Raw genomic sequence first — 144179 nt, forward strand, 5'->3', positions numbered from 1 at the left:
CAAACATCCTATATTTGTGATGATCAATGATTGTAAAATCCAGCTGCAAGTTGTATTTGAATCGCTTGAATACGAATCAATGAGTTGTTAAAACAAAATATTGTTGTGTAGCTGATGGAGGTGGATTTCTATATCTAAAATGTTTAAGATGGTTCAACTGCTGACACTTCTCCAAACTTGTCTTATTCTTTCATAGGTATTCTATTCTTGTATCCCATGTTCTTCTTCAGTTGTTCACACTCCATACTATTCTCTTGCTGAGAGAGTTAATAGATAATCTTCATCCAGACCTTTAAGAATTGAATAGGTTTTGCAAGACTGTTACAAGTTGATTTGGTCATGAATCTCCCACATCTCCCAGTGAGAAATAGAAATAGTTTCACAGAATCCTAGAATATTACAGCATCAGAACAGGACATTTGGCCTGTCAAGTTCTACCAGTTTTATCAACATGAACCAGTAATCCCACTTTGCATCTTGTCTCCATACCTTTTTAATAATTCTTCACTTCAAATTAATAACCTTTTAAAATAAAATTTGAATTCTGCTTCAAAATTGTTTTGTGGCCATTCAACATTCTGATCACTTTCCATATATAAGGAAATAATTGGGCGGCACGGTGGCACAGTGGTTAGCACTGCTGCCTCACAACGCCAAGGTCCCAGGTTCAATTCCGGCCTCAGGTCATTGTCTGTATGGAGTTTGCACGTTCTCCCTGTATCTGATTGGGTTTCCTCCGGGTGCTCCTCCCACAGTCCAAAGATGCGTGGGTTAGGTTGATTGGCCATGCTAAATTAACCCTAATGTCAGGGGGATTAGCAGGGTAAATGCATGGGGTTACGGGAGTGTCGGGCCAGGGAGGGATTGTGGCCGGTAGAGACTTGATGGGCCGAATGGCCTCCTTCTGTACAGTAGGGATTCTATGATTCTATGATTTCTCTCCACTCCACTCCAGTGAAACTCTTTATCTTCGAGATGCAATTTCAGCTACCAGTCGAAAAAATCTAGCACTATTTATGTTGTCTATCGAATCGCCGTTCAAACTCCTCAGCTCAGGTGAAAAATTATTCAAATCTCTGTTCAGAAGCTTCCATATCTAACAAATTTCACAATGTGGAGCACAACTATCCTTCTGTGGTAACTTTTCTGAACTTTGTCTAATTTCTGCTTTGCAAAATATATAAAACAAAGATCTCATAGTAAACAAGTTAAAAATCTACAATGATGTATTGAACTCTGAATACAACATCGAACATGTGTCTTGAGGAACTTTAATCTTGGCTCTAACTTGTGTACAATTGCAGTAAAATCACACTCTTAATGACAGTTTAAAGTTAAATCTGAATAGCTAAAGAATTTGACAAATATTAAAGAGTGTAATTAGTATTCTCCCTCTGATTGTAGGTACTTGTTCTAAATGTATCAAATTGATGTAGTTTGTACTTTAAATGATACAACATCTGACCAATGCACTCTTATAGTGTAACATTGCAATAGTTCAATACTTCCCTTAAACACCAATTGTCTTTATTGCTCATTCTGATGACCCACAAACTCAATGTAAATCTGCACTTTATTAAGTGACTCTTTCCGTTTAGTTTCAAATCCTTTATTATGACCTGAGAAAATCCTACAACTTTACTCTACCCTATTGAGAGTTATGGGTGTGAAACTATTGAATGCCACTCCGCAGTACACATGTAAGGCGTATTTTGATACAATAGGATTGAGGCTAGTTCCATATAGCTTTTTGAATAAATGAGGAAAAATTCTGTATGTGATCAGCAAGAAGGCAATGGAAATAATATGTGACTTCCTCAAATGGGCAAAACAGATCACCTCCCTGAAATCAATGGAATAAAAATCAGGTACTTTCTACAACAAACTGGAGATCTGCTTTTGTCAGGTTACTACCGAGGCAATGAAGTTGAAAGTTACCTTCAATGTTTCTGCTTTGTTTGGTTATAATTACTAAAGCTCAATATAAACACTGTTTCCATCTCCACAAATTCTGCCTGACTTGCTGAGTATTTTCACCATTTTCTGTTTTCGTTTCAATTTTCAGCATGCACAGTATTTTACTTGGGTTTGTGTTTAATTTGCTGTCATTTCTTTTCCAGGGATACCAACCTTGAAGAAGTTCTGCGCTTCTATCTGACAGGATTTCCATTTGTCATTTTTACCTTGTTCATCTTTATTGCTTTGTGGTTCCTTGCTAATATTTAATCAAGTACCTTCCAAAATTCATTCCCACAGCCACATCTCTTTCCTTAGTAATTGTCTCTAAAAATGCTGAGCAGTATATTAATAATTAAGGACACTGTAAAAAAAAATCCATCTCTCCGAGCCTAGCAAAAGAGCTCAGGGTTTTTAAATTAGGTATTGCTCTGGCGTCTCCCACCATATGAGAATATCTCCCACCATATGAGAAAAACTGAACAATATTCTCAGGTTCATCACAGGACTAAACTAAAGTCTTGGACAGGGACACTATAGATAAAGGCAAAATACTGCGGATGCTGGAATCTGAAACAAAAACAGAAAATGCTGGAAAATCTCAGCAGGTTTGACATCATCCCTGGAGAGAGAATAGAGCCAACGTTTCGAGTCTCTGATGAAGGGTCACCCTAACTATCCACGTTATATAGTGCCTTTTCACCCTAGCTATACATCCTGATATTTGCCTTCACTATACCCATTTGATGTTTACAATGGACCTTTAGAGATTTAATATCTTTTAAAACTCAGGTCCCTTGCCCTCTCAACAGATGTTAATTTAAATGCCGAGCACAATAAACTCAACCGGATCAGATGTCATATTTTTACATCAGCACAAATCTTAATGCCATCCTCTAACCTGCAGGTAATATCAATGCCTTGGGCGAGAACAGTCCTGCAGGATTGCACAAATAATTAGTCTCTATGCGGAGCTATTGCCATCAGTAACATTCTTCTGTCTATGAGGAAGCAACCAATTCCTTATCCAACCCAGAATCTGTCCACCAAACCCACAGAACCCTACTGTGCATTACTAACCTACTGCGAGGCACCTTATCAAGCTTTCTTAACAATCCAGATCTATCATATCTACTGTGCAATCTTCATCCAACAAACCGCTAACTTCCTCAAAGAATTCCACCAAGTTATTGAGCCATGGCCTTTTCAGAAGCCATGTTCCATGTTCCCCAATGTAATCTCTGTCACATTAGATATGTGGAGCGTCCCTGATGAACATTTCTAGCAGCTTTCCTTCAGCTGATGTCTAGCCAATGCACCAATAATTTCCTGGTTCTCGCCTTCCAATTAAATGCTGCTAAAACATCAGCCATTCTCCAGTCAGCCCCAAAACTTGCAGGTAAGGGCTCACTTAATGTAGCAATCATTTTGTTAAGCAATCCTAGATAAATACCATCTGGATCAACAATGCAATTTGTTTTCTGTTTAAGATCCTCTATTTTTAATATCAAATGTGCATCTTCTATGAAAACTCATAACTTCATGCCCAACTACCTATTGCATTATTGGTTAATGAGCACATTGTATACAACAACAACTTATATTTATAGACTGCACCTCTAACACACTAAAGCATCCCAAGGTACTTCAAGAGAGTTATGAAAGAAAATATGAATGACACTAAGCCACGTAAGGAGGTATGAGTCAAATGATCAAAGAACTAGGTGTTAAGCAGTGCCTTAAAGGAGGAAAGTGAGGCGGAGAGTTGTCGGAGGGTATTTCAGACCTTGGGGTCTAGGCAACTGGAGATGAAGCCACCAGTGGTGGAGGAATTAAAATCAGGATTGCTCAAGAGGCCAGGGTGCAGATAACTTGGAAGGTTGTGGTGTTGGTGGAGATAAACAGAACTAGGAAGGGCAAAGCGATGGAGGGATTTGAAAACAAGGTTGCAAAATTTAAAATCAAGATGTGTTGGTCAGTGAGCCCAAAGTAATAGATGATTGGATTTTCTATGAGTTGAGACAAGAGCATCCATATTTTGGATGGGTTTGAGTTTACGGAGGATAAACCATGAGAGTAACCTGGAGTGTAGTGGAATAGTCGAGTCTAACAGTAACAAAGCATGGGTGAGGGTTTCAGCAGCAGATGAACTGAGACAGGGATGATATTTGACGATATTACTAAGATGGAAATAGGCAGTCTGAATGATGGTGCAAATGTGAGGTTGGAAGCTCATCTTGGGGTTAAATGTGATACCAGGTTTGCAAACAGACTGGCTTAATTTCAGATGGTTGCTAGGGATGGAGTCAGTATTTAGGGAATGCAATTCAAAGTGGATACTGAAAACAATGGCTTTAGTCTTTCCAATATTTAACTGGAGGAAATTTCTGCACATCCAGTACTGGATGTCAGTCTGGTGATTTAGCAACAGTCATAGATTCATAGAGATTTACAGAATGGAAACAAGCCCTTCGGCCCAACTTATCCATGCCGCCTTTTTAAAAAATCCCTAAGCTAGTCCCAATTGCCCGCGTTTGGCCCATATCCCTCTATACCCATCTTACCCAAGTAATTGTCTAAATGTTTTTCAAAAGACAAAATTGTATCCACCTCTTCTACAACCTCTGGCAGCTTGTTCCAGACACTCACCACCCTTTATGTGAAAAAATTGCCCCTCTAGACCCTTTTATATCTCTCCCCTCTCACTTTAAACCATGCCCTCTCGTTTGAGACTCCCCTGTCTTTGGGAAAAGATATTGATTATCTAGCTGATCTATGCCCTTTATTATTTTATAGACCTCTATACGATCACCCCTCAGCCTTCTGTACTCCAGAGAAAAAAGTCCCAGCCTATCCTTATAACTCAAACCATCAAGTCCAGCAGCATCCTAGTAAATCTTTTCTGCACTCTTTAAAGTTTAATAGTATCCTTTCTATAATAGGGTGACCAGAACTGTACACAGTATTCCAAGTGTGGCCTTACCAATGTCTTGTACAACTTCAACAAGACATCCCAACTCCTGTATTCAATGTTCTGACCGATGAATCCAAGCATGCTGAATGCCTTCTTCGCCACTTTGTCCACCTGTGACTCCACTTTCAAGGAGCTATTAACATGTACCCCTAGATCTCTTTGTTCTTAACTCTCCCCAATACCCCACCATTAACTGAGTAAACCCTGCCCTGGTTCAATCTACCAAAATGCATCACCTCGCATTTATCTAAATTAATCTCCATCTGCCATTCGTCAGCCCACTGGCCCAATTGATTAAGATCCTGTAGCAATCCAAGATAACTTTCTTCACTGTCCACTATGCCACCAATCTTGGTGTCATCTGCAAACTCACTAACCATGCCTCCTAAATTCTCATCCAACTCATTAATATAAATGACAAGTAATAGTGGATGAGCTGAGAGAGGAAGTGGTTAGGTAGAGATGGGTGCTCTGTGTATATGTGAAACATTATATTTTCAGATAATGTCATTGAGGGGGATCATATAAATGAGAAAATGGAGGGCAGTAAGGAAACTTTCTTGGAGGACATTGCAGAACTAAGAACAAAGAAAATTACAGCACAGGAACAGGCCCTGCTGCCCAAATGAACTAAAACCCCCTACCCTTCCAGGGACCATATCCCTCCATTCCCATCCTATATATGTATTTGTTCAGACGCCCCTTAAAACTTATTATTGTATCTGCTTCCACTACCTCCCCTGGCAGCGAGTTCCAGGTACCCACCACCCTCTATTTAAAAAAAACTTGCTTCGTACCTCTCCTTTAAACCTTGCCCCTCGCACCTTAAACCTATGCCCCCTAGTAATTGACTCCTCCACCCTGGGAAAAAGCTTCTGACTATCCACTCTGCCCATGTCCTTCATAATCTTGTAGACTTCTATCAGGTGGCCCCTCAACCTCCGTCGTTCCAGTGAGAACAAACCAAGTTTCTCCAACCTCTCCTCATAGCTAATGCCCTCCATACCAGGCAAGATCCTGGTAAATCTTTTCTGCACCCTCTCCAAAGCCTCCACATCCTTCTGGTAGTGTGGCGACCAGAATTGAACACTATATTCCAAGTGCAGCCTAACTACAGTTACAGTATGGAAGCAAGAAGAGGAAACTCATTGCAAATGATTCTCTGGCACTGAAAAAATATATAAGAATAGAACCATGTGAGAGCTGTTCCATCCAGCTACATGAAAGTGAAGAGATTTTGGAGGAGGCGAATGTGGTCAACTGCGTCAACGGTTGTGGTCAGATGGAGAAGGAGGAGGAAGGAAAGTTTATCTTTGCTATAGTTACATAAGGTGTCATTTGTGTCTTTGACATGAACTGTTTCTGTAGTATGGCAGAGGAGAAAACCTGATTGGAGGGATTCATGGGTGGAGTTCTGGGAAGACGTGAATGAATTTGGGAGGCAACAGGTTCTAAGACTTTGGAGAGGAAAGAAAGGTTGGAGATAGGTAGCAGATTGCAAGGATGGTGGGATCAGGTGTTTTTTGAGGAGTTACAGTCATAGAGTCATAGTGGTCTACAGCACAGAGAAATGCCCTTTTGGTCCATCGTGTCGGCATTGGTCAAAGACAATCCGCCCAACTATACTAATCCCATTTTCCAGCACTTGACCCAGCTTTGTATGTCTTGGCATTGCAAATGCATATCTAAATACTTCTTAAATGTTATGAGGATCTGTGTCTCCACCATCCTTTCAGGCAATGAGTTCCAGATTCCCACCAACATTTGGGTGAAAAGGTTTTCTTCACATCCTCTCCAAACATCCTGCCCCTTAACTTAAACCTACGTCCCCAGACATTGATCCCTTCACCAAGGGGCAAAGATTTTTCCTGTCTACTCTATCTATGCCCCTCATAATTTTATACATCTCAATCTCTCATGATCCCACTCCCTCTTGCTAAATTAATTTAAACCCTCCCCAAAAGCAGGGAGGCAAAGATTCCTGCAAGGACGCTGGACCCATCTTGGTTCAGGTGCAACCCATCCGCCTTGTACAGGTCCCACCATCCCCACAAACAGTCCCAATGTCATAGAGTCATAGAGGTTTACAGCATGGAAAGAGGCCCTTCGGCCCAACTTGACCATGTCACCCTTTTTTTTTAAAACCCCTAAGCTAATCCCAATTGCCCGCATTTGGCCCATATCCCTCTATACCCATCATACCCATGCAACCATCTAAATGCTTTTTAAAAGATAAAATTGTACCCGTCTCTACTACTACCTCTGGCAGTTTGTTCCAGACACTCACCACCCACTGTGAAAAAATTGCTCCTCTGGATACTTTTGTATCTCTCCCCTCTCGCCTTAAACCTATGCCCTCTGGTTTTAGACTCCCCTACCTTTGGGAAAAGATATTGACTATCTACCTAGTCCATGCCCCTCATTATTTTATAGACCTCTATAAGGTCACCCCTCAGCCTCCTACGCTCCAGTGAAAAAAGTCCCAGTTTATTCAGCCTCTCCTTATAACTCAATCCATCAAGTCCCGGTAGCATCCTAGTAAATCTTTTCTGCACTCTTTCTAGTTTAGTAATATCCTTTCTATAATAGGGTGACCAGAATTGCTCACAGTATTCCAAGTGCGGCCTTGCCAATATCTTGTACAACTTCAACAAGACGTCCCAACTCCTGTATTCAATGTTCTGACCGATGAAACCAAGCATGCCGAATGCCTTCTTCACCACTCTGTCCACCTGTGACTCCACTTTCAAGGAGCTATGAACATGTACCCCTAAATCTCTTTGTTCTGTAACTCTCCCCAACGCCCTACCATTAACTGAGTAAGTCCTGCCCTGGTTCAATCTACCAAAATGCATCACCTCGCATTTGTCTAAATTAATCTCCATCTGCCATTCGTCAGCCCACTGGCCCAATTGATCAAGATCCCGTTGCAATTGGAGATAACTTTCTTCACTGTCCACTATGCCACCAATCTTTGTGTCATCTGCAAACTTACTAACCATGTCCCCTATATTCTCATCCAAATCATTAATGCAAATGACAAATAACAGTGGGCCCAGCACTGATCCCTGAGGCACACTGCTGGTCACAGGCCTCCAGTTTGAAAAACAACTGCTTCCCAGACTGCTTCACTGCGACTCTGACTGAAAGGATACAGTTCCCAGACTGCTTCACTCCAATGCTGACTACTACTGTTCCCAGACTGCTTCACTATGATGCTGACTGCGGGGACACAGTTCTTAGACTGCTTCACTACGATGATACCATTCCCAGACTACTTCACTGCAATGCAGACTGTGAGGACAACATTCCCAGGAGAGGGATGATGGTAGCCGATTTAAAGGAGAGAGGGTATAGGAGTAATGACTGATTCAAAGTATTTATTTCAATTCTCTACTATGTCCTGGGAGTCCATCGGAATCTTCACTGAGAAATCTTTCGCAACCAATCCTTTAATAGCTGATACCGTGCAGAGTTTTATTTCTTTGTGCATGCTTATGGGGGGCAAGGTGGGGGAAGTGGCATTGTGTGTGTTGTTTTTGCATTAGTGGGTGGCTGGATATATGTGTACATTTTGAATCTTTTGATAATTTCTGCATCTTTGTGTGAATTTTAGCAATTAAACAAACTCTTTAATTATTAACTCAAGAGATCTGGTTGGTTTCTTTCTTGCACTGAACCACTCAGTTAAATGCATATTGAATTAGCAATAAGGTGTCTTTAAAATTCAAACACTGTTAGAACCAACTCAGGAGTGGGACAAAGAAAGGAAGCAGTTCACCCCGATTAACCCGGTCGTAACAATCTTTTCCACTGACATTTTGGTTGTTTTGATGGCAATTTTTGTTCCCATAAGTTTGGGAAATTACATCCCCCATTTTGCAAATGTTAAACAACTCTAATATTTCAGAGATGCCACCTTTCAAAGTAAGCTTTAAACCAAGTTTCCACCTGTTTGATGAAGTGTGTGATAAAGTTTCCATTGTTGTTGAAGACATTAGGGGAATTCTCCAAATGTCTTAGCCAACATTTCCTCTGAACAAGCAGCACCATTTTCACTTAAACAACACCATCAAAAAGATTGACTGGGCATTTATCTCAAGGGCAGGACCCTTTTTTGCGCCACATTGCTGCCACACTTGCCTACAAAACAACGGAGACTGCACAGCAAAATGTCAAAAGTGATTCATTGGCTGTGAAGTGCTTTGGGGCAGTCTGTTTACAGAACTCAGAAATGGTAGAGACTGTTCCTAATAATGTAACACTTGCCAAAAACATGCAAGGTATAAAATTAGGTGATTAATGTAAGGAAGAGCTGTGTCTGTAAACAGATCTGAACAAAAATGGCTAGCAGCTGATGAATTTTCAAGTAAAATACATGCAAATAAGAGATGCGTTGTACAGGAAGCAGTAAATAGGTTATTTTCAGCAAAGGTGGAAAAATATAAGAATTTGGGTCTTATTAAACGTTGTAAAGAATGATGTGGCCAAAGTCTGTTTAAAACCTAGCAACTTTCTGTTAACAATGTCAATTTACTTGGGTAATGGCACAAGCTTGATTTTTGTATTTTCTAAACTTGTGCACTCGGAGCGGAATTTTCCCATGGCGCCTGTGGCAGGTTTCATGGCGAGCAGGAGTGGAGAATCTAGCAGGAACCATAATGTCTGAAACCCCCTAGCATAGAAACAGTTTGCAATTTTTCTGATGGCAGATAAATGCCAAGTCAGTTAACCTGCTGACTGGTGGTGTCAATGCCACATGCATTTATTTCCATCTCATGAATGCTCATTAAGTAAGTGATGCGCTATCAATAAGGCGAAAGACTACCGATATGCCAATATGAGTGTAGGCTTTTATTCACAACAGAATCAGGAGCAGATCCCAACAAATAACCAACCTGGACTGAACAAGGGGGAGGAGACAGCCACCTTTATACTAGGTGCCGAGGGGAGGAACCAAATTGGAAGGGGATGTGTCCAGGTATGACAAGCACACACAACGGTGGTCCATATAGGACAAAGGCAAAACTGAGGTCCACCACAGTAAGTTTCTTACCAGAATCAAGTGCTGCCTTCTAATCCTGCATCAAGTCAGTGGGAAATCTCATCAGTCTGAATTTCATTTGAAAAAGAGTAGTGTGCGCACTTTGTTCAAGGTGGGTGCAACGCAAGGAGTCTACCTTCCACAGCTCTGCGCCAGTCTCGTTGCGAAGCCAGTGAAATACCGCACTGCTGGAGCATCCCCGTTGCCTGCCTCCATGCTCACTATGACACCGCTGTGCAGTGGTACTCAGGCAGGGCTTAACCTTTAGGCATGGACCAGTGACACCATGGAGGAAGCAAGATGTGCGAGACTTTCCCAAGATACTTTGGTTAGGAGATGGAATATGACCACGGTTCTCCAAGCCCTCAATGGGCCCGATTTTACCATTTTGATTCTAAGTGCTGAATCTGGGCGCAATTCAGATCCAACTTGGAAAACTGTTCTCAGGCGCCCCCATATGCACCTAACCTGAAAAACAAATCGTGAGTCTGAATCGCGCTGTGGGCGGGGCTTATCGTGCCCGAAATGCTGCAGCTCCGATCGGAGCTTTGAACTGTGCATGCGCAGTGAAAAAAAAAATCGAAAAACGTGCCCCTGTCACACCGCTCCTGGGCCACAAAAATCCCGGGAGCGATGGCCCCCACAGACATCGCCACACCCACACAACATAACTGTCCCCCTTATCCACCCATCCCCCCCCGCTACCCAGACCGATCGTGACCCTTTGACCCCCTGCCCCCCCACCCCCACCCCCCCTCACCAGAGATCCACCCTGCTTCCCCTTCCCACTCCACCAGAGAACGATCTGGCCTCCCTCCCCATCAAAGAATGATTGGGTCTCTTCCCCCCCCAGAGATACATCTGACCCACCTCCCTTCTCCCTCCCCCCCGCCCGAGAGCGATCTGGCCTCCCTACCCGCCCCCCCCCCCCCCACCACCACCACCCAGAGCTGGCCTCTCTCCCCCCCCTCCCACCAGAGAATGATCTGGCCTCCGCCCCCCTCCGTCCACCAGAGAACAATTTGGCCTCTCTCCTCCCTCCCCACCAAAGAATGATCGGGCCTCCCTCCTCCCTCCCCCCCGCCAGAGAATGATGTGGCCTCCCTCCCCCTCCCCCCCGACTGCTTACCAGAGAATGATTTGGCCCGCCTCCCTCCATCCCCCCCACCACCGATCTGAGTTAGAGAGCCGCTGGAAGCTCTGAACTTACCTCTTCTGTTACTGCCATGGAGAAGACACAAATGCCACTAGAAACTCAATGCTGATGAGCTGCCCTCATGCAGTGGTCTTCTGTCATGAAGAAGGGGTAGAAGCACATTAATGACACACTTCTAATAAAGATTTAAACATATCTCCCTGCCATCACACAAGGGTGTGGAACTATCTTTCATGAGGTTGACATTTTATGAATGTAAATCTTATCGTGAGACACTATCACTGAGTGGGAGGAAATAAGAGGATTCAAATGTATACAATCACAAATCCTTTAGTTGACAAAGCCATTCATGTAGACATCAAATATATTTACAAAATGCAATATGTTTACAGCAGGAGCACACCCTTGATCCAAAAGTGACATCCAAATGTAACTTTCTCCCTACAACTATATTTTGATGCAGGCCCACCATCCACAATAGAGGCGGAGGCAACCTGCTGACTGCTATGTCCTCTGGTGGTCTGAGGCTGGAGGGCTGCCACCTGGTTCAGGTCAGATGCACACTCATCGCTCTGAGCACCTGGGGTGGATGAGGTCACAGACAAATGGGACTCTGAGCAGCTGGACACCCTTGGAGTGTCCTGAGAGGAGGTTCCTGGAGTGTTTGGCTGACATGTATCCTTCCTGTGGGTGCCTGATGGCTCTGCCCTGATTCCTTGAGAAGACGGTGACCCTGGAAGGGAGGTCAAGGTGCCTCGTCCTCCTGTTGCTTAAACCTGATGGTGCCCACCAGGGAGTTGGGACCAAGGAGTTCAGGGCAGTGCGCAAATCCAGCAACACCTGCTGGACCAAGTTATCGCCAACCTTCCCCGGGTGACCTCGAGGTGCTAGCATGTCAGAGCCATGACATCAGACAGAACATGGACAGACTCCGCCATCATTCGCTCTAATCTGCTGAGTGTTAAACAGTTGAACCTCTGCCTAATGTTCCACCGCTTGTTGTTGCATCTTTCGCATTGAGTTGGCGGCCACTTTCAGAGGCTCATCATCTGACTAGGATCGTGGGTCCTCCGAGTGCTGGAGACCTGGGCTGTGCTTGCCTCTGACTGTTCCAAGGATGTGTCAATGAGGGGTTCTCTAGAAAGTGACCCCGAGGCTAATCCAGAGCTGTGCCCCATTGAGGTATGAGTCTCTGCACTAGTGGAGGGTATATGTGAGTGACTTAAATGATTCTTCCAAACCTCCCTCTTTGGATGTGATCGGGGGCCTGGGACTTACGGTGAGCTGCCTTGTGGGCCTTGGTCTGCTGCTGCCTATAAAATAGAGGATACAGTTTCAGTTGATGAACATGAGCAATATAAGGTTGTATGTCACTCACTGTGATCGTCAGGATGTGATGAACTGTGATCCATACTTGGTTAGTGGGACACTCCGATCTCCCCTTCCCAACAGGAACAATCCCTGACCTCCCCAGTGATCTCAGCTGCATCCTCCTCAAATTGTGTGCAACTAATGATGTCGGCTATCCTTCCCCTGGTCTGCACTCTTTCCCACCTGCTGTGTGCCAGCTTGTCCTGGATGAAGATGAAAGAATGAGAAGGGATGAAGCAGAAATTGGGAAAGATTCATGGCCTCCATGTTTGGTGAATCCTCCTCAGAAGGGTCAGGGGATGGATTGTGGGCAGCACAAAAGATGGAATAGAGATGGTGAAAGTTTCCATGAGACAATCAGTGTTGATATGTATCCTCCTCTAATGTTTGTGAGAGATGCTGTGGCCCTTTAAGTAGATGCTGTCATGATGAGAGTTTGATATTGGAAGGAACTGAAGAATGACTACCATGATGGAGCAGATAAGATCGTTCATCCCCTTCCTGCACTGGATGGCATTTTAGGCACACTTGCCAGCCTCCCAGGCCAGAGAGATGAGGCTGGTGTAGCTCCTGGACCCATCCCTGGGATACAGGACATATCTATGGACCCTCACTACTTAATCAAGGCTTGCCTCGAGGGCCTGGTGGGTGAGGCAGAGTGCTGCTGCCTCCTTGAGGCGCCTGCTGAGTGGAAAACATCTTTGTGTGTGACCTGGAGACAGATGGGCTGGAGAGACAGTGAGATGTACATATTCAGCTGGCATTAAAATGTATGGTGCTTGGACCTTTGAACTCGCCAGCTAACAACGGGACAGATCAGCTCCCATTCCACCCAATGATTCGGCCCGATACTCGCCTTCCGAGCACAGAATGGAGCACAATTTTCCACCATTCTGAACAGCGGGGTAGGTGTGAACCCTGCCCACCAATGCACTTAGTCTCATCAATGGAAAATTCTGCTTAGAGTTTTATAGAATTAAATATAATTAAATAAAAGAATAAATCAGTAAAGGAAAAAATATTTGGGTGTGGGTATTGAACATTAACTAAAGGTAAAACAAAAATTTGCAAATGTTAGAAAACTAAAAACAAAAAAGGAAACATATTAGCAATGCTACAGCACAACTGATAGCATCTGAAAAGGGAAAGTGATGAGTAACATTTTGGATATCAGTCCTCTGACAAACATTTTGCAACGGTCACTTCCCAAAACTTTCTTGGCTATTACTTGATTCCACATTCACCCTTGTTGGTGATGAGGTTAAATAGTGTGCGCATTAATTCAATTAGTTTGATGTTTTTCTTATATTTGGTTAAGTAGGTTTATGTGTCAGCAGCAAATGTAGATCATTTCTGGGTTTAGAGCAAACTCCAGATTCTGAGCGAACTTCTGATTCTGCCAAATATGGCTACGTGGATTTTAATGGATAAATGTACACAACTTTCACAAAACCAAATGAAACTTCATGTGAACTGTGGTTGTGACGTAGGTACTTCCCAGACAATATCTCCTGTCAACATTTTATTGCAATCTATGGAAGATTTGCTTCACCCAAGAACAACCTGCTGTATTGACTTACTTAATGTGTGGTTTAAAGATAGCATTCTGACTTGAACTGATAACAATCTCAAATCCACACTGATCTCTAATTTCAAGATTATGTTACAAAATTTGTTTTGCTTTATTGACCCTTTAAAACATTGAGATGGATTCTGTGTCAGAGGTATCATCAAAAATACATTCACACATTTTGAAGATAATTTAATAACCTCTTGACTGCCATTGGTTATAATTTGGGGAAAAAAAACAACCTGTGAATGCAATAAATCTAATTTTCTCTTGTTTAAAGTCTTTCTTGACCAGCTGTATATTTTGGTTGATGTATATTTTACACTGTTGAGCAGGTATTTTTCAGCTAAAATGAACATTTTCCTTATTAGAATTATGAATTGCAGTAGTATGTCTCAATGGTGCTGAAGACTTGAGAATGGTGACTGAGATGCTCTTGTTTATTGTTTTGCCCAGTTTGTGCCATTGGTTGGTGATTTTGTTTTGCTTTGATAGTTATTCTTCAGCCTTAATATTAGGAACATAGAACATAGAATCATAGAAAAACTACAGCACAAACAGGCCCTTCGGCCCACAAGTTGTGCCGAACACATCCCTACCTTCTAGACCTACCTATAACCCTCCATCCTATTAAGCTCCATGTACTCATCCAGGAGTCTCTTAAAAGACCTTATTGAGTTCGCTTCCACCACCACTGATGGCAGCCGATTCCACTCGCCCACCACCCTCTGTGTGAAAAACTTACCCCTAACATCTCCCCTGTACCTACCCCCCAGCACCTTAAACCTGTGTCCTCTCATAGCAGACATTTCCACCCTGGGAAAAAGCCTCTGAGAGTCCACCCGATCTATGCCTCTCAACATCTTATACACCTCTATTAGGTCTCCTCTCATCCTTCGTCTCTCCAAGGAGAAAAGACCGAGCTCCCTCAGCCTGTCCTCATAAGGCATGCCTCTCAATCCAGGCAACATCCTTGTAAATCTCCTCTGCACCCTTTCAATCTTTTCCACATCCTTCCTGTAATGAGGCGACCAGAACTGAGCACAGTACCCCAAGTGGGGTCTGACGAGGGTCTTATATAGCTGCATCATTATTCCCGGACTCCTAAACTCAATCCCTTGATTGATAAAGGCCAGCACACCATACGCCTTCTTAACCACCTCCTCCACCTGCGGGGTCGATTTTAGAGTTCTATGGACCCGGACCCCAAGGTCCTTCTGATCCTCTACTCTTATCCTAAGACTCTTTCCCTTTATATTGTACTCCTTCATCCCATTTGACCTACCAAAATGGACCACGACGCATTTATCTGGGTTGAAGTCCATCTGCCACTTGTCCGCCCAGTCTTGCATCCTATCTATGTCCCTCTGTAACTTCTGACATCCCTCCAGACTATCCACATATTGCATTATTGTTTTGGATGGGGCTAAGTTCAATAGTTCCCCGCCCATATTGATTGTGTTGGAAGTTCTCAGTGGAGTGCATCAACAAGTTGCAACAAGGACGAAACTGAAGAACTGACTTAAATTAAATTATAGAAGGACCAGAAAGTAGAGCAAACTGCCTAGTTAATAATTTCATGTACTGTAGCACCTTCTGCCATGGAATTGCAGCTTCTTATAATTATTTAATAAGCAATGGCAATGCACTAGCCAGCAACCTTAACAATGTTTTATTTTTGCACTGTCTCTTATTTGCTGTCTGTTGTGCTATCCTGAGAGAATAGTCTTATATCACTCACTTCTCTTCCTTGAGTTTGGAGGAGCCATAGTTCCATATTCCCATTGCCTAGATGCTGAGGATCAGTGCAGCGGAAATTGTGTATTCTTCTCTCACACTTTCTCGAAGAACTTCTGCACTGACTCTTGTGTTCTATCCAGGAATGTGTGCAGGTTAATTTTAACTTGTCCTTTAAATTTATTTTGGATTATGGAGCCCTGCCCTTTTTGGTATGTTTTGCCATGTGAAGTACTTGATATTGTAATTGCTTCCGTGTGCCTGTTTATTCCTACTAACATGTCAAGGTTGTTGATTAGCCAAAATTTCGGGAGAAAGGAAAATTTGGTCACATTGTCATCATGCAATATTGTATTCTCACATGTCTCCACAATTGTTTGGCTAAATTTTGACATGAATTTCTGTTTTGTTCACATGATTTTTTTCCCTTCCAAACAGCTCCATGTGAATTACCAAAAGCTCTATCTGAGCTAGCACTTCCTTTGTCAGGAAACGTGGCAGGTAATCAGCAGGGAGGCTTCCTATGTAAATCTTGTCAATCAGTTGAAAGATGGCCAATGTGAATCTGAGATCAAATGCTATGAAATTGTTCAGTACAATTAACATATTCATTACCAAATTTCTTCAGCATTTAATTTACCCAAATGCATTCATGCATCAAGAATCACCAAATAATAGCTAATGGGATTTCATATATAGCACTATTGTTCTTCTGATCTATTATAAAGGCCCATATCTGCAGTAAGAATATGGTGAGGCTAATGGCCTAAATTGGATGGTAACCTCCAAAGTCCGTGCGTGGGTAACTATGCAGAAATCTGGAAGTTGCTATCTAATTTGGCCTGTTCCATTGTAAATCCTGTGAGAGTTTTATGACAACTGTGCCTTGCTGAAGGACTTAACATTAAAATCCATGTTAGGAGTTATAGTTGTTATATTTACTCATGTCAGTTGCACAATATTTAACTTGGATCTAGGGCAGGTTAGGGAGGGAGGAAAACTGGCTGCATATCCTTTCCAGAGCTTCACAGATTCAGTTGATAGCATTTCTATTTGTGGCTGGTATAAATGAGTTACAGATTTATTAAATCAGTGACTTGTTATGGTTCAGGTCAGAAACTCCAAGGTGTTCTGTGGAGCCCGCCTGGATCATAGGTTTTGCATCTTGAATTTGGCGAGGATAAGCATGATATATTTCACTTCAGGTATGATTTAAGTGACCCACTAGGAAGCTTTTATCAAACAAAGTTTATTTAAGAATATAGTTAACATGTATAGTAATAAAATTAGCAAGACCTTTTATCAAATACAAACAAGAAATAAACAATCATGATAATGCATAACCCTTAACAAAGATCTCTACAATGTCCCAACCAAACCAATACCAAAGACAGAAGACCCTTTTCACAAGTTTAACTGCACAGACTAATGCTCACATGATACTGGGATCGAGGCCGCTAGTTGAATTTTGTAGTCAAATGCTCTTGACACTCAGAACAGTTTGAAGACAAGACAGCTTCTCAAAACATCAGAGGGACTCTGGTCCAGCCCCCAACAATAGCAGGTTTTCACCCTTCAGAAAAATAAGATCTTGTTTTCAGCTGACCAACAGAATTTTCAAGACAACGGAGAGAGGGCAAACACTTCTTTTTAGCTTGTTGTCCCTTCTAAAACCAAAAACTCAAACTGCAGCTCCAAACTGAAAATGAATCCCTGTCACCTGACATGCCCAGTTTTTTCTCCTCCCAATAATGCCATCGCCTAAAGCTGTGATCATGAATTAAAAACAAAACTCTTCAAGGTACATTAACATCATACCCCTCTCCTTAAAAAAAAACCCATCAACATTCAAAGGTGGTTTCATTTTTCAAACCCCTTCAGTTTCACAGTATAACTACTCTACAATAGGTATACATACATTTTACAAAATCAAAGCATGCAAACATAACAGTAATATAGTCCATTTCAGTCCTTATCTTCCACTATCGAACACTGTTTCTTCTTTTATCACATTTGTGACTAACTGCTTCCTCTCCAAAACTCTCCTTCAATTCTTAATCCTGCTTTGATTTCAAATCCAAACTCAGTTTGTTGGTTGTGATCATACCTTAGCTCTGGTAATGTCCTCACAGAACTAGGCACGAACAGCAGGATAACACATTACAGGTGTGTAGTCTGGGCCATTCAGAAAGGTCATTTTATCTCTGTCCCCTTTCTTGTTCATTGGCCTTAGCTGCTTCTCTGTCAAGCAATTTGACTTCTTTGTTTGGTCTGGATCTGCAGCATCACTTCCTGCGCACTCTTTGGCAAAGACACATGGCAGATTATCTTTCTTGGTGTCAGAACCCATTTCGACCATGATTCCAATGATCACTGTGGCAGTTAACCTGCTGTGAAAAACACCATAATTCATTTGAACACCAGCTGTGTACAGTGCTGTTTCACTAGGCATCCACATCCCTGCACACGTTATGGAATCATTATGCCAGCAGTTCATTTTAGATGATGGTACAATTTTAGCAAACAGTCTGATTCCACTTTGTTGTCCTTTCCTTTGATTCACAGTAGTACGATACTTCCACTCCTCAATCTCGTTTTTGAGATCACACAAGACTGTTGATGTATCCACACTTTTCTTTTTATAAATCATGAGTTGTTTTTGACGGTCTTGCACTTTATGTTCAGACAATTTGAACAACTCAGGAACATGTTCCAAAGCAGTCAACTTGACTTGTATCTGTCTCCAACCTGCTCACTTTCTTTGTTCACATTATTGTCCGTTAACTGGTTCTCCTCCTCCACCTTCACCAGTTTTGCGTGATTACTTGAGACTTTTGGCTGCTGCATCTCAGATCGAATAAACATCAACTTTTCTATCTGAACCTGTGCCAACTTGAAAAGGATACGTTAGCTAGGATGTTATTTAATTAGAACAGCATTTTCTACAACTATCTCACTTCCAATTAACTTAGTACTTCCCAACTTATTCCCACATACTTGTCCATGTGATATTAATAACACTTTCAGGTCAATTTGATTTTCCTCTGCAAGGTAACTCAGTAAGTTATCCCAATTTTTAATAACGTCCTCGTTATCCAATTTAATTTGAGGAATGTCAAATTCAAAGTCATCTGGATTCAGTTCTTCACTCTGAGGTATAACAACAAAAATATCCTCCTTTTGCTCTCTTTCCCTAGCAAAATACTTTTTAAGCATATTCACATGACACATTCTGTGAGTTTTCTTTCTATCTGGCGTTCTTTTCAAATAATTCACATTACTCAATTTCCTTTCAATTTGATATGGCCCAGTAAACCTTGCTTTCAGAGGTTCACCTATCACTGATAGCAATACTAAGACTTTGTTCCCACTAGCAAAACTGCAAATTTTTGATTTCTTATCTGCTTCCTGTTTCATCACATGCTGTATCACTTTTAAATGTTGTCTCGCCAATTCACCTGCTCTTTTCAGCCTTTCCCTAAAATTTGACACATAGTCCAATAATGCAGTCTCGGAACACTGACTCATCAATTTCTCCTTAATCAATTTAAGTTGTCCCCTTACCTCATGACCAAAAATCAATTCAAATGGACTAATTTTGGTTGACTCATTAGGTGCATCTCTCATTGCAAAGAGTACAAATGGAGTTCCTTTATCCCAATCCTCTGGATAATCTTGACAATAAGCCCTCAACATTGTCTTTAAAGTTTGATGTCACCGCTCTAATGTTCCCTGTGATTCTGGATAGTACGCAGTTGATTTAAATTGTTTTATTCCTAAGCTATCCATAACCTCCTTGAATATCTTTGAGGTAAAATTTGATCCTTGATCTGATTGTATTTCTGTGGGTCACCCATATCTCGTAAAAAATTGAAGTAACTCCTCTGCAATCCTTTCAGCTGTAATATTGCAGAATGGAATGGCCTCTGGAAACCTAGTAGACACATCCATTTAGGGAGGGGTCCTAAACAATCAATTAAGACCCTTGTAGATGGTTCCTCAAATGCTGAAATGGGTATTAAGGGTGCTGGTTTTATCAGCGCTTGAGGTTTCCCTATGACCTGATATGTGTGACATGATTGACAAAATTTAACTACATCTTTATGCAGTCCACGCCAATGAAAATGTTTTTGTATTTTAGCTTGAGTTTTCCTTACTCCCAAATGACCTCCTACTGGTACCTCATGCTACTCACAACACTTCCTTTCTGTGCCCTATCGGCAATACCACTTGATGAACTTCTGCCCACTTTTCATCCGGCTGAATATGTAAAAGTCTCCATTTCCTCATTAAGACCTCATTTTTAAGGTAATAGCATTTTGGTGTACACTCAGATTCCTCTTCCATGTATGCTTTCTGATACAACTGTTTTATTTCTATATCTTTCTGTTGTAACTCTGTCAACTTTCCTGAACTAAAAATATCCACCTCATCCTCCACCCTGTTCTTGTTCTTTTCCAATCATCTGAATCAAAAATCATTTCAGATGATTGAACTTCAATTTTCTCATCTTCACTCTTTGATTTCTCCTCTTGTCTTAAACTATGACTTTGTGATGTTGTTACTACACAATCAGGAAAAATCCCAGGATATGTGTCCTTCAACAACTCAGTTGTTTGATTCTCCACTGGCTTTTCAGCCACAGTAGGCATCCCTCCCACCTGTGATCCAGCTATATTGTTACCCAAGATAAACTGTATTCCTGGACAAGACAATTTCTTTATTACTCCTACTATCACTTACCACTTTTCACTGGCTCTCCAACCTCACCTTTTATAATGGAACACTACTCTCCTCATCCTGATTTGCACATATTGCCACCTTTTCTGGCAAACTCCTTCCAAACTACAGAACTCCTCATTTTTTATCAAAGATTGACTTGTTCCCGTATCTCTTAAAATTTTAACTTCTTTACCTGCTCCTCCTGGTACACATGAGTAAATTTTACTCACACAATTAATTCTTCAAAGAGATTTGGCATCTTCCTATCAATCAACTCCTGACCAGGCTGTGCATTATTTTGCATCTCTTTCACTTCAACTAGGCTTTCCTTTACCACTTTAATAAACCCCACTGGCTTATCCTGTTTTACCACACCAATCTTCCCAGTGCTTTTACGTGGCCTAATTTATTACAGTGAAAACATCTGAGGCTTTTCATTTCTCTTCCACCCTCCTGTATTTCCTTTATAACCTGAGGTACACTGTCTTTATTATCGCCCACAAGTTCTCCTTTACCTTTATCACCTGAGTATTTCTCTTTACCCCAGTTTCTATCCCTCACAGGCTGAAACTGATGTCAGAAACCAAATTTTGAGTTATGAACTAATTCATAATCATCTGCCATTTCTGCTGCTAATCTTGCAGTTTTATGTATTTGCACTTCTAACGTTTCAAGTTCAAATTGTCTCTCCAGTTTCTGAAGCTCTAATTCTCTCTCTTTTTCTTTTTCCCTTGCCTGCAGTTCAAGCAGTCTAATTTCTTTTTCTTTTTGTTCCTCCCTTTCTCTTGCTTCCTTTGCTGCAATTGCTTCCCTTTTTTGGCTTTTTGTTCTGCTACTCTCTCTCTTTCCTTTATTTTAAATTCAAGCTGTTTTAATTCTTTTTCATGTTCAAACTGTTTCATTTGTAATTGAATTTGAGCCATTTCCAATGATTCTGACTGTGTTTTGGCAATTTAAAATGCTGTGTTATTGCCACAATTATCTCCTCTTTCCATATACTGTCAGACAAGGTCAGCTGCAATGTTTTTGCTAATTCCAAAAGCTTTATTTTAATCACCTTTTGTAAATTACATTGCATGACTTCCCCCTTCCCCCACCCTCAGGAACTTCCTAGCTTTTGAAAGAGCCATTATTACACAAGGCACTCCCTATTTAATTTGAATACAACACCTGAACAGAAAACACCAATATGCTCACCATTCACTGTCTTTGAATTCAATAATCCCAAATCAATCAAGAAATATAGAGTTTTAATCCTGCAAGAGCCCCAATTGTTATGATTCAGGTCAGAAACTCCAAAGTGTTCTATGGAGCCCATCTGGATCATAGGTTTTGCATCTTGAATTTGGCTAGGATAAGCATGAGATGTTTCACTTCAGGTATGATTCAAGTGACCTACAAAAGAGCTTTTATCAAACAAAGTTTATTTAAGAATATAGTTAACATGTATCATCAGAAAATTAGCAAGAACTTTTATCAATTTCAAACAAGAAACAAGCAATCATGACTCATAACTCTATCTCCTTTATGCTTGCATTGGAAAAAGAGAGGATCAGGCAAGCTAGGAAAGCGTTTATATGGAGTAAGGGGAAATATGAAGACATAAGGCAGCAAATTAGAGGAGTAAATTGGAAGGAGGTATTCTCGGGGAAATGTACTGAAGAGAGGTGGCAGTTTTTCAAGGAATGTCTGTCTAGAGTTCTACAGGACAACGTTCCGAGCAAACAGGGAGGAGTTGGTAGATTAAAGGAACCGTGGTGCACGAAAGCTGTGTGGGACCTAGTCGCGAAGAAAAGGAAAGCATACAAAAGGTTCAGAGAGCTTGGCGAAGATAGGGATCTAGATGAGTATACGGCTTGTAGGAAGGGACTAAAGAAGGAAATTAGGAGAGCCAGAAGGGGTCACGAGAAGGCCTTGGCAGATAGGATTAAGGAAAACCCTAAGGCGTTCTATAAATATGTGAAGAGTAAAAGAACAAGACGTGAAGGAATAGGGCCTATAAAAGGTGAAGGCGGGAAAATCTGTACGGAACCAGTAGAAATGGCAGAGGTGCTTAATGAATATTTTGCCTCGGTTTTCACAGAGGAGAAGGACCTGGGTGGATGTACTGTGGGCTTGCGGTGGACTGAAAAGATTGAGAATGTGGACTTTAAGAAAGAGGTTGTGCTGGAATCTTTGAATGGCATCAAGATAGATAAGTCGCCGGGTCCGGATGGGATGTACCCCAGGTTACTGTGGGACGCAAGGGAAGAGATTGCAGAGCCTCTGGCGATGATCTTTGCGTCGTCGATGGAGAGGTGCCGGAGGATTGGAGGATTGCAGATGTGGTTCCTGTTTTCAAGAAGGGGAATAGGGATAGCCCAGGAAATTACCGACCGGTGAGTCTAACCTCAGTGATTGGTAAGCTGATGGAGAAGATCCTGAGGGACAGGATTTATGAGCATTTCGAGAGGTTTAGTATGCTCAAGAATACTCAGCACGGCTTTGTCAAAGGCAGATCGTGCCTTACGAACCTGGTGGAGTTCTTTGAAAATGTGACTAAACACATTGACGAAGGGAAAGCGGTAGATGTGGTTTATATGGATTTTGGCAAGGCGTTCGATAAGGTCCCCCATGCAAGGCTTCTAGAAAAAGTGAGAGGGCATGGGATCCAAGGTGCTGCTGCCCTGTGGATCCAGAACTGGCTTGCCCAAAGGAGGCAGAGAGTGTGTATAGATGGGTCTTTTTCTAAATGGAGGTCGGTCACCAGTGGTGTGCCCCAGGGATCTGTTCTGGGACCCTTGCTGTTTGTCATTTTCATAAATGACCTGGATGAGGAAGTGGGGGGATGGGTTGGTAAGTTTGCCAATGACACGAAGGTTGGTGGGGTTGTGGATAGTCTGGAGGGATGTCAGAAGTTACAGAGGGACATAAATAGGATGCAAGACTGGGCAGAAAAGTGGCAGATGGACTTCAACCCAGATAAATGCGTAGTGGTCCATTTTGGCAGGTCAAATCGGATGAAGGAGTACAATATTAAGGGAAAGAGTCTTAGGATAAGAGTAGAGGATCAGAAGGACCTTGGGGTCCGGGTCCATAGAACTCTAAAATCGGCCCCGCAGGTGGATGAGGTGGTTAAGAAGGCGTATGGTGTGCTGGCCTTTATCAATCGAGGGATTGAGTTTAGGAGTCCGGGGATAATGATGTAGCTATGTACGACCCTCATCAGACCCCACTTGGAGTACTGTGCTCACTTCTGGTCGCTTCATTACAGGAAGGATGTGGAAATGATTGAAAGGGTGCAGAGGAGATTTACAAGGATGTTGCCTGGATTGAGTGGCATACATTATGAGGATAGGCTGAGGGAGCTCGGTCTTTTCTCCTTGGAGAGACGTAGGATGAGAGGAGACCTAATAGAGGTATATAAGATGTTGAGAGGCATAGATCGGGTGGACTCTCAGAGGCTTTTCCCCAGGGTGGAAATGTCTGCTACGAGAGGACACAGGTTTAAGGTGCTGGGGGATAGGTACAGGGGAAATGTTGGGGGGAAGTTTTTCACACAGAGGGTGGTGGGCGAGTGGAATCGGCTGCCGTCAGTGGTAGTGGAGGCAAACTCAATAGGGACTTTTAAGAGACTCCTGGATGAGTACTTGGGACTTAATAGGATGGAGGGTTATAGGTAGGCCTAGAAGGTAGGGATATGTTCGGCACAACTTGTGGGGCCGAAGGGCCTGTTTGTGCTGTAGTTGTTCTATGTTTCTTCTATGTTTCTATGATAACGTATAACCCTTAACAAAGACCCCTACAATCGGTGCCTTAAAATATTTCCTTTATCCATTTATTTGTGATGTGAGTGTGTGTGATGTCAAGGTCTAATGATTAGCATTTAGACTCATTGGGCCTGATTTTACCATTTTGAGTCTAAGTGCCGAATCTGGGCGTCAAATAGATCCGCGCCCGGAATCCTCTTTGTAGCGTGCCCAAACGCTTTTTGCCAGCTCCAGTCCGATTCGCGCTGTGGGCGGGGCTTAGCACTGCCGGGACAATCGGAGCTCTGAACTGCGCATGCGCAGTTCGAAAAAAAATCTGAAGCAGCGCGCCCGGGCGTGAAAAAAAAAAGCAGAGAGAGCGCCTCTCTGACACAGACCATCTGGGGGGGCGGGTAGGGGGAGGAGAGGGGGTGTGACAGATCATCCCCTGGGGGTGGGGGGCGGGGGGGGGAAGAGGGGGTGTGACCGATCATCCCCGGGGGGGGGGGGGGGGGGGGGGGGGGCAGGGAGGAGAGGGGGTGTGACCGATCATCCCCTCGGGGGGGGGGGGGTGGGGGGGAGGAGAGGGGGAGGAGAGGGGGTGTGCCCACTGAAGTGGTGGAGGCTACCTCGTTGAATATGTTTAAATCACGGATAGATGGATTCCTGATCGGTAGGGGAATTAGGGGTTATAGGGATCAGGCAGGTAAGTGGAACTGATCCACTTCAGATCAGCCATGATCTTATTGAATGGCGGGGCAGGCTCGAGGGGCTAGATGGCCTACTCCTGTTCCTATTTCTTATGTTCTTATGATCATCCTCTGGGGGGGGGGGGTGGGGTGGGAGGAGAGGGGGTGTGACCGATCATCCCCGGGGGGGGGGCCACTGCCACTCTGCGGCCGATCCCTCCTCCCTACCGGAGGAACAAATCCCTCCTCTCAGGAGTGGCCGCATACTTCAAACACCACGACTGTCATTATTCACCTCAGCGGAACACTCCGGTGGGGAGGAGGGATCGGCCGCAGAGTGGCAGCGGCCCCTCACCCCCAGAGGATGATACGTCACACCCCCCCCCTCCCACAACAGAGGGTGATGTGTCACACCCCCTCTCCTCCTCCCACCCCCCTCCCCCCACCCAGAGGAGGAGCTGGGTCAGAGAGCCGTTGCAGTCTCTGACCCCGCTCTTTGGAGGCTGCAGCGGCGACTTCGGATTTTTATTAGGCAGGTCGATTAGAGCGCGGATCCGCATCGGACCAGAAGACGGTAAAGTGGGATTAGGCGGTAGAGTTGGGCGCGCGGTTCATTAAGTCGATTTAAATGCATTTAAATCGTCGGGCCGCCCGATTCGGGCATGGGCCGGACCCGCGCCCGAATCAGGTGTCGGTAAAGCCGCGATCTGTTCGGAATCGGGCGCAGATCACGGTATAGGCCCGACGCCCAACTTTACCACGATTTCGCGCCCGGAAACGGGCGCAAAGTTTTGGTAAAATCGGGCCTATTGTTCCAAATGTCGAATTGATGTATAGTTATCCTGTAGAATTCTCATTAGGCCAGGCACCTATCAATGTTTTGGTTGCGGGAAATACTTTGCTATTATGTGTTTCTGGAGTATCTGCAAGTGCTTGGCGCATGTTAATTGTAAATAGAGTATTTAAGTTACAAAGTTACTACATATGTAAGATCTGCATAAAGTACACACAAAACCACTGCATGAAAGATGATTGATGTGTTAAAGTTGAGATAGCAAGATACACTTATAAAATACAGAATGACACATTTCATTAACAATTGTTTCTGAGTAACAAAAGTCAAGAGAAATACATAGTTACTAAAACTGATTACAGAACTTAACGCTAAGCTTACAGAACCAAAAATGGTTGCATATTGTGAAGGAAAGTGACTGCTTCTGGTATTTAGGATACAAGGCTGAATGTTTAACCCCTCAAAGTTATTCTTTACTCTATACACCTTTCGAGCTCTTGTGTCCTAAGTATGAGTGCCACTGATATATTTTAATTGCCAAGGAGTATGATAGTCCCAGACTTGGACTGCTAAACCTTGATGGCTTCATAGCATTTGCTCTGTGACAGAACTGTAAAGAGATCTTCCCTTACTCCTATTTCCTAATTGATAGTTGCTTCTGGGATGTTCCTTGAATCCTCTACAGTGAAGACCAATGTAAAATGTCTGTTCAATTAATCTGCCATCTCCTTTTCCATTATCAATTCTCCAGACTCACTTCCTATAGGACTAATGCTCACTTTGTCAACGCTTTTAAAAACAATATTTATATAAGCTCTTATTATCTGTTTTTATATTTCTAGCCAGCCTCTCATACTCTAATTTTCCCTCTATTAATATTTTAGTCATTCTTTGCTTTTTTAAATTTATATTCTGTTCCATCTTCTGACCTGCCACCTGTCTTTGCATAATTGTGTGTCATTTCTTTAAGTCTGATGCTATATTTAACCTTTCTAGTTAACCACAGAATGTGCGTCTGTCCCGGGGACTTTTTCTTACTCATTGGAATGTATCGATTTGGTGCATTCTTAAATATCCCCTTAGATATTGCCACTGCATCTCTATTGATCTACCCTAATTTGTCAATTCATGCTCGGCTTTTTGGCTAAGATCAAATGTAAGCGCTCAGCGTAGCCAGTGAGGTTAAACTGACGCTTCACCTGGTGCAATTTTTAAAAAAGCCATCTAGGCCTTTCGGCTAAGATGAAGCTCAGATCGAGCTTGGGAGTGGATGTAATGCCTCATCCCGTTAGCTTGGATCTTGCTTGATCAAGCCCAAGATGGGATGTATATCCTTGTCTTGTCAGCTTGGATCTGGTTTGTCCCTCATGTGGGGACTCTGCTTGGATTTGTGATTAGGAATAAAGTACAAAAAGTACAAAACAAATGTGACAACGTCAATGGCACAGTGGGTAGCACTGCTGCTTCACAGCGCCAAGGACCCAGTGTCGATTTCCGGTTGGGTCACTGTGTGGAGTTTGCATGTTCTCCCTGTGTTTGCGTGGGTTTCCTCTGGGTGCTCTGGTTTCCTCCCACATTCTAAAAGATGTGCTGGTTAGGTGCATTGACCCGAACAGGCACTGGACTGTGGCGACTAAGGGAATTTCACAGTAACTTCATTGCAGTGTTAGTGTAAGCCTTACTTGTGACTAACAAATAAACTTTACTTTTACTTTACTTTAATGTCACGAGGCTGCTTCTAGAGGCAGACATCTTAAGGCAGTCCAGTAAAGCCTCTTACTGACACTGAAAAAGGCTGCTGTCCTTATGCATAAAACAGTTTTCATTCCTTACACTGTAGTATTGAAATCATTTACAGTATTAAAATTATTCAAGTATCAGCAAAAACATTATTATTCCAAATCTAATAAATGGGCAGGAGAACCAATGGCTTGGAAAAATATGTATCAATAAGCAATGATAAAACATGATAGGCTTTTTGCATTCAAAATTGTCTTGATACTGTGCTGAAAGGGGATATATCCGAGGGTTTGGCCACTGAGTCTATATGGGTAGAACTGAGAAATAAGAAGGGGGAAATCACTTTGATAGGGTTGTACTATAGGCCCCCAAATAGTCGGCGGGAAATTGAGGAGCAAATATGTAAGGAGATTACAGATAGCTCCAAGAAAAATAGGGTGGTAATAGTCGGAGATTTTAACTTTCCCAACATTGACTGGGACAGCCATAGTATTAGAGGGCTTTTGTTGAGTGTATTCAAGAAGGAATTTCTCATTCAGTATGTGGATGGCCCGACTAGAGAGAGGGCAAAACTTGACCTCCTCTTGGGAAATAAGGAAGGGCAGGTGACAGAAGTGTTAGTGAGGGATCACTTTGGGACCAGTGACCATAATTCTATTGGTTTTAAGATAGCTATGGAGAATGATAGGTCTGGCCCAAAAGTTAAAATTATAAATTGGGGCAAGGCCAATTTTGATGGTATCAGGCAGGAACTTTCAACAGTTAATTGGGGGAGTCTGTGGGAAGGCAAAGGGATGTCTGGCAAGTGGCAAGCATTCAAAAGTATGTTAACCGGGGTTCAGGGTAAACACATTCCTCTTAGAGTGAAGGGCAAGGCTGGCAGAAGTCGGGAACCCTGGATGACTCGGGATATTGAGGCCCTGGTCAAGAAGAAGAAAGAGGCACATGACATGCATCAGCAGCTGGGATCAAGTGAATCCCTTGAAGAGTATAGGGGGTGTAGGAGTAGAGTTAAGAGAGAAATCAGGAGGGCAAAAAGGGGACACGAGATTGTTTTGGCAGATAAGGCAAAGGAGAATCTAAAGAGCTTCTACAAATACATAAAGGGCAAAAGATTAATAAGGGAGAGAGTAGGGCATCTTAAGGATCAACAAGGTCATCTATGTGCGGATCTACAAGAGATGGGTGAGATCCTAAATGAATATTTCTCATCAGTATTTACTGTTGAGAAAAGCATGGATTTTAGGGAACTTGGGGAAATAAATAGGAGGAGTGTACATATAACAGAGAAGGAGGTGCTGGAAGTCTTAAAGCGCATCAAGGTAGATAAATCCCTGGGACCCAATGAAGTGTATCCCAGGACATTGTGGGAGGCTAGAGAGGAAATTGCGGGTCCCCTAGCCGAGATATTTGAATCTTCGATAGTCACGGGTGAGGTGCCTGAAGATTGGAGAGTGGCAAATGTTGTGCCTTTGTTTAAAAAGGGCTGCAGGGAAAAGCCTGGGAACTACAGGCCAGTGAGCCTCACATCTGTGGTGGGTAAATTGTTGGAAGGTATTTTGAGAGACAGGATCTACAGGCATTTACAGATGCAAGGACTGATTAGGGACAGTCGGCATGGCTTTGTGAGTGGAAAATCATGTCTCACAAATTTGATTGAGTTTTTTGAAGGGGTAACCAAGAAGGTAGATGAGGGCAGTGCAGCTGATGTTGTCTACATGGACTTTAGCAAGACCTTTGACAAGGTACCGCACAGTAGGTTGTTGCATAAGGTGAAATCGCACGGGATCCAGGGTGAGGTATCTAAATGGATACAAAATTGGCTTCTTGACAGAAGCCAGAAGGTGTTTGTAGAGAGTTGTTTTTCAAACTGGAGGCCTGTGACCAGCGGTGTGCCTCAGGGATCAGTGCTGGGCCCACTGTTATTTGTCATTTGTATTAATGATTTGGATGAGAATATAGGAGGCATGGTTAGTAAGTTTGCAGATGACACAAAGATTGGTGGCATAGTGGACAGTGAAGAAAGTTATCTTCAATTGCAATGGGATCTTGATCAATTGGACCATTGGGCTGACGAATGGCAGATGGAGTTTAATGTAGACAAATGCGAGGTGATGCCTTTTGGTAGACTGAACCAGGGCAGGACTTACTCAGTTAATGGTAGGGCATTGGGGAGAGTTACAGAACAAAGAGATCAAGGGGTACATGTTCATAGCTCCTTGAAAGTGGAGTCACAGGTGGACAGAGTGGTGAAGAAGGCATTCGGCATGCTTGGTTTCATGGGTCAGAACATTGAATACAGGAGTTGGGACGTCTTGATAAAGTTGTACAAGACATTGGTAAGGCCACACTTGGAATACTGTGTGCAATTCTGGTCACCCTATTATAGAAAGGATATTATTAAACTAGAAAGAGTGCAGAAAAGATGTACTAGGATGCTACCGGGAGCGTAGGAGGCTGGAGGGCTGACCTTTAGAGGTCTATAAAATAATGAGGGGCATAGACAAGGTAGATAGTCAATATCTTTTCCCAAAGGTAGGGGAGTCTAAAACTAGAGGGCATAGGTTTACGGTGAGAGGGGAGAGATACAAAAGTGTCCAGAGGGGCAATTCTTTCACACAGAGGGTGGTGAGTGTCTGGAACAAGCTGCCAGAGGTAGTAGTAGAGGCGGGTACAATTTTGTGTTTTAAAAAGCATTTAGATAGTTACATGGGTACGATGGGTATAGAGCGATATAGGCCAAATGCGGGCAATTGGGATTAGTTTAGGGGTTTAAAAAAAAAGGCGGCATGGACAAGTTGGGCAGAAGGGCCTGTTTCCATGCTGTAAACCTCTATGACTCTATACAGATTCCTGAGTGGAAAAATTGGTCAATGATCTGGCAAGGTTATTTTGTGAAAGTGGTACATACTGTCCTTCTGATGTAATGCTTTACGTATTTGAGTTTATTTTATGCACTAATTCATAGAATATACCCATTAATAGAGAGTGGTTTTGCTGCTTGGAGTATATTCATGTGACTTTCATTTTTATTTCAGATACTTTTTATATTTAATGAAACTAAAATATTTGCAGCTGGTAAATGTCAGGAATACATATTGGAAAATTAAGTGCCAACAGCTCATGAATATTTGTCCTTTAACATAGCATAAAATATAGTGGATTGCAGGTTGTGACATAACCTTCTGTTGGAACATGGGTCTTATATATATTCCTCAGGTATTGAATATCTCTACATTATTTGCAGATGAATCTGCCTTCTCTGGTCAGTTCAACCTTTATTTGTTAACACTTCAGTTAATTGCTGTTGAAGGCAGTTTAACAAAAACAAAAGTTTACATCTGATCTAAGTAATTCCATTTGTCTTTTTTGCAGCAGAACACTTCCAATAAGGTGCTATTGTTTTAGGTTGATGTGGGTAGTTAGACAAGAAACCATTACATCTGCCCATTTTTGTACCAAAGTTTCTGGTGTCACATGCTCCAACTGTTGGAAGTGCTCAGTAAATATACATGGGTGTATTTTAACTCAGGCAGAAATTTCCTGTTACTGCCACATTCATACTGAACATTAATCACATGATTATAAAATGGCAGTTCAATGTTGTTAAATGGCATCTTAGATTGCATGGTTAAAGGGTTACAACAGGTACAGTGTCTCAAATCCAGCTGTCCAAAAACCGAATATTTTTAAAATGTGGCATACATCAATCTTAATTAAGTAAAATAAGTTTTTTTTTACTTGGGCAGCACTGCTGCCTCTCAGCTCCAGGGACCCAGGTTCAATTCTAGACTCGGGTGACTGTGTGGAGTTTGCATATTGACAAACTCCTCGGTGCTCTGGTTTCCTCCCACAGTTCAAAGATGTACAGGTTAGGTTCATTGGCCATGCTAAATTGAGCCTTCATGTCAAGGGGATTAGCAGGCTAAATATGTGGGATTACAGGGATAGGGCCTGGATGGGATTGTTGTCAGTGTAGGCTCGATGAACTGAATGGTCTCCTTCTGCACGGTAGGGATTCTATGACAATTTAGCTAGATTGGTGCGGTATGGCGCCAGACTAATTATCTGCTTTGTCTATTCCTGTGCTCTGAATGACCCTTGGCCCAACCCTGCTTAGCCCAAACTCGACTTGAGCATGGCAACTACCAACTTCATGGGGACAGGTGTGGGTCCAGGTTGAGATTTGTGCATGCATGTTTCCTGGAGACAGTTGCCCATATTAAAACAGTAGCTTCAACTCATGTCTGGTTTCCATTAGCCAGAAGGGAGGAACATGGCGTGTGCGGATTATACCTGGTAAGAGCAGGTCTACACTTTGCAGACTTCTTTAGAGAGATAAGATATCCTTTTGAGAGGTAGGGTTGCCCCTTTGAATATGGTCCCAGGATAGCTTTGGGAGAGGTAAGTTGCTCTTTGGGGGGCATTATTAAAAATGAAGTGGAATCTGTGTAACGTGTGTAAATGCATTGGAGCTATCAAGAACTATAAAAAGTGTCACCAGGAACTGAGGAACTATTAAAACTGTCAAAGCAACTTGAAAGCAACTGTCAAGCTATCAATGCATTTAAAACTTCTGCCCTTAAAATCTTTGAAAAAACTGTGTGAATTATTCAGAAAAATCATTGCTTCCTATTTCAGCCTGTCTGTTGAGATAAACCTAAAGGTTACCCTTCCTGAGATTTCTCAACCTTCAAATGGAGGCCTTCCATTTCATAATTTGATATTTCCACCTGCATGTAGACTCTTTGAAGTAGAAGTATGAATTCCAGTGCTTGTTTTTCAGTCCTGGAATAAAGGTTCTTATATAGGATTATGTAGTTAAAGGAATGTAAATGTAGTGAATGGTTTTTTATGAATGAGATTTTTAAAAAAAGTCTGCAATAGACAATTAGAACTCTATATTATTTTATCTTAGCATGGCTCCTGATGTCTGCCCTTGGCGGATAGTGAGTGAGTTGGCATGGTGGATGCAAGGGCAAATGATAATGGGTGGGGGGGGGAGACAAGGTCTGGAATTAGATTGGTAAATGGACTATAAAAGGCTGTTGGTAGTGGGTCGTAAATTGGCATAGAGATTATGTGGGTGAGTAGAGTGGCATAGGTGGATGCTATAATGGCAATGGGGGGCATGTGGTGCCCTGGGCTGGTATGGATGCAGTATGTGTGGGGTGTGATGGAGTGTGAGGGCTGGAGGGATTTTCTTTTAATGTCTTTAAATAAATCTTTGGCAAAATGCGAGTGTATTTAAGCAGTCCTTCCACCCAGACCTACTTCCACATTCGGCAGCCTCTGCACTCATTCTGGGGTCTCCCAGCTCACCTCCCAAGAACGCCCCCCCCCCCCAACCCTGGAATGTAAATCTCGACTTCTGGGACATTTCCTTCCCGGTGGATATGCAGAGTCAGGAAGTGTCTTAATTCCGCTCTTCATTTGGGAGCGGAAATTTAGACCACGGTACTGACTGTTTACCAGAGGTAGCAAAGTTTAAGAGAATAACATATGTTTTGTCTTTAGCATTTAAAATGTGTTAGTCTCATCAATGAACCATAGAAATTTACAATGCAGAAGGGGTACGTTTAGTCTGTTGTGCCTATGTTGGCCTAATGCTGAAGCAATTGAATCTCATCACACTCTCCTGCTCTCTCTCTGTAGCCTTATATCTTTCTCTGTCTCAACTATTTTGTGACATTTCCCCTTAAAAAAAATGCTGTGGTCATTGAATGTTTTTCTACAGGGAGTGGTTAAGGCAATTTTCCAAGTAACTCTATGTCTATACAAATATTTCCTTTTTCTCTCACAGTACTCTTAGTCATCGTATTACATTCATGACCAGATGTCACTGACACCAGAAACAACAACATTGTCCTATCAATGTTATTGAAAATTTGGAAAATTTCCAGAGAAAATAGTTCCGATATCTCAATATGCAGTTACAACTGTGGCTTCTTTTTACTGATATCATCCTGGTGAATCTACACTGTGTCTCTCTGTAACTTCGTATAATGGGATGTCCAAAACTGCACGCAGCACTCAAACTGTGGCATAGATAAGATTTTGTGTAAATTCTTCATTGCTTCTTTCCACTATATCCGTATTTATAAAATCTCAAATTTTATTCGGTCTGGCTATAGCTATATCTACCTGCACACTCAGTTTTATACATGAATACTTTGGTCCCTCTGTCCATTATGAATCGTTCTGTGTCTTCCTATTAAGTGTACACACCCACTCATGCTTTTTCCCAGATTTATTACTTCACATTTATTCATACTCTTCCACTGATCTACTCTCTGTTAATCTGTCTGTGGCATTCTGAAGTATTTTATAATCCTCATCACTATTTATAAAGCCTCCTACATTTGTGCCATCATGTGTTGCCTCTGTTCAAGTCTAAATAGTCAATACATACTGTGAAAATAAATGGAACCAGCATTGACGCCTGGAATATAAAACTTCCAACCCTCCTGCATTCCAGCAACACCCGAGGGTGGGGGAGGGGTGCGATTGGCCAGGTTAGGGGTGGGTGGGGAGCGAAATCCAGAGGGGTAGTAATCCAGTAAGTTTGCGGATGACACAAAATTGGCAGGACTTGCAGATAGTGAGGAGCATTGTCAGCAGCTACAGAAGGATATAGATAGGCTGGAAATTTGGGCAAAGAAATGGCAGATGGAGTTCAATCCTGATAAATGTGAAGTGATGCATTTTGGTAGAAATAATGTAGGGAGGAGCTATACGATGAATGGCAGAACCATAAAGGGTGTAGATACGCAGAGGGACCTGGTGTTCAAGTCCACACATCCTTGAAGGTGACGTCACAGGTGGAGAAGGTGGTGAAGAAGGCATATGGCATGCTTGCCTTTATAGAACGGGGCATAGAGTATAAAAGTTGGGGTCTGATGTTGCAGATGTATAGAACGTTGGTTCGGCCGCATTTGGAATACTGCGTCCAGTTCTGGTCGCCACACTACCAGAAGGACGTGGAGGCTTTGGAGAGAGTACAGAGGAGGTTTACCAGGATGTTGCCTGGTATGGAGGGGCTGAGTTATGAGGAGAGATTGGGTAAACTGGGGTTGTTCTCCCTGGAAAGACGGAGGATGAGGGGAGACTTAATAGAGGTGTATAAAATTATGAAAGGCATAGATAGGGTGAACGGTGGGAAGCTTTTCCCTAGGTCGGTGGTGACGTTCACGAGGGGTCATAGGTTCAAGGTGAAGGGGGGGGAGGTTTAACACAGATATCAGAAGGACATATTTTACACAGAGGGTGGTGGGGGCCTGGAATGCGCTGCCAGGCAAGGTGGTGGAGGCGGACACACTGGGAACGTTTAAGACTTATCTAGACAGCCATATGAATGGAGTGGGAATGGAGGGATACAAAAGAATGGTCTAGTTTAGACCAGGGAGCGGCACGGGCTTGGAGGGCCGAAGGGCCTGTTCCTGTGCTGTATTGATCTTTCTTCTTTGTTTGTTCTTTGGGTGGGGGGCCAATCGGCCAGCGATCAGGTCGGGGGGGGGGGCGGCGGAGGAGAGAGGTGACAGAATAGAGAAATCTGCGCATGCGCAATTGCGACCTGCCGTATGAGCAGCTGGCTTTCTGGTAAGTTTAGGCCCTTCTCCCTCCCCCAACTGGCAGAATAAGATTTTATTTGCGGCCTCACCCAGAAAATGGATCTGAAACCCTCCCATTTTCACGCTTATTCGGCAGCAGAATTATTTTGGTAAGATTGTCCCCTGGTGTCTAAACTACTCCCATCAGCATTTTCTGACCCTTGCTATTCCTAAGCTCTACCCATACTGGTTGTACTTCCTTCTGAGCCAAGATCCTTTCTCATTAATGTCTGTATGCTATGCTTTACTATAAAGGCTCCTTCTCCACCTTTTCCATTCTGCCTATATATTCAAAATGTTTTGTACCCTGGAATATTTATTTCTCAATCCTGGTCATGAGCAAAATTCATCTTGATCCTGCCTCCCTGGCTAAAGATTTGGGGAACGACAGCTAATGATCTTGATGACTGCCCTGCAGCAAGTTACCACTGGAGGCAGTGCGCTGTGCTTTAAGAGAGCTTAGAGAGCTGCTGGCCAATCAGAATACTGACAGCTTTGTTGCCCCAGTTCGATGGTCATGGTGGCCACTGCTGGGACTACAGGCACAGAAACCAGGTGAGTCTGGGGTTGGGGTCTCAGCTACAGGGTGAGGCCCTGGTTCAAGATGGGGGATGGGGTGGGGGGTGGTGGCAGGGGGTGCTGGGTGCCTCGTAATGGGCCTAAGCTGCGGTTCCTGTTGTTTGTCCAACAGCAGTCTGCATAGCTGAGGTGCTGGGCTTTCCACAAGGTACGAGCCTACCACTGCATAGCTGAAACACCGGTTACAGTGGGTTGCATCCTTAAGTAGCCATTAACTGACTACTTAAGAGCCTCAATAGGCCTATGGGTGGGCAGTCCACTCGCGCCTCCTCAGCCCCCCTAAAATTTCAGACTGGTCATGGGTGAGAGGGTAGGTGGTGGGCAGGCCACCTGTTGGATTGTACAAACCCCCCTGCCTTCAGAACTGTTGCCAGAACATAAAATCCAGTCCTCCCCTCAGTAAATGGTGATTAGATCTAAACCATTTATCTCTTTTTGTGCTATGAGTTCATCAACCTTAATGTGGAATACTGCACGCTTCAGAGAAAGAGCCTTTAATTTTATTTTTTAACTACTATTCCCTTCATGGATCTTATTCACTGATTTACTTTTGCTGTTAAACACCAACCTGCCTTGTCCCACTCTGCTTTACTCACATCACTTCACTGTTCTATTGTCTTGACTAATCTCTGAGTTTCTAAATCTCTGTTCATGGGAATCCTCTATCCCACAGCCCCATTAGTTTAAAATCCTATCCTTGTGTGATCTCAGTCTCTAGTGAGTTGTCATTGTGCAATTCTTGCTTCTACCCTGGTTGTGCTCGATGTCTCACCATGTGCACTGCCCATCTCTGAACAATTCTCTAAGGTATGAGGTGAAGGTGTCTGAGCTGGTGTCTGCGAGTGTGACAACAAATTACAAATGACGTGCTGTGCCTTCACATTAATGTTTTCCCGCTTCACTGCTTGGCCAAGTTGCACTTCCTCGGTACCCAAAAGGAGGAAGGTACATGGGTAAGGTTGTGGTGTTGTGACAGCTTGTGGGGGAGGATTGGTGGCACTAAGAATTGTGCGCTCACACCATCTACAGACTGCAATTCAGAACAGAGTGTGGAATGAGATGTGGTGGGGTCGGCAATGTGAGAATGTGGATTAGGTATGAGGATAATGTCATCTTGTAATCTTTAATTGTTTCATCCCATCACTGGCCACAGTCTTAGCAATGGGCATCCCAATAATGGCTCGCACTGTTTCCTGTTAAATAGCTGGCAGCGTGTGCAAGCTGTGCAATGTTGGTATGGGGCTTGTAGAACTGCTCAGTAAGTGAACGTGAAGTGTAACATATGAAGGTCAGGTATGAATTTTGATTAATAGAAATTGTTGGTGGGGGATTGATTGGGCTGTGGTGAATTGAGCAGTGTGCAAAGCTAGTGGTTCAGTGGGTAGCATCTAAACATGACCATTCATGTGAGATCATTGAATTTCTTGGGGCATTGCATCTAGATCTTTGAAGCTTGAATTCTGGCATTGACTCCAATGGCTATCTATTCCTCCTGCCCTCTGATCTTGTATCTGGAGTGTCTCATACAGGATACAGGACATCCCTCTTCCTTCCATCTCTCAACCAATCCTTCAGGGCAGTGCTGGAAGATCTTGGAGACTCTTTTCTCCCATGTTGTGCCATTATTTAGTTTATTTTCCTCAAAGGTCAAATTCAGCTCACATTGGATGGCCAGCACTTGGTCCAGCCACAGTGCTTCTTTACTTTAAGAGGTATAAGCTAGCTTGAAATCCTGCTCGGGTATCTGCCAATCAAGTGAGATTAACATTGGCTGGACGCTGAAATGATGTAAACACAAGCAGCATGCATTCACGTGCTGCCTGTGCTGTAGTCAAAGACTCAGGCAGGTTCATTGTGCATCACAATCCCGGCACCCAATTTTGCGGACTAAAGAATTTAACGCACCAAGGGTTTGTCCATAACTAATATTGGTCCTACTGGTCTAGTGACCCAGTTTATCTTTCTCTGCCTTTCTACTGGTGATTATGCACAACCATAATAAGACATTCTCATTTGGTGGAACACGTTTATGTACTTGATAACCAAGTGGATGCTTATTTTGTGGGGACAATCATGCAAATTTTCACATTCACCACACAAAAGTCCCTTGTGAAGCAACAAGAATGCTGACATTATTTTTGACAGAATACGTATAATTGCTCAAAGATGTCCTCTTATCAATTAAGATTCATATGGGGAAACCAATATATTCTGCACTTCCTCATAATCATTTGTGGCAATTTGGCTGTTTCCTCTCTTGTCAGATACTTTGCTGAGAAGGAGCTTAAGTTTATTTAGATCAGCTCGATGGGCTTAATTCACGTGACTATGTTAAATGTAAAATTTTGTTGCGCAAGGATAAGATGAAGGAAATTAATCGACTTAAGAATTGGTGACACCCGAGGTCATTTGTTCTCTCATGTAAAATGTTTGCTTTCAGATGGCAGTCTGCTACAATTGATGTTACAACAGGCTGCTTGGCCCAATCAGTCTATTTTTGTGTTTATCCATTCCGCAAGCAACAGCCCTAATGCCATGCATATAATCTGTAGTTATTTTCCTTTATCTCCCATTCCTTTAACCAACTATAGTTATTTTTTTGATGGTTTCATGGGCATTAATTAGATTTCCCAATGTTATTATAGGACCATAAGATATGTTCATAGTGGATACTGGGTGAAGAGGCATGGAGATTCCATCAGGGGTTTGGAGGTGTCATGGGAGATGTAAGGAGGCATGCAGTGCATGGGCAATGCATCAGATGTATGGAGGGGTTGCAGAGATATGAAGAGGACATGGAGGGGAGGTGGTGAGGGCTAGGGGTCCAAACAGTCATGAATAGAACTGAGCTCATGTACTTTGAATGGCGGCGGGCCTTCTAACCTCGGTCTTGGTATCTGCCCACATTCATAAGCCTGTTTCTGGAGGCAATGGCCCATACTCCAGCCCAACCAATTCCCCATGGGGAAAATAACACATCTGTATGGTTTATATAGGAGATGGGATCATGATATCAGAATAGTACACAACTCGTGATTCCCAACTCTAACATGAAAATATGGCATCTAGAGTACAAAGGCAAGGAAGTTATGCAAAATCTTCTTAAAGAAATTTTTAAACCTCAGTTTGAATATTGGTTTCAATTCTGGGCATTGCCCTTTAGGAAGAATGTCAAGGTCTTTAAAAGTGCAGAATACATTTACTGGAATAGTAACATGGAAAAGGGATTTCGATAATATGAAGAAACTGGAGAAGCTGGGCCTGTTTTTCTTAAAAGTAGGAAAAGTTAAAAAGATATCTGATAAAATTGTTTAAAAAAATTAATGATTTTGATTAGATAAGTAAGGAAAAACTGTTTCCAGTGAGAAAAAGCATTTAATTGTGACATAATGGGAAGCAGTTCAGAATATTGGACAGAATATAGATACAAAAGCAAAGCATGACTAAAATATTAATAAGAAGGAAAAATTAGAGTATGAGAGAAAGCTGGCTAGAAATATAAATGATGTGGAGATGCCGGCGTTGGACTGGGGTAAGCACAGTAAGAAGTCTCACAACATCAGGTTAAAGTCCAACAGATTTATTTGGTAGCACAAGCTTTTGGAGTCTAGCTCCTTCATCAGGTGAATGAGGAGTTGTGACAACTCTTACTAGACTTCTTACTAGAAATATAAAAACAGATGATAAGAGTTTCAGCAGATAGTTAAAAAAGAAAAGTGCTAATAAAGTGAGCATTGGTCCTATAAAAAGTGAGTCTGGGGAATTAATATTGGAAAATAAGGAGATGGCAGGTCACCGAACAGGAATTTTGCATCAGTCTTTATTATAGAGGATACAAGTAACATCCCAGAAATAGCTGTAAATCAGGAATTAGGAAGGTACTCAAGAAAACCAAGGAAATGGTACTGAAATTTTTGGAGCTGTGGGCTAACAAGTCCCTGGGACTTGCTAGATTTCATCGTAGGGTCTTAAAAGAAGTGGTTAGTGAAATAGTTGATGCATTGGTTTTAATTTTTGAAAATTCTCCAGATTTGAGGAAGGTTCCATTGGATTGGAAAATAGTGAATGTACCTCTTTGATTCAAAAAGAGAGGGAGATAGAAAGCAGGAAACTACTGGCCACTTAGCTGAACATCTGTCACAGGGAAAATGTCAGAAGCCATTATGAAAGACATTATAGCAGCAGGGCACTGAGATAAATTCAAGGTAATCAGGCAGAGTTGATATGCTTTTGTCAGAGGGAAATCACGTTTAACCAATTTATTGGATTTCTTTCAAGAAGCAATATGTGCTCTGGATAAAGGGGAACTGGTGGATGTACTGTACTTAGATTTTCAGAAGGCATTTGGTAAGGTGCCACATCAAAGATTCTTGCTGAAAATAAAAGCACATGGTGTATGGGTTACACTTCGGCGTGGATAAAAGATTGGCTGGCTAACAGGAAACAGAGCAGGCACATCTTTTTTTCGTTAGCAAGATGTAATGAGTGGTGTGCCACAGGGATCCATGCTGAGGCCTCAACATTTTACCATTTATATATTTATGATTTGGATGAAGGGACGTAAGGAATGGTTGTGAAATTTACTGATGAGACAAAGGCAGGTCAGAAAGTAAGTTGCGAAGCGCACCTGAGGCTACAAAGGAAAGCTAATAGAATGCTACTGTTTATTGTGAAGGGAATTGAGCACAAAAGTGGAAAAGTTATACATGGCATTGGTGACACCATATTTGTACAGTATTGGTCATCTTATTTAAGAAAGGATATTATTCATTGGAAGCAATTCAGAGAAGTTTTACAAGACTAATGGCAGGAAGAGGAAGGTTGTCTTATGAGAAAGGTTGCACCGGAAAGGCTTCTATCCAAAGGAGTTTAGGAGAGTAAACGGTGATCCTGAAGGGTCTTGAAAGAGTCGATGTGGAAAGGATATTTCCTCGTTTAGAAGCATCTAGAAGTAGGGGGTCACTCTTTAAGAATAACAGGGTCATCTTTCTAAGACAGAGATGAGGAGAATGTTTTTCACTTAAGGATTGTGAGTCTTTGAAATGCTTTCTCAAAAGGCCGTGGAAGCAGAATCTTCTAATATTTTTAAGGTAAAACTAGATGGCTTATTGATAAGCAAAGGGGTGAAAGGTTATCAGGGTAGGGGGCAATGTGGAGTTGAGGTTACAGTCAGATCAACAATAATCTAACAATAGCAGAGCAGGCTCAAGGGGCTGAGTGGCCTACTCCTAATTTGTATGTTCATATAAGGGGTCTGTAACTGGACAATACGGATATAAGGGCATTGACACAATAAGAGCAGAGATGACATTTGGAAACATTTTTTACATAGCATATTATTTTGAAATGGAGTGCACAGCCTGAAAGGATGGTAGAAGCAAATTCAATGATAACATTCAAAAGAAAATTGAATACAGTTGAAAGCTATGGGAAAAGGGTAGGGATTTAGATTAATTGGATAAAGCCTAACAAAGAGTTGCTGGGGTACAATGGGCCAAACTGTCACCTTCTGTGATGCATCATTCTATAATTTTAATTTGCTTTCACTCTCACCATGCTCCTGTGACGTTAGTGTACCTTTAAGAGATTTAAAAAAAATCATGTTCTCTGCAATTGTAAGCAGACCTTTTCAGTTCTTTTTTCATTATTGCTGAGTTGTCTGGAGGAGCTCTTTTATTGCTACTTCAATGGTTTAAATGAGGTTTTGTTTATTTTTACTATTGGCCTCAGGTATTTTCTGGGATTGTTTTATGACCCTGCATGGTTAGGAGGAAGGCTGGCAGGTCATGTGTTTTGGACAGTTTTTTTTCCCTTCCTAGTGAATTTAAGGTTTCATCTTCTGTTTGGCTGCTGGCTTCAGTTTTGTTTAGAAGGGAATGGACATCAGGCTGAAAGCAATGTTTCTCTCTTCTTGGTGTGAAGCTGATCTGACTTCAAGCTGTTCTGGGAATATCCAGAGGGCTGCGAGAAGTTACAAGGCTGAGAAGTCAGGATTTCAATTCTCCAACCAAAGGACTCAGTTCCAGTATCACGTGAGCATTAACCTTTGCTGTGTTAAACTGGTGGTAAAGGTTTTGTTTGAGGTATTTGTTTTGTAGGAACGGTGTTTAGCTGTTAAGGTTTATAGAATATCTTGGTTGTTTTGTTTTTGTTGTAATTGGTAAAAGTTACTTTTCTTTCTATACATGTGAACTATATTCTTAAATAAACTTTGTTTGAAAAAGGCTCCCCAATGGGTCATTTGAATCATACCTGAAGTAAAACATATCAAAGTGCAAACCTTATGATCTAGACGGGCTTCATAAAACACCTTGGAGTTTCTGACCTGAATTATAACACTCCCACTCACCCAAAGCCTCAAATTTAAAATGCTTATCTTTTTGTTCAAAAATCTTCAAAACCTTGCATTCTCTATTTCTTTAATCCCCTCCAGCCCCACAACCCCTTCCTTTCAAATACTGTGATCAACTGACTCTGCCCTTTGGTACATCCCTTCACTTCACAATGTATTTTCTAAAACCCTGCAATATGCTTTACATCTGTGAAGGTAGGAAAGAGCTTCACATGAGTGGATACCCCAAATAGTTACTCAGAATCAATGAAATTGTTTTCAAACACAGTTGTTGCTATGCAGAAAACGCAAAGCAAGGTCCCATCAGCAGTAAATTAAATTAATGACACTTCCAGATTCTGGGAGTAACGGTTAAAGCAAGAATGTGGGTCAAGGCATTGGGAGAACTATCTGCTTTATGAATAGATGTGTCCCCATCTGGCTTGGCAACTGGAACGTTATATTTAATATCTCATCCAAAAAGCAGCCTGCTTTGCTTTGGTAGTGCAAACAAACATGCATGGTGAAGCCCTGCAGCGGAACATAGATCAACAGTCAGAGGTTGTAACACTGCTATCTGAGCCAAACTGCCAATTAACTCGATGAGTAATGCTCTCCTTCACTCCTGCTGCACAACAAGCCCTTGCTTTACCCTCTTGAGTTACTATTTGCTTGTGTTTATAAAGGCCATAAATATTTCCTGATAGTCACTGACTAAACTGAAAAATGTGTGTATTGAACAATGATTGATTCAGTAATTAACCTCTGAGTCAGCAGTTTATGGGTTCAAGTAAGAGTTGGCAGCTTTGATATCAGGCATTAAACTGGGCTCCCTTTGTCTAGTCGACTTCATTCACTATTCAGGGCAACATTTCTCCTTAACTAATTGCACCAAAAAGAGACTGGGTGCAATCTTTTCAGCTTGCCATGCCCATTGATCAACATGGCGAGCTGGAAAGATAGTGTGTTGGGAATTGGATTGCTACATTCCTGGCCCTGTTTTTTACTGATGCGAATGGCTTCACAGCCAGAAAGAGCACGAAGCTCATTAGCATGAGAGTATCTGGATTGAAGTATCATTAAGGAGTTCGACATGTCTACTTCCCCCCTCCTGAATGCTGGCGAGGCATCACATTGGCAAGCATCATTACTGGTCTCTACCATGCCTGGGGGATCTGAGGCCATTGAAGCCTCCAGGTAGTCGGGGCATGGCTGGGCAGTGCCTACCTGGCTGTACCCACCTGGCACCCTGGAAGTACCCATCTGGCATCAAGGCAGTGCCGGTTAGGCACTGTGTGCCAGGGGCAGTGTCAAGGAGGTGGGGCCTGAGTGGGGGTGAAGCTGTGCTGGGGGTGAGGGGGAGGGGCTATGACATGGGGACTATGCAAAATGGTGGGGGGAGGGCTATGCATTCTGATGGGGGCTATGTACATGGGAGGCTATGCACTCTGATGTGGTCTATGCACAGGGGGGGAATGCACTCTGACACGGTGGGGAGATTGTGAAGTGGGGGGGGGGGTCTGGGGGGTGCAGGAGAGCCCCAGAGGCCATTGAAGCCCCCAGTGGTCGGAGACATGGCTGGGCATTGCCCATCAGGGAGCACCTGCTTGGCAGTGCTAACTGGCACCCCGTCAATGCCAGCTGGGCACTGCAGGGGCAATCCCATGGGGGTTGGGGCATGATGGGGTGGAGCCTGAGGAGGCTGGGACATGAGAGTGGGTACATAAATGTGAGCATGAGGGGTAGGTCATGAAATGTGGAGTTGTGAAGAGGGAGGTCATGGAGGGGTCTCATGAGGGTGGGTCATGAAGGGGACTCAGGGGACCCTGATGCTGGTGATCTTTATTGGGGAGGGGCATGAGTAAACATGCATTTAATGAGGGGAGGAGTGGGGTCCCCAATGTCCATGGGAGGAAGGAGGGGAGCCCAATTTCAACTTGAGATTGGGTTGCCCTTTAAAAATGGCACCCAATTTCTGTGAAGCCAGGCTTATTGGCATGTTTAGCCCCTCTCAGAAACAGTGCAAAATTCACCACTGTCCAAAAAATGACTAAGTGCCACAGGATTGGTAGCACTTGACCTTCTCTTGTGACACTGTATTTGTATGGCTAATCCAGTTCAGTTTCTGGTTAATGGTAACCCCCAGAATGTTGAGAGTGGGAGATTCAGCAATGGTAATGCCATTGAATATCAAGCAGCGATGGTTAGATTCTCTTGGTTGTGTATGATCTGTGCTTTTCCTAATCCAAACCACAAAGAAAATGCTGTCTGATTTGATTAGCCAATTGCTGGCTTATGTACCTGGTATCACGCTGACACTGACATTCATACATGATATTGTTCAGTTGCGTGCTGGGCAGAATATCATTTTGGGCTGACAACCACATCCTGTTGGTGGAAAGTACTACTTGCCTAGCCACTGCACAGTAGCAGCATGAAACCACTTTCTTAACCTGTTCAAATTTCTGAGATACTTTACCTTTCCAGGTTTCCCGTTGATTTCTCCATGGCAATGCCTCGGCCAATCGGAGCCAACTTGCTAAACAATCAGCCCCTTTATCTGTAGTAAAAATTGTGGTGATTATTTGAAGTTTAGCATTCTTGCATATGTCCTGATAAGTGCAAGATGAAAAGCTCTATAACGTGTATCTATTTTCAGCATTTTTAACAAAATGAACATTGTGTCATTAAAGTTGTTTTAAATTGGCCTTGGCAATGGTGGTTGTGTTTATTTACTAGATATTTAATAGAAAGCTGTTTTCATTGTTGTAACTTGTTTGTACTTAAAGAAAAATATATTTAATCTGGCATGTTGTTTTTCTATCATCCATTCAAATTTATTTATATGAACTTGGATACCAAAACATTTAGCAGCCTTAATACGCAAATATTATTGCACCTTGGAGTAATTATATTAAAAAGCAAACTGGATCATTTGTATTTTGCTTCATAATACAAAGATTTGTGGTTAGCCACCTTCAGATTTTTCACACCCCTGGGGAACTGTAACAGGCTGACTGAATAAGACATTATGTGGAGATGCCGGCATTGGACTGGGGTAAGCACAGTAAGAAGTCTCACAACACCAGGTTAAAGTCCAACAGGTTTATTCCATTAAGAGGAAAGAGTTGAATTGGACTCCTCCGGAAGGCCGCTGCCCTCGACTTGACATGTATGCCCAAGCCATCAGGAGGTGCGTCAACACCAAATTCATCAGCCGCACTCACAAGACAGCACCGAACATCACCCAAGCACAACGCAACGCCATCCACGCTCTCAAGACCAACCGCAACATTGTCATCAAACCAGCAGACAAAGGAGGGGCCATCGTCATACTGAACAGAACGGATTACTGCAAAGAAGTGTACCGACAACTGAACAACGAGGAACACTACAGACAGTACCCATAGATCCGACCAAAGAACACACCCGTCAACTCAACACTCTGATCAAAACCTTTGATCCGGACCTTCAGAGCACCCTCCATGCTCTCATCCCACGTACTCCACGTGTTGGAGATCTCTACTGCCTCCCAAAAATACACAAGGCAAACACACCCGGCCGTCCCATCGTTTCAGGAAACGGAACCCTGTGCGAGAACCTCTCCAGCTATGTCGAGGGCATCTTGAAACCCATTGTACAAAGAACCCCCAGCTTTTGTCGCGACACTACGGACTTCCTACAGAAGCTCAACACACATGGAGCAGTTGAACCAGGAGCACTCCTCGTCACAATGGATGTCTCGGCACTCTACACCAGCATCCCCCACGATGATGGCATTGCTGCAACGGCCTCAGTACTCAATGCCGTCAACTGCCATTTTCCAGATGCAATTTTACAACTCATCCGCTTCATCCTGGACCACAATATTTTCACCTTCAACAACCAGTTCTTCATCCAGACACACGGAACAGCCATGGGGCCAAACTACGCACCTCAATATGCCAACATCTTCATGCACAGGTTCGAACAAGACTTCTTCACCGCACAGGACCTTCAACCGATGCTATACACTAGATACATCGATGACATTTTCTTCCTTTGGAGTCATGGTGAGCAATCACTGAAACAACTATATGATGACATCAACAAGTTCCATCCCACCATCAGACTCACCATGGACTATTCTCCGGAATCGGTTGCATTCTTGGACACACGCATCTCCATTAAGGATGGTCACCTCAGCACCTCACTGTACCGCAAGCCCACGGATAACCTCATGATGCTCCACTTCTCCAGCTTCCACCCTAAACACGTAAAAGAAGCCATCCCCTACGGACAAGCCCTCCGAATACACAGGATCTGCTCGGATGAGGAGGATCGCATCAGACACCTCCAGATGCTGAAAGATGCCCTCATAAGAACAGGATATGGCGCTCGACTCATCGATCAACAGTTCCAACGCGCCACAGCGAAAAAACGCACCGACCTCCTCAGAAGACAAACACGGGACACGGTGGACAGAGTACCCTTCGTCGTCCAGTACTTCCCCAGAGCGGAGAAGCTATGGCATCTCCTCCGGAGCCTTCAACATGTCATTGATGAAGACGAACATCTCGCCAAGGCCATCCCCACACCCCCATTTCTTGCCTTCATCAACCACGCAACCTCAAACAGACCATTGTCCACAGCAAACTACCCAGCCTTCAGGAGAACAGTGACCACGACACCACACAACCCTGCCACAGCAACCTCTGCAAGACGTGCCGGATCATCGACATGGATGCCATCATCTCACGTGAGAACACCATCTACCAGGTACACGGTACCTACTCTTGCAACTCGGCCAACGTTGTCTACCTGATACGCGGCAAGAAAGGATGTCCCGAGGCATGGTACATTGGGGAAACCATGCAGACGCTATGACAACGGATGAATGAACACCGCTCGACAATCACCAGGCAAGACTGTTCTCTTCCTGTGGGGGGGCACTTCAGCAGTCATGGGCATTCAGCCTTGGATCTTCAGGTAAGCGTTCTCCAAGGCGGCCTTCACGACACACGACAGCGCAGAGTCACTGAGCAGAAACTGATAGCCAAGTTCCGCACACATGAGGACGGCCTAAACCGGGATGTTGGATTTATGTCACATTATCAGTAACCCCCACAGCTTGCCTCCTGGACTTGCAGAATTTCACTAGCTGTTCTGTCTGGAGACAATACACATCTCTTTAACCTGTGTTGAATGCTCCCTCCACCCACATTGTCTGTACATTTAAGACCTGGCTGGCTGTAGAGATTTGCATTCGAATCAGTATTCTGTAATTTGATTTCTGTGTCTGTTTGCACTGTTTGAGAACAGATATCCACTCCATCTGACGAAGGAGCTGTGCTCCGAAAGCTTATGGTATTTGCTACCAAATAAACCTGTTGGACTTTAACCTGGTGTTGTGAGACTTCTTACTGTGAATAAGACATTGACAGAGTGAGTTGACAGAAAGTAAAGGAATGATTTTGGTGCGGAGACAGAGTGAGCAGAATTTGCAAGACTAAGTAGGGAGAAATAATTTTAAGTAGCTATGTCTAGAGTTGCATAGTGTGATGATAGTAGTTGCTATAGATATATATTTTTATGTTTAAGGGGAATGTTTTATCAGCTGAATTACTCCTGGAGTGAAGCATTCTATCTTCACATTTATGTCAAAATAAAAGTTGGAGTCTGGTCTGGCTTCCTAATGTAATTTGGGAATCTGGTCCAGGGTCCTAACAATAGGACTATAACGATATCAGGATCAGGGGCTCAGCTAGTGATGCATGTGACAGGCATGATGGGTGTCCTGAATCTGCACACTTCACAGGGGCAGAGACAAATAACAGATGTAGAAAAAAACAAGTGTGATGGAGCTCAACACATTTCAGATTAGGGACTGGTAAATGACAATTCAATTACACACACTATTTGTCTTTTTTTTCAAATTGAGGGGAACATTCATTTGACTTTGCAGAACATGTAGCAAATGTTATACTTAACCCTATTTTGATAGGAACTTGTCTCTATTAGGAATTAGATATGATCAATCTCCAAATGGTCTCTTAGGACTGTTCTGTATCACTGCTGTTCTTAAATGGAAACTTAATTGTGATCAAGCAACTCTCCACGGGGTATGAAAATATTGAGAATATGGGATTGTCAGTTTTGACCATGTGTAGAAAACACCAATCAATTTTCAAATGGTGAATAATAACTTGTTATGAATGTCTTTTTCAAGAAGTAACACATTGACGTTCCACCTTATTACATCATGGAGCTTCTTACAAAGATTTTGATTGAACTATTAAGAATGTGGAAGGTGCCTTAATATTCCTTGTTGTACTGTTTCAGCATATTTTGTCTCTTCAATCTTGGCAGCTTGAAAAAAAATTCCAAATACAAGTGGTTATGATCATGGTATAAACATAAGATTTCTTCTAGAATTCACTGAACTGGTGGGAAGTTTAGCTCGGTGGCTCAAAAGCCAAAATATTTTCAGTTTTGCAGTTGGCTACAGCTGTTCTAAAGAATATTGAGGGGCTAGATGGCCTACTCCTGCTCCTATTTCTTGTGTTCTTATGTTCTTAATATCCCACTTGAAAAGCAACACGCCAAATAGTGCCAGATCAGGGTGAGATTATGGCACTTCAGCCTGAAATGTGTGACTTCATCACAGTGGGAAACATCGTTTGAAAAAAAGTTATGCAATTCAAGAGAAAAACCAGTTAACAATGACGGAAGCAGCTTTCAATAATCGGCTTCCTGTTCAGAAAAGAACATTTCGAATCCCTCGTTGCTGGAGAGAGAGGGAAAGACATTGCCCTGGACTCAGTGCTTTGTGACTGGCTGTTGCTGTTTTATTTGCTGTTAACTCTGGGGAATTGGTGTCTCCGAATCACATGGTTGTACAGCCGGCTGACGTGGTGGGAATAAAAGTCGCGGAAGTTTTTTTATGCACACTTCCAGCTGAAACGAGTTGGATTGAGTTGGACTCTTGCCGCTGGTAAGTTGTTGTTTGGGGGGGAGTAACAGTTTACAGAATGGGGTGAAAATCAATGTGTTTGTGCTTTTAAAGAAATGGGGAAGCTGTTTAGTTTCGCGATTATTCAACAGCATGTTGGAAATCTGGTCTAAATGCCAATGTGTCAGCCAGGTCATTGGCCAGCGGAGTCATTCCCAGAACTTGAGCAAACTGCTGGGAAGGCTCTTGGTTCTGGCCAGGGAGCTGGGCAATGTTGCTGCTGCTGTTGTAACAGGAGCACTGTATTGCAAATGGATTATTAATGTTCAATCTCAGGAATGCTGGTGTGTTTTTAATCTCCTTACTCTGAGAATTTTTTTGAAGAATGGAAATCAGAATTTAACGGCCGCCTGTATTTGCGATTGTCTGTTCTCTCGGGCAATTTTGTTAAGAGCGTTATGGATCCGTATCTTCTAAATAATGCACACTGCTGTCACTGAGTGTCGGTGGTGGAGAGAGGGGATATATAAATTGGTACTCGGATGCTGATTAAGTGGGCTGCTTTATGCTGAATGATATCAAACCTTTTGAGTGTTGTTGGATCTCCACTCATCCAGACAAATGAAATATATTCCATTACACTCCCGATTGTGCTTTGTAGATGGACAGACTTTGGGGAGACGAGAAGTGAGTTACTCATCTCAGAATTCTCAGCCTCTGACCTGCTTTTTGCAACTTGTGATTGAAGCACATGGAATGCACAAAATATATAAACAAGGTCTGTTTATTCCATTGGCACCAAAGCGGTATCAACTGTCAAGGGAAGGTGTAACTCCAAAAACAAACTATTGAGAGAAAATGTTCACTGGTCAATGCTCCAGATCTCTGTCCTACTCAGGATCTTGACTTTGCAATGCAATCATTCACTCTCTCACTCACATGAGGCTTCTCCAACTCAAAGGTACTACTAGTTGGTTTGAATAGGTTTCCAATTCCCTTCCTGGTTCCTTCACCATCCTTGGGCTTCAAGCAGCTCCTGCGTCATTGCCATTCACAAGCCCTGCTTTTTGAATGCATTCTCCTTTGCGTCATGGTATCTGACAGCACCCCTTCAGTTTATCAAAGACATTGCTCCATGCAGGGAGGGGCCCATGGGCTGACAGGTTCCCTGACTTGGTGTTCTATCGCAACATCACTCCTTGCTTGTAGAAACCCCGCCATGCTACTACCCTTGGTGAGTAGTGGCCACAACATTTACAAGTTTCTGGTGAACAGTAAACCGCAAGATGTTGGTTTTTTTGGCAAGTTATGCCATTGTTCCCTAAGGAGAGATGGTTAGATTTTTCTTGCGGAGATGGTTGGCACATGTGTAGCACAAATGTTACATCTCACTTATTAGTCCAAGTCTGAATATTGTTGAGGTCTTGCTGCATGCACAATAGACTAAACCAGTACCTGAGGAATGGTACTGAATATACTGTAATCATCAGTATTGTTGTGTTCCAGTTAGGGGCCATTAGCATTTAAAGAGAAATCAGAATGCCTTGTTTTAACCAAAAGAACTACAGCATAGATTTCATTTTTTAAAAATGAAATCAATCTTTATTTTATACCAAAGACTTCAACATAACAAGCGCCATTAAGTGAACACTATGGTTTATAACTACATACACAGTCAGATTTGCTTCTTAGTTTCCCCAAGAATTTTCTTATGTCTTATGATAGCTCGAGTAATTAATTTCTGTCAGGGCCAGACAGAAGTCTGCCATAGTCCTCTGAAAAATACTTTAATTCTCCTGAGTTCCAGCTATTCTGAGGTAAGACTTTCATTTATTACCTGACTGTCGTTCCATGTTCACAATACTTCCAGGCTGAACTGTTGGTAGCTTTCTTTTGTTAAAAGACTGCAAATGCCACTGGAGATTTTTCCACCAGATTCAAATTAGGCAATCTTCCAGATTATATTCCCTCATGAAATCCAAATAGTGATTAAGGCCTGCCACATTCCACATGGCAAATGATGAATTTAGCTTTTTGCCTGCTCACAGTGCAGGCAATTTGGCTAACTTTTCTCAGTAAGTTGCAAATTGCATGCACCAGGTCCAAACTGCAACTAACTCTCTCAGCAAATAAAGTTTATTTATTAGTCACAACTAGGCTTACATTCACACTGCAATGAAGTTACTGTGAAAATCCTCTAGTCGCTACACTCCGGCGCCTGTTCGGGTACACTGAAGGAGAATTTAGCATGGCCAATGCACCTAACCTGCACATCTTTGGACTGTGGGAGAAAACCAGTGATGACCTGGGTTGAGATGATTGGACTCCAGCAACCACAACCATTTTCCGTGGTGCTTGATATGACTCCAACCACTGGAGATTTTTTTCCCTGATTACCATTGACTTCAGTTTTGCTACAGTTCCTCGATGCCACATTTGTTTAAATACAGCTTTGATGTTAAGGGTAGTCACTCTCGCCTTACCTTTTGAATTCAGCACGTTTGTCCATATTTGGACCAAGAGTGTAATGAGATCTGGAGTACAGCTGAGCAAGTTGTGGTTTGTAAATGTTGCTTGAAAGCACTATCAACGACATCGTTCATATCTTTTCTGATGAATGAGAATAGATTGATGGGGTGGTAATTGGCAGATTGGATTTTTTTCTCTTTTTTGTGGGCAGGACATTTTTCACATGTTGCCAATGTTGCAGCTGAACTGGAGAAGCTTGGTTAGGGGTGTGATATGTTCTGAAGTATCTGTCTTTAGTATTGCAGTAGGGCGCTGTTAGGGCCCATAGCCTTTGATGTATCCAGTGCTTTCAGCCATTTCTTAACGTTGCATGGAGAAGTGAATGAAATTGGCCGAGAACTTGGATCTATGAACGTGAGGACCTCAGGAGAAGGCAATATTCAACAATTCTGGCGGAAGAATATATTTTGCGTTGATGTGCTGGACTCCCCCATCATTTAGGATGGGAATATTTGCAGAGTGTCCTCTTGGTTAGTTGTTTTAATTGTCTGCCATCACTCATGATTGAATGTAGCATGACTCCAGAGCTTTGCCCTGATCTGTTGATTTTAGTATCACTTTGTTCTGTCTGTTGCATGCTACTTCTGTTTCGCACACATGTTAGTCCTGTGTTGTAGCTTCAACAGATTGGCACCTCCTTTTTATGTGCGTCTGGCACCTCGACTGCCATACTCACCTGCACACCTTTGAACCAGGTTTGATTTCCCCGAGCTTGATGAGAGAATGAGGAATAAGCCTGATTCTGAGCTAATGGATTATCGTGGAACAAAATTTTGTTGCCACTGATGGCCCAGGGTCCTTAATGGGTGCCCAGTTTTGAACTGCTAAATCTGTTCAGAATCTACCCAATTTAGCATAGTGGTAGTGCCACACAACATGATGGAGGGTATTCTCAGTGTAAAGTTGGAACTTCATCTGCAGAAGAACTGCGTGTCAGTTGTTCCTACAAATACTGTAAAAGAGTGATGCCTTTGCAAAGGATAGATTGGTGAGCATCAGGTTAAGTATAATTCTTCTCTTGGTTTTCTTTTCATTTGCCTCAGGCCTAGCCTGCCTAATTCTTCCTTCAAGACTTTGCTAGCTTGGTGAGTAGTGGTGCAACTGGGCCACTCTTGGTGATGTGCATTGAAGTCCCCCACCTCAGAAGATATTTTGTATTCTTTCTACTCTTAGTGCTGATTCCGAGTGGAATGCTTATATTTCTCTCCAGAGGAGCAGGATGTGCACAAGTCAGCTTATCCCTTAAGCGGCAACAATGTGAAGTTGTTGCTGCAGAATACAAGGCTATTTCCTTCCTGTTATCCTACAACCTTTTGTTTGCTGACTCCTAACAACAGTTAACATTCAAACACAGCAAAGTTCTGTTATAAAAGTAAATGGAATAATTAAAATAAAAGGATAATTTCCCTGATGGTGACACACATGATTATTCTTCAAGGTTGTAAAAAAAAAGTTGAATATGCTTTAATGAACTAAAAGCAATCTCATTGTTTTATGGAATTACTCTGAAGTGGAGTAGGGAAGCTCTTTTGTTGCGCAAGAGCTATTGAATGAATGGTATCTAATAACTGTTATTCTGTACACGTACCTTACTGTGGAATTAAGTAGGTTAATGATTCTATCCAACCCACATTCATAATTCCTTTTGGAAAGATCAATAAAATGAAAAAGGCTTCAGATCATAATGGCTTTCATACTTATTCCATTATTCCATTATCGTTCATGCAGATTTTAGACAATTAAGAATCAACTCCTATAAATGTGAGATACTTTTCAAGTGACTGATGTAATTGAATCCAACAAGATGTCTATGATGGGCCTAATTTCTGAAGGCAAAAGTAGCCATATTGATTCCATTCTGCACAATGAACTGATCAGAGTCCATTATATGATGAGGATGTTGGAATTAATTGCAGTGCCTGTAGATGAGGGAAGGCAAAATCTTCCCCATTTCTTGTTGCTATTTGTTAGCACATGAATCCCGATATCTAAATACAAATGTGGATAAGAACAGTATTGAGCTGCTCCATGGTAGAATGACGTAATAGCACTTGGTACATACAGGCCCCTTAGCTTGTTTGGCTAGATGGCTGATGTATGGTTCAGGATTATGCCGAAACCATGGTTTTGATTCCTGTTCCTGCTGAGAAGACTTGGGACTTAAACCTTCCTGTCATGCTGTTGAGTGCGGAAGGTAATGGCAAGCCATTCCAAACAAAAACCTGCCATGAAAACAGTTCGGGATGAAGCATCAGCAGACAATAAACCAAGGGATTGTGCTCGGGCAGAGCCTACATGACACGATAGGACTTGTATAGCTTGTGTGGCCAGTCAGTTGAGTGATTGGTGGGCTGCTGACGTGTGTGAAACTATCCTGGCATGAGCTAGCTCCAACAGAAGAAGGTGTGAGCAGGAAATTCCTTCACAATTGGCTGCTTAATTGATAACAGATGTTTACTGCCTTTTTTAAAATATCAATTTCTCTGAAGTATTGACATTTTTGGATTTGGCACATTTCATTTAAAAATTAATTATTATTTTTTATGTGCCAAACATAATTGTTTTGAGGATGCTGTTCAGGTGCCTGTGCTAACAGATGAATATCAGCTTGGAAAGCAAAATTGCCAGAGTTCCTACTTTTTGGTGTCTCTGCCATAAGTTATGTGGTGCTGCGGGTTTTACCACTTGGAAGGTTAGGAATCTGGGGCTGGAGACAAAAGCTGGAGACAGAACTTTGGAAGGAGAGTTAATGAAGAAACTGGAGGGAAGAAACTTCTTTTCTGGAGGGAAGAAACTGGTTTTGGCACTTTTGGGAGTACAGGAAGAGGAAGCTGGGATTGACACATTTCAGGGTGGGAGAAGCGGATTGCACCGTTTGAGGGAAAGAAGAAGTGTTGAGTAAGGAATGAAAGAGAAGTGTTAGCTTGAACTTGAGGGTTGGTTGTAAGGGAATAGGTACGAAGGTTAGGTAGAGGTACTAGCCAGTATTTTTTGTACTCGCTTGGGCAAGGCTCGTAAAATCCTACCCAAGGCCAACGGAGAATTCCGTTCTGCGAGCTGCACCCGCCCCAATTCTGGGGCAGACGTGGCAGTAAAATTTCGGCCACTGTCTCTGCATAAAATGATGTGGAGATGCCGGTGTTGGACTGGGGTAAACACGGTAAGAGTTTTAACAACACCAGGTTAAAGTCCAACAGGTTTATTTGGTAGCAAATGCCATTAGCTTTCGGAGCGCTGCTCCTTCGTCAGATGGAGTGGATATCCACTCCATCTTTTGTAAGCGCAGACTTTTTGGTCTTCTAAAAATTCAAATGTCACTTTATTTTCTCTTTCCTCAATTGTGGAGTATAAATCTATTTCACACGAGCTCTGGACTCTAGGGCAGTTCCACACGTCTTCATCCCACAATTCGGAACCATCCCTTCAACTATTAGGGCCTAAGCTGTAGAATTCTCTCCCAGCTCGACCTTTCACTCCTCAATTCTTGTTTCTTTGACCGTGCTTTTAATCATCTAACTCATTTATCCTTTCTTGGCTCAGTCAATTGTCCTATTGCACATGTGTGAAGTGCCTTGAGATGCTCTATTAAAGACTAATTGTAAATGAAAATTATTTCAGAGTCTGCAGCTTGAAGAAGTTCATCAGCTTAATTTTCGAGGTTGGCATTTATGCAGTAGTCCTCTTTCTCTCCTCCACTTTTAGAATGAATTGCTAACTGTTTAATATAATCATGGAATAAACAGATTTCTTTGGATTTGATTCTATCCATTCGGGCTTTGTCACAATCACAACTGTCACATCAATGGTGAGGGATTTGGAAAATTATTCAGTTGTCACCCTTCTATACCCTTTCTTTAAATTTTGATATTTGATTCAATCAATCACTGTGAGGTCTGCTCCGCTGAAAGTAAATATTGAATTTCTTATACTTAATGATACCTGTATGTAACAGATTGTGGGAATATGGTATAATATACTGTTTCTATGGTACTTATTTGCCACTTCCCCAAACTCCTAGCTACCATTGATTTCATTTCCTCTTTTGGAGTCACTTGATTACCCTTAGAGATTATTTTTTATGATCTGCTGCAGATATTCATTATTCTCCAGACTGAGTGGGAACAGGGATATTCATAATTTTTTTAGACAAGATGGGCTATTTTTACTGCCATTAGTTAGCGGGGGTAAAAATGGAGAGAGCGGCTCTCTGACGATCATCCTCTGGTCGGGGGGGCGGTTCTGCCGCCACTCTGCGGGCGATCCCTCCTCCCCACCGGAGGAATGAATCCCTCCTACCAGAGTGGATGTGCAGTCATGCCATCCCACAAAACCTTGAGGATGAAGTGATTCCTCGCTAAGAAGATGAATCAGAACCGGCTGATTCCACAGTGGATCCACATGAAAACCGGCAACAAGATCAGTACAAGTCCAAGAGGAGACACTGGAGAAGGACCAAGCTGGGCCTGTAAAGGGATACACCATCACGGGTACACTACCAGCCACAGCCATCTCTCCCGCTCTCTTGCCCCTGCAGGGAAGAGTAATCTGTGGCTGGTAGTGTACTAGTGATGGTGTATCCCTTTACAGGCCCAGCTTGGTCCTTCTCCAGTGTCTCCTTGGACTTGTACTGATCTTGTAGCTGGTTTTCATGCGGATCCACTGTGGAATCGGCCGGTTCTGCTTCATCTTGGATGCGGAACGGACCAGAAGACGGTAAAGTGGGATTTGGCGGTAGGGTTGGACCCGCGGTCCATTAAGTAGATTTTAAATGCATGCAAATGCATTTCATTCGTCGGGCCGCCCGATTCGGGCGTGGGCCGGACCCGTGCCCAAATTGGGTGTCGGTAAAGCTGCGATCTGCTCTGAATCGGGTGCAGATCGCAGTATAGGCCCGGCGCCCAACTTTACCGCGATTTGGTAAAATCAGGCCCAATGTGGCTTTTTTACTCCTATCATAGACATCTCCATGATTGTATGAAAATAATGTAGTCTAATATTCCATTGTAATTTAAAATTACTTGCGTTGGAGTGAAAACAATGAATCCCTAAATTATTTTCACCTTTATCTGCTTTCCGTCCTGCCCACCACCCCCACAACATGCCAATTTATCATATTTCTCCTCCCTCTGATTTGCTTCTGTTTTTTTCCACTCCCATTACAAAGTTGTTCCAACTTCTGCATATTCCAGGGTATGTAACCCTGAACCTTTGTTCATTTATCATGTCATTTTCATGGTAATAACTTGTATGCTCCCTGAAGTATCGAATGATTTATGCTGATATTTGCATTGAACATAAAAACAGACAAACTGAAATGGAAATTTACCATTCGGTCCCTCCAATGGCCTTTCAAGTTCTACATTGCCATCTACCCTGAACCTTTGACCTCCCTTGCCTAACAAGAATCTATCTGCTTTAAAAACATTCAGTGACCCCGCCTCCAATGCCTCCTAAGGCAGAGTTCCAAAGTTGCACAACCTTCAAGAGAAAAACATTCTCATCTGTCCTAAAAGGGCGATCCCTAATTTTAAAACAATGCCTCCTAGTTCTGGACTCACCCACAAAGGAAAACACCGTTCCAAAGTTTAGTCTTAATGTTACTTTTGATCTGATTTTTAACTGCCTTGAACAAAATTAAATAATCGTAATAATGCATTGACGCGTCAAAAGAAAAAATCCATTAGCAAGGTAGAGATCATGACGAAAGAAATTTTAAAACAAGAATGTTGAGGTTTGATCCATTTTTGACTTGTCAGAAAATGCTGCTGTGTGGTTTTTTCCAAACTGGCATGCATATCGGACACAATTCTTTATCAATTTGATGTCCCATGTACTGCAAGTATTGCACACTCCTCACAATTAATATTTTTTGTTCTATTCTATAGTACGAAGTGACAATCTGACATAATTATACCCATAGAATCATACCTTACAGATAATGTGCCAGACACCTCCATCGCTGGGTATGCCCTGTCCCACCAGCACGACAGACCCAGCAGAGGTGGTGACCCAGTTGTATACAGTATGGAGGGAGTTGGACTGGGCGTCTTCAACATCAACTTAGACTCAATAAGGCTCTCATAGCACCAGGTCAAACGCCTGAGTAAGGAAACTTCCTGCTGATTACCACGTACTGTCCCCCCTCAGCTGATGAATCAGTACTCCTCCATGTGGAACACAACTTCAAGGAAGCACTGAGGGTGGCAAAGGCGCAGAATGTACTGTGGATGGGGGACTTTGATGCCCATCACCAAGAGTGGCTCAGTAGCACCACAGAGGGCCAAGCTGCAGGATTTCCTCAGGGTAGGGGCTCAGATCTAACTATCTTCAGCTGCACTATCAATGACCTTCCTTCCATCATAGGATCAGAAGTAGGGATGTTTGCTAATGGTCAGCAGCATCCACAATTCCTCCGACACTGAAGCAGTCCATGTCCAAATGCAGCAAACCCTGGGCAATAATCCAGGCTTGAACTGACAAGTGGCAAGTAACACAAGTATCAGGAAATGACCACCTCCAGCAAGAGAGAATCTAAGCATTGCCCTATGACATTCAATGGCATTACCATTGCTGAACGCTCACGATCAATATCCTGGGAATTGTCATTGTCCAGAAACTGGACTGGGCTAGCCATATAAATACTGTGACTACAAGAGGAGGTCAGAGGCCAGGAATCCTGCACGAGTAACTCCCCTCCTAACTGCTCAAAGCCTGTCCACCATCTACAAGGCACAAGTCAGGAGTATGATTTGAATACTTTCTCTTTGCCTAGATGAGTGCAGCCAGAACAACACTCGAGAAACTTGACACCATCCAGGACAAAGCAACTTGTTTAATTGGCATCTTGTCCACAAACATTTGGTTCCTGCACCACTGACTCACAGTAGCAGCAGTTTGTATTGTCTACAAGATCTACTGCAGGAACTCACTGAGGCTCCTTAAGTATGTTCCAAACCCATGAATGTTACCATCTAAAAGGACGAGATCAGCAGACGCATGGGAACACGGTGGCACAGTGGTTAGCACTGCTGCCTCACTGCTGCGCCAGGGATCCGGGTTCAATTCCGGCCTCGGGTCACTGTCTGTGGGCCTGATTTTACCATTGAGTCTAAGTGCCGAATCTGGGCATCAAATAGATCCGTGCCTGGAATCCTCATTCCAGCGCGCCCATACGCGTTTTGCCGGCTCTGGTCTGATTCGCGCTGTGGGCGGGGCTTAGCGCTGGCTGACGGATCGGAGCTCTGAACTGCGCATGTGCAGTTCGAAAAAAAAATCTGACAGACGCGCCCAGGCGCGAAAGAAAAAGAAAAGAAGAGAGCGGCTCTCTGACGATCATCCTCTGGTTGGGGGGGGGTGGTCCGCCGCCACTCTGTGGGCGATCCCTCCTCCCCACCGGAGGAACGAATCCCTCCTGCCGGAGTGGACATGCGGCCATATCATCCCACAAAACCTTCAGGATGAAGCGATTCCTCACCAAGAAGATGAAGCAGAACCGGCCGATTCCACAGTGGATCCGCATGAAAACCGGCTACAAGATCAGTACAAATCCAAGAGGAGACACTGGAGAAGGACCAAGCTGGGCCTGTAAAGGGATACACCATCACTGGTACACTACCAGCCACACATTACTCTTCCCTGCAGGGGCAAGGGAGCGGGAGAGATGGCTGTGGCTGGTAGTGTACCGGTGATGGTGTATCCCTTTACAGGCCCAGCTTGATCCTTCTCCAGTGTCTCCTCTTGGACTTGTACTGATCTTGTTGCCGGTTTTCATGCGGATCCACTGTGGAATCGGCCGGTTCTGCTTCATCTTCTTAGCGAGGAATCGCTTAATCCTGAAGGGTTTTGTGGGATGGCATGGCCACACATCCACTCCGGGAGGAGGGATCGGCCGCAGAGTGGCAGCCACCTGTCCTCCCCTCTCTTTCTTTCCCCCCCGCCCCCCCCAAGAGGATGACCTGGGTCAGAGAGCCGTTGCAGTCTCTGACTCCGCTCTTCAGAAGCTGCAGCGACGACTTCAGACTTTTATTTTGCAGGTCGCTTACAGCACGGATGCGGAACGGGCCAGAAGACGGTAAAGTGGGATTTGGCGGTAGAGTTGGGCGCGCGGTTCTTTAAGTCGATTTAAATACATACAAATACACTTAAATCGTCGGGCCGCCCGATTCGGGTGCGGGCCGGACCTGCGCCCGAATCGGGTGTTGGTAAAGCCGCGATCTGCTCGGAATCGGGTGCAGATCACGGTATCGGCCCGACGCCCAACTTTACCGCGATTTTGCACCCGAAAACGGGCGCAAAGTTTTGGTAAAATCAGGCCCTATGTTTGCACATTCTCCCCATATCTGTGTGGGTATTCTCTCTGGGTGCTCCAGTTTCCTCCCACAGTCCAAAGACGTGCGGGTTAGGTTGATTGGCCATGCTAAATTGATCCTCGTGTCCGGAGGATTAGCAGGGTAAATATGTAGGGTGACATGAATACGGCCTGGGTGGGATTGTGATTGGTGCAGACACGATGGGCCAAATGGCCTCCTCCTGCACTGTAGGAATTTTATGATTCTACTAGAACCTGCATGTTCTCCTCCAAGACTCACCAACTTGATATGGACATGTATTGCCCGCCTTTCCTTCACTGTTGCTGGTTCAAAATGCTGGAACTCCCTCCCTAACAGCACTGTGGATGTACCTACACCACAGGGACTGCAGTGGTTTAAGAACACAGCTCACCACCATCTCAGGAGCAGTTTGAGATGGGAAATAAATACTGGCCTAGCCAGCAATGCCCAGACCCAAAGAATGAATAAAAAATTGTGGTCCCCCAAATTGAAGTTTTAGCGAAAGCTGTGAGTGGCGCTCGCTCTCGCTTTCAGGGGTACTCTGGCAGTTTTGAATTTCAGTGATGTAAATGTAACAGCCTTGTTCAAAAAGGGAGGAAGACAAAAAAATAGGTATCCATTGGCCAGTTAGCTTAACATCTGTCATTGGGAAAATGCTAGAGTCAGCATGGCTTCATGAAGGGGAAACCATGTCAGACAAATTTATTAGAATTCTTTGAGGTGGTGAGGTAGTAACGGGCAGAAAAGTAAAAGTTGATGTAATATACTTCGGTTTTCAAAAATCATTCATTAAGGTACTCCAAAAAAGGCTACTTAATAAGATAAGAGCCCATGGTATTGGGGGTAGTATATAATCATGGACAAAGGATTGGCTAACTGATAGAAGAGGGAATTGGGATAAAACGGGCATTTTCAGAATGGCATCAAGTAACTAGTGGCGTGCCACAGGGATGAGTGAAATTATTTACAATATATATTAATGACTTGCAAAAGGGAAGCGAATGTATTATTGCCAAATTTGCAGATGACACAAAAATAGGTGAGAGAGCAAGTGGTGAAGATGATGCCAAGAGTTTACAGAGGGATATAGACAGGTTAAGTGAGTGGGCAAGAACTTGGCAGATGGAATATAATGTAGGAAAATGTGAAGTTATGTACATTGATAGGATGAATAAAGGGCTGAATATTATTTAAATAGAGAAAGACTGCAGGAAGCCGCAGCATTTGGGGGATTCTCGAGCATAAATCACAGAAAGCTAACATGCAAGTTCAACAGGAAATAGGGAAGGCAAGTGGAATGTTGGCCTTTATTTCAAAGGGAATGGAGTATAAAAATAGGGAAGTCTTGCTAAAAATATACAAAGCACGAGTTAGATCACATCTGAAAACTATGAACAGTTTTGGTCCAATTATCTAAGGAAAGGTATGATGGTTTTGGAAGCGGTCCAGAGAAGGTGACGATTTTGATCCTGGGCATGGAGGGAATTTCTTATGAGGAGAGATTGAGTTGGTTGGTCCTGTACTCATTGAAATTTAGAAGAGTGAGAGGCAACCTTTTTGAGACATTTGATTGTCAGGGGGGCTTGACGGGGTAGATGCTGAGAAGTTGTTTCCCCTTGTGGGAGTGGACATAATCCAGAGGACATAATCTGAGAGTAAGGGGTCAAGTATTTACGCGAGAGATGAAGAGGAATTTCTTCCCTCAGTGGGTAGTGAGTCTGTGAATTCTTTACCACAGAGGCTGGGTAAGTGTGCTCAAGGCTGAGATGGACAGATTTTTAATCAGTAAGGGAAGCAAGGGTTATTGGGATAAAGCAGGAAAGTGAAGCTGAAGATTATCAAATTAGTCATAACCTCATTGAATGGCAGAGTGGACTGGATGGGCTGAATGGGCCCTATGTCTATTCCTACATTTTATTGTCTTATCACTAAGAGTTCACATGAGATGGCACATTACCAACCCAGGGCATGAGTACATTGGACCTGCTGGGAACTTTGAAAACATTTTCTAAATGTTTCTAATTTTGGCATTGGGCTGACACTTCTCCCTGAAAGAAAAATATGTGTTCCTCTGTCTCTGGATCAGAGATCTGCATTGCATGTGCAGATCTACCTCTTGCTGACTTTTCGGAAAGTACAGCTGGTAGTATAATTCACTTCTCCTGGTTGGGCATCACTTAATTTGGACGGCAGAGTTGGAACCAGTTAACTTAAGCACAGTGTTTAGTGCTGAGGTATAATGATCATAACCTCCAATATAACCAGGATGTTTGATTAAACAGAAAGCAGTACAAATGCAAGTACAGATTTTTGAGTAAGTATAGTGAAGTGCCTTTTTAGTTTGAGGTGTGTTTTCTTTCTGTGAAGTGTGGCAGTGTTTTCTCAGTATGTTAAGTGATAACTCATTAGTAGTCAATCATTTATTTTCAAAATAGTATTGTGCTATCCTAACTTGGGTTTACTTTGTGCTAAATTTTTCATATTAGTTGAAAGTTAAAATTAATGTCTCAGTGCAAGACAGGAATTGTTTGGCATGCACGATTACTTTTTTCCACAGGATATGGCTGTGCAGCTGTCTTGGTCTTGCCAAATGATACATTTAAACAAGAATTGCAAACGTCTATCTGATTTTTTTTTCCTGTATTCCTAGGAAAGCAGTGAATACTATAGATTCCTTCAACTCAGTATTAAATGCATTTATCTTCCTAAAATCATTTTGATTTGATTTATTATTGTCATGTGTATTGGGATGCTGTGAAAAGTATTGTTTCTTGCGCGCTATACAGACAAAATGTACCATTCAGAGAGTACATAGAGGAGAATGAAAGGAGAGGGTGCAGAATATAGTGTTACAGTTATAGCTAGGGTGTGGAGAAAGGTCAACTTAATATCAGGTATGTTCATTCAAAACTCTGGTGGCAGCAGGGAAGAAGCTGTTCTTTAGTCGGTTGGTACTTGATCTCAGACTTTGAGAGAATGTCCGGGGTGTGTGGGGTCCTTGATTATGCTGGCTGCTTTTCTGAGGCAGCGGCAAGTGTAGGCAGAGTCAATGGATGGGAGGCTGGTTTGCGTGGACTGGGCTACGTTCATGAGCCTTTTTTGTAGTTTCTTGCGGTCTTGGTCAGAACAGGAGCCATACCAAAGGATGCTTTCAATGGTGCATCTGTAAAATTGGTGAGAGTCACAGCAGACATTTGTCACAATCCAGTTTTAATATCCATAATTTGAAAGTTGTTTCACTTGTGAAGCCCCTGGGAAGTCCCAGTGAGTTATGCGAATGTTAAATGTTATGGTCTGGTTAGGAACTATTCACATTTAAATAGAAATCTGAATACCTTATTTAACCAATCTGATTATACTGTAAAATTTCACTTAATTAAACAAAGAAAACAATCAATATTAAAAAAAAAAATGGTTTGTAATGACGTATGTTATGTACTCAAGTTTGTTTATTTTCCCCCAAGTATTCTTTTATAAGACACACCAATTTTAAAAGCTATTTACTTCAATAGGGACCACCAATGCTCTGGAAACAATCTTTAATTCTCTTCAGCTCTAGCTATTCTCAAAGTTAATACATAAATTCATCATTTCTTTACTGTCAATGCCTCAGTTATTCTGGTTATTTTTCAATGTTTCCAAGCTAATCTGCTTGCTGTTAGTTCTTTGGCACACGACTCTATAGCGACCATGGTCGAATATCCCAATAATTTCAAACTAGGCAATCTTAAAGTTTGAAGTTTATTTATTAATGTCACAAGTTACATTAACACTGCAATGAAGTTACTCTGAATATCCCTTAGTCGCCATACTCCGGCGCCTGTTCGGGTACACTGAGGCCGAATTTAGCATGGCTAATGCACCTAACCAGTTTGTCTTCAGTCTGTGGGAGGAACCCCATGTAGACACGAGGAGAACGCACAGATGAGGACCCAAGCCGGGAATTGAATCTGGGTCCCTGGCTCTGTGAGGCAGCGGTCCTAACCACTGTGCCACCATGCCACCCCATTACAGTGTCCAATTTTGAACTGAGGTTAACCCTCATTCGTATTCTCGACGGTGCATGATAAAGTTAGGTTTTTTTCTCTGCTTAAAGTTTTAAGTTTATTTATTAGTGTCACAAGACAAGGAGGCTAATATTAACACTGCAATGGAGCTACTGTGGAAATCCCATAGTTGTCACACTCCGGCACCTGTTCGGGTACTTGGGGAGAATTCAGCATGGCTAATGCACCTGCCCAGCACATCTTTCGGACTGTGGAAGGAAACCGGAGCACTCGGAGAAAACTCATGCAAGCCACAGGGATAACGTGCAGACTCCACACAGACAGTGACCTAACAGCGCACCTCTAGCTAACTGTTATTTGCGTTGCCTTTCTTCTCGGTGATCTGCAAACCACACAAGGTCCAAACTGCGACTAATTGCCTCAGTAACCACCCAGATAAATTGAAACTGGAGCAACTTACCTTAGCTCCACTCGTCTCCATGACAACATAGCCTTCTCTGAGTGGTCCTTGTGTGAACCTTTAGATTATTTATCCCTCATTTACAATTTTTCGTTTTTGGGGAAATGGGGTATAATCTTTCTGGGTTTACTGAATTGTTTTTAAACTAGCTCTAATTCCCAAAACTAATCAATCTCTCTGGAATCCCTTGTTCTTCAAGCATTGCCAACATCACATTTCCATACCATTAGCTAAGTAGATCCCCCTGCTGTTTTAAGGTTTTACCTTCCCAGCTGTTAACCTCTGAAATCAACATGGTCCCAACCTTTTGTAGGCCATAGACACCAGGCTTGCTTTAATTGTATTTATTCAGTTTTTCTACAGTTAATTTTTAGTTTTATGGAATTAAGGTTAAAACATATTATGCTAAGTTATGCTAAAGCACATAAAACACACAAACCAAAACTAAATATTTGCAGCAGCGTGTGTTTAGAAAAAAATTCTTATATGCATGAATATGGAAGAAAGTAGAAACTTTTATAATAAGTATAAATATGGCAGGTGGATTAATTTGCTCTAGCTGGGTGAGATCCCAGCAAAATTATAGTTGGGTCAAAACCACAACTTTAAGCTTGTGCAGTATTCCATGGCAATTGCATGGCATAGCAATATCATTTATCATGTATAGGTGCTTTTGGTAAAGCAGTTTCATAGAACATAGAACATAGAACATTACAGCGCAGAACAGGCCCTTCGGCCCACGATGTTGCACCGACCAGTTTAAAAAAAAAAAAAAAAACTGTGCCCTCCAACCTAAACCAATTTCTTTTCGTCCATGAACCTATCTACGGATCTCTTAAACGCCCCCAAACTAGGCGCATTTACTACTGATGCTGGCAGGGCATTCCAATCCCTCACCACCCTCTGGGTAAAGAACCTACCCCTGACATCGGTTCTATAACTACCCCCCCTCAATTTAAAGCCATGCCCCCTCGTGCTGGATTTCTCCATCAGAGGAAAAAGGCTATCACTATCCACCCTATCTAAACCTCTAATCATCTTATATGTTTCAATAAGATCCCCTCTTAGCCGCCGCCTTTCCAGCGAAAACAATCCCAAATCCCTCAGCCTCTCCTCATAGGATCTCCCCTCCATACCAGGCAACATCCTGGTAAACCTCCTCTGCACCCTCTCCAAAGCCTCCACATCCTTCCTGTAATGTGGGGACCAGAACTGCACACAGTACTCCAAGTGCGGCCGCACCAGAGTTGTGTACAGTTGCAACATAACGCTACGACTCCTAAATTCAATCCCCCTACCAATAAACGCCAAGACACCATATGCCTTCTTAACAACCTTATCTACTTGATTCCCAACTTTCAGGGATCTATGCACACATATACCTAGATCCCTCTGCTCCTCCACACTATTCAAAGTCCTCCCGTTAGCCCTATACTCAACACATCTGTTATTCCTACCAAAGTGAATTACCTCACACTTCTCCGCATTAAACTCCATCCGCCACCTCTCGGCCCAACTTTGCAACCTGTCTAAGTCTTCCTGCAAACTACGACACCCTTCCTCACTGTCTACCACACCACCGACTTTGGTGTCATCAGCAAATTTGCTAATCCACCCAACTATACCCTCATCCAGATCATTAATAAATATTACAAACAGCAGTGGCCCCAAAACAGATCCCTGAGGTACACCACTTGTAACCGCACTCCATGATGAATATTTACTATCAACCACCACCCTCTGTTTCCTATCCGCTAGCCAATTCCTGATCCAATTTCCTAGATCACCCCCAATCCCATACATCTGCATTTTCTGCAGAAGCCTACCATGGTGAACCTTATCAAACGCCTTACTAAAATCCATATATACCACGTCCACTGCCCTGCCCCCATCCACCTCCTTGGTCACTTTCTCAAAAAACTCAATAAGGTTAGTAAGGCACGACCTACCTGCCACAAAACCATGCTGACTATCACCTATCAATTCATTACTCTCCAAATAACTATAAATCCTATCCCTTATAATTTTTTCCAACATCTTGCCGACAACAGAAGTGAGACTCACCGGTCTATAATTCCCGGGGAAGTCTCTGTTCCCCTTCTTAAACAATGGGACAACATTCGCTAACCTCCAATCTTCTGGTACTATACCAGAGGCCAACGACGACCTGAAGATCAGAGCCAGAGGCTCTGCAATCACTTCTCTTGCCTCCCAGAGAATCCTTGGATAAATCCCATCCGGACCAGGGGATTTATCTATTTTCAGACCCTCCAGAATATCCTGCACATCCTCCTTATCAACTGTAATACTGTCTATTCTACTCCCTTGCAACCCAGTGTCCTCCTCAGCTATATTCATGTCCCCTTGCGTGAACACCGAAGAGAAATATTGGTTCAATGCTTCACCAATCTCCTCCGGTTCCACACATAACTTCCCTCAGCCATCTATAACTGGCCCTAAACTTGCCCTAACCAACCTTCTGTTCTTGACATACCTATAGAACGCCTTAGGATTCTCTTTAACCCTATCCGCCAAAGTCTTCTCATGTCCCCTTTTAGCCCTTCTAAGCTCGCTCTTCAACTCCCTCTTAGCCAATCTAAAGCTTTCTAGTGCACTACCCGAGTGCTCACGTCTCATCCGAACATAAGCCTCCTTTTTCTTTTTAACCAACAAAGAAACTTTTTTGGTGCACCACGGTTCCCTAGCCCTACCAATTCCTCCTTGCCTGACAGGGACATACCTATCACAGACTCGCAGTAGCTGCTCCTTGAAAAAACTCCACATGTCGGACGTTCCCAGTCCCTGTAATCTCCTAGTCCAACCTATGTTTCCTAATTCTCTCCTAATAGCCTCATAATTACCCTTCCCCCAGCTAAAACCACTGGCCCGAGGTTCATGCCTATCCCTTTCCATCACTAAGGTGAACGTAACCGAATTGTGGTCACTATCACCAAAATGCACACCAACTTCCAAGTCTAGCACCTGGTCTGGCTCATTTCCCAGCACCAGATCCAATATAGCCTCACCTCTAGTTGGCCTGTCTACATACTGAGTCAAAAAACCTTCCTGCACGCTTTGAACAAAAACTGACCCCTCTAACGAGCTAGAGCTATAACAATTCCAGTCAATATTAGTCAAGTTAAAATCCCCCATAACAATTGCCCTATTACTATCACTCCTAAGCAGGATTGACTCCGCAATCCTTTCCTCAACCTCTCTAGAACTTTTAGGAGGTCTATAAAAGACTCCCAACAGGGTGACCTCTCCTCTCCTATTTCTAATCTCCGCCCATACTACCTCAACAGATAAGTCCTCATCAAACCTCCTCTCTGACACTGTGATACAATCTCTGACCAATAATGCTACCCCTCCCCCTCTTCTACCTCCTTCCCTACTTCGACTAAAACATTTGAACCCCGGGACCTGCAGCATCCATTCCTGCCCCTGCTCTATCCATGTCTCTGAAATAGCCACAACATCGAAGTCCCAGGTACTGATCCACGCTGCAAGTTCACCCACTTTATTGCGAATACTCCTGGCATTGAAGTATACACATTTCAAACCCTGCTCCACCCCACCTCTGCAATGCCGTGCATTGCAGTCCCCATCCATGCATCCCTCACTTTCAGCCCCACTACTCAGGATCCCTCCCCCCCCCCGAATCAGTTTAAACCTCCCTGCATGGCCTTAGCAAATTTACCCCCCAGGATATTGGTCCCCTTCTGATTAAGGTGTAGACCATCCTTCTCATAGAGGTCACACCTTCCCCAGTACGAGCCCCAATTGCTTAAGTACCTGAACCCCTCCCTCCTGCACCATCCCCTCAGCCATGAATTCAAACCTTCCCTCTCCCTATTCCTCTCTAAACTATCCCGTGGTACAGGCAAGAGTCCAGAGATAACCACTCTGTCAGTCTTGGCCTTTAGTTTCCACCCCAACTCCATAAATCCCTGCCTAATATCCCCTTCCCCTATCCTCCCTATGTCGTGTGTCCCCACATGTACAATAACTTGTGGTTTATCTCCCTCCCCCCTAAGAGTCCTGAATACCCTGTCAGACACATCCCGGACCCCAGCCCCTGGTAGGCAACACACCAACCCTGAGTCCCTACCTTTAGTTCCGACCCTCCTATCTGTCCCCTTAATTGTGGAGTCCCCAATCACAAGGCCCAGTCTTTTACAGCCCCTAACCACCTGAGCTTTCTCACTCGGCTCACCCCCAGTTGCTTCTTTTGGAATACTCGGGAATTTGGATATAGAAAAATGTTATGAGTGTGTTTATATACATACATGATGTGTTATGCTGTGGGAAATAGTGAGAGTTCTTTTCCCCTCCCCCAATTTCCTGCTGTGAAGGCTGTGACTTATGTTGAAATGTGATTCCTTTTGCTGGCTTGCTCAACTGTCCTTGTTTCATGAAAGCCCAGGAAGAGTGGGTGTATCAGTTCGGGTCTGATCTTGTTCCTTTATATTTGTTCAAATGCATTCGAGATAGAAAATTTGGCTGATTTGTTATTCAGTTCACCACCTTCCAGCTGCCACATTTCCATCTAGTCAATGACGATTAAACATTTCTAAAGAGTATAGCCTTTTTGAACAAATGATTAAGTTGTTAAGTCGGGACTCAAATCGATGATCTGGGCATTGATAGGGCATGTTTTGAGAACTGATATTTTTTCCTTGAATTTCTGTGAAAACTCTTGCATCTGTGTTGTTCGTCGGGCACTTTTGCATCTCACTGAGCTCAGTAAAGGACCCCCAAGCCTGCCCCTTCTGTACCCACTTCTATAATTTTCCCAGCTATTCAACCAGGAGAGGTTTTTGCAGAGGTTCACAGAGCTGGAGAAATGAAATGAAAAAGAGCTTTTAATAGCTCAGCTGAGATTCTGACTGTACCTGATCTAACTGCATGACTTAGTGCTCCATCAACACCTCACATCACTAAACTCAATATCAATGTTATGCACATATCTCTGCACATTAGATAATTGTAGGGCATAACTCTGGTCAGGAACGTACCTCAGTGGGCTAGCAAATTCTTAAAAATTGTACTTTGAAAATACACTCGAGGCTAAATCAATAACCTGGTGTGTAATGTATTATTGTGTTGACCAATACTTGTTTCTCCACTCTTAACTGTATCACTGACAAACATTTGAGAGGTTGTTGAAAAATAATTTCATAAGCTTCTTACTCCTTGTGTCATTTTGATGATGTCACCCTCTTTCCACATGTGCACAGTTTGTGAGATTTTCCAGTAGTGTTGCAAGTTAGTGTTATCACTTTTAAAAAGTTGAGGGAAAGAAAATTGACATTACCAGAACAAAACCAAAGGATGCTGGAGCATGCTAATTGCTTTCAATTAATTTTTAATCGGCACCGCAGGTGAGAGACTCATTCCCAATACGATATCTTGTGCAAGTAGTTGGGATTTTCATTCTGGAAATTGAGTAAGGGAGATTTATTTCGAATAAATTAACAAAAACATCTCATTTATGGATTCCAAATTAAAATATTTAAGTTTAAAGTTTATTTATTAGTGTCACAAGTAGGCTTACATTAACACTGCAATGAAGTTACTGTGAAAATTCCCTAGTCGCCACACTCCGGCGTCTCTTCAGGTACATTGAAGGAGAATTTAGTATGGCCAGCGCACCTAACCACATCTTTCAGACTGTGGGAGGAAACCGGAGCACCCGGAAGAAACCCACGCAGACACGGGGAGAACTCCGCGCAGACAGTGACCAAGCCGGGAATCGAACCCGGGTCCCTGGCTCTATGAGACAGCAGTGCTAACCGCTAGTATATACATGCAAGGAAACAATTTTTGATATTTGTGCTAATTTGTCTATCTAAGGAAGAAAACCCTGATTTTAAAAAAATCACCACAAATATGAAAGGTAATGACTGCATCGGCTAATAAAAAAAGTTTGTGAGAATGAAAAAGCAGACCCTGAATACCAAATAGTAACCCTTGAAAATCAAAATGTAGCCCTCAAGAAAATCTCTGAGTCCTTGAAAGCTAAGTATTTTGACACCTTGATGGAATGTCGTCGTTTTGGGAGCTGTGATGAGTTGCTGGAGTTTGAGTGATATCAGTGATTTTTAAAAATTCATGCATGTTTCTATTCTTTTTGTTAATTACAGGAAAATGGCTGCTTCAGTTTCTGTCACCCTCTTTGGATTATTTACATTGGTGTCAGCCTTGCCTCAACATTTTGGTCCCACTCAAGGTAGGTGCAATGATATTGTAAGAAATGTTGTATTGCGTGATTATACTTTTTCTACCTTCATGACTCAAGAAAATAACCACAGAAAAATCTAGGTCGAAACTTTCCTATCACTCAAAAATGGCTGTGGGTGGGTGTTAATCATACTCTGTATATATGAATATAAGAAGGTTATGTGTACATTAGATTCCTACAAACTTGTGTTTGTGAGATGTTAATGAAAAGTTAATGATTTTCCATTTGTACAGTTTTTTGAAAAGATAGCTTGACTTGTTTTTCTTGTATTTTTAAATGATGGTCCAGTATACTGTCGTAGGATGTTTATAAAATTGACAAAGATGAAGACTATAATGATTTTGGATTTTTTTAGATCCTTTTGTCTTACTCAAATCTGCTCCTATGTCTATGTCTCACACTTGTAAACCAGAGTCTGTCTATAAATGCAAAGTATCTAGTCTTGTGGTCACACTCAGGATTATGGTGTGAGCTTTGAATTTGCGTGAGACAAGAGTCGCAGAATGAACACGCAACCGGATTTTGTGACTTAGAATATAAAATACAATTTGTTTTTAAATTTAAAAACGGGAGCAAGCCACTATAGCAGATTTTATTTGCTTCTAAATCTTTTTAACTTGCACCTTACAAAAATAACAAAAGCTATTTTAACTCTGGACCAACCATATAGATACTGTGGCTACAAGAGCGGATCAGAGACTAGGAATTCTGCACAGAGTAGCTCACCTCTTGACTTCCCAAAACTGTCTACAAGGCACAAGTCAAGAGTGTGATGGAATACCTCTACTTGCATGGATGAGTGCAGCTCCAACAACACTTAAGAAGCTCAACATTATCCAGGACAAAGCAACGTGTTTGATTGGCATTACCTTCAACATTCACTCCCTCCACCACCGACGCACAATGGCAGCAGTGTGTATCATTGATAAGATGTATTGCAACAATAAACTAAGACTCCTTCAACAGCACAGTCCAAACCTGTAACCGCTACCATCTAGAAAGACCAGAGTGGCAGTTCCCCTCCAAGTCACATACTGTCCTGACTTGGAACAATATCATCATTCCTTCACAGTCATTGGGGGCCCTCGCCCGTGTTCTACCTCTGCAGATGCTGTCAGACCTGCTGAGATTTTCCAGCATTTTCTGTTTTAGTTTCTCAGTCTCTTATAATTTTTATGGATGGACTTAAGTTGATTTTTGTTTATGGTTTAATGAGGATGTGGTGCCTGTGCTTTAAGAAAAATAATCGCTCAGATTTAAGAGCACTGCGCTGCAATTGATCTCTAATTGCTGTAATAAAAACAAAATATTGCAGATGCTGGAAATCTAAAATACAATCAGAAAATGCTGGAAAATCTCCGCTGAGTTTTTTTTCCAGCATTTTCAATTTTATCTCTTATTACTGGAAGTTTCCATGCAAAAGCCCAATAGATATTGTGGGTAACAGTAAGTGGAGACTTCTCCCTTCTTATCTATGCTACATGGCGTTTTGTAATCAATGCCATTTGTTTCTGATTCAGTTAAAGATGCCTCTTTGAAATGCCCAGAGCTTTGCTTGTCAGGAGAGATTATTTTCTTTTTGTTTTGAAGTGTATTCAAGAACGGATTTGACAGTTATTGCACTTTATATTATATCTGTTGTTCCATTTTATTTATTGTTTGCAGAATCATGCTTGGACATGGGTGTTGATTTTAACCGCTACTTTGTTCTGGAAAGTGAAGGAGTTATTTTGATCTGCCCTGAGTTGAGTACAGAACAGAACTACAGTCTCACGTGGTATAATAATGAAACATCTGAAATAATTACAGCAGACAAGAAGCAAAGGATTCACACAGAGAATGATTCGCTTTGGTTTCTTCCAGTATTGTTGAAAGACACTGGCTACTATACCTGTGTCGTAAGGTAAGGTTCCATAGATCTGATTTAAGTGTTGAGGTGGTGCAGACTACAGCTCTGTCTGCTAGACCCAGAGCTGCTCTAGATCAGGGCATATAGCAGTCCCCTGCACTGACAGTCAATAAGCTTCTATTGACTGTACTGCAGAAAGTCAATGTAGGAGCACAGAGAAAGGTGAGAGTACCCAGGGAATGTACATAAGTGATGAATATCCTTTGTATGTCACATGGCATGATTTCTGTTACAAATAAGGGCATATTGCAAAAGTGTTTGCTTTTGTGTTTCCATTTTGGCCAGGCAGACCCTGTGATAGTGACGGGAGAAAGGTCAGGTGTGGGACATTTGGAGAATAGGGAAAGAGGCTTGAGTCCTCAATGACATCCCTTGCTCAACAGTAGATGACAGACTGCAAGGTGTTACCAACTTCTCCAGCTTCAGCCTGGAAAAAGCCAAGCATGTCCAGGTTCATTGGGAAGGTCATGTTTACAGGAACTGGCAATGTGATCCTTGCAAAAGTGCAGGATTGGTGCTTTAAATTCCAGCGCTTGAGCTACCAGAAAATATGATGGTGTTTTATGAATTCCATCTGGACAGTTTCTTGTTGCAAACTAAATGCCAAATTTAAATATTTTCTCATTTCATTATTTGAGTAATCATAAACATTTTTAGAGTAATACAATACGGATGCAGGCCCATCGCCCAACCGGTCCATGCTGACCATGGCGCCCTCCCAATTGCCCGCGTTTGGCTCATAGCTCTGTAATCCTTTCCTATCCATGTACTTATCCACGTGCTTTTTGAATATGGCTATTGTACCTGCCTCAACCACTTTCTATGATATCTCATTGCATATCCGCACCACCCTCTATGTGAAGAAGTTGCCTCTCGGGTCTCTTTTAAATTTGTCCCTTCTAACCTTAAACCTATGTCTTCTTTTGGTCAGTAATTATTTATTAAAATCACTCTAACTCTTCATTGTACACTTGCAGGTATCCAACATCTTGCCAAAAACATACTGTTTCATTAACAGTTACTAACTCAACCAGTCCTTCATGCTTCCAAAATAGATTTTTCTATGGGTCTACTTCATATGTTAGGACTTCTAAAAAGATTTCTTGTCCAGATATTGATGACTACATAACCTCAGATGAAGAATTAGAACTACATTGGTACAAGGTAAGGAATAGTTTACAATGTGTATATAAATTTATACTGTTTATTTATAAATATGGAAGTTACTGTGTCACTTAAAATAATAACTTTGGGACTTTGTCCCGGTTGTTTTGCTAAATATTAGACTCTGTGTCTCGCCCCATCATATTCCATCACCTCCCCCCATCCCACTCACTCCCACGCACACAATTGTTAACTCATGCCAACTCATCCAACCCCAATGGCACCCTCCATAACAATCTATTATCCACTGACTCCCAATGGCCCTTTATGGTCCCTATGCCAACTTAGTACAGATTCATGACTCCCCAACCACCCAAGTGACCCCTTCAGCACTAATGCCAAGTTATTGGAATTCATGCCCACCACCTTTTACATCCTCCATGTCAAATCACATAGGCACACCTCAGGAGCTATGCTGAGGTGAAATAAAATAACATCATAAATATCTATTACAGACTTGCCATATAAAAAAAAACACATTTCCAAAGCCCATTCAACACATTTAACCTTTTATTAAATACAAAACATTTGTATTCATGACCCAGATCAGAGACAGCTAATCCTTTAACAACCTCTTGGAGCTTTTAATCAAACTCTGGACTTGCGCCATTGTGATACTGATCGGTTGTGGAAAACACTTGAGCGGTAATGATGTTATGGTAGCACTTGGGGGCCAATGAACAAACATCGATTGAAACTACGAACATTTTTAAAAACTCGGGCTATTTTATACTGATAACCTGATGGTTCCACATTCCTAGTTGCTGTTCAAGAACATTTACATCTCTAAAACGTAGTTACTCACACATTGCAGTGTCAGGCCCTTGCGGCAGTGAAATCAGGTCTGTTTGAACTTGGTGCTAAGTTCAAATTGCCCTGCTGAGTTTGGATTTGCTGCATTTGAGAGTCATGGCCTTTCCCTTTCCTCTATTGGCGGGAATAGGATCAGTCAGAATTGGGGCAGGACTCCCAAATCCAAGTCCCACCTGCCATTTTAAAAGGTCTCCGGAGTTGCCACAAAAATGTTGCCTATTATCATTCCTTCCCTGTCACCATGAAGCCTTCCTCCCTAACCACCCTTAGGTGGACTGTAGAGGTTCAAGAAGGCAACTCGGCAGCACCTTCTCGAGGGCAATTAGGATTGGGCAATAAATGCTGGTCTTTCTAGCGTTGTTCACTTCTCCTGAGTAAAACACAAAAGAAGTCTTTCATTGGAGCTGTTCGATAGATGTATCAAAGCTAAATGGGGACGAGAGAATTGCTTAGACCTGTGCTGCACACATTCCCATTTTCCCAGGGAGAAAGCCCATATGCTGGTTGACACAAGCAAATGAAAACAAATATAGGGAAGCAGCCTTAATTGCATTCCCTTTACCCCGATGAAATATAGGACATCAATGCTGTTTGTTTAACTCTAGCATTCAAAATGGACCACTGAAATGGATGGTGCAAATAAAAATGGTTCTGTAAGCATTGTTAAGCACACCTCAAACAGATGGGAATAATTTTTCAATTTTAAGATGGTTTTTGTGGTCTCTCTGAGGCTGTTGGGTCTGACCATGCTGTTTCCTGATGCTAAGAGGAAACTTTTAGTATGGAAACAACCCTGGGACACGAATCTCAGTCGTGTCCCATCTTTATCTCCGGGTATCTTTGTCCAGGTGAATGTCCCAGTCTGCAAGAGGTGGATCCTGGCTGGAAATTCCAAGCTCATTTTTAAAAACTGTGGGCGGAATTTTCTCAAAATATTCTAATTGGAAAATGGGCGAGAAAATGGGAGGTTTTTCTTGCCGTTTTTTGCAGCGAGGTAAGACCCACTAACTTACGGCACTCTGTGCAATTCAGAGGCCGTAATGTGAATCTTGCCAGTAGGGAGGGGGTGGAGACTGAGCTTGCCCATGAGGCCAGCTGCTGAGCTCTAGGGGTGCCCATATATTCCAGTACACTGTGTACATCCCTTAACTCCCGTTGTAGCCAATTCCATTGCATTAACCCTGTCTAGCTCTTGAAACATTTTATGGGTTTCAATGCAATCGACTCTCATTCTTTGAAACTCTAATGTCTGTTCATAGGACACTGACCTACATTGGCTTCTGGTCAAGCAAGATCGTGACTTTTAAATTTTTGTCCTTCTTCTCAAATCTTGTACTTTGATAGTTGCCCTCTTCTAATTCTGGCCTCCAGTGCATTCCCAATGTAATTGCTCCACCACTGTTAGCTGTGCCTGCAGTTACCTAGGTCTTAAGTTCTGGAATTTCCCCTCTCCTCTTTGCCCCTCCATCTCATTTTCCTCCTTCGTAACACTCCTGAAAACCTAACCTTTGATCACAACCTGATATCTCCTTATGTGGTTTGGTGTCATACTTTATTTTATAATGCTCCTGTGAAGTGCCTTGGGATCTTTCATTACTTTAAAGGTGCTATATAAACACAAGTTGTCACTCTAGTAGATGTAGCAGGCTGAGTTCCTTTCAGCGCAATTTACAATTTCTGGTGCATTACCTTTTAATTGCAGCAATATCTGACCTAACAGTAGCAGACATCTAGTGAAAGGGTTTTCAGCTTGACCCAGGAACAATCAAAGATGAGTGTACATTTTGCTCTGCCATTTTTCTACTCTGGTTTTGTCAGCGCCAAGCCTCTGGGCTATGCGAGCCTTGATTCTATAATGATAACTGTGTATGCTGTCTTTTTAATTCAGAATTGTGAGCCTGTTACGTATGGAAAAAAATATATCTATCATAAAGGTGACCACCAACTTACAGTAGTAAATGTGGAACCATCAGATGCTGGAATCTATGTCTGTGAACTGCAGTTTATGCATGATGGTTTACAGTACAGGATGACCAGAACCATTGACTTTGATGTTAAAGGTAGGTTTGTTGTGTTCCAAGACAATAATACATATAGATTTTATTAGTAAAAATTTCTACATTGTAATAGCTGGTGAGGAAAATGCACGCTGTCAACTTTCAAATGAAATTTTTTTTGCCTTTCATTGTAAATGCTTTCTGATGGAAAACAAATCATTAGCGTTACCACACATATAACAGCATGGCTGTCAAGTACACCAATATGGAGAACTCTCTAATGACAACAGAGAAAACCACAATGGGCCCGATTTTTTACGGGCGCGAAAACGTGGTAAAGTCGGGTGAGAGGCCATTAACGCATTTGCATGCATTTAAATTGAATTAATGAACTGCCCGCCCAACTTTATCAGCATTTCCCCCTTTACCACCGCGTTTGCCAATCCGGAACCGAGCCATAATGGACCTGCTAAACAAAAGTCTGAATCGGGCGCTCCAGCTGCTGAAGAGCACGTTCCAAGCTTCCAACGGCTCCCTGACTCAGATCAGGGTGGGGGGGGGGAAGGTGGGTCAGATCATTCTCTGGTTGGGGGCAGGGGGGGAGTGAGGCCAGATCGTTGTCTGGTGGGGGTGGGATGAGAAGGCGGGTCAGATGTATCTCTGGGGGGAGGGGGAGGACTGATCATTGTCTGGTCGGGAGGGAGGAGCAGGTGGGTCAGATGTTCCTCGGCGGGGGGGGTGAGTGAGGCCAGACCATTCTCTGGGGAAGGATGAGTGAAGCCAGATCATTGTGGAGGGGGGGGGGTGGGGGAGGATGGAGATGGGTAAGATGTATCTCAGGAAGGTGGAGGGGTGGGAGGGCAGATATATCTCTGGTGGGGGCGCGGGGGGGGGAGCTGGGGTCCGCTGCCAGGTCTGCTGCCACTCTGCGGGCAATTGGTGGGGGGGAGGGAGGCAGGGGTGGCGATTGGTCTGGGTAGTGGGGGGGTGGATAAGGGGGACAGTGTGGGTAGTGGGGGGTGTGGGTGGATAAGGGGGACAGTGATGTCTGTGTGCACCATCGCTCCAGTTTTTCGCTACCGCTTTCTCCGCTTTCTGTGGTCCGGGAGCGATGTGACATGGGCGCGCTTTTTCAAATTTGTTTCTAACTGCGCATGCGCAGTTCAGAGCTCCGATCGTTTCGGCCGTGCTAAGCCCCGCCCACAGAACGAATGGGACCCGTGGTTTTTTTTCAGGCTGAGTGCGTATGGGGGCGCCGGAAAGTAGATTTCTAAGTCGGATCTGAATTACACCCAGATTCAGCACTTAGAATGAAAATGGTAAAATCGGGCCCAATGTCTCCACTTACATACTCAAATCCTTCACCCTCGATGTACTTTTAAAATTTTCTCGGCAAATAATTCCTACAAAGAGAACCAGAATTAGTACTTGTATTTTTGTAGTTGAAAGATTAAACTCTTAAAGATGTATTTTTTCAAAAATTTAACATTACAAATTATTTCACTCAAACTCAGTCATTTAAAAGGTGCCGAGATAGTGCACCATGTGGCAACCTGCGGGGCTCCTGTCCAAATACTAGAAAGTGGGATTAGGCTGGGTGGCTGGCTCTTTGGCAGACATAGATACTTCTTCCTGCGCTGTAAACTTTCTTTGTATGATGATCTGTTGCTAAAGCAGAAAAAAATCATAGCCAAATTCTGGTAAGATCGCCCCCTAAGTGTCAGACTGAGTGAGAAAGCTGCTGTGTAACTCTCCAGTTGCACAGACCAGTTTTCTCTCCAGATTTTGAGCTTCTTTAAAGAAAATAAATGAGTGGGCGTGCTTTATGCCATCACTCTGGCAGGGTGGGGCTCCTAGAGCCAACGAGAGGCTTCACAAACATCGGAGTGCCATCTTGAAAGGGCACCCCGGTCAGAAATAAAAATACCCCCCCCCCCCCACCACATAATAATTGCCAGCATTTCCCACCAACTCCAAACCCCCCCTCCGGGGCTATGCTTATCTTTGTGCCTCCTGAGGGATCCCTTAAACAAGTTTACATTTTTAAAGAAAAACCTGTCAAACGTTGGCGAAGTATGAATATACCGTGAGGGGGGAACCATATGGTGAAGGATCCAGTTAATTACATTGAAATTAAGTAAAATTTATTAAAATCAGGTTAATTCCCATAATGGGTGTTAGCCTGATTACATCACCCGTGGAGGGCAGAGAAAATCGGAACTCGCCGGCGGAATTCATGATTTCCAATTTTCTCTGGATTTTGTGCCCCCACCAGCGATTCTTAGAGTTTGGGCTCAGGATCCCACCCTTAACTTTATTTTTCTCAACCTGAAAAAGAAACACTTTTGTGACCTCTTCCATGGTTATAAATACTCATGTGACGGTCCTAACAATTTAATGGAGTAATGTACAATTAAAAAAAAACGTGATGAATAAATGTAGAAATGTTTACCTATTAGAATGTACTGAAATGATTGGCTCCAGCAGCTAAACAATACCACCACCTACTGGAATGGAATAGTTTCTCATCACCAGTTCTTGCCTTTCTGACCGGTTGAATATATGTAGTATAAAGCAATAACGCATGGTAGAGTATCCCAAGATGTATCTCTCATTTATAACCACAAAGAATTACAGAACAAAGTTGTATTTTTAACATTTTTCTTCAATGTGCTTAATGTCAATTCAATATAGTTTTCCCAAAGTGCCCCACTTTATTATTTTGCTCACAGAATGTTTTTATTTCTACAGGCTGCAAGGCCAGTGTTGGTCCAAAGATTCTACATCCAAAAAATGGTACAATCGAAATAAAACCTGGTAAGTTTTTTTTTGTTCTGTGAAATAGACAAGGCTATTTTTGCTGCACTTTGATTATCTGTTCCTGATTTGTCTCATAGCATCATAGAATCCCTTTGGTACAGAAGTAGACTGTTCAGCCCATTGAGTCTGCACCGACCACAATCCCACCCATGCCCTATCCCCGTAACCCCACATGTTTACCCCGCCAATCTCCCTGACACTAAGGGGCAATTTATCATGGCCAATTTACCTAACCCGCACATCTTTGGACTGGGGAGGAAATCGGAGCACCCGGAGGAAACCCTCGCAGACAAGGGGAGAATGTGCAGACTCCCAACAGATAGTGACCCAAGCCGGGAATCGAACACGGGTCCCTGGCACCGTGAGGGAGCAGTGCTAACCACTGTGCCACCCCATCTCCTTTCCTAATGCTTTTTATCCCACTCGCTGAAATAGCCTAGTTTGAAATGTTATTTTAACTATAAATTTATAGCAGGCCACCATTTGAAGAAATAATATGAAACTTATCTCATTAAACCTGTTGAGAAAAGCTATATAGCCATGTAGCAGTACATGACTTATAATTTGCAGGTATGTTTGATTCTGAATCCAAACTGATGAATTGTTTTGAGATGCTCAATTCTCTTCTGGATTACTAAGTGCTTTTGACATTCTAAACACCATGGAATTCAAAGAGAATTTATTTTCAAGCTAACTGAAGAAGGAAGTAGCAATGAAGGAGGATAAGGCTGTTGTGAGAGATACAAGGAAGTGGTGATGACCTCAGAGACATCAGGAGTGGAGAGACCATGAACAAGATTGAGAGAGCTATGAATAGATGAGTTGATATGGAAGAAGAATTATAGTGTGAAAAGGATGATGATGAACTAAGAGGAGCGAGTATCAGGTTATCTGAAATGGAGATTTCAATCATTTGAGAATGAAGAGTTGCTCAGTGCAGAGTCTTGAGGAAAAAATGGACTAGATGAAACTAGCTAGTAAAGGGAGATTGATAAGGATGTCACCAAGATTTAGTAAGTTTTTTTTATATCCTTTTCCTTTTATATCTTGGCTATTCTGGAGCTTGTTCTGAGTGTCTTGTGTGTATTTCAGTGTCATTCAGTTGACCGTTATACCACAATCATACTTGATTAAATATTGCTAATGTCATCCACCTAGTGCAGATTTAGAATGTGTTGTAAATTTGCCAGGGTGGTTCATTTGTCTTTATTCTCAACAGGGAGAATAAAGAAGTAGTCAGTCTGTGCCTTGAAGTTAGAAGCAGATGAGACAATTGACCAATATTGTGTTTGAGGCAACTAACAATGAAATGTGACTTTGATGTTGAACTTCTGGAATGGGAAATCAAAACGCAAATAATCGCCTCGCTCCTCAACTTCATGAAAAAACACTCGGGAGAATAAAAGCTGCCAGGGTTGTTGGATTGCTGTTGGTTTCAGAGTTCAGAGCTACTGAAGTTGAGGCTGCCAAAAGTAACGACCACACTCAAAACTCCTGTGAACACTGTTCATTGCTCACGTGTCATGAAGCTGCCTGCAAAGCAGCACCAGCACTTTCGCAACGGAGTTGTGACTTGTTCAAACTGTGGTGGTGCTTTTCCACACCAGGCAAAGTGTCCTGCTACTGGTGAACAATGCAAAGCTTGTGGAAAATCCAATCACTTGGCTCATATTTGTTACTCAGTTATTAAGACCAATACCAACAGAAGGGTGCCTCATGTGTGTGCCACAGCAAAACGTTGAGTGTAGCCAGTGGAGAGGTGGATGAGCCTGAATATATATTTGTGCTCTCTTATGGACACAGCAGCAAATCTGTGTGACAGTGACCTTTTAGCTGCTTTCATCGATACAGGAGGATCTGTCAATGTCATAGAAGACAAAATGTTCAACAACTTCAAGATTGCCTCATTCTCTGCAAACCAAGGATTACAAAGCTTTTCCCTTAGAACAGTGACAAACCATTTAAAATTCTTAGAACATTTGAAATTCCAGTCTCATTCAAAGACATTAGAATAACTGGTGCTTTCTGCCATACTGGTGAATGGACATGACACACTTACTGGTTTCCACACTGTAACAGACCTGCAGGTGATTGTAGTCACATACATAATTCATATGCAGAACAACAACGTTCTTGAGTTGTAGACTATTGCTTCACTGTATGGCCAAACTAAAAGATGTTACATGCAAGTTGCATGTGGACTCCAACGTGCCTCTAGTCACGTAACAAGCGTGATGAATACCATTTCACATCAGGAAGCAGAGCGAGAAGGAATTTCAACATCCACTTGACCTTGACATTATTGACAAAGTTGGGAATAAACATTCTGCTTAGATCTCGCCTATGCAATTTGTCAAGGAACCAATGAAGCTTGATGCAGATTAGAATCTCCATTGATCTATGTTAGAAAGCTTGACATCTGCAGTTGATGGCATCATAGAGAACATGGGGTCACAGTCTGAGGATTCGGGGTAGACCATTTAGGACGGAGGTGAGGAAACATTTCTTCACCCAAAGAGTGGTGAGCCTGTGGAATTCATTACCACAGGAAGTAGTTGATGCCAAAACATTGAATGTATTCAAGAGGTGGCTGGATATAGCACTTAGGGGCTTGAGATCAAAGGTTATGGGGAATAAGCAGGATTATTTGATTTGATTTATTATTGTCACATGTATTAACATACAGTGAATCCTCAAACTGTGACCCCATGTTCTCTATGATGCCATCAACTGCGGGTGCCAAGCTTTCTCATTGTATGCCTTGGTTTGGTAACCATAGATCAATGGAGATTCTAATCTCCATCAAGCTTCATAGGTTCCTTGACAAATTGCATAGGTGAGATCCAAGCAGAATGTTTATTCCCAACTTTGTCAATAATGTCAAGGTCAAGTGGATGTTGAAATTCCTTCTCGCTCTGCTTCCTGATGTGAAATGGTATTCATCACCCTTGTTACGTGACTGGAGGCACGTTGGAGTCCACATGCAACTTGCATGTAACATCTTTTAGTTTGGCCATACAGTGAAGCAATCAGTCTACAACTCAAGAACGTTGTTGTTCTGGATAGGAATCATGTATGTGACTACAATCACCTGCAGGTCTGTTAGTGTGAAAACTGATAACTGTGTCATGTCCATTCGCCAGCTATGAAGAAAACATCAGTTATTCTAGTGTCTTTGAATGAGACTGGAATTTCAAAAGTATTGTTTCTTGCGCACTATACAGACAAAACATACGGTTCATCGAGAAGGAAACGAGAGAGCGCAGAATGTAGTGTTGCAGTCATAGCTAGGGTGTACAGAAAGATCAACTTAATGCAAGGTAAGTCCACTCAAAAGTCTGATAGCAGCAGGGAAGAAGCTGCTCTTGGGTTGGTTGGTACGTGACCACAGACTTTTGTATCTTTTTCCCGAAGGAAGAAAGTGAAAGAGACAATGTGCGGGGGTCCTTAATTATGCTGGCTGCTTTGCCGAGGCAGCGAGAAGTGTAGACAGAGTCAATGGATGGGAGGCTGATTTGCTATTAGGCTGTTGAGTTGGATAATCAGCCATGATTATAATGAATGGCAGAGCAGGCTCGAAGACCAAAAGGCCTCCTCCTGCTCCTATCTTCTATGTAACATGCATATTGCTGAATAGTTCACTAAACTTAAGCTCAATTCAGAATACTATCAAATGGAGCCTGGAGAAGAATCGAGGTACCTTTCAGTATTCTCCACCAAATTGGATTTTTTCAATACAAGCTGCTTGACTTTAGAAACAACTCAGCAGCTAATGTATTTAAGCATGTGTCCCGGTATGTGCAAGGACTTGATCATCAGTGATAACATTGTCATCTACAGTCACACTGAAAGTGAACTCCTGGCAGGCTTACATACATGTCTACTACGTCTTGGAGAATGCAATCTCACATTGAAAAAAGAAAGTGCCCGTTCAATGAAAGCAGAATCAAGTTTTTTGGTCATGTGTTCAGCAGTGAAGGTGTATAACCTGAATCATGGAAAATTGAAGCCATTTAAAAAAAAAAGTGTTCATGAGATGCAGGCATCACCGGCTAAGCCAACATTTATTCTTGATCCTAGTTACCTGTTAGAAAATGGTGATGCACTCCTTCGTGAAAATGCTGTGATTCCTACACATATGCAGAAAGTTTTAGTCTATTGGGATTCATCATGTTTTGTAGTCGCTTAATTCCTGATCTCTCTACACTCACTGCCCCCTATGTTATCTGGTAAAAAAGCAGACAAGTAATAGTGGACTACATCACACAAATAGGCTGTGCACCAGATCAAACAACAGTTGTCAGCAAGTTGCACAAATGCCTATTTTGACCCTGAGAAAACCACCCAAGCCTTGGATGCAAGTTTGGTTGGTTTAGGTGCAGTTGTCGTGCAAGAAGATAAGGCAGGTAACCCAACAATCATTGCAATGACAAGCAGATTGCTAATTCCTTTGGAGTAGTGTTATTCACAAACTCGAGTGCTGTCAATCACATGAGGTATTTTACACTTTCACCTCTGTGTTTTGGAGTCAAAATTGATCTTCGATCAATAGAAAACTTTGGTCAACAATCCAGATAGCAAAAAATGCTCTCAAATAGAGTGTTGGATTCTCAGCAGCTTCCCAGTTATGGAAATAGTTACATCAACTTCAACAAAAATAATCATCCCAAAGCTTCAAGAGATTTTCGGCTTGTTTGGAATTCCTTACATGCTGCGAGGGGACATCAAACTCCCATTCCATACTGATGAGTTCTGTAAATTTATGAAGTATCTAGGTTTCACTCAACGAAAAATCATACCCCATTTCCCAAGGGCTATTGGGTTAGGATTAAGGTTAATGGAGAAGTCAAGAGATTTTGCATACTTTGAAAATGTGATATGTACAGCTACAGCTAAGAGCAATTCATGGAAGTGAGAGCAATATTGTTTCCTTTGCAACTACAGAGTGACTCCTCGATAGTCTCCAGCTGCATTCATCTTTGCACATCCAATGTGCGCACACCTTCCTGAGCTAGAGAAGTCGCAGAGGAGATTCCAAAGGATGTTGCCTAAGCTAGAGTGTTTCAACTATAAAGAGAGATTGGTTAGGCTGGGGTTGATTTCCTCAGAGCAGAAAAGATTGAGGTGTGCAAAATTATGAGGGACATAGATAGGATCGATAGGAAGAAACTTTTCCCCTTAGTAGAGAGGCAGGAGGCATAGATTTGAGGTCAGGGGCAGGATTTTTAAAAGGGATTTGAGGAAAAAACCTTTTCATCCAGAGTGTGGTGGGAATCTGGAACTCACTGCCTGAAAGTGTGTAGTGATCCATTTTGGCAGATCCAATGGGATGAAGCAGCAGTATAATATGAAGGGTACCATTCTTAGCAGTGTAGAGGATCAGAAAGACCTTGGGGTCCGGGTCCATAGGACTCTTAAATCGGCCTCGCAGGTGGAGGATGCGGTCAAGAAGGCGTACGGCGTACTAGCCTTCATTAATCGAGGGATTGAGTTTAGGAGTCGGGAGATAATGCTGCAGCTTTATAGGACCCTGGTTAGACCCCACTTGGAGTACTGCGCGCAGTTCTGGTCACCTCATTACAGGAAAGATGTTGAAGCCATTGAAAGGGTGCAGAGGAGATTTACAAGGATGTTGCCTGGATTGGGGGGCATGCCTTATGAGGATAGGTTGAGGGAGCTTGGTCTCTTCTCCCTGGAGAGACGAAGGATGAGAGGTGACCTGATAGAGGTTTACAAGATGTTGAGAGGTCTGGATAGGGTAGACTCTCAGAGGCTATTTCCAAGGGCTGAAATGGTTGCTACGAGAGGACACAGGTTTAAGGTGCTGGGGGGTAGGTACAGAGGAGATGTCAGGGGTAAGTTTTTCACTCAGAGGGTGGTGGGTGAGTGGAATCGGCTGACGTCGGTGGTGGTGGAGGCAAACTCGTTGGGGTCTTTTAAGAGACTTCTGGATGAGTACATGGGATTTAATGGGATTGAGGGCTATAGATAGGCCTCATCAGAGGTAGGGATATGATCGGCGCAACTTGTGGGCCGAAGGGCCTGTTTGTGCTGTGGCTTTCTATGTTCTATAAAGAGTGGTAGAGCAGGAACCCTCACAAAATTTAAGAAGCATTTAGATGAATTTGAAATGCCTTAGCATACAAGGCTATGGTCCAAGTGCTGGAAAATAGGATTAGAATAAATAGGTGCTTGATGGCCAGTGCAGACACAAAGGGCTGAAGGGCCACTTTCTGCGCTGTTAATAAGACTCAACCCTGTGGAGTTAAAGATCGGCATGTATGTGAATGTGATTGGGAACAGAAAAGTTGAATGAGAGTAAATGCAAAGTGAAATGTGAAATTCGGAGCTACACCACGAAAGCCAGGAGATAAAATGCTTGTGAAATGTGATGATCTTGTTGGAAAGCAAACAACCCCTTATGACATCCAATTGTTTGTTGTGCCGGACACAGGAGGATCAATAAAAATCGCTAAGCACGGTTCACAGATCACCACACAAAACATGTCAGTCCAAAGCACTGAAAACACCACTCACAAACACTGAATCTAATTCTGACATCAGTATATCAATATCTGAGATGAAAAATGCATTAAATATGACCATACCTGATATTAGGTGATGGCCTATTTGTGAGAGTAGATGTCCACCATACTTTTGGATTATGTCACCAAGTGAACTATTCACAGTTGATGAACAAATCACTCGGGGGGGGGGGGGAGGAGAGAGAGAGAGAGAGAGAGAGGAAGGAGGGAGAGAGGTGTTGTCCGTGATAGTGTGTCTCAGTTTGGGGGACTGTGGGATCAGCACTATAGTTAACCAGGAGTTAGAAGTGATTTTAATTCTTCTAACAATTGGAACCATTGCATCTTTGGGGTAACCTCCAGTTTACAAGTTACAAACCTGATGAAGTCTCAGGTTTGAACCTTCCATAGAAAATCTGGGCAGCCAAGTCTTGAGGACAGGTCAGGGAAGATGCGATCATTTGCTCCACAAGTGGAACATAGGAACAGCTCAAAGTTCAGTTGCCAGGCATGTCAGACCATCACCCACATACTGAAGTTCTGCCCTAAGTTACCCAATTTGGGTAGTATCACAATTATTCACCGTGGACAGCTAAAGCTATTTAATGGGTTGTTAGCCTTGATTTTGAACTATAACTGCTTCCCCAGACATAACTAATATAAAGCATTTAGGAGCCAAATGCGCAACTTGGCTGCAACTATTTAAAGATACTTGACTTGGAGACTAAGTAAAGATTGATCCCTGATTGAATTGTAACCAGCAAACAGTCCAGCGACTGTGAAGTTTAACTGTCTCGGTAGTAATCAACCAATGTGGAAAGAGAAGGATGAAAACGGAACAATTAGGCTGTGCACACAGTGAAGAAGAAGTTGCAATTTTCAGTTTTCATGGTTTCACTTGTGTATTCATCCTCTTTGCGTTTGTGTAGGTTTTAATTTTTAAGAAAGTTTGTGCTTGGCAAACACCTGCTTGTTCGGTATTGTTATAAATATCTATCCTTCAATCCAAAGGCTGGATATCTTGATGTATGCAAATGTTTGATAAATTGTAACAGTGCCAGTTCAAGCTGTCTTTTGATGAATTCTAGACATTTATTCTATCCATGCGTTGACTTCCTCTGTTAACCAGTGTAGATTTTTCAATAAGTTGATTTTATTTAATTTTGTTCGAGCCAGGGTGCTTCTGGCACTGGTGCTGTTCCAATTTTACAACGTGTTGGCGAATAAGAATGTCTCTATTTTGTTTCTACAGGATCAAAATTGAACATATCTTGCACAGTATATACAGGATATTGTGAACCATCTACAACATTAATTTATTGGACAGTAAATGATAAGTTTATTGAAGACCATTTTGGTAACCAACTTCAAGTTGAATATAGGTATGCAGCTCCAATCTTATCAGGGTTTGAACAAGCACATAACTTACTGTCTTTTAAAATGTACTGACTACAACTTGTATAATGTTGAGTTTATGTATATAAATTTTGTTTTCAGTCGGAGGAGTGACAGAGAACAAGGAAACTATTATGAGTCGACAATAGTTTTTCCTAATTTCAAAGAAGAATATTATAATGAATCACTTACGTGTGTCGCCAAAAATGGCTTGGGATGTCAAATAGCAACTGTTAAATTTAGAAAAACAGGCAAGTAATTCATTACAGTATTTAAGAAATGGCAGTTGTCTTTAATTTAAGGATCACTTGCTTTTCCTTATGCAGGACCTCTGGTAACTTTGGTATATTATGAGACTGCCTTGCTTTTTCACTAATCAATGCGGAAGACTGATCATTGCTAGCATCTGTTGACACATTAATCAGCCTGCTATCCCTGTTGTCATATTCATAAAAGTAGAATGCACTGATTTTCACTTTACAGATCACATTACATGATTGCACCAGATATTCTTCAAATGGTTTTTATACCTGAATTTCTGAATGAACATTAATGGAGAAAAGAAACTTTATTAAATATTCGACATGCACTATGTTACAATCCACTTGATATTATAAATTGACAGGAAGAACCCAGAATGGAACTTTGGCTCAAAAGACCGTAACTTTTACTTTTGGTTAACAAAATGTGGGAGAACAAAGTCACAGGACTGCTAATTAATTTTAACAATAAGAACAAAAATATTAAACATGGAAAGTGGGATTATTAAACAATACTCCTTTACTCCCCTTTAGTTTAACAGGTACACACTGATTTTAAGATTAACACAAATTATGAAGTATATCTTAGGATCCAACGATTTCAGTAACACAATGTCCCTTTAAATACAAGGTGGCTCTGGTCAAATACACTCTCCACTCTAAACCTCAAGTGAATGTCTATGGATTTCTCCTCAGAATCCCCGCACCCCCCCCCCCCCCGCCCCCCCAGATGAGAGTAATATGAGAGTTTCAAAACTCCACTCCCAAAACACACATTAAAATCTTGTCTCATAATAATGATTTCCCCAGGCAATTTGCATTCTGAAATCCAGATCAGGTTTTCTAAATGACACTTTTAAACAAAACTTTTCACTCCACTTTTAACAGCGAATCCAGTTCAGGATTTCACACCAACTCCTTTAGGATTTCTTTGTCCAAACTGGTCACAATTGCTTTAACTTTCAATTGCCAGATTCTTACTCAAATTACTTCAAATGTTTAGTTACCTCTGAGGTCTGCTCCCCACTTTAAATCTGTGTACTATAATTGTCTCCTTAATGCAGAACTTTTTTTACTCTTTCTTGAATTCTTCTTAACGATATCTTAGTCTTTGTTCACTTAACTTCAGTCATCTAAAAACATTTTTCTGACCCAGTTCCCTGGTTGCCTGGACTGTATGTTGTTCCTTAGGAAGCTCACACCTTTGCAACTCCCTTGTCCTGTCCAGCTTCTTTTGTTAGAATTGAAAACAGCTCACTCCTCAGTGATTTGTGGCTACACGGAGATTAGCACTGCTGCCTCACAGCAGGGACCCAGGGTTTGATTCCACCCTCGTGTGACTCTCTTTGTGGAGTTTGTATGTTCTCCCTGTGTCTGCGTAGGTTTCCTCCAGCTGCTGCAGTTTCATCCCACAGTTCAAAGATGTGCGGGTTAGGTGGATTGGCCATGCTAAATTGCCCTTTAGTGTCAAGGGGATTATCAGGGTGTTAAGGAAATAGAACCTGGGTGGGATCGTTGTCGGTGCAGGCTTGATGGGCCAAATGGTCTACTTCTGCACTGTAGATTCTATAATTCTATCTGTTTTCAATTATCCTGTCTTCCAGTTAAAACTTATAACAAAGGAAAGTCCTCTCTCTCCTGTTGCTAAGCAATGCTCTGCAACTATATTTATTCTTCTTGCCCTTTCTAAGTATAGCAGTAACATAGTTGGAACTTAACCAGCCCCAACACATATGAACACTTTTGTCCAGCATGAATGTAACTATAGTTTCCTTCTGAAAGACGTGTTGGTTAGGTGCATTGACCCGAACAGGTGCCGGAGTGTGGCGACAAGGGGAATTTCACAGTAACTTCATTGCAGTGTTAATGTAAGCCTTATTTGTGACTAACAAATAAACTTTAACTTTTAAAACATTTCTATCTTCAGTGTAATTAGTAGGGGGCGATCTTACCAAAAAAAATTCTAAATGCCGAACGAGCATAAAAATGAGAGAGAATTGCGCCAATTTTTTTTCAGCGAGTTTTCAGACACGATCTTATGCTACTTGGTGCAAAAAAAGGAAAGTGTGATTCCACCAGTAGGGGGGAGTAGATGGAGTCTATTCTCAGTGGAAAGCTGGCTAATCACAGCTGGAGGGCACCATTGCACACGTGCAGAACTCTCCATGTTCTGTGTGCAAGTGTACATGTAGATCTGTCACTCCCTACCTCCCTGGATATCACCCCCCCCCCCCCCCCCCCATCCCCCAGATATTCGCCCTGGATATCACCCAGATAACCTCTCCCACACGTGATCCTCACCAGTGAGGACCTCCACCAGTATGGCCGTTAAGGCAAATGAGCCCGGACGATTGCGTCTCGAGCTCACTAATCACGAGGCAAATCCGAATTTTCACCTCTCTCGTGATCTTAGTGGCTCACCACATCGATCGACCTGCATGATGAGCCTTTAAGACCACACCCCTAGACTGGTCCGTGCACAAACCAACCTGACTGGGCATGGGCAACCCCACCCCAACCTGAACCTGACCTCCAACTCCACTGCCCCATGTCTGTCAAACCCCACCCAAGCCCCCACACTACGCAAATCCCAATCCACTTACCTGAGATACCTATCTTCTCCCTGGCCTGTTATTTTCAATTTTAAACTCACCTGCTTTACAGCAGCTGGTACCCTCCTTCACTGTGATTCTTTTGTACACCAAAGCTGGACTTGGAGATCCACTGCGCTGCCTAGATCTTAGGCAGCAGGAAGGCCGGGCAAGACATGCACTTAAGAAATTTATCACAAGTAAAGGGTACAGAGTGGCAATCTGACACTAATTACCATTCCAAGGAAGCTATGGCCCATAGGGGAAAAAAAACATTCCACTGTTTTTTGATCAGAACCACTTTGGAATCCACTTATAAATGTTATTTCCTTTTAAAAAGTACTCTTTCCATTTTAATGACTTACCAGGCTAAAGAATGCATTACTTTCAGGACAAAATACAAACCCTATAATCATTTTAATAGTTTGATATTTCCAGTAGTAACTAAAACAGACTCTCCACTTTTGAGAATCGAGATTAAAATGTATGGAATAAACCATACGTTGTCACAGAAAAGACACCAGTCTGGATGATGAAATTGGCCAGGTTTGTTTATCTCCATGTTGCCTGATGATGGTGTGCAATTCATGCCTAATTTGTTAGTCTTCAATAAACTCTGATCACTGTTGCCCCCTTCTACCAGAGTTGTGGAAATAGAAATTTCTGATTCTTGTCATTTTTAATAAAATTATTTTTGTTTCTGTTCAGCTCCAGATTTTACCAAGGAGATAGTAGCTGTTTTTGGCGTTTTTGCCTGTGTGTTATTCATTTGCACATGCACTTACAAGTTTTTCAAGATTGAGATTGTCCTCTGGTATCGTGATACGTTTCCTGCAAAATGTTCTGTAAACGGTAGGTGCAAATTCAAAATCCGCTTAACCTTAATCAGCAAACTAGAGTCATAGAGGTTTGCAGCATGGAAACAGGCCCTTCGGCCCAACTTGTCCATGCCGACTTTTTAAAAAACCCCTAAACTAATCCCAATTGCCCGCATTTGGCCCATATCCCTCTATATCCACCGTACCCATGTAACTATCTAAATGCTTTTTAAAAGATAAAATTGTACCTGCCTCTACTACTACCTCTGGCAGCTTGTTCCAGACACCACCCTCTGTGTGAAAAAATTGCCCCTCTGGACCCTTTTGTATCTCTCCCCTCTCACCTTAAACCTATGCCCTCTAGTTTTAGTCTCCCCTACCTTTGGGAAAAGATATTGACTATCTACCTTGTCTATGCCCCTCGTTATTTTATAGACCTCTATAAGGTCACCCCTCAGCCTCCTACGCTCCAGAGAAAAAAAGTCCCAGTCTATTCAGCCTCTCCTTATAGCTCAATCCATCAAGTCCCGGTAGCATCCTAGTAAATCTTTTCTGCACTCTTTCTAGTTTAGTAATATCCTTTCTATAATAGGGTGACCAGAATTGCACACAGTATTCCAAGTGCGGCCTTACCAATGTCTTGTACAACTTCAACAAGACGTCCCAACTCCTGTATTCAATGTTCTGACTGATGAAACCAAGCATGCCGAATGCCTTCTTCACCATTCTGTCCACCTGTGACTCCACTTTCAAGGAGCTATGAATATGTACCCCTAGATCTCTTTGTTCTGTAACTCTCCCCAATGCCCTACCATTAACTGAATAAGTCCTGCCCTGGTTCAATCTACCAAAATGCTTTACCTCGCATTTGTCTAAATTAATCTTCATTCGTCAGTCCACTGGCCCAATTGATCAAGATCCCACTGCAATTGGAGATAACCTTCCTCACTGTCCACCTTGCCACCAATCTTGGTGTCATCTGCAAACTTACTAACCATGTCCCCTATATTCTCGTCCAAATCAATAATATGAATGACAAATAACAGTGGGCCCAGCACTGATCCCTGAGGCACACCGCTGGTCACAGGCCTCCAGTTTGAAAAACAACTCTCTACAACCACCCTCTGGCTTCTGTCAAGAAGCCAATTTTGTATCCATTTAGATACCTCACCCTGGATCCCGTGAGATTTAACTTTGTGCAACAACCTACCATGTGGTACCTTGTCAAAGGCCTTGCGAAAGTCCACGTAGACAACATCAACTGCACTGCCCTCATATACCTTCTTGGTTACCCCTTCAAAAAGGTCAATCAAATTTGTGAGACATGATTTTCCACTCACAAAGCCATGCTGACTGTCCCTAATCAGTACTTGCATCTCCAAATGCCTGTAGATCCTGTCTCTCAAAATACCTTCCAACAATTTACCCACCACAGATGTGAGGCTAACTGGCCTGTAGTTCCCGGGCTTTTCCCTGCAGCCCTTTTTAAACAAAGGCACAACATTTGCCACTCTCCAATCTTCAGGCACCTCACCCGTGACTATCGATGATTCAAATATTTCTGCTAGGGGACCCGCAATTTCCTCCCTAGCCGCCCACAACGTCCTGGGATATACCTCATCAGGTCCCGCAGATTTATCTACCTTGATGCGCTTTAAGACTTCCAGCACCACCTCCTCTGTAATATGTACATTCCTCAAGACATCAATATTTAATTCCCCAAGTTCCCTAACATCCATGCTTTCCTCAACAGTAAATACTGATGAGAAATATTCATTCAGGATCTCGCCCATCTCTTGTGGATCCGCACTTAGATTACCTTGTTGATCCTTAAGAGGCCCTACTCTCTCCCTTGTTACTCTTTTGCCCTTTATATATTTGTAGAAGCTCTTTGGATTCTCCTTTGCCTTATCTGCCAAAACAATTTTGTGCCCCCTTTTTGCCCTCCTGATTTCTCTCTTAACTCTACTCCGACACACGCTATACTCTTCAAGAGATTCACTTGATCCCAGCTGCCTATGCACGTCATGTGCCTCTTTCTTCTTCTTGACCAGGGCCTCAATATCCTGAATCATCCAGGGTTCCCGATGTCTGCCAGCCTTGCCCTTCACTCTAAGAGGAATGTGTTTACCCAGAACCCTGGTTAACACACTTTTGAAAGCCTGCCTCTTGCCAGACATCCCTTTTCCTTCCCACAGACTCCTCCAATTAACTGTTGAAAGTTCCTGCCTGATACCATCAAAATTGTCCTTGCCCCAATTTAGAATATTAACTTTTGGGACAGACCTATCATTCTTCATAGCTATCTTAAAACTAATAGAATTATGGTAAGTGAGACAAATTCAAAAGAATTTCAGTCTGCAGTCTGGTAAATTATACTCATGATTTATTCACTTTCAGATGGCAAGAAATATGATGCATATATCATCTATCCACAAAGTTCTTGTTCTCCATGCACAACTAGTATCTTAGTCTTCATTATGGATGTAGTGCCTCAAGTTTTGGAATGCCAGTGTGGATATAAATTGTTTATTCCTGGAAGAGATGATCTACCTGGAGAAGGTGAGGCTAAAATATGGTTCAGTGTATTCAGTTAGCATTGTTAGTAAATATATATACATTAGGATTGCTTCAGCAAGTTCGATTCACACCATGTGAAGTCAATAAACAACTAAAGGCCCTGTACACTGCAAAGGCTAATGCCCTGACAACATTCTAGCAGTCGCACTGAAGACTTGTGCTCCAAAACTAGCCATGCTCCTAGTCAAGCTGTTCCAGTTCAACTAAAACACCGACATCTCCCTGGCATGTGGAAAATTGCCCAGGTATGCCCTGCACAGTTGTTCAGTAAAGAGTTCCAGGATTTTGACTGAGTTTATAATTTGGAGGTGGTGCTGTTCCCAAATGCCAGCTCCCCTGGTCCTTCTACACGGCAGCGGTTTCAAGTATGGAAGGTGCCAAGTTTTGGCAAGATGCACATTGGAACTTGTAGATGGTACACCTGCTGCAACAGCATGCCTGTGGTGAAGGGAAATAATTTTTAAGGGGGTGAATGAGATGCTAATCAAGGGGAGCTGCGTTTTCCTGAATGATGCTGGGTTTCTTGCTTGTTGTTGGAGTGGTACTCGGCCAGATGAATGTGGGGTATTCTATTCAACTCCTGACTTGCAGGTTGCAGAACGGCTTTGGGGATTCAGAAAGTGAACCACTCATTGCAGAACAACCAACCTGTTTTTGTGGCTGCAGTATTTACGAGACTGGCCCGGTTACGTTTCTGGGCATTGGTGATCCACCAGATATTGATGGTAGCATTTTAATGATGGTAATGCCATTGAATGTGAAGACAAGGTAGTTAGACACACTTGTTGGGAGTGGCCATTGCCTGGCACTTATGTGGCACAAAATTTACTTGCTCTTTTATCAGCCAAGCCTAGGTATTGTAGAGGTCTTGCAACATGCAGGGCTGACAAATTTCAAATGGAACTGACAACTGCAGTCACCGGTTATTATTCCAACTTTGACTTTATGATGGAAGGAAGGTCATTAATGAAGCAGCTGCAGATTGTTGGGCTTGGACAGTGCTCTGCATAGCGCCTGATGTCCTGGGCTGAGATGATTGGTCTCCAATAATCACAACCATTGTCAGTTAAGACTTCAACCAGTTGAGTTTTATTTTGTCCAATTCCCTCTGACTTCAATTTTATTAGGGCTCTTTGGTCCAACTAGGGTCAAATGCTTCCTTGGTCTGAAGGGGATTCACTCTCTCTCTCACCTCTGGAGTTCAACTACATTATTTGCCCATGTTTGAACCAAAGCTGTAATGAGGTCTGGAGTGAAATAATCCCAAGGAACCAAAACAATAGCACTAATAAGCAGGTTACTGGTGATGGAGTGCTGTTTGAAGGCACCATCAATGACATTTTTCTGACATGTTACTGGTGATCAAGAGTGGACGGATGGGGCAGTAATTGGCTGGATTGGATTTTTCCTGCTTTTAGTGGGAAGGACATAACTGGGTAATTTTCCACTTGGACAGTAGCTGTAGTAGAACAGCTTGCGTAAAGTTGTGGCTAATTCTTGAGGACAAACTTTGTCACTACAGCTGGGTAGTGTTGTACAGCCCTTGGTGTATTCAGTTGGTTGTGGTATTATGTGATCTGAATCACACTGGCTGAAGACTGGCATTTGTGTTGGTTGGAAACCTCAGGAGGAAACCAAGATTAATCATTCACTTCTGGCTGATGATGGTTGCAAATGTTTCAGCCTTGTCTTTTTGCACTCAAACGCTGGACATTGCCATCATTTGTGGATGCAGATGTTCATGGGAGTCTTCTCCTCTCATTGATTGATTGTTGAATTGTCCACCACCGTTCACATATCTTATGGCAAAGCTGCAGAGCCCCCCCCCAATATCTTTTGATCCCTTTAGCCAAAAGGACTATATCTAACTCCTTGTAAATATACAATGTTTTGGCCTCAACTACTTTTTATGGAGAAGAATTCCACAGGCTCACCACTCTCCGGGTGAAGAAATTTCTCCTCATCTCCGTTCTAAATGATCTACCCTGCATCCTCAGACTGTAACCCGTGGTTCTGGAATGCCCCACATTCCGGAACATCCCTCCTGTAACTACCCTGTCCAGTCCTGATGAACATTTTAAAATAAGTTAAAACACAATCGATATTTTATTTAAAACATTAAATGAAATGATAAATGTGATTAAAAACTTCAACGTACCCATTGTCATAATATCTGTATTTCCCATGCAGTCTCCTACTCTTTCCCCCCCCCCATTTCCTTTTCCTCCCCTCACCCTTCCCTAAACTACATAATTTTGCCCACCCCCGCAACATCTTCATCACATCATTAAGTGCCTAGTGGGGGAGTGGCAAATGTGGGGAAGGTTTGCTACTCCAACTGGAGATACAAGCCATTATGATGCCATACACAATGAGATTTTGCGAGCCCTGTCTATACCTTTTCATTTTTTTAATGCGAGCGTGGAAACTTGTGTCTCTAAACTCACTTGTGGGACTTTTTGGCCAAAAAAAGTTAGAACATAGAACATAGAACAGTACAGCACAGAACAGGCCCTTCGGCCCACGATGTTGTGCCGAGCTTTATCTGAAACCAAGATCAAGCTATCCCACTCCCTATCATCCTGGTGTGCTCCATGTGCCTATCCAATAACCGCTTAAATGTTCCTAAAGTGTCTGACTCCACTATCACTGCAGGCAGTTCATTCCACACCTCAACCACTCTCTGCGTAAAGAACCTACCTCTGATATCCTTCCTATCTCTCCCACCATGAACCCTATAGTTATGCCCCCTTGTAATAGCTCCATCCACCCGAGGAAATTGTCTTTGAACGTTCACTCTATCTATCCCCTTCATCATTTTATAAACCTCTATTAAGTCTCCCCTCAGCCTCCTCCGCTCCAGAGAGAACAGCCCTAGCTCCCTCAACCTTTCCTCATAAGACTTACCCTCCAAACCAGGCAGCATCCTGGTAAATCTCCTCTGCACTCTTTCCAGCGCTTCCACATCCTTCTTATAGTGAGGTGACCAGAACTGCACACAATATTCCAAATGTGGTCTCACCAAGGTCCTGTACAGTTGCAGCATAACCCCACAGCTCTTAAACTCCAACCCCCTGTTAATAAAAGCTAACACACTATAGGCCTTCTTCACAGCTCTATCCACTTGAGTGGCAACCTTTAGAGATCTGTGGATATGGACCCCAAGGTCTCTCTGTTCCTCCACAGTCTTCAGAACCCTACCTTTGACCCTGTAATCCACATTTAAATTAGTCCTACCAAAATGAATCACCTCACATTTATCAGGGTTAAACTCCATTTGCCATTTTTCAGCCCAACTTTGCACCCTATCTATGTCTCTTTGCAGCCGACAACAGCCCTCCACCTCATCCACTACTCCACCAATCTTGGTGTCATCAGCAAATTTACTGATCCACCCTTCAGCCCCCTCCTCTAAGTCATTAATAAAAATCACAAAGAGCAGAGGACCAAGCACTGATCCCTGTGGCACTCCGTTAGCAACCTGCCTCCAATCCGAAAATTTTCCATCCACCACCACCCTCTTCGATCAGACAGCCAGTTACCTATCCAATCGGCCAACTTTCCCTCTATCCCTCACCTCCTCACTTTCATCATAAGCCGACCATGGGGGACCTTATCAAACGCCTTACTAAAATCCATGTATATGACATCAACTGCCCTATCTTCATCAACACACTTAGTTACCTCCTCAAAAAAGTCGATCAAATTTGTGAGGCACGACTTGCCCTTCACGAATCCGTGCTGACTATCCCGGATTAATCCGCATCTTTCTAAATGGTCGTAAATCCCATCCCTAAGGACCTTTTCCATCAATTTACCAACCACCGAAGTAAGACTAACCGGTCTATAATTACCAGGGTCATTTCTATTCCCTTCCTTAAACAGAGGAACAACATTCGCCATTCTCCAGTCCTCTGGCACCATCCCCGTGGACAGCGAGGACCCAAAGATCAAAGCCAAAGGCTCTGCAATCTCATCCCTTGCCTCCCAAAGAATCCTAGGATATATTTCATCAGGCCCAGGGGACTTATCAACCTTCAGTTTATTCAAAACTGCCAGTACATCCTCCCTCCGAACAACTATTTCCTCCAGCCTATTAGCCTGTAACACCTTCTCTTCCTCAAAAACATGGCCCCTCTCCTTGGTGAACACTGAAGAAAAGTATTCATTCATCACCTCGCCTATCTCTACTGACTCCATACACAAGTTCCCACTACTGTCCTTGACCGGCCCTAACCTCCCTCTGGTCATTCTTTTATTCCTCACATAAGAGTAAAAAGCCTTGGGGTTTTCCTTGATCCGACCCGCCAAGGACTTCTCATGTCCCCTCCTAGCTCTCCTAAGCCCCTTTTTCAGCTCATTCCTTGCTAACTTGTAACCCTCAATCGAGCCATCTGAACCTTGTTTCCTCATCCCTACATAAGCTTCCCTCTTCCTTTTCACAAGATATTCCACCTCTTTCGTGAACCATGGTTCCCTCACTCGGCCATTTCTTCCCTGCCTGACAGGGACATACCTATCAAGGACACCCAGTATTTGTTCCTTGAAAAAGTTCCACTTTTCATTCATGCCTTTCCCTGACAGTTTCTGTTCCCATCTTATGCCCCCTAATTCTTGCCTAATCGCATCATAATTACCTCTCCCCCAATTGTAAACCTTGCCCTGCCGTACGGCCCGATCCCTCTCCATTGCAATAACAAAAGACACCGAATTGTGGTCACTATCTCCAAAGTGCTCTCCCACAACCAAATCTAACACTTGGCCCGGTTCATTTCCCAGTACCAAATCCAATGTGGCCTCACCTCTTGTCGGCCTATCCACATATTGTGTCAGGAAACCCTCCTGGCACACACTGCACAAAAACTGCCCCATCTGAACTATTTGACCTACAAAGGTTCCAATCAATATTTGGAAAGTTAAAGTCCCCCATGACAACTACCCTGTGACCCCCACACATATCCATAATCTGCTTAGCAATTTCTTCCTCCACATCTCTATTACTATTTGGGGGCCTATAGTAAACTCCTAACAACGTGACCGCTCCTTTCCTATTTCTAACCTCAGCCCATATTACCTCAGTGTGCCGATCCCCCTCGGAGTGCCTTTCCGCAGCCGTTAAACTATCCTTGGTTAACAATGCTACTCCTCCACCTCTTTTACCAGCTTCCCTACACTTACTGAAACATCTATACCCTGGAACGTCCAACAACCATTCCTGTCCTTGTTCTACCCACGTCTCCGTAATGGCCACAACATCGTAGTCCCAAGTACCAATCCACGCCCCAAGTTCATCTACCTTGTTCCGGATGCTTCTTGCATTGAAGTAGACACACTTCAACCTACCTTCCTGTCTACCGCTACCCACCCTTGACCCTGATACCTTCCCCAATACCTCACCACCGATTCTCACATTAAATCCTGCTGCACAGGATCCTGAGGTATCATTAAATTCCACTGGTGGTGACATTAACATTCTGCATGTGTGTGTTTAATTAGTCAAAGTAAATATGATGCTGAAATCAATTTCAATTGTGAGGTATTATCAATGCAATGGTTTTCCTTTTTGTTCTATATTAGATGTGATTGAAATGAAGAAAGGGTTTTTGGGTCTTAAGTTTTGACAGTCATTCGACATGAGTGGTGTCATCTTTGTCGAAAGCTGCACATTTTTGTGATTGAACTTACCACTGTATCAAGGGTACACAAAAGTCTTTGAAACAAATGAGAGACATTTTAAATTTATGGGAAGATATTACTGTAGACCACGGCATGCACATTGACCTTGGAAGCTGCCAAAATTCTTTCCAAAAATGTTGTTGCCCTGTATGTTGAGTATAAAATGTGAAGGACTGGTGTGATTGGTCCTTGCATTTGGTCTTGGGCATCATCCTCAGGATGGATTCCTCCTCCTTCCATTCTTGCAGCAGACTTTCACTAACATTGGATCCCCTTGTTGCAGCACAGTTGTTTTAACGAGTTAGCAAATGTTAACCACCTTCAGTTTGAAAGCAGCTTTGTACTGCATTTGTTTTGCTGGAGGACCCACTTCTGTTCTCTTGCCTTGTCATATGCAGTCTGCTCTACGTGGGAACATCTTAATCTCCTGTGCACTATCCTTACCATGCAGCGCTGTTGCCTACTTGGTCCCATGTGTCAATTTAATAATATAAAGTCATTTAAGCTTTCATTTCTGGGGTGAAAAATTGAGACCTACTACTAATGCAAGTAGCTGCATTGGGTTGTCAGCTTATAGCTGAAATAGCTTGGTTTTTGGTGTTGCAAAGATGGGTTAACTTATTCTCTGCCAGGTAAGGTACTCATCTACATGGTTAGACAATGGGGCGAATTTTGCTGTTCCGCTTGCCATGGGAATCGTAGCGGGCGAGGTGTGGACCAATGAAAGGTCCATTGACCTCGGGCTGGATTTTCCGGTTTCGGGGTGAGCACGGCCAGAAAATCCTTTCCAAGATATATTGTTGGAAATATCCATGTTATAGCATTGTAATGAAGTCTAATTCTCCTGGGTATTGGGTGGAGGGGATTGTTGGGTATTAGTGGACAAAAAAAAGTGTCTGGGCCCTCACCTAATTTTTTTTTCTCAAGTTATTTGGTTCCTGTGCTGGTGTGTTGAAAGAGGCACAGGAACAGATTCTTGAGGGTTGTGAGGGGAATATACGTGGAGTTTCTGTGTGTAGCTTGGTGATGCCTGGGATTTACCAACCGTGTTGTAGGTGTCCTTGCCCACATATAAATAACATGCCATCTCAACCTGTGCATTCTGTCTAAGGTTAATGTTGGAGGGCACAAACCAAGTGTATGAATGTCATTGCAGACTGCAGTTTTTCCGGCACAGTAGTTTTACTGGTGGGCTATTTCACTGTTTACCTTGTTTTCTCCATTTCTTTTTCCTTTTAGATTACACTGAACAAGTGAAAACAAATATCAAAGACAGCAGAAGACTCATTATTTTGGTGACAAAATCTTCTGATAAACAGTGGTACACTACATTTGAACAGCAAGTTGGATTGTATGATGCACTGATATTTAATCAAATGGAAGTTATTGTGATTGAGTTGGAATTTCATGATGATTACAGTGACTTTTCAGAATCAGTGAGGCATATTATACAAAAGAAAGGAACGATTAAGTGGAAAAACAGTGGATGGGTAAAAGAAACTTCATCGTTAAACTCAAAATTCTGGAAACAAGTGAGATACAACATGCCACCAAGATCTTCACGGTCCCGTCCTAAAATTGAGTATTACTAGACGTTAGACATCATCTCATATTTTGAGAGAATACAGACATTTGGGTATAGTCCAATGAGTCTTGGGTAAACTGCAGAGGTGGCTATTTCTGAGCACTCGGTGAATTTCCTCAGCTCCTCTCCCACTGTAACTTTGGTGAAAGTTCAATGGAAGTTCTGTTTACAGTATTACAAACCTCAAGGAAATTAACCCCCTTAACCGGTTATCCAAGTCAATGTCTTTTTTTTTTCTTCAATTGTTTCTGCAGTTTTAAAAATGTTGTGTGTTTTAACTGACATTTCTTATGTAATTTTACAACCGCACAAAGCATATGGGAGTATTGACAAATGTTACATAAATGTATGTTGTCCATATATATTGGGTGGGATCTTCTAGTCCTGCCATCCAGGGACAGGAAACTCCTGCTCGAGGTCAACTGACCTTTTTAATAGTCCGTTAACTTGTTCATCCCACTTGTAATGATTCCCGCGGTGGGTGGGATTGGAATATTTACCGCAGTGTGTAAATAAAAGTGAAGACAACATGATCAACAATTGCATTCCACAAGCTGATTTATAATAATATAATGTAATGTTGGATTTGTTTAAAAGTCAGGACAAAGAATCCATTTTTGAAATTTTGACTTTTTTGTGCATCTTATTGTTGATAAGTTGAATAATTTTGTGCAGCTAAAATCTTAAAATACCCAACTTAATTATTAGAAGTTGATAATGAGGAAGCAGAGTACAGACTATTTGCATGAAATAAAGTAATGAATCGTAGATGATGGTACATTTTCGTATTGAATTGTTCTTGCGATTGATGTGCTTTTATTTGAAAGGGTCCCTGTTTTGAAAAAGTACATTTTTTAAAAAAAACCAGATCTAATATGAAATAAATTTTTGCATCATGAAAATGAATCAGGACGTATACACGTGATTCTGGATGACAGAATTAGATAGATGTTTAAGATCTTTTTACCATGTAATCTACACACCTCTGAACTTCCATATTTCGTAGCTACTTCTTCTAGTAAATTGTTCTAAAGCATATATAGAAAGTAGAGTGAGCAAACCTTGGTGTCCAGTTGTTCAGCTCCATGACCTCTGTAAATCTGCTGGGAATTAAATCAGGATCCATGTGAGATGGATCACCGACTTCTCTGCTAGATTCTGCAGAACCAGTGCCCTGCAGTGGTTTCCGAGCAGGGTTACTAGCATCAGTGGTAATGGCCCTGTGACTGAAGTTCCCTCTTGTGCAGCTGGTGTGCTCAGAGAAAGGAGATGAACTGATTCTTGTAAGGGTGGAAAAGAGGCCCGTCTGGGTTCTGGCATGGGTTGCAGCATGTATCCAAATCTTTTTCTAAGGTTATTTTTATGTCCCCGTCTGAACTGTGTAGCATGTTCAAAGAGTGGTCCCAGGTGCCCCTCCTGAGTGGACAGCCTACATCACACTTGCATCTGAACTATCTGTCATGTTTCTAAGATGTGGACGGGAGGGATGGGATTGGGTTCTAAATTGCATGTTCTAGGTTCATGGAGGCAGCTATGCACCCAAATCAGCATCTTCCTCAATGTGTGTGATTTTGCTGAGGTAAGTGTCTGAAACCCAAAGTGTTCAGATCAGCCATGATCTTATTGAATGGCGAGGCAGGCTCGAGGGGCTAGATGGCCTACTGCTCCTATTTCTTATGTTCTTATACCAGTGTGGGCACCACCCATAATTATAAATCATGGTGGGGTCAGTGGTTGAGGAAACTGGTAGGTCAAGCACAGAGTTTTAGCCCAGCTTCTTTACCTGGTACCAACTTCAAACTAGTAATGTGCAATTTGATGGGGCTTTTTATATATAAATTGTATTCTAACTCCCATAGTTGCTATTTTAATAAAAGTTAACTATTGTATGGATGTAGTATGTCAAAGAAAAATGTAATGTAGATTCACACTTTTCAAATCATGGGTTCTTTATTTTCAAACACAGATATTTTCCATACATGCATCACCAGCATTTATGTCCTCCAAGATGATTTGCTGTGAATATATACTTCATTTGTGCACGTAGTCAACCATTCAGACTCTCTTTAATGCCGCATGTTTTTAGCCTAATCACGCTGAATATATGTTCGAAATAAAATCTGTTATTGAAATGCAGACTTGTGTTTCCTTGTATTATCTGCACTGTTGTATGTAATAGGGTGAATTCTAGCCCTCCAACACCAAGAGATATAGGGTACATAGTGATTTTCTACCAATTAGAGGCAGACTTGACCCTCCTGAATTTTTCAATACAGCTATTTCCCGTCTCCTACTTAGTTCAATGTGTTTTGCTTGTTAGCCGACACATCTCTAGTGGAAATGTGGTACTATGAATTTTATTAGCATGTATCTTGGTTTCACACGTACCAATCAGAACTCATCAGTACCACTAATGTACCTGATAGGTGGCGAGCTTGTAAAAATAACAATTCTTATCGGAGCCACCATCAGAAACCTGCGGTGGTTGGACTATAGTACTTGATTGCACCGCTAATGAAAAACACTGCATCTGTTTCCTTGTTATGATGTTGATACTCTGCCCTACTTTGAACCACCTCTCTCAAGTCTCAACTATCTCTAAGCCATTCAACTGCTTGTATAACATTCAGTATAAACAGAAATTTCCTCTAATTTAATATTGAGAAGACCAAAACTATTATCTTCCGTCCCTGACACACATCCTTTTCCCTACCGACCAGCTCCATCTCTCCCCCTGTCAACGACTTTGAGGCAGTTTGCAGTTTTGGTGTTTATATGTGATTCAGAAGTGAGCTTCCAATCACACATCCATGTCATCAGTGAGACTGCCTATTTTATTCCATAAGATAGCCCAATTCTGATCTTGTCTCAGTTCATCTGATACTGAATACCTTGTTCATGTCTTTTTTACTTCTGGACTTGTCTATTCCATTGCAATCCTGGCTGTTGACTCATAGAACATAGAACAGTACAGGCCCTTCGGCCCTCGATGTTGTACCGAGCTTTGTCCGAAACCAAGATCAAGCTATCCCACTCCCTATCATTCTGGTGTGCACCATGTGCCTATCCAATAACCGCTTGAAAGTTCCTAAAGTGTCTGACTCCACTATCACAGCAGGCAGTCCATTCCACACCCCAACCACTCTCTGAGTAAAGAACCTACCTCAGACATCCCTCCTATATCTCCCACCATGAACCTTATAGTTATGCCCCCTAGTAACAGCTACATTCACCCGAGGAAATAGTCTCTGAACGTCCACTCTATCCCCCTTATCTTCTTATCATGTTCCACCTCTCTAAACTTGGATGTCATCCAAAGCTCTGCTGGTCATGTCCTAATTCACACCAAGTCCTGCTCATATATCCTGTACTTGCTGACCTACATTGGCTCCTGATTACCCAATGATACAATTTTTAAAAGCTCTTGTTTTCCTTGTTTTAAATCCGTCAATGGTCTTGCCCCTCAACTTTGTAAACTCCTCCATTCCTACACCAGAAGATATCTGCTTCTCCAATTCTAGCCTCTTATGCTTCCCAGAATTTAATTGGTCAATCATTGGCGGTTGTGCCTTCAACTGCTTATACCTTAAGCTCTGGAATACCCTTCTTACCCCTGTGTGTCTCTTGCCTCTCTTTTCTTCTATAACATGCCCCCTAAAACCTACCTCTGAACATCTGCCCTAATATCACCTTGTGACTTGGTATCAAACTTTATTAACACCCCTGTGAAGTGACTTGGGATGTTTTCCTACATTAGAGATACTATATAAATGGAAGTTAACCTATTTATTCACTTGCTATATACATTCCTTTTGCTGTTCTATTGAAAACTGTGTAGCATTATACATACCAAACCTTTGGACAATGGGTGCAGTACATCACCTTTGTTCTAATAATTAATCACAATTTAATTGAAGAAATCCAAGATGCACAATATATTTTGAATCTCTGTGCACCTTCCCCTCGCCCCAGCATATGTGTGCGGACGGGAGGGATGGGATTGGGTTCTAAATTGCATATTCTTGGTTCATGGAGGCAGCTATGCACCTAAATCAGCATCTTCCTCAACGTGTGAGATTTTGCTGAGGCAAGTGTCTGAAACCCAAAGTGTGCAGATTAGACCTGATAGAAGCAGATCTTAACCTTGTAGATTCATTTGGATAGGTAAGATAACCCTTTGGATATGGTCTTGTGAAACATTTGGAAGAGGTAATGCACCCTTTAGCTAGATCTGGTGTCGATTGAGATTGTTCAAAGTATGGCTCTGCATAAAACTTTGAGCACAAAGTTGAATTGTCAAAGCAGTCAAAGGATTTATCTCTGTTGTGCTTTACATTAAAAAAAGGTATTAAAAAAAAACTGCTTGATAGTTCACTCTGTGCTTGAAATTTTACTCTGTTGACATAAGCCTGGAGCTATCATTTTGGTATTTGTGTTACATTCCTGACTTTGCAAACAAATATTAGAGAACATAAAACATTACAGCGCAGTACAGGCCCTTTGGCCCTCGATGTTGCACCGACCAGTGAAACCAATCTAAAGCCCCTCTACACTATTCCAATATCATCCTTATGTTTATCCAATAACCATTTGAATGCTCTTAATGTTGACGAGTCCACTAATGTTGCAGGCAGGGCATTCCACGCCCTTACTACTCTGAGTGAAGAACCTACCTCTAACATCTATCCTATATCTCTCACCCCTCAATTTAAAGCTATGTCCCCTCATGTTAGCCATCACCATCCGAGGAAAAAGGCTCTCACTATCCACCCTATCTAATCCTCTGATCATCTTGTATGCCTCTATTAAGTCACCTCTTAACCTTCTTCTCTCTAACGAAAACAACCTCAAGCCCCTCAGCCTTTCCTCATACGATCTTCCCACCATACCAGGCAACATCCTGGTAAATCTCCTCTGCACCCTTTCCAACACTTCCACATCTTTCCTATAATGCGGCGACCAGAACTGAACGCAATACTCCAAGTGCGGCCGCACCAGAGTTTTGTACAGTTGCAGCATGATCTCATGGCTCCAAAACTCAATCCCTCTACCAATAAAAGCTAACACACCGTATGCCTTCTTAACAACCCTATCAACCTGGGTGCCAACTTTCAGGGATCTATGCACATGGACACCCAGATCCCTCTGTTCATCCACACTACCAAGTATCTTACCATTAGCCCAGTACTCTCTATTCCTGTTGCTCCTTCCAAAGTGAATCACCTCACACTTTTCCGCATTGAACTCCATTTGCCACCTCTCAGCCCAGCTCTGCAGCTTATCTATGTCCCTCTGTAACCTGCAACATCCTTCCGCACTGTCCACAACTCCACCGACTTTAGTGTCATCCGCAAATTTACTAACACATCCTTCTACGCCCTCATCCAGGTCATTTATAAAAATTACAAACAGCAGTGGCTCCAAAACAGATCCTTGCAGTACACCACTAGTAACTGAACGCCAGGATGAATATTTCCCATCAACCTCTGTTTTCTTACAACTAGCCAATTCCTGTTCCAAACCACTAAATCACCGTCAATCCCATGTGTCCGTATTTTCTGCAATAGCTTACCATGGGGAACCTTATCAAATGCTTTGCTGAAATCCATATACACCATTATCACAATATCACATTGACATACTGATCTAGACAACTATCTTGTCATAATTCCATGAACTTGTCCTCTATACTTTCTGTGGGGCTAAAACTGTGGTTATATGTGTCTATCTGATATGGCAGTCTGTGATTCTTATCCTAAATTAATCCATTCCATTTTAATAGTCTTTGTTAGTGTTTTAATCCCAGGATATTTCAAATTCCTCCAACACTTTCAGAGGCTAAGTATTGAGCTCAACTTTAACTAATGCAAAGACGCGCGACTCAACAGTATCCTGGTAAGGACATTCTTTATTGACGAATGTACACTGGGAGAGAAAGAGCTGGGAAGTCCAACACTTCTCTGAAGTTACATCATGGTGGCATTGCTACATTTTCCAAAAGACATTTTACCCGTCCTCTGGCTCATCATGAGCCAAACATCATTAGTACAGGTCAATCATCATTAGTAAATGTCATATACCTTGACCAATTACAGATATTCTCTGACAGCATGGGAACAATAAGTTCTCGTGGTTTCTGTCTGACTTTCCCATGGCCATCTGTTGCCAGTACCAGACTCTCCTATCTAGTTGAAGACTCCACCTATTCATTGAGCTGCCGGGAATCACTAGCTTGTCTTTGCTCAATGAATGTCTCTTTCACTGTCTGGTATTCATGCTAATAACAGTTATGCTTTTATGAATGTATTGTTACAAGGAATGTGGTTCACTTTACTGGCTTATTTCCCATGATGCCTTAGAACTCTGTGCCATTAGTTAAGTTGTATGCCTGTTCAATAATACACTTTCAAAAATACATGTTTAAATCCACTATATGTGTTTCTATGGAGACAGTACCTCTGTAATATATATAAGGCGGTGATTCTTATCCTAAGTTAATCCATTCTGTTTTAATACTTTTTGTTTGTGTTTTATCCAGGGTATTTCAAATTCAACACTTTCACTGTAAATCTGGTTTCCTAGTCTACATGAAGATTAAAGTGCCCCATGATTAATATATTACCTTTGTTATATTGTTGTGAAGTTGAGTTTGTGAAGTGTGGTCCCTTGAAAAGCTGGTTTTGTGTTCCGTGCTTGAATGTTTAAAACGCAGGTACGCAGATTGCAAAATGTGTAATGAGGACCAAGCATCAGGGTTGCCTGGGTAACAGGTTTTGCAGGCTTTTGAATTCTGACAGCCTATCAGTTTAAAGAAGACACTCAGCTTTCAGGAACCTATCAAATTTGAATTTTCTGTTGTTGACAACATCAGACCAATCCCGGTGTAGGAAAATTGATAGGTCATCAGAGTTATAAAGAGATGAACTGCCTGCCTGGAGTTCAACTGAAGGGCTGCCACCTCTGAACATCTAAGAGGGAAAGAGTGGCTCCCTGCCAGCTTAAAATATCTCTTAACAGAACTCCATCTATCTAACAAAAGGTACCAAATCAGAAAGAGCTTACAGTCAGTGGAATCAACAGAAGAACTCCAAAGGTTTTCCAAAGCCAAAACACCTGTAGTATATTTTTTGAGAGTGACTAAATTATTAATTTTTTTGTTAATGAAGGAACCTTGTATTTATTTGAACAGCCATTCCAGAAGTACCTAAATTTAATCCATATGTTATTTGTTTAGTTAAAATTCCCGGTTGGTTAAATAAATAACTTGCTAAGTATTCAGTTAAGGTGAGTTTTAGGTATTTCTGTTAATGAACCTCTAAACATTAATGCAGAAGTTAACACCTTCCCAAACACATTTAACAGACTATGAAGTGAGGTATTCCTTTTTGGGGGATTCGGTGTGGTTTCTCTGAAGGGGATCAGCCTCTGCGTCGTAACAATATGCACCTCTAATTTCCTAATTATACTCTGCCCTACACTACAGTCACTATCAGGAGGCCCATTAGGAGGATAACCAAGGTTTTTGCCCCTTGCTGTGTTTTTAAACATCCACCCAAACTGATTCTACTTCTTGATTTTTTGACCTCAGGTACTTTCCCTTTGTTGCCTTATTCCAATCCTTTATCATCGGGCTTACCCCTCCTCCTTTTTCATTTTGTCTACCTTTTCTAAAAGCATCCCAAAATATTTAGTTTCCAATCTTGAACAATCTGCAGCTATGGCCGGGATTTTCCAGCCCCGATAACGGTGGGCATCATTGTAGCCGAGACAGGCAAATTTGGAGAGCCGTTAAAACGGCTCTGACCTGTGATGATGTCCACTGGACCAGTAAATCCTGGCCCATACCTCAGTATTGGCCATTAGATCAAATCAATTCATTTCTAACTACCTTATTAATTCTTCTAATTGGTTGAGATTGCTTCGCACATTCAGACATAGTACCTACAGCATTGACCTTTTCCTAATTTTCCCTGATGTCACCATAGTAACTAATGCACGATTAACCTTGCTACTTTTTTTGTTCCTTCATGATCCACTTTCTTTTTTTTACAGAAAATATTGCTTTGGTCTGGATCTTGCTACTTTTGAACTCTCCCTATCCTGAATAATTTCAACCTTCCCTTTACAAGAGTAAAGGCCTTCTGTTGAATTAGTCATTCAGTTTTCCAGGATACTGGTTCCAGTCTGGTTTCCGTGCAAAGCATCCAAATGGAAAACCTCCTCCTTATCCAGTGCTGGTGCTAGTTGTACATGAATTGAAACCCCAGCCTCCTACATTACCTTTTCAGCAACACATTTAAACTTGTGATCCCAATCTTTGTTGGCGCATGGCTCAGGTAACAATTCAGAAATTATTACTTTTGAGGTTTTGATTTTTAATTCGGACCCTAAATTTCAAACTCTCTCAGCAGAAGATTATTCCTTATTGAACATATGACATTGGTTCCTACGTGGACCACATTAACTAGATTCTCACCATCCCACTCCAAGTTCTTCTCCAACTGTGAAGAGATACCTTTAACACTGGTACGAGGCAGGCAACATAACTCCAGGATCCCCAGTAATGGCTGCAGGAAACCGTATTTCTCCACCTGAAAATATTACCCTATATTAGTACCACATTCCCTTTCACACCCTCACTTGAATGACCTCCATGGTGCCACCATCAGTTTTCCCATCCACCCTGAAGTACTTGTTCTAACCCACACAGGTAGCAAATATGACTTAGCTGCACAGTGGTTAGCATTACTGCCTCACTGCACCCAGGTTTGATTTCGGCCTTGGGTCACTGTCTGTGTGGAGTTTGTACGTTGGATTTGCTCTGGGTGCTCTGGTTTCCTCTCTCAATCCAAACATGTATGGGTTAGGTGGATTGGCTATGCTAAATTGCCCCTTAGTGTCAGAGGATTAGGATGCTAATTATGTGGGGTTATGGGGATAGGGCCTGGGTGGGATTGTTGTCCGTGAAGCCTTGATGGGCCGAATGGCCTCCTGCTCTGTAAGTATTCTATGATTCTATTCCAACCCTCTTGTTCTATTTCATCAAGGGGTGTGACAGTCTCCTGGAACAAAGTCTCTGGATCACTCTATCTCTCCTTGCTGCCCCAATATCTGCAGTTCAACCCTAGCTCAACATCTCTGAGTCGAAATTCGTCAAGCTATACTTACTGTAAATATAACATTGCTCTGCACAAAGTCTCACATGATGTAACTATGGCACAACACCTGCCATGTCTATCTTAACCTTATTTATTAATTTGTTTAGTATATTAAAAATGATTAGTTGTATAATTGATCGCTGTAGCGAGCTACTAATTTAATAAAATCAGAGCATGTTTTCCAGATTAACCTTCTCAGCCTTTCCCTGTATTTTCTCCATTTCAAGAGACTACACTTCAAAAGTACTTCATTAGTCATAAAGTGCTCTGATGTCTGCGGAAATTGAATGCAGTCTATAAGTGCAAGTCTTCCTTTTTTCTTTCAAGTTGGAATTCCCTAACTTAGAAACAAAATAAATGTAAAATTGTAATACTCAATAATCAGCCGGCTGTCCTGTGAAGTCACCATTTCTCCTCATAACTAATTCTCCTGTGATTTACACGGTACACCCTGTTGTAAAATATTTCTGTGGTTTTAGGCAGCAGAATTCTTGTTTTACAAAGAGAACAAAGAAAATTACAGCACAGGAACAGGTTCTTCGGCCCTCCAAGCCTGCACCAACCATGCTGCCTGACTGAACTAAAATCCCCTACCCTTCTGGGGACCATATCCCTCCATTCAGGTTCTATAAAGCTGCAACATGACTTGCCAATTTTTAAATTCAATGCCCCAGCCAATGAAGGCAAGCACGCCGTATGCCTTTTTGACTACTTTCTCCACCTGCATTGCCACTTTCAGTGAGCTGTGTACTTGTACACCCATATCCTTCTGCCTATCGATACTCAAGGCTTCTGTCATTTACTGTATATTTCCTCTCTGTCTGAGACCTTCCAAAATGCATTACTGCACATTTGTCCGCCCAAGTCTCCAAGCGATCTATATCCTGCTGTATCCTCTGATGGTCCTCATTGCTATCCGCAGATCCACCAACCTTTTGTGTTTTTCGCAAACTTACTACTCAAAACAGTTACATTTTCCTCCAAATCATTTATATATAATACAGACAGCAAAGGTCCCAGCACTTACCCCTGAGGAATGGCACTTGTCACAGCCCTCCATTCAGAAACGCACCCTTCCATTGCTACCCTCTGTCTTCTATGACTGAGCCAGTTTTGTATCCACCTTGCCAGCTCACCGCTGATCCCATGCGACTTCACCTTCTGCACCAGTCTATCATGAGGGACCTTGTCAAACACCTTACTGAAGTCCATGTAGACAACATCCACTGCCTCACCCTCATCAATCATCTTCGTCACTTCCTTGAAAAACTCGATCAAATTAATGAGACACGACCTCCCCTTCACAAAAACATGTTGCCTCTCGCTAATACGTCCACTTATTTCCAAGTGGAAGTAAATCCTGTTTCGAAGAATCCTCTCCAATAATTTCCCTAACACTGATGTAAGGCTCACCAGCCTGTAATTACCTGGATTATTCTTGCTACCCTTCTTAAACAAAGGAACAACATTGGTTATTCTCCAATTCTCTGGGACCTCCCCTGTAGCCTGTGTTGAGATTTCTCTCAAGGCCCCAGCAATTTCCTCCCTTGCCTCTCTCAGTATTCTGGGGTATATGCCATCAGGCCCTGGGGACTTGTCTATCTTAATGTTTCTCAAGAACCCCAATACCTCCTTCCTTTTTTTTGTATTTTGTGTTCGATATTCCACTATTTGCTGAAACGTTGTGAAAAACTTATTCATTTAGCAAGGAACTCTTTGCAAGCTGCACGGTTGATTCTTCCCTGACAGTGGTTAGATAAAATACATATTGATATATTTGTGGCCTACATACACTATTGCAGAAAGTTCACCAAATGGGAAGTAAGGTGTGAAGGATAGCATTAAACTTGCTAACCATTCTCCATAATGCAATGTGACAGAAATAGTTAATTACCTTGTAGCCCTGCCCTTCTGGACAGTTTAAAAATACATTTCCCTGGAGTATCAGTCTCTCTGATACTCTCAGGCCAACAAGAGGCGAGGCCACATTGGATTTGGTACTGGATAATGAACCAGACCAGGTGTTAGATTTGGAGGTAGGTGAGCACTTTGGTGACAGTGACCACAATTCGGTTTCATTTACTTTAGTGATGGAAAGGGATAGGTATATACCGAAGGGCAAGAGTTATAGCTGGGGGAAAGGAAATTATGATGCGATTAGGCGAGATTTAGGATGCATATGTTGGGGAAGGAAACTGCAGGGGATGGGCACAATTGAAATGTGGAGCTTGTTCAAGGAACAGCTACTGCGTGTCCCTGATAAGTATGTACCTGTCAGGCAGGGAGGAAGTGGTCGAGCGAGGGAACTGTGGTTTACAAAATACGTTGAATCTCTTGTGAAGAGGAAGAAGGAGACTTATGTAAAGATGAAACATGAAGGCTCAGTTAGGGTGCTTGAGAGTTACAAGTTAGCCAGGAAGGACCTAAAGAAAGAGTTAAGAAGAGCCAGGAGGGACATGAGAAGTCTTTGGCAGGTAGGATCAAGGAAAACCCTAAAGCTTTCTATAGGTATGTCAGGAATAAAAGAATGACTAGGGTAAGATTAGGGCCAGCCAAGGACAGTAGTGGGAAGTTGTGCGTGGAGCCTGAAGAGATAGGAGAGGCGCTAAATGAATATTTCTCATCAGTATTCATGCAGGAAAAAGAGAATGTTGTCAAGGAGAATACTGAGATACAGGCTATTGGACTAGATGGGATTGAGGTTAATAAGGAGGAGGTGTTAGCAATTCTGGAAGGTGTGAAAATAGATAAGTCCCCTGGGCCAGATGGGATTTATCCTAGGATTCTCTGGGAGGCTAGGGAGGAGATTGCAGAGCCTTTGGCTTTGATCTTTATGTCGTCATTGTCTACAGGAATAGTGCCAGAAGACTGGAGGATAGCAAATGTTGTCCCCTTGTTCAAGAAGTGGAGTAGAGATAACCCTAGTAATTATAGACCAGTGTGCCTTACTTCTGTTGTGGGCTAAGTTTTGGAAAGGATTATAAGAGATAGGATTTATAATCATCTAGAAAGGAATCATTTGATTAGGGATAGTCAACATGGTTTTGTGAAGGGTAGGTCGTGCCTCACAAACCTTATTGAGTTCTTTGAGAAGGTGACCAAAGAGGTGGTGTATATGGATTTCAGTAAAGCGTTTGATAAGGTTCCCCACGGTAAGCTATTGCAGAAGATATGGAGGCATGGGTTTGAGGGTGATTTAGCGGTTTGGATCAGGGATTGGCTAGTTGTAAGAAAACAGAGGGTGTTGGTTGATGGGAAATGTTCATCCTGGAGTTCAGTTACTAGTGGTGTACTGCAAGGATCTGTTTTGGGGCCACTGCTGTTTGTCATTTTTATAAATGACCTGGATGAGGGTGTAGAAGGATGGGTTAGTAAATTTGCGGATGACACTAAAGTCGGTGGAGTTGTGGACAGTGCGGAAGGTTGTTGCAGGTTACAGAGGGACATAGATAAGCTGCAGAGCTGGGCTGAGAGGTGGCAAATGGAGTTCAATGCGGAAAAGTGTGAGGTGATTCACTTTGGAAGGAGCAACAGGAATACAGAGTACTGGGCTAATGGTAAGATACTTGGTAGTGTGGATGAACAGAGAAATCTCGGTGTCCATCTGCATAGATCCCTGAAAGTTGGCACCCAGGTTGATAGGGTTGTTAAGAAGGTGTACGGAGTGTTAGCTTTTATTGGTAGAGGGACTGAGTTTCGGAGCCAGGAGGTCATGTTGCAGCTGTACAAAACTCTGGTGCGTCCGCACTTGGAGTATTGCGTACAGTTCTGTTCGCCACATTATAGGAAAGATGTGGAAGCATTGGAAAGGGTGCAGAGGAGATTTACCAGGATGTTGCCTGGTATGGTGGGAAGGTCTTATGAGGAAAGGCTGAGGGACTTGAGGTTGTTTTCGTTACTGAGAAGAAGGTTAAGAGGTGACTTAATAGAGGCATACAAGATGATCAGAGGATTAAACAGGGTGGATAGTGAGAGTCTTTTTCCTCAGATGGTGATAGCTAGCACGAGGGGACATAGCTTTAAATTGAGAGGTGGTAGATATAGGACAGATGTCAAAGGTAAGTTCTTTACTCAGAGTAGTAAGGGTGTGGAATGCCCTGCCTGCAGCAGTAGTGGACTCTCCAACATTAAGGGCATTTAAATGGTCATTGGATAAACATATGGATGATATTGGAATAGTGTAGGTTAGATTGGCTTTAGATTGGTTTCACTGGTCGGTGCAACATCGAGGGCTGAAGGGCCTGTACTGTGCTGTTATGTTCTATGTTCTCTGCAAACTAATCCTCTTTGCAACTAGAATAATGCAAAAGACGTGCAAAACCGCTGAAAATTTAAAAAACTAGCTAATAAAGGTCAAATTTGTCTAACGTTCATTAGTCACTGATAAAACAGCCTTTTAAAATTTGAAATCTTACGCCACTATCTGAATATCATCCTGTTTATCAGTTTCAAGTGTTTTTCTTCAGCGAAACCATTTCAGATGCAGCTTAAAGGAAGGTGCATATGACATTAAATGGTGCAGATTATATTAATCTGATCATTCAAAATGTTAAGAAAAGTATATTTTGTTGATAGTGGAAAGAAATGGGAATAAAAATATGTCGAAACAAATGATTCATGCGCAAGAAATGTGGGTGGCACATGTAGAGATTTAGAATAAAGATTTGTTTTAAATGTAAGGAGTTGAAGTTTTGAGCATTGGAACACAGATTAGAATCAAATAAATAGACTGGCAAATGTGTATTAGTATAAAGATATATCAGATATGTGGTACTGTAGCCCTGACCTTATTCTACAACATATGAATATTGTGGGGATGGGGGATGGCCAATCAGTCTCACAATTTTGCCCCCTATCCCCATGAGTGCACCTAAACTGATGACTAGAAACAAGGCCACTTCATTAAATGACGATAGAATCAGCACATCAGAACCTCTGCAACATTGAGATGGCCATTGCTCGAGAGCTGTTTTCAATTGCAGCACGTCCCCATTTAAAATTGTCCCACTATAATCTAGTTTGCTTTAAGTGGTGTAGGTTTTAGGGATGGATTCATGTTTTGCATCCTCGATTTCGATTTAGTGTCATTGTGAGTTGTTTTGTGTCGTTGCATGGCATCATTTTGTGATGTTTTTGCACCAGTGTGACATCAAGTCCTGTGACCCAATCAGTGCGATTTTGATGTGAATGCGGCCAGAGGCATTCATTTGCTCTTGAGAGAGCCACAAGTTTTTTTTTCAAAAAGTTTTGCAGCAAAATTCTCAGTGAAGAATATCTAAACTAACAGGTTATTGTTTTGCAAGGAAAACGTTGAAGACTGGGCTGCTCATTTCTGTGCAGAAAAGGCCAATTTCTTGACTCTGCAAACTGATTTTTAATTTTGGTGCCCCATGTGTGCCTAATGGGGAGATTTACATTGGGTGAGTCAGAAAGAACATCTTAAAAATCTGTGAGGTAGAAGCATTTGCCACTGTGCACAGGTAAAATTGCTTTCCTTAGCCTACATTTGGGTGAAAAAGACAGGATGCAGTATTTACCCTTCAGGAACCTGACTGCAATCTTTTGATTGGTGCTTTTCCAACTATGTAGCAGCTGAGGCAGAGAGGCCAAATGAAAGCTGGTGAGAGGCATTCGCTGAAGGTGGTAAGCCAGCATGCCCAGCTCATCACTCAAAGGCACCTCCACTGAAATGTTTTAGGGATGTCCTCAAAGCAACCCCGAAGCTGTCAAATATCACACCAACCAAAAAGAGAAAGGGTTTACTCGGGTTGGCACTGAACACCAAGAGCTTTTGTCAGGGATGTGCAGAGGTAAAGTTAAGATGATGGAGAGAGCACAAAAACCTCCAAACAACTCATCTAACTGGCCGTGCAAGAAACACCTACCTCATGCAGCAGAGACTGCAGATTAAGCATTAGACTCATCAGCCATCTCAGAATCCATCAAAATTGAGCAGGAACCAGTCATCCTTGAATTGCTAACACCTCCTCCTTATTAACCTCAATCCCATCTAGTCCAATAGCCTGTATCTCAGTATTCTCCTTGACAACATTCTCTTTTTCCTGCATGAATACTGATGAGAAATATTCATTTAGCGCCTCTCCTATCTCTTCAGGCTCCACGCACAACTTCCCACTACTGTCCTTGGCTGGCCCTAATCTTACCCTAGTCATTCTTTTATTCCTGACATACCAACTAAGAAGAAAGAGAGTCTGGTGTTATCTAATTTGATTTTGTATTTAGTGATTTATTCCATTTTTCAAGTTATTTCATCTAGGAATGCACAGTAGTGCACATGTACAGTATTTCAAATTGTACATAGGTTCATTTGGACATTTCGCCTTGAGAAAAAAAAGACTCTGAGTTTAGCATGGATTCCTGTGGGAACATATGATTAATTTAAAGTTGTCACTCACTTAAAGTTGTGATTTTCTGGAACACAACTACAGTTTGAATGAGGACTTAATGTATAGGATTTGTATTTGTCAGCAACTGTTCATATTATTGAGCTCAGGAGTATCTATGAAGATTGTCATTTGCAATGTATTTTGAGAATTTGAAAATTTGGATGGAATTTGAAATCCCAGTTACTTATCAAGAGAATAAAGCCACAAGATTCCATGTTTTTAAATAAACAGTATTTTTATTATACAAGAGTCAACAAAGCAAACAGTCAATACCATTTATCCTGTACCACACTGATGAGAAAAACATAAATTAAAAATTGTGGTCGAAACATAAAACACACACCAAATGGCAGACACAACCAATACAAGTCCCACAAATTTCTCTGCGTCCCATCTAGATGTCAGCGTTCACTGACAGTCACGAAGTTCTTTGAACCCTTTGTCTTCCTATGAGGGATTTTGGTTCCTCTCTTTCAAGAATTTAGCCTCAAATTTCTCTGAAACAGCAACTCCAACTCAGTTTGGAGGACTTCTTGCTGAGTTCTGCCTGCAATGAGTTGTCAGGTAACAGGAATCCAGCTCAAATTATCCCAGTGACTGCTCACCTCCCAGTTGTTCGATCTCTTCTCCTAAGATTGCAACCCATAGGGTTTACAAGACTTAACCCAGCATTATAGTCATGATCCAGCTCTCTGACTTTGCCAAACAGACAAGCACTTCAGCTTCCCTGAGCTAACAACTGCTCCTCATGGTCTTTCTTCACCCCCAGCTCCGAGCTGCACTGAACAGCCCCTGTAGCTGGGCATCGCTAAACCCAGTTCCACAGCAGCATGGAGCTAGCACCTGTTCCTACTCATGTGAATCTTTTTTTGGGTGGTCTTTTATTTGTGCCCAAACTCTAGTCACCTGAGCTAACTTTTGCACCACCTCCAAGGTCCATCTTCAAGCAGCTGTCAAAGGCAGCCTTCAACCTACATGTGTGGCCTGACCTGCCATGCTCTGCATTTGTGCCAGAGCCCCAGAAATGTTGGGAGTTTAGTCCTTTAACCAGGGTCTGACCTCTGCCCTGAAACCACAGGGACACAGTCCACAAACATAGATTCCCTCACAAGATTACTTCCTCCCTGGGAGTTCCTCTACTCCTGCATGACAAAAAGGCAATGAAAGTGGTTATTGAAATGTTTCGTTTGGAGGAGTTAAACATTTTTTTTCATAGTATGTGACTGTTACTGGCTAGTTCAATACTTATAGCCCATCCATAATTGTCCTTGAGAAGGCGTTGGTGAGTCACTGACCTGAACCACTGCAGTCCATGTGGTATATGTGATTCCGCAATCAGACATTTGTTAAATAATCCTCAGTGTATTAAGAATTATGCTAAAAACCGATTTAAGAATATCAGTTGTGCTCGCAGTCTGGCGCATTTGTGTGTACTTGAAACTACTTGTATTAATAAACAAGGCCCCATTTTTTGCAGACAGAAAGAACATTTACACACATTGTTTTAGCCAAACAAAATAAAGGACAGCCATTCTCTGGTTCATTCCCCAGGGCAATGCCTTGACTAATCAGAGATAAGCTGCTTGGTTTGAATTTCGAACAATGCTTGGCAATTAACTGTCAACTACCATCAACTGGTACATATTCCATGGCAAAGCCTCTACCAATCAGAGTCCGTCTGCCAACCAATCAACAATCGCTTCTCATACAGCTTAAATTGTTGTTTTCCTCTTATAGTGGTATTCTTGTGAAGTGTATTCATGACTGCAATATGAAAAGCTTCGACCTGTCTCTACTCAAGTCTTATACTCACAAACAAGGATATACACAGGCAAATTGGGGTAGGCAAGCTGTGTCCTCTGAATGATATTACTGATGTAGTTAGTTTCTTAATCATGCAAACTTCTGGATTATTTTATTTTTTCAGGTGTTAGTTCACAATCATCGAATCATAGAATCCCTACATTGTAGAAGGAGGTCATTTGGCCCATCGAGTTGACTAACCCTCTGACAAAATATCCTAGAGTATCCAGAAGTCTCACACTGTTTACTGTGCTTACCCCAGTCCAATGCCGGCATCTCCACATCAAGAATATCCTACCCAGGCCCTCTCCCTGACCCATCCCCATAACCCCGCACATTTAGCATGACTAATCCATCTAAACTACATATATTGGGATACTAAGGGCCAATCCACCTAACCTGCATATCTTTGGACCAGATATTTTTAAAATTGGTTCATCTAGTGGGAAAGCTTTCTGAACAGATGGCCCACCAATATTGCACCTCAACCCAATTTGAGTTTAAAATTGAATTAATTTACTTAATCCCTTCAGTTTTCCATTCAACAAATCAGATTAAAATGGCCGCTATCCAATGCAGTTTACAAATTTGCCCCAGAACCTCTGGGGTTCTGGTCCAACACCATAAATACTAAGCTCCAGTATCCATATTTGTGAAATAAAGGGTTATACTTGACCTTATCTGAGTAGTCTCAATCAGTCCATGATTCAGAAAATTGTAGAAGTAGGTGGAAGTTAACGCAGGGTTTCAGGGTTCAGACCTCTGCATTATGCTATTGCCTGATTGAGTGTTCAAGCTGACCTCACTGATTGTCCACAATGTGCGGTCCTCTTTTGCGAGAAACTGCTGCTGAATCTGAGAATATATATAGTGCATATTATAACAATTTGTAACAATTATGTTGGATTTACTTTCTCTACCTTCAACTTTTTGTAACTTTTAATTTAAAGCTTTGAAGGGGAAAAATTCATAGATTTATAAACAATACAAACATCAAATGATACCAGGAATGAAATGCATGTGGAGCACAGGTATTCAGTTCTGCGGTATTTAGACCTAATGTGTAAATTGGTCTTCAGGGATAAACTGGGGAATCAAATTTGCAGATGCTTTACCTTAGTCAGGTGCCATCTTCTGTGGGTGATCCAAGCCACACTTACAATATTTTGTTTTTTAGATATCTCCAGATACAGCCTTATCATCCTCCTCTGCTTCGTCATGAGCCATAACCTTATCTATTCCTCTTTATGTTTCAAACTCTTCTATTTACTCCTTTTCTATTTATTCCTCCATTGCCCCAACAATGCTACTGGTAATTCAGTTAACACCAATCCACTCTGTGATACTCTCCAGAATATTCAGACCCTCTGCCATTCATTAATGTAATTGCAAATAAGTCGGTTGATATTCTGGTGCGGACAAAAACATGCTTTGTATGTGGTGATTCTTTTCCCCTTACTGAAGCCTGCTTAATCTGGTGTACTTTCTGTTAATTCATAGAATCATAGAATCTCTATAGTGCAGAAGAGGCCATTCAGCCCATTGTGTCTGTACTGAATCTCTGGCAGAGTACTTTACCTAAGCCCTCTTCCTGCCTTATTCCCATAACTCCACATGTTTACCATGGCTAATCCATCTAACCAAGACATCTTGGGACACTAAGGCCAATTTACGATGCCAATCCACCTAACTCATCCCATACTCAAACTGTTGCTGTGCTGGCATGGCCATCTGGCCTTTTCATTCCACTCCTCCAAAAACATTTCCTCCTATTTCTTCTCTCCCATCTTTTACTTGAAATTCTACCAAGTTTCATGTCCCTTTTGTTATGATTCCAATTGATGCTATGGGACAGTCAGGTCCCAGAATGGAACCATGGCTTTATAGATCATAATTTGTATTTGTTTTTTGTCAGAGGCAGTTAACCACAGGACTGCCAAAGAAATACGCTATGGAATCTTTTCCCAAACAATGTTTTCTCTCACATGCCTTTATCAAGAATCCACTTCCAGGATTTCAATCTCTCTTTTTCATATTCTTCTGCCCTGGATCTCCACGTACATTCAAGCTTCCAGTTTGTCAGGTACCAGCTGTGCCAATAGAACACCATTGCATTATATGCAGTATTAAGGTATCACCAACCTTAGGATTACTTCAGATACTTGGCTTTTCACTAACTGACGTCACCAGGTCTGCACCTTTCAGCTCTATCTTTAACTGGGAACTTCTCTCTGCTCCTTTCTTTAACACAGTAAGAGTTTTAACAACAACAGGTTAAAGTCCAACAGGTTTATTTGGTAGCAAATGCCATTAGCTTTCAGAGCGCCAACCTTGTGAAGCTCCCAAGGATAGGATAGAGGTTGAGACAAGGGGAGGGGTGATGTATTGTAATTTTAAAGTTCAGTAATCTTGTTTTGAACTGTGTAAAGTAAGATTTTCCGTTGTACCCATTAGCATTTCTCCCATAGTGATAGTATAAAGTATAAGTTTTATTCATGTGTGGTGGGGTATTGGAAAGGTTGATTTTATTGTTAAATAAATCACTGTAAGTTTTGAAACTCGTTTGGAGTTCGTCTTGCCTCTTGTTCTCTCATCAGCACACTCTGGCGAGGTCACAGTTTCACTATCGCTTAGCATAAATCCGGAGTCTAGAACTGAGGGTGATCTGAGCGATTCGAACCCGCTCACTCAAGGGAGACTGCTGGTCAGGAGATAAAAAGGACAGAGTCTCTCTGTTCTCTCTCTTGGAAACCTACTCGAGTGGAGTGGGTGCAGGGTGGCCGTTGTCCCACGGACAAGGGAGAGAATCACTCAGGCCTTGGTGGCGGTTTTGGGATGGCTGTGTGATATAAGTATCAGGTTACTGGTCAGGTATAAACGGTGAGCCTGGTTCAGCGCTCTCTCCTGTGTAGTTGCCCCAGTGCAGCATTCCCCGGCCTTTGAAATTTCAAGGCCTGTAAGAAAGAGACACTCGCAGCTATCGGCAGACCCCCAAATACCAGCCTGTAAGTGGAGTAAAGAGAAAGATCACGCTATAATGGTTACAATGATACAAGGTTGGCTGTAACTTCATTTTGTGTCTCTGTATGCCCTGTTTGAGAGCAGATATCCACTCCATCTGATGAAGGAGCAGCGCTCCGAAAGCTAATGGCATTTGCTACCAAATAAACCTGTTGGACTTTAGCCTGGTGTTGTTAAAACTCTTACTGTATTTACCCCAGTCCAACGCCGGTATCTCCACATCATGACCTTTCTTTAACCTCAGTGCACAGTACCTGGTTCAGATTCCAGTTTTTTGTCCCTTTCACTTCAGTCTTCCTGGGACTTCTCTTTTCATTTGCTGGTTTCTAGAACTGTCTGTTTTTAGCTTCTGGGACTTGCTTTTTGCTCCTTACTCCATCATCATGCCTCTCTGCTGGCAGTTTCTGTGGAGCTGCTTTCTTCTCAGGTATTTGGTTCCAACTGAATCACAAGTGCTTATGCCTTTAAGTGTGGGCCCCTGGTTGCTAAGCAACAACCTAGTCTCTCTTTAAACCCTGTTTGTTTTAACAATGTAAACCCTTTATTTACAATACAGGCACAGTTTGAAATGAAAAGAAAACCCACAGATACACTTGCACCTTTGTTTAACATGAAACTGACAAAAGTTTATAACTTTTCTTACACAGAAACAAAAAACTAAACTTACTTAAAACTATACCTTGTTTCTAATACCCTCAAATACAAATATAGATTACTTAAAACTACTCTGTTTCCTAAGAACTTGTTCGCCTATTATTCACCAATAATAACCTCTAACCTCTATAATATGTCCTCATTTTGTTCCACAGCTTCTGCATCTTATAGTCACTGAACATTTCCTCCACTAGAATAATCTCCTGACCAATTACTCTCTAAGTTGTTTTGGATTGCAAGGGTAATTTATTTAAGTGCATGTTCCATTTAACTTTTTTCATACAACTGCACATATATTAATGCAGAGAGGCCTAATTCTGAATGGCCTGTGTAAATGCGATTTAGAAAGTAACATGCTCCTGACAATTTGTTCCCTTTCCCACCCATCTTTTATTCACTGCATAGAATCCCTAAAGTGCAGAAAGAGGCCATTCAACCCATTGAGTCTGCACCAACAACAATTCCACCCAGGCCCTAATCCCAGAACCCCCATATTTACCCTGCTAACCCCTCTGACACCAAGGGTCAATTTAGCATGGCCAATCAACCTAACCCACACATCTTTGGACTGTGGGAGGAAACCGGAGCACCCAGAGGAAACCCACGAAGACATGGGGAGAACATGCAAACTCCACACAGACAGTTACCCGAGGCCGGAATTGAACCGGGGTCCTTGGTGCTGCGATGTAGTGCTAGCCACTGTGCCACCCAATTTTCTCTTATCATTTCTCCCTTCTACAACTAGTTATCATCTGTTCCTCCCCAACTAATTGACCCCAGTCCATCCACCTAACAATCTATCAATAATTTTCTTTCCCTCGCTAAGGTTTTCAAACGTGTTTCTGCCTTGATCCAGCTCCATTGCCATTGTTCTTCAAATCCTACTATCCTACTTATCAGCCTACTCATAGCACCATGACAACTCTGGGTAAAGTTACATATACATTCCCTGTGAATTTGTCTATGATGCATTATCTCTCTTACTGCTTGGTACAATTCAATTTGGTGGATTATACCATCCTTTCCCATCGCAGCTTTTCTATTGATCAATACTATGACCCTGGCTCTGCTTCATTCCACTCTTACCTATTCAAGGACTGTCGGCGGATATACAGCAATACATTCACTGCCCATCTTTACACAGCCACCAAGATTTTGGCCAGAATTTTCCAGCCGTTCATGCCCTGCCACTGCTGCGAGTGAGGACGGAGAATTTGGTGCTTAGCCAAATCTCCATTCAATGCAGCGGGACCAGAGAATCCCACCAGCGTGAACGGTTGTAAAATTCTATCCATTATCTTTGGTACTTTCTTTTCCTCATCTATGTGCTGGTCCTCTGCAACATTAACTGCAGGCATCGTTCACCTTCCTTAAATCTTGGCACAACAACCACTTCAAGGCTGTCCAACTGCCTGTATGAAAAACTATTTTACAAATCCTTCCAACTTGGCATTTCCTGCAAATTCTGTTCATTGTCACTGACGTCATTTCCCTCCCTTTTGCTGCTTAGCCTAAATTAGACTTTACAAACCCCTGGCATCTTGTTGACAGCAGACTGAGCAAAACACTCCAGTTATTTCCGCCAGTACAACATTGCCTGCCACCATCATCCTGCTGTTGAAACTTTTACTAGTTGTTCCAATTGCCTCCTTTCTGGCTTCTTATTATACACCTTACAATATATACAACCTGCCTAAATCATTGTAAGAAATGGTGGCCTAATTACACCTTAAGAAATTAATTAAATCAAATAGAAATAGCTCTTTCTCTCAGTAAAGAATCTTTAAGCAGCCTGCCAGGACTGATACTGATGCAGATTAGCTTAGTCAGAATCTTGCTCAAGATCTTTATCTTTATCAAGGCTATTACTCCAAGTAAAAACCTTTGTGTAATGATTTCCTGATCTGATGAGATGAAGGCTCATGTCCACATAACTAAAACAAAGGACTGCTTGGTAGTACAGGACTTGAATATCTCTGGATTACTACCTGTGTCATGAGAATATTTGTATAGGGTAAATAAGATCAGAGTTGAATGTATGGCGCAAGTGTTGGTGTGGAAGAAATGGGTTTTGACTCATGGGGTACTGCATCAGTACTGGGGAAAGAGAGAACTACATCATTGGCATGACCTTCGTTTGAATCTCGCTGAGACCAGAGTAGTGGTTAATTGTATGACTAAGGGTGTAGAGAGGGCTTAAAACTAAATAGTGGAAGGGAAGGATTCGCATGAGGGGAGATCTGGAAAGCTAAAAGGAGAGGACAAAGCAATAGTGTTGTTTAATGACAACTAGAGTGTGACAGGAAGGGACACAGAGCATAAACATAAGTGTGCACCAGCAAATAAGGTCAGGGTAAATGGTAAAAAAAGCAGAATTAAATATTCCTAATCTGTGTGCTCGCAGCATTCATAACCAGATGGATAAATTTATAGAACACATAGAAATAGGTGAAAATGAAATGATAACCGTTACAGAGACATGGGCCACGATTCTCCCAAAAGTGCTGAATTGGTGGAAGAACTGTTCTAAATCCCGGCTGTTCTGTCAGTTCAGCTTCTCACCTGAATCTCCGCACTCTGTGCACTGAAGAGGTCCTAATTGGGAATCTCATTAAAAACCCAGAGCGGCGGGGCCTATTCGTGCTGGAGTCTGACAGTTCTGGAACTCTGCGCATGCGCAGTGGTCCCGATCTGTCAGTCTCCCCATTTGCTGGCCAGCCCGATCACTGGCCAGCCTGGGACCACTGCGCTGCTGCCCCTCCAGCCCTCCCAAGGCCCGATCGTGGCCCTCACAACAATTCCCATGCCAACCCTGATCACCCCCCCTGATCACCCCCCCGACCCCAGAGCGTCCGATGCACAGTCCACTCCCCAGCAGTGGTGAAAGCGCCCCCCCCCCCGCACCCCTCACCCTGGCAGATCCCCCCACACCCCTCACCCCGGCAGACTCACCCTCGCTGACCCCCCCCCCCCGGGGTCAGATCCCCCCCCCCCAGAGGCAACCGCCCCCTGACAGACCACCCCCCCAGCCTGCCCCAATCCCAGACCAATCCTGTCTGCAGAGTGGCAGCGGGACCCCCCCTCCCTCACTGATCACCCCAAGCCCTGCCCACTATAGGCCCCGCCCCTTGGCACTGCCCGATGCCTGGTGGGCAGTGCTAAGATGCCCCCTTGGGCACTGCCAGGGTGACCATGCCCAAGGGGCATCCCCCCCACCGCCTGACCCCCCTGGGGGCCCCAATTGCCCCTCTTCATTCCGGTGGGGTTTCCCACTAGTTCCCCGAATGTGGGGAGCTAGTCTGAACCCCATTGGAATGAAGTACTTCTGGCGGGATGAGAGATTCAATTGGGACCTGAAACATCCCGATAATTAACTAATAAACATATTTAAAATACATGCAGAAAAGATTTAAATGACTTACCTGCCTTCCCGCCAGTTTCCAGCGTGGTCTGGCCAATGACTGTTCTCCGTCTCTGGGAGATGCGCATGCGTTCCTGGCGCATGCGCAAATCCCTGTTCAAGGCTGGAGACGCGTGTCTCCCACCGCAACCCGACAGAAAAGGTGTGGGTCGCAATTAGAGAATTGCAGCCATGGTTTTCAAAACGGACAGCTGGATATTCAAAGGTATTTTACATTTGGGAAAGACAGGAGGAAAGAAAAAGGGGCAGGGTAGAACTCCTAATAATAAAGGAGATCAGTATACTGGTGAGAAATGACGTTGGTTCAGAAAATCATGATGTATAATCAATTATATAAAAATAAAAGACTGCGGATGCTTGAAATCTGTCATAAAAGCAGAACATGCTGGAAAAATTCAGCAGGTCCAGCAGCATATGTAGAGAGTTAATATATTTAGAATCCAATATGACTCTTCTTTGGAACTGGTGAGAGTTATTTATAGGTCCCTAACAGCAGCTACGTATTAAGACAGAGTATATATTAAGAAATAATGGGGTGTTGCATGATAGGTATTTTATTGATAATGGTGGCTTTAATTTTCACATCGAATGGACAAACCAAATTTGCAAAGGTAGCATGGTGGATGAGTTCATAGAATGTATTTGGGACGTTTTCTTAAAAAATTCTGGAACCTACCAGGTAACAAGCTATTTTGGACCTGGTAATGGGTAATGAGACAAGATTAAAGATCTCATAATGAAGAATCTCTAAGAAAGAATGATCATAATATGATAGATACAATTTCACATTCAGTTTGAGAATGAAAAATGTAGTGTCTTAAATTTAAATAAAGACAAGTACCAGGGTATGAAGACAGAAAATAAGTCAAAAACGAAGAATGGTAGAGAGGCAGTGACAGATATTTAAGGAAATGTTTCATAACTCTCACTGAAGATATATATTGTTGAAGGAAGACTCTACCAGAAGGATGCACCATCCTTGGCTGACTAAGTTAAGGGTGGGATCAAATTGAAAGAAAAGGCATAGAATGTTGTCAAAATTAAAAGTAGACAAGTAGATTGGGAAAGTATTTGAAACCAGCAAAGCATCACTTAACATATAAACAGGGTGAAATTGGAGTATGCGAGAAAACAAGAAAGAAAAATAAGCACAGACAGTAAAAGCTTCTATAAGTATATGAATAGGAGAAAAGTAGCTAAAACGTAGCATTGGTCTTTTAGAGGGCGAGACTGGGGAATGAATAATGGGAAACAAAGAAATGACAGGGGCTTTGAATAAAAATTTATCTCCATAATCAGAATAGAAGGTACAAAAAGCATTCCAAGAATAGTAGAAAATAAAGAGACAAAGGAAGAGAGGAACTTAAAACAGTCATTATCACGAGAGAAAAAATACTGGGGAAATTAAGACTGACAAGTCTCCTGGACCCGATGACCTGCATTCTAGAGTATTCAAAGAAGTGGCTCCAGAGACAATGGATGCATTCGTTGTAATATTACAAAATTCCTTACATTCCAGATAGGTCCCTGTGGATTGGAATGCTGCAAATATATGACTGCTGTTCATGAAAGGACAGGGACTGGAAGCTATAGGCTAGTTAGCCTATTGTCTGTCATTGGGTAAGTGCTAGAATCCATTATTAAAGAGGTAATGGCAGGACATTTAGAAAATCATAATACTACCTGGCAGAGTCAACATGGTTTTGTGAAAGGGAAATTGTGTTTGACAAATTAGAGTTCTTTGAGGAGATAGCATGCAGGGTGGATAAAGGGGAACCAGTAGTTGTGCTATATTTGATTTCCAAATAGCACTTGATAAGGTGCCACATTAAAAGTTACTACATGAGGTAAGACCTAATGCTGATGGGGGTCATTTATTAGCATGGACAGAGGACTGACACACCAACAGGAAACAGAGAGGCAGGACAAATGGGTTATTTTCAAGAAGGCAAGCCGTAATAGTGGAGTGCCACAGGGATCATGCTGGGGCCTTGACTATTTGCGATTCATATTAATGGCTCAGGTGAAGGAATCAATTGTATGGTAGCCAAATTGACTGATGATTTGAAGATAGGTAGGAAATCAAGTTGTGAGAATGATACAAGGATTCTACGAAGAGATATTGGTAGCTAAAAAAGGATACATGGCTTTGAAACTTTTTTGCCTTGCACGCATCGGGATAACTCACAAGAATACCAAAGAAAAAGAGAATAATATTTGATATTTCATGAGAAGAGAGTATTGATCAGTTGGAAAATGGACACTGATTGGCAGCGCCATTGCCATGGAGAATGCACCAGTTAATTGATGACTGAAAGTTAACTGTCAATCTTTGTCTAAATTCAAACCAAGCAGGTTGACTCTGATATGCCAAGGCATTGCCCCAGGGATTGAATCAGAGACTGGCTGGCATCTATTTTGTTTAAATGAAACAGGCTCAATGTTTGTACATGTTCTTTCTGTCTACAAAGAACAGAACCCTGTGTATTAATAATATATGTAGTTTCTAGCACAAATACGCATGCCACATTGCGAGACCAATTGATAATCTTGAATTGGTTGTCAGTGTAATTCTAGTACATGCAGGATTGTTTCATGAATGTTGTCCAATTGCAGGATCACATCTAATGCTGGACACTGTCTTTTGAGTTTTGCAAGCACAGGCTGGTTGGGTATGGTTGTTCCTTGCCTGATGTGAACAGCTGAAGCAAAGGCTGTTTGATATGATTCCCCAGTCTTTGGGATGTCCAGCCTACATACCTAGCATTACACCAGCACTGACATTTATACACGGCATTATACATTTGTGTGATAGGCTGAACATCTTTTTGACTTGACGGCAGTGTCCTGTTCGTGGAAATTCTTACATACTGCTGCGGATTCAAATATAGCAAACCTTACACATGATGGATTCCATCTGCACTCAAATTCCATACGCTGTAAGATTGGCCTTATCAGCAAACTCATAAGTAGGGCCTGAGCCATTTGTTCATGTGCAAGCTTGATGTTGAAATAGGGAGCATTAAGCCATCCTGCGAGATAATGGCTACCCTAATCAGATCATTGCTCTCTGTATATCACACAAACGCATGATTGGACCTAAGGCTGCCACTTACGGCCCTGAAAAGGATCTAGCCTACCTCAGATTACCCTGATGTGGAGATGCCAGCGTTGGACTGGGGTGGGCATGGTAAGAAGTCTCATTACACCAGCTTTATTTGATTTGAGCAACAGATGACGCTAGCTGTTTCACACTGCTACTATCCAGTAGCATCACAAGTCATGTTTACCACTAACCGAAAACTGCTGTCAAACCTATCTGCCTATCACACAAATGAGTAATGTGGTATATGAATTTCAGTGCCAGTGTGATGCAAGGTATGTTGGCCATATGTCCTAAAGACTAGCGGATCTTACCAAACAGCATGTTCCTTCTTCTGTTCCTAATGGGCAAGGTACAGTCTGTGCTTGGGAAACTCAAAACACAGTGTCCAACATGAGATGTGATTCTGCGATTGGACAACATTTGCTAAATAATCCTGTGTGTGTTAGAATTACACTGACAACCAATTCAAGATCATCAGTCGGGCTCGTGGTGTGGGGCACTTACGTGTGCGAGTAACTAGATATATTAATACACAGGGCCTTGTTCTTTGCGGACAGAAAGAATATGATACACATAACAACTGTTTCAAGTAACAGAGGCAGCATAGTGGTTGGGGCAGCATGGTGGCACAGTGGTTAGCACTGCTGCCTCACAGCTCCAGGGACCTGAGTTCGATTCCCGGCTTGGGTCACTGTCTATGTGGAGTTTGCACATTCTCTCCGTGTCTGCGTGGGTTTCCTCCCACAGTCCAAAGATATGCAGGTTAGGTGCATTGGCCATGCTAAATTGCCTCTTAGTGTCCCGGGATGTGTAAATCAGAGGTTTTAGTGGGGTAAATATGTGGGGTTATGGGAATAGGACCTAGATGGGATTGTTGTCAGTGCAGACTTGGTGGGCTGAATGCCTTCTCCTGCACTGTAGAGTTTCTATGATACTTGAAAAATAAACAAAATATATTGGTTCAGAATAGGGCAATGCCTTGGCATATCAGAGTCAAACTGCCTGGTTTAAATTTAAACAAAGCTTGACAGCTAACTGTCAGAAATCAGTTAAATGGTGCATTCTCCATGGCAATGCCTCTATCAATCAGAGTCCACTTATCAACCAATCAATATTCTCCTCTCATGATGTATAAATTGTTGTTCCCTTTACATTTGGTATTCTTGTGAATTGTCCTGATGAGTGCAAGATGAAAGCTTTGACATAAAATGTCTGTTTTTCAGCTATCTATATCTCTTTGCAGTAACCTTGCATCCTCCTCACAAATTGCTTTCCTACCCAGTTACACATCATCAACCAGTTTTAGCTACAATAATGTGGGTCCCTTTACCCAAATCATTAATATAGATAATAAGTAGTTGAGACCCCAGCACTGATCCCTGTGGCATTCCACCTGTTATAGTTTGCCTTCCTGAAAATTATGCCTCTCCAGTTTTCATATTGACAAACTGCATCATTAGTTCTCTTTTCCCTCAGGAGTTTGTTTACCCCTCCTAATCACTCCATCCTTAGCTTGGTACCATGTTTTATGCTTGTTTCCACTTGTGAAGAGTCTTGGGATATTGTGCTATTTAAAAGCAAGTTGCTTTTCTTATTTTGAACTCCAAGGAGGAGAAAGTTGGTTGCGACATGCTACTTTCAGTGGCGCTATGCAGGCTTGCATCATTTTTCCAGTGACAGACAGTGCCACAGGTGCTCAAATAGTGTGACACAGCCAATTTCTCTCTCCCCACTCCCCAACTCTTTCCAGCATCTTTGAATATCGGCTTATTGATCAAGCTCTAAGAACATATCCTACTTAACAACATGCTGAATAAAGTGGGACCCAGCATTCTAGAATTTTAGCATAAAGGTCGACCATTCAGTTTAGCACATTGTGCTGATTTTCTTAGAAGGTTCGTTCTTTAATCCCACCCCCCCTTCCATTATAAAATACCCCATTTTCAAGTATAATGCATTCTATCAATCAATGTTTCATGAGAGGGCAACACTTTTTGTAAAAAAATGTTTTTCTTAATTTCTCCCTTTATTTCTTGTTGCCATACGTAGTAATGATCTCCAGAGTGAGGAGAAAGGTCCCTGGATGTTGCAACATTTGAAGATAGTGGACTCTATTGTTATCCCTATCAGTAGAATGTTGCACATTCTTGGAAAGCATTTTTAGAGCTTGCACATCTGACATTCTTCTTTTCAGGCTATCGGAGCACACTTTCTTCTAAGATAAATTAGATTGTTTCTGCGGCCACTTCCTTGAAATAAGAGAGCATGTGTGTCAAGTACTAATGACTAATTTCTATGGTCATCGTTTAGAATTCCTAAATGATGTATGGGTATCAATATTCTATGTCCTGCAGAATTCGCCTTAAGGTAGGCGCCTTTCAGTGTTTTGGCTGAAAGATTTGCTTCCTGGTGTTGATTTCTATTGTAACTGTTGGTTCTTGGCACAAGCTAATTATGTGTCGTGAAACAGTACAAAGTGGCACCCAGTCTTAAAACTAATATGGAAATTACCAAGTTACTTCATATATAAAATCTACACAAAACATATGTAAAGACAATCAGTGTGTAAAAGTGAGGATGCAAGAAACACTTATAAAATACAGCAGGATGCATTCAATTTATACAAGTTCAGGGAACAAAAGAACCACATAGGTACAAGAACTTAATTCACCCTTAAGCTTAGAAAATCAAATTATTGGTTTATTGTATAACTTGGGAAAGAAAAGTGACAGATTATTTTTAAGGTACTGTAAGTCAAAAGACTAAACTAACTCAAGACATGGAGATGAAGGCTTAAAACCTCATATCTGTTCTCTCATAATAGGACCTTGAGACTTAGGTAGTGAGTATACAAAACTGAAAATTCTGGTAATTTACCAGTTCCAAACACGCTCATTCAGTCAAGTCTGATTTCAGAGCAATAGCCTCCAATTAAACAATGCAAGTGTAGCTTTGCACAGGCCTAGGGCCTTACTTGTCAAGTAAGGATTTTCTATCACTTGGTAATAGTATCCTACGTTGATTACAATTAAGCTAAGTATAATATTTGGTTAATTTATTAATATGCTTTGATTACTTGTCCTGTAATATTCTCATTGATCATTACACCTAACTAAACTAAAAAATAATTTCAATGCATGAACTTTTCTAACCATGCCATTCACTTGCTGAGCCTCTAAGAATTCACTATCACCTTAAGTTGTACAGGATTAGCATGAAAATCATATGTTGACCTGAATATTATAGTAAAATATGTGGTAAAAGCCAACATGCCAAACATGAAGGCAATGATCGCTCAAAACCAGCTCAGTTGGATGGATATGGACTTATGTGCCTGACACTAACTTGTTGTGTTTTGTAGACTTCTATGGTTTGTCTATAATAGTCATTCCGTATTATTCTCCTTAAGAAACTTTAATACCACTTGTGTGATATGAATGTTAATTGCCACTTGTCAGCCCAAGATTAGATATTGTCCAGATCTTTCTGGACTTGGACATGGACTTCTTCAGTATAGTCTTAAAAAATGTAATAATTAAGTAAGCATTAACTCGAACAGACTTCTATATATTAGTCCTCATAAAATCTCATTCTTTCTACCTTTTAATATCAAGGTTGGAATGCAAAGCATGATAATTATCTGTAATGAAATATATGTCAATTTGTCAATATTATAATATGGGTGTGAGGGAAACTAGCCAAACTGAAAAGAGAACATTATGCACCTGGGGATTTCTCATGCAATGACTCATAAGTGTCTTTGCAGGGGCAATAGGCTATAATATACTTTATGCTTGTAAAAGGGGTTTCACTATATATATTTTCTATTGTTAAGTATTAACTTTGTATTTCTTTGTGATACTTAATAAACTCTCTGACTTGACTAAAGAGCATGAGTTTTCTCAAGCATCGCCAACCCCACATGTCAGTCTGCTGATTATGTAGTAGATGTAATATCTGCCATCTCTGAACCCATTGAAACAGAGTGGAAGCTGGTCATATTTGATCCCAAGTGACTGCCTAGGAAGAGAAAAAGGTTAAACACATAAAACTAGATTTTATATTGTAGAGAACATTCACATTCATAGCTGGTAAACTTTGCAATTCATGCATGTTGTGTGTACTGGGAGTGGTCCAATGTGTGAAGAAAAATTACAAATGCTGTGTGGATTCCTGTTAATCTTTACCCTCAAGAAATCCTCAAATAGGTTGCAGTTCCTGAATGCATTTGATCCAATGTAGATTATAAGGTACTAGTGCTGTCTTTCCCTGGAAGCAATCAGAGGCTTAAATTTATTAGTATCAGCATTACAGCTATAAAAAAGGACTATTTTTAGATGTAGTTTGATCCTTGTGTTTCTTTTATTTTTATCCCAATCAAAGTCCTAGATCAAAGGACAATACAGATTGGGACAAAATACAAGAAATACAAGAAACAAAAATGACCTTTCAGTTCATTAAATCTCATTGAAAGGAGTGTGACCAGAACCAAGGCTGATGTTATTACTCTTGTCAATGCCAACTAGTTTTGTTCTTGGGATAGAATAACCCTTCACCTTCCTGAGTGTCTCATCAAGTAAGACAATAAAATATTACTTAACTGAATAACGCAACAAAAACAGACAAAATGGCTGACGTGTGTAAAGCTTAGAAATAATGCAATAAATTGACCAGCTTAAATCTGTGGCACAGTCAAAACAACCTTCAGAGGTTTGGGTCTTTTTAGAAACTATATATCAGCAACTAATTGTTTCAAGACTCAGGCCTCTAAATAGACATGAGTGCAAACGGATTCAACAAAGGATTTTCAACATTTGCAATGTAAAAAACATTGTACAGAATAGTTGGTCAGTTATATTCAATATGAAGTAAAATTAAAGCTGCGATAGTAGAGAAAGTTAAAGTGTTTTTCGTTTTCAATAATTATGTAGGGTTAGTTATTGAAAGCTTTTTTATTGCTGTATTAAGTTTGGTTTCAGTATCGTATGAACTGGAATTTGCTGCATCCTTCAACTGTATCAGTGTTAAATAGATTTCACATCTGATTTCTATTTCACTGAGTCTGCAATAATATTTAATGTAGGAGTCTGCATAGTAAATTTCTTTAGTCAGCTTCATCTGCAATAATTGGTTAATCACTCTGAAGTCAAAACCTCTATCTCAAAATAGATAAGACCATGTGTACAGAGCAGCATATTTCCCCAGATAGTTGCACAATTGCATACTGGTTTTTCACCACAACACCAGTATCGTTACTGTATTACTGTTCATTAGCCAAGATTACAAATATTCATCGTGTTCTCTGAAACTGATGCTCAAGGTCATTCTGTGCCAGGTAGGTTTTGATCTATCTGTGTTTCTTTAGAATTATGTAAATCAGTTCTATTGTGTTTCATTGGTATGGTGATATTAACTCATTTAAAATTAGAAGTTGCTGCTTATTTGTTCTAGGGATGCGAGCTTCGCTGGCTAGGCTAGCAATTGATCTCCATCCCTAATTGCCCTTGAGAAAGTGGTTATCAACTGCCTTCTTGAAACTTTGCAGTCCTTGTCATGTAGGTACATCACAGTGCTCTTTGGAGGGGAGTTACAGGTTTTTGACCCAGCAATAATCAAGAAACTGAGATATAGTTCCAAGTCCGGGTGGTGTGTATGTTGGAGGATAGCTTGCAGTTGGCGGTATTCCTATACATCTGCTGCCCTTGTCCTTCTAGGTTGTGAGGCTGTGGGTTTGGAATGTGCTATTAAAAAATGCTTGAGGAATTGTTGCAGTGTATCTTGTAGATGGCACACACTGCTGTCACTGTCCATCAGTATTGGAAGGAATGAATGTTTAATGTAGTGAATGGGGTGCTGATTCTGCAATGGTAATTCCATTGAACACGTTAGCAATTGGTTAGATTATCTATGGTTGGAGATGGTCATTTTCTGGTACTTGTGTGGTTTGAATGTTACTTCCCACTTAAAAGTCTAAGCCTGACTGTTGTCTCCTGCATATGATCGAGGACTGTTTCAGCGTCTGAGGATGGCAATGGTAATTGTTGATGCCTTTAAATGTCAATGAGTAACAGGAGTAAGTGATTTAGGTACATTTGCAGTTCCTAGTTAAGTAGGTTTTATGAAAAACAAAGGAAGTCTGTTTTTAATGGCGAAATCGCATGTCTATCCCATGTTTAGGGATGGATACATATACCTTAATTTGATGTTGTTGGTGAACTGAATCAGCTACATTTCTGCCTTTCTTTAATGTAATTGTCATATTTATCTGCATAAATTTACCCCAGAGCTGTGTTAAGTGAATAGAATCAACCTGTAATGTTAGGAGGAGCTCACATTTTGGGAATTGATTGTGCAACTCTATATCTCACATTTCTAGCACAGAGCTTCACGGTGCCAATAATGTGTCACAATCTCAAATCCACACTGATCTCTAATTTCAAGATTATGTTACAAAATTTGTTTTGCTTTATTGACCCTTTAAAACATTGAGATGGATTCTGTGTCAGAGGTATCATCAAAAATACATTCACACATTTTGAAGATAATTTAATAACCTCTTGACTGCCATTGGCTAACCTGCATATCTTTGGACTGTGGGAGGAAACCAGAGCACCCAGAGGAAACTCACGCAGGCAAGGGGGGGAGCGTGCAAACTCTGTACAGACAGTCACCCAAGGCTGGAATCAAACCTGGGTCCCTGGCGCTGTGAGGCAGCAGCGTTAACCACTGTGCCATCTGTGTGCTATCTGACACACTGGTGTATATTAGGGGTATAATGCTTAACCTGTTTAAAAATAGTTGTGGTGTTAAGAAATTCACAGTATGTGCAAGAAAAGAGGCTATGAATTACATAATCAATACAACTGACAGATTCTACTAACTTTATTAATGTGTAATGAGTTATCTTAGTGCTGGACCATTTTCCCACAAGTGTTTAGGAGTGTAACAGGGCTACCCCGCCTGAAAGTTTAGATGCCCCCTGCCTACCTGGATACAGTAACAGTTGCAAACCACTCTGTGGCAGGGCTTATGCCCCCACACACCACCCCACCCCTCCACAAAAGTGGTGGCCAATTGTTGGAGCTACTCTTTAACTTTACATTTTGGAGGGGTGTATTTTTCCCTCAAGTTGCGGTGTCTTCCCTCTCACTCACCTTCCATAACATACTGCTTCCAGATGTGGCATTTTCAGAAATGCCATGAAATCAGTGAGATAGGAAAATGATTTACTATTATGGAACAAAAGAACAAGGGATTTAAGTTATCAAGTGCAAACCTCAGCATCTTGATTTCTGTCTTTCAGTACTGCTATATTCCTGGACAATCTTTCAAGTCAAACTCTGTCCTATCCACTCGTTGTTTGATAAGAATGAACTTGCTTTAAATATTCCGTGGAAGTGATTTGAAAATAGGAGCCAGCTTGTGAGATACAAAATGTACGCCTGTGTTAGATGGAGTGGATTGGCATTTGCACAACAACTTCCCATTGATTATCTAGTGAAAGGTGGTTCCACAGAATCTCATTTTCTCATTTCCCAGACTCGTTCTGGTGCAATTGGAGTTTCTTCAGAAGCCAATGATGCATCTTCTATCGTATAGACAGGGTCTGACCAAGTTACTGACTGCATGATGGAATGATATAATGAATCTGCGAGTGATGGTGATTTACTTTTGCAGTGGTGCCAGGTGGCTTCTTGAAGTAAGGAAAAAGATGGGTCTTGATGTGCAATACTGCTTCTGGTGGGCAAAGTTAATTATCTCCTGAAGCGTTCTCTTCCAAATCGATGCAATTTCTTTGTTATGCAGTTGTCCATAGATACTAATTTTCTTCCCAATTAAAAATATATTTCTCTGCTGAGACATAAGCGGAGAAAAAGACATGGCACAGAGAGTCCCTTTCAGATATACAATTACTCAACAATAGAATTTCTGGCTTGGAGAATTTTTAATGTAGCCAATTCAATTAAAATCCAGAAAGCAGTGTCAAGCAGTTCAGATGCAGAGTGCAAAGCATATTATATAATTACAATAATCCCTAACAGAATAGAATAAAAGTTGAATCAAATGTACTTTGTGAAGAAATTATCATCTTGTATGGACTAAATATACAAATGTGGCATACTTTCACAGCTTATTTGTGAGTCTGTTAATCATCAGGGAGTTGGTGGCATATGATATTGTCACTGGACTAGGAACCCCAGGGTAATGTCCATCATGGCAGAAGGTGGAATTTAAACTCAGTAAAACAGCTGGAACTAAAAGTCTAATGATGACCATGAAACCATTGTCGATTGTCATATAGCCCCATCTAGTCTAACCTTCATGTGCCTCCGGACCCATAGCGATGTGGTTGACTCTTAAATGCCCCTCTGAAATAACCTAGCAAACCACTCAGTTGTATTCAACAGCCATCTAAGCTCTGCAGTCCTGTCACATCCAGCCGTGAATGTTTGTGGACAATTAAACAACCCACTGGAGGACAAGACTTTACAAATATCCCCATCTTCAATTTTGGAGGAGCCTAGCACATCTGTGCAAAAGACAAGGTTGAAGCATTCGCAACAATCTTCAGCCAGAAATGCCGAATGGATGATCCATATCAGCCTCCTCCGGTTGTCCCGAGCATCAATGCCAGGACTTCAGCCAATTCAATTCGCTCCACACGATATCAAGAAAGGGCTGAAAGCACTGGATACTGCAAAGGCTGTGGTCCCGGATAATATTCCAGCAATAGTACTGAAGACTTGTACTCCAGAAAAATGCCGCACCTTTAGCCACTGTTCCAATGCAGCTACAACATTGGCATCTATCCAGCAATGTGAAGAATTGCCCATCTATGTCCTGTAGACAAGAAACAGGACAAATCCAACCCAGCCAATTACTACCCCATCAGTCTACTCTCCATCATCAGTAAAGTGATGAAAGAAGTCATCAAGAGTGCTATCAAGTGGCACTTACTTAGCAATAGCCTGTTCACAGATGCTCATTTTGGGTTCCGCCATGGTCACTTAACTCCTGACCTCATTACAGCCTTGGTTCAAACATGGACACAAGAGTTGAATGCCAGAGGTGGGGTGAGAGGTAGCATTTGACTGAGTGTGGCATCAAGGAGCCTCAGCAAAACTGGAATGCATGGGCATTGAGAGAAAACTCTCTGCTGGCTGGAGTCATACCAGCTACAAAGGAAAATGGTTGTACTGGTTGGAGGTCAATTATCTCAGCTCCAAGACATCACTGCAGGAGTTCTTCAGATAGTGTCCTAGGCCCAGCTATCTTCAGCTGCTTCGTCAATGATCTCCTTTCCATCATAAGGTCAGAAGTGGGGATGTCCACAGATGACTGCACAATATTCAACACCATTCGCGACTCCTTAGATACTGAAACAGTTCATGCCCAAATGCAACAAGACCTGGACAATATCCAGACTCAGGCTGACAAGTAGCAAGTAACACTTGTGCCACACAAGTGCCAGAGAATCTAACCATCGCCCCATGACATTCAATAGCATTACCAGTGCTGAATCCCCATTGACCAAAAACTGAACTGGACTAGCCATGTAAATACTGAGGCTATCAGAGCAGGTCAAAGGCTAGGAATCCTGTAGCGAGTAACATCTCCAGACCCCTTAACCTGTCCACCATCAAAAAGGCACAAGTCAGGAGTGTGGTGGAATACTCTCCACTTGTCTGGATGAGTTTAGCTCCAACAACACTTAAGAAGCTTGACACCATCCAGAGCAATGCAGCCCACTTGATTGCTACCCCTTCCACAAACATTCAATCCCTCCACTACTTTTATAGCAGTGGCAGCCTACAAGATGTAAAGGAGGAACTCACCAGGGTTTCTCAGGTAGCACCTTCCAGCTCACGATCACTACCATCTAAAATGACAAGAGTAGCAGATACCTGGGAATACCACCACCTGGATGTTCCCCTTTAAGTCACTCATCATCCTAACTTGGAAGTTTATCACCGTTGCTGGGTCAAGATCCTGGAATCCCCTCCCTAACAGCACTTTGGATGTACCCACGCCTCAGGGTTGGCAACGGTTCAAGAAGGCAGTTCACCACCACCTTATGAAGGGCCATAAATGCTGTCCTAGCCAGTGATGCCCACATCCTGTAAAATGAATTGTTAAAAATCAACTATCCAGTTTTTCTCAAATAAATAATCAGATACTTTCATCCCATGTGTAACTTTAGATATTAATATAGTCATCCATGCAAACCAAATTGCTTTAGCATTGATAAAATCTGTACCTTTACCAAAATATCACTTGCTTTACTATTTATTATATATGCAGTATGATTTTTAAAAAGTTAATGGTTTGAGATTTATAATTAACACATGTTTGTTCAAAGTTCTGCAGAAATTAAATGGCATCTTTACTGTCAATCATCCTTGCTGCGGCCCATATCCGTCAAATAGTGGCTGAACCAGGTAAATTGAACAGAGGGGATAATTTTGGTTAAATTAGTTTCAGAATGGTATTGTTAGAAAAAAAAGAATGATTTTACATTTAGAAATCCATATGTAGAATGCCAAAACGGATCATGTAGTCTCAACATTGCCTTCAGATTGTTTGAGACTGGTTCTGTGCGGCAATGGGGGAGGACATGATAAAAGCAAATTATTGTGGATGCTGGAATCTGAAGCCAAAAGAGAAAATGCTGGAAAGTCTCAGCAGGTCTGGCAGCATCTGTAAGGAGAGAAAAGAGCTGATGTTTTGAGTCCAGAAGACCCTTTGTCAAAGACCCTTTTTCAAAGGGGAGGACATGACCTCGCTAACCGCAGAACCTTCTCCACGGTGATGTCACGGTTCAGCAGTCTCTGGAAAGTTCATTGTCCTATTCCAAGAGACAATGGGGCATTTCTGAAAGTTTGGCACCTATTTAGACTCAAAGGCTTAATTCCATTTTGTAACAATAATGTATTTTCAACTACTAGTTTCAAATTGACATCTGGGATATGAAAGGACACACTACCCCTCTGTGCAACTCATTTGTTCCTAATTTTGAAAATCCTTGAGATCATAACAAAAAAGAATTAGAATATGCAGATGCTTCTTCCATTCCAGTTATGATGCTCTGGCTGGAGTGTTTCCAGCCTGAGAGCTGGTGTGTCATAGAATTATAGAATCCCTACAGAGCAGAAGGAGGCCATTCTGCCCATCGAGCCTGCACAGACAACAATCCCACCCAGGCCCTATCCCTGTAAATCCACGTATTTACCCTGCTGATCTCCGTAACACTAAGGGACAATTTAGCTCGGCCAATCCACCCAACCTGCACATCTTTCGAGTGTGGGAGGAAACCAGGGCACCCGGAGGAAACCCACAGAGACACGGGGAGAACATGCAAACTCCACACAGATAGTCACACAAGGCCAGAATTGAACACGGGTCCCTGGCACTGGGAGGCACCAGTGCTAGCCATTGTGCCGCTCATTCAAGATCCCATTCAAGTTCTGGAATATCCTCCATAAATCTCTCCATCTCTCGACCTCTCATCCCTCCTTCAAATGTTCCTCAAGCTTTTCTTAACCTGTATGTCAGTTCCTGTGACTTGGTGTCAAATATTTTTTGTTAAAACTTCTGTGAAGCGCCTTGAGATATTTTACTGAATTATAAACATTCTAAAAATCCAACCTCATTGCCTTAAGAAGGCCTTTCAGGGAGAAGGCTAATAGCAATCCATCCCAGAAGAATTAATTGCAGTCCGAAGAGCAGGCCACATCCTTTCTCTACAGGCCCTTTTTCAACAAAAGAATTGTACTCTAATTGTTTGGTAGTAACACTCTTTCTGTACTTCTATAGGAGTATCCATCGTTCCCCAATATGTTTTGGGTTTTAGGTCTAGGATAAATGTGGACAAAGTGGCAGGCAGTAATCCCCTCCCGTGTTCACCATGCCAATTTTAGGCTATATCTTGTATTTAAATCTGAAAACAGTTGACCTTACATTCACTCAGTAGAAAGTGTTTTGCTGGAATTTGAATATATGGCTAACATGTCACAAGTTAAATCTGATTCTCTGAACTAAAGCAATCTGATTTCTTGGAAAAGAGTTGACTGGAGCACAAATATATGTTGTTTGATCAACATTGTGAGTTATATAATCATATGATCTCATCCTGACTGTAAACCAACAACATGATGGTTATTTTCATGTTTTAAAAGTTGTTTTCTTCCTCCAGATTTATTTGACTGTTTTGACCTTCAAAATGAAGCAAACAACATATCGGTTCTTGAAAATGAGGCATTTAAACTACCAACCTTCATGGATTTAAACCTAGAGCTAGATGATTCCTTTAGATTTCAATGCTACAAGAATACTGTTGAGATTATAACCACTGATCAAAGACAGGAGATCAATCCCCTTTCCTTTTGGTTTTTGCCTGCAACATTGACAGATTCTGGGAATTACAGTTGTTTTCTGTGGTAAGATTTGCTTTTGCAACAATTAAATTACTCCAGCTTTAAATAAAGTCACCAATTATATCCCATGTCATTGCAACAAAGCTGAATTATCTTCTCATCTTTGGGACAATATGGGAGGACACCATGGTTGGCATGGATCAGTTGGGCCAAAGGACCTGTTTCCATGCTGTATTGCTCTATGACTCTGACTCTATGACCCGTGGTTCACCAGATCATCATCCTCAACCCCTCTTCACCGCTATCCAACTGAGTGGAATTTCTTTCACCTGATTTCATTCTTATCTAATCATATCCAATGCCAATTGCAATCATTTTTCTTCCCACTCCTGCACCATTACTCTCGTGTCCCCGAAGGGTCTGTCCTTGGCTCTCTCCTACTGCTCATCTACATGCTGCCCCATCGAAAAACAAAGGGCTAGTCTTACATATACGCTGAAGACATCCAGTTCTCTCTCACCACCACTTCTCTCGCCTCCTCCCTCCCTCCCGCCAGAGATACACCTGACCCACCTCCTCCTCCCCCCCCTCACCAGGGAATGATCTGGCCCGCCTCCCCCCCCTACTGCCCCCCCCAACTGCCCCCCCGCCACCCCCCCCACCCCGCCACCCCCCACCTCCCCCCCTCCCCCCCCCCCCTCCCCCCAACCACCGATCTGAGTCAGAGAGCCGTTGGAAGCCCTGAACTTAACTCTTCAGAAGCTGGAGCACCCGAAACAGGCCTTTGCCAAGCATGTTTGTTTCACGCCGAATCTGGACGGGCGAAAGAGGGAAATGCTGGTAAAATTGGGTGGGCAGCCCAATAATTCAATTTAAATGCATGCAAATGCATTAAAATCACCGTTGCGCCCGTTTCGGGCGCGGTTCGGATCGTGGCCTTTTTCGGGCCTTGGTAAAGTGAGCATCTGCGCGGACGGGGGCGCGGATCACGCTAATCACCTCACGCCCGACTTTACCAAATTTCCACGCCCGAAAATGGGCGCGACGCAATGGTAAAATTGGGCCCATTGTATGATCATGCTGTACCACAGCAGTGGGCTGCAATGAGTAATTGAGATGTGAAGACAGTCACTGCAGTGGACTGATAGCTTTGTAACGAAGTCCCGCAATTACTTCAACAATCTGTCATACTCCAAAACAATCCATTTTTAAAAGCTAGAGTTTCAGCAGGAAAGACTGAATTTGAGATGTCATTCTGGTGGTTTATGATCTGCTGCTGTACCATCTCCAGTTGCTTCTGTTCAGTTTGCTCTGTAATCGCACCACCCTCCAGACCTGCTGAGTCATTCCAACATTTTCTGTCAAGATTCTATTGCTTGATGTATAACAGAGATCAATCTTTTCATTTCAGGAATACATCTTACTGTGTAATGGATGTTTATCATGTACAAGTACTTCAACTATCCCATGGCCGGTGCTTTCATGAGAATTTACTGGAGCTGCCTCAGGAAGAAATCCCCGGTTCTATACATATTTATTGCTCTGATATAAAAGATTATTTTCAATCATTTTCAGTTCTGCAATGGTTCAAGGTATGTTTGTCAGGCTATATATTTATGAAAATGAAACAAAAACATAGTGGGGGCGATTTTCCCTGGATACTTCAAGTCTTGAGGAGATAGCTCAGATTGGATCTTAAGCCAAAATGCCAGTTTAGTCCACACTTAGTGCAAGACACTAACTTGGTAAAAGAGTTGAAGTTCATGTTAGTAACAACCATCCAAAGGATTGTTAAGGACTTCAACATGCACATTGCCTGGCAGACTCAAGTCGGTAAGGGTGGAATGGAGGAAGAGTTCTTAGAATGCTGTCGGGATAGTTTCCTTGAACAGCATGTTACGGAACCGACGAGGGAACGAGCTATTTTGGATCTGGTATTGTGTAACGAGGTAGGTAGAATTAAGGATCTTATTGTGAAGGACCCTCTTGGGTCTAGTGACCACAATATGGTCGAATTTCTGATTCAGATGGAAGAGGAGAAAGTTTGGTCCCAAACCAGTGTCCTCTGTTTGAACAGAGGGAAATATGATAGGATGAGGGATGAATTGGCTAAGGTAGACTGGGAGAGCAGGGCTGGCAGGTAGGATAGCTGAGGAACAGTGGAGGATTTTTAAGGAGATCCTTTTCAGTTCTCAGCAAAAATATATTCCAGCAAAAAACAAGGATTGTAAGAAAAGGGAGAACCAGCCGTGGATAACGAAGGAAATAAAGGAGAGTATTAAAATAAAAACAGCTGCGTACAGAGTGGCCAAAAATAGTGGAGAAACAAGTGATTGGGAAAAATTTAAGAAACAACAAAGAGAGACTAAGAAAGCGATAAAGAAAGGAAGGATAGACTATGAAGCTAGGCTAGCAATTAATATAAAAATGATAGTAAAAGTTTTTATAAATATATAAAAAGGAATAGAGTGGCTAGAGTGAATGTTGGACCCTTGGAGGACGAGAGGGGGGAGTTAATAGTGGGAAATGAGGATATGGCTGAGTCTTTAAATACGTTTTTTGTGTCGGTCTTCACGGTGGAGGACACAAATAGTTTGCCAAATATTAACGATAGAGGGTTGGCAGCAGGAGAAAAACTTAATACAATTAATGTTACCAGAGAGGCAGTGCTGGGTAGACTAATGGGACTGAAGGTGGACAAGTCCCCGGGTCCGGATGGAATGCATCCCAGGGTATTGAAAGAAATGTCCGAGGTAATAGTGGATGCGTTAGTGATTATTTATCAAAACTCGTTGCATTCTGGGGTAGTGCCGGTTGATTGGAAAACGGCTAATGTTACGCCGCTGTTTAAAAAAGGAAGGAGACAAAAGGCGGGTAACTATAGGCCGGTCAGCTTAACGTCTGTAGTAGGGAAAATGCTGGAATCCATTATTAAAGAGGAGATAGCAGGGCATCTGGATAGAAATGGTTCGATCAATCAGACGCAGCATGGATTCATGAGGGGAAAGTCGTGCTTGACGAACATGTTGGATTTTTATGAAGATGTGACTAGGGCGGTTGATGGAGGAGAACCGGTGGATGCGGTGTTTTTGGATTTCCAAAAGGCGTTTGATAAGGTGCCCCATAAAAGGCTGCTGAAGAAGATTAGGGCACACGGAGTTGGGGGTAGTGTGTTAAAGTGGATTGGGGACTGGCTATCCGACAGGAAGCAAAGAGTCGGAATAAATGGGTGTTTTTCCGGTTGGAGGAAGGTAACTAGTGGCGTGCCGCAGGGATCGGTACTCGGGCCGCAACTATTTACCATTTATATAGATGATCTGGAGGAGGGGACGGAGTGTAGGGTAACGAAGTTTGCAGACGACACAAAGATAAGTGGAAAAGTGAATCGTGTGGAGGACGGAGAAGATCTGCAGAGAGATTTGGACAGGCTGAGTGAGTGGGCGAGGATATGGCAAATGGAGTATAACGTTGATAAATGCGAGGTTATACACTTTGGAGGAAATAATAACAAATGGGATTACTATCTCAATGGAAACAAATTAAAACATGCTACCGTGCAAAGGGACCTGGGGGTCCTTGTGCATGAGACGCAAAAGCCCAGT

At 42.3% G+C, this 144179-nt stretch overlaps 2 protein-coding genes across 4 annotated transcripts in view; both read left to right on the top strand.

Moving 5' to 3' along the window:
• Positions 1-48908: 48908 nt before the first annotated feature.
• LOC144499681 (interleukin-1 receptor type 1-like) lies at positions 48909-102768 on the top strand. 2 transcript variants are annotated; one of them, XM_078221949.1, is made up of 11 exons: positions 48909-48973; positions 70404-70489; positions 72167-72404; positions 73388-73574; positions 76276-76447; positions 79136-79201; positions 86981-87110; positions 87226-87374; positions 90683-90826; positions 93193-93354; positions 100288-102768. In XM_078221949.1, exons 2-11 carry the CDS (start codon positions 70408-70410, stop codon positions 100638-100640), a joined length of 1683 nt encoding a protein of 560 aa, XP_078078075.1. In that variant the 5' UTR covers positions 48909-48973; positions 70404-70407; the 3' UTR covers positions 100641-102768. The 2 variants fall into 2 exon arrangements, with proteins under 2 accessions (XP_078078075.1, XP_078078076.1); XM_078221950.1 differs by having other exon boundaries at positions 48944-48973; positions 71172-72404.
• A 30633-nt stretch (positions 102769-133401) lies between these two features.
• The window catches only part of LOC144499682 (interleukin-1 receptor type 1-like), a 48588-nt gene continuing 37810 nt past the window's right edge, over positions 133402-144179 (top strand). The window contains exons 1-4 of one of the 2 annotated variants that reach the window (XM_078221951.1): positions 133402-133538; positions 138564-138642; positions 140397-140640; positions 141989-142169. In XM_078221951.1, the coding sequence (XP_078078077.1) occupies positions 138579-138642; positions 140397-140640; positions 141989-142169 (489 nt within the window). In that variant the 5' untranslated portion in view covers positions 133402-133538; positions 138564-138578. The remainder of the gene's footprint in view (positions 133539-138563; positions 138643-140396; positions 140641-141988; positions 142170-144179) is intronic. The other variant, XM_078221952.1, reaches the window with a different exon arrangement.

This window comes from Mustelus asterias, chromosome 10 (assembly GCF_964213995.1).
Source record: "Mustelus asterias chromosome 10, sMusAst1.hap1.1, whole genome shotgun sequence".
Lineage (NCBI taxonomy): Eukaryota > Metazoa > Chordata > Chondrichthyes > Carcharhiniformes > Triakidae > Mustelus > Mustelus asterias.

What these genes read in the sequence shown, in the direction of transcription:
- LOC144499681 (XM_078221949.1), top strand. Translation starts at nt 70,408, where the DNA reads ATGGCTGCTTCAGTTTCTGTCACCCTCTTTGGATTATTTACATTGGTG. An exon ending in ACATTTTGGTCCCACTCAAG is followed by an intron (nt 70,490 to 72,166) that starts GTAGGTGCAATG and finishes TATTGTTTGCAG; the next exon opens with AATCATGCTTGGACATGGGT. An exon ending in TACTATACCTGTGTCGTAAG is followed by an intron (nt 72,405 to 73,387) that starts GTAAGGTTCCAT and finishes GTACACTTGCAG; the next exon opens with GTATCCAACATCTTGCCAAA.